Source organism: Serinus canaria (genome assembly GCF_022539315.1).
Source record: "Serinus canaria isolate serCan28SL12 chromosome 7 unlocalized genomic scaffold, serCan2020 HiC_scaffold_29, whole genome shotgun sequence".
NCBI classification, from domain to species: domain Eukaryota; kingdom Metazoa; phylum Chordata; class Aves; order Passeriformes; family Fringillidae; genus Serinus; species Serinus canaria.
Genome location: NW_026108147.1, coordinates 1942626 through 2086466, shown reverse-complemented (window position 1 = coordinate 2086466; position 143841 = coordinate 1942626). Strand labels below are relative to the sequence as shown.

The 143841-nt window shown below is 44.1% G+C and overlaps 1 protein-coding gene across 1 annotated transcript; it reads left to right on the top strand.

Moving 5' to 3' along the window:
• The first annotated feature begins 28326 nt into the window (after positions 1-28326).
• IKZF2 (IKAROS family zinc finger 2) lies at positions 28327-143400 on the top strand. The gene is given in 9 exon segments (XM_018911806.3): positions 28327-28431; positions 29730-29778; positions 30493-30597; positions 88162-88428; positions 98136-98303; positions 120967-121104; positions 128496-128513; positions 128516-128638; positions 133636-143400. Coding segments are annotated over 8 exon segments (1578 nt in total). The 5' UTR covers positions 28327-28431; positions 29730-29744; the 3' UTR covers positions 134361-143400.
• Positions 143401-143841: the final 441 nt, after the last annotated feature.

Genomic DNA, 143841 nt, shown 5'->3' with positions numbered 1-143841 from the left:
GGAGGTTCATTTGTCACTCAAACATACTTGTTGGTTAGCTGCATGCATGTGTACTTCTCAATTTGCTTAGAGGCCTGTGATAATCCTTAAATCTGCTTTTAAGCCAGCCTGGTCTCCCCATCCTGTCTGCTGTGGGCAGCTTGTGGCAGCCTGAAGTTTAAACGGCTGGGGGGCACTCAGGGATGGGCCATTACCACATTTAAATGTTTCTTCTAAATGCTAGGAAAGGCCTCAGCAGGGGGAAAAGAAATATTTGCATACTTAATTAAGTGACCAAGATAATTAATACATGCCCAGCTCCAGGCCTGCAGGGAAGGTACCAGAGTCAATGGATCCAGCTGTTATTTAGCAGAGCAAAAGCTTTACTGCTTCAGTGAGGTTAGGCATGTCGTGAGCTAATGCCTCTTCTAGCTGAAATATTTGGAAAAAGCCATCCCAACTCTGCTAGAGCATCAGGAATGAGTGGATTATTTCCTTGGGCTTGTTCCTTCCTGGCCCCACATTCCTGGGGCAGTGGATGGGGATGCTGAGCTTCTCCAGGTGCCTTTAGGAAAGTGCTGCTGGCTCAGGATCTGCCAAGCCTTCCCTGTGGGTAGACTGGAGGTGAAAAACAAGCAGGTTTGTTCCATGCTGAACATGCCCACGTCTTGTCACACAAATGTGCAGCATGGATGAAAACAAAAAACAAGCTACAGATGGACACTGGCAACCTGTCACTAAGCACAAGCCTCAAAATTCAAAATAAACATAATGCAGCAGCTCAGTGTGGTCTCAATGGGATCCATGGATTTCCACGTGGGTATTGTGGTGTCCTGATCCTTGTTTGCACCTGGGACTTGATTTCAGTTCAGATTTCATCAGTGTGTAAAATAAATCCCTGAATGGGTCATAAAGTCTTGTATTGGCTATTGGCTACGTAGGGGAGTGTCCCAGTGCCAGTGAGGGAGAAGGCCCTTGGGAATCCCTGGAACCAAAATTGGCTCCTGAAGGTGCCTGGATCTGTCCTGAGACTTGCAGATGCTGCCTAGGTCACTTGAGGGAAAGTTTCTTCAGTTTCAGTAGATACAAAAAAGACATCACAACCTCAAGGGCCTTCCAAAGGATTATTCCCATGCCTGTGTCCCTCTGCTGTTCAGCAGTTTTTCCTTAATGCCTCTCCTTGGTCTCTGTTGCTGCAGGAGGCACCTTCTGCTTGCCCTGCCTCCCCAGACAAGCCCAGAGAGGAGGCAGCTCTCCCCAGGAGGCCTGACAGGCTGCACACAACAGAAACAGCCACAGGGAGCCATGCAAATGTTGTTTTATTTCTGGAGGGCAGGAGCTGAGGCAGCAAAGGCATTTCTCTAGAACTGCAGCTCCTCTGGGCTGCCTCCCATGCAAAGTTTTTTTTCTGGAGGCACTTAAGATTTCATTCCAGCTGCCAAGGATTTCTTCTCCTACCCAAGGAGATAAGAGCAGCTGCACTTGGCCAGGCCCAAGCTCCTTCTTGCCTGCTATTTCATCTTTGGCTGATGAGAGATCAGAGGTAGCTGAGGAGGCAAAAGCAGGCACTTTCCTCAGCTGACCTCCCCACCAGCCAGACATCACCTGCCTGTGGCTGCCAGAGCCCCAAAAACCCCAGTGCCTGCCCCCTGGAAAGGGCTCCCAACTGGGCACAGGAAAATCAAGAGCCAAATGGCTCTGGTGGAGGTCCTGTGAAGCTCACTGAGCTCTGAGTAATTAATTGTGTGGCACATGGATCTGTGTGGGTGCCAGAGTGATTAACTGAAGTGAAACACATGCTCTTCCAGGCTTACATGCTGTGGTTAAAGACAGAAATGAAGATGACCATCAAAATGAATTATTTCTCTATTAGCAAGGCTCAGGGACATCTCTCAGCTCTGTAATTAATTTTAATTGTGAGTGAGTGACTCCTGTCAGGGCTTCAAGTGACACAGTGCATCTCTCTCCCACAAGGAGACCATAACTATTCCTGTACATGAAGGTCTATGGAGAGGGAAGATTTTTTTCATATTTGGAAATTTTCCAGCTGATGGAAATAGAGAAGCTCCTGCTGAGAATGTCCCTCTTCACTGAGGGACTGAAGGGGTCCCTGCACATCAGCAAGGAGCACAATGTCTTGTACTTGGGTCTGCACAACCAGAGACAGAAACAAATTAATACTCTGATCCCACAAACCTTTTCTTTTTCTCAAAGGCCATGACTGACACCAGCCACGCTCTGGTGAGACGTGAGGACCTTGTAGATGCTCACACTTCTTCTCATGAACCTCACATGGATCAGCTGGGTTTACTATCCTCTCTCTGCTCCTTTGGGTGTTGGGGAGCCTCCAGCTGTGCCAGGGACTCCTGAGTACAGGAATTCATGAACAGAGGGCAAGTTACAGCAGAAGGAGGAGAAGAGGTTACAACAGAAGGAGGAGCAGAGGCCACAGCAGGACTTTGCTCTTGTCACTGCCATGAAGTTGCTGAAATTCCAGGACAATGACAGCAGCAGTGGATGGCTTTCCTGCCAATAAAGGGTGCCTTGTTTCTGGTCTCCCCAGCCTCACCAGGGGTGCTCTGAGTTATCCATGGCTAAGCCTGGTGGGGGAAATGCTCAGGTGAGTGAAGCCCAGCTGCACACGGGGTCAGGGAATGTCAGGATGGGAAACTTTGAGCAAGGCAGGTCCTGCACTCTTTGTTGTCAAGCAGGTGAAACTTTCCATGTGACACAGACAATTTTTAGCTATTTGCATGGTAATTTAACTTAAAATGCATTTAAAAGGTCAAAGTGCTAAAGCACAAAGACTTATAAAGTATAACCTTTATAATTACCCTTATGGAGAAAATACTTACACTGTCTTAGCTTTCATTTGCTGCTGAAATACCTTCTAGTGGCATGAAAAAAAAAAAAAACAAACCCAAACTGTGCTATGTTTTAATTGCAGCCTGGCTTTTGATCAGATGTGTATTTTGAAGGGAAAAAAAAGGGAAAAAAAAAAGAGGAGGAGAGAGAAAAATGTGGCTTTGTGTGCATTCTGTGTTACATTATTATTCAGTAAGCCTTAAACTATAAAAGCTCCTACAGGAAGATTCATTATGGCATTAAGTACGAGATAGGGAGGGGAAGCCTTGCTGGCAGCCACAGACAATATGTTGCTGTTTGACTTTGTTTGGGTTGATCCCCCCCCGTCCCCTCTGGGGGCTGCGTGTTCTGGAGAAACAGTTTAAGACACAGTTGGATTGGTGGGGGGAAAGAAAAAAAAATAAAAGAGAAAAAGAAGAAGAAGAAGAAGAAGAAGGAAGGCAGACTGAGGCAAGTGACCGCAGGGCAAAGCGCTGGAGGTTTCTAACGGCTCCCTCCGACTTCAAACACCTCCCCGGGCTGCGGAGAGTCCTCGCCCTGCGGCTTCCAGCCCGGCAAGCACCGCCCGAGAGATCCGCGGGACCGGCATCCCCCTGCGGGACCGGCATCCCCCTGCACAGCCCGGCATCCCCCTGCGGGACCGGCATCCCCCTGCACAGCCCGGCATCCCCCTGCACAGCCCGGCATCCCCCTGCGGGACCGGCATCCCCCTGCACAGCCCGGCATCCCCCTGCGGGACCGGCATCCCCCTGCGGGACCGGCATCCCCCTCCACAGCCCGGCATCCCCCTGCAGAGCCCGGCATCCCCCTCCACAGCCCGGCATCCCCTCGGACCGCATCCCCTGCGAGCCCGGCATCCCCTGCAGAGCCCGGCATCCCCCTGCACAGCCCGGCATCCCCCTGCGGGACCGGCATCCCCCTGCACAGCCCGGCATCCTCCTGCGGGACCGGCATCCCCCTGCACAGCCCGGCATCCTCCTGCGGGACCGGCATCCCCCTCCAGCCGGCTCCCCTGCCAGCCCGGCATCCTCCTGCGGGACCGGCATCCCCCTGCGGACCGGCATCCCCCTGCGGGACCGGCATCCCCCTGCGGACCGGCATCCCCCTGCGGGACCGGCATCCCCCTGCACAGCCCGGCATCCCCCTACGGGACCGGCATCCCGCTGCAGAGCCCGGCATCCTCCTGCGGGACCGGCATCCCCCTCCACAGCCCGGCATCCCCCTGCGGGACCGGCATCCCCCTCCGCAGCCCGGCATCCCCCTGCCGGACCGGCATCCCCCTGCGGGACCGGCATCCCCCTGCAGAGCCCGGCATCCCGCTGCACAGTCCGGCATCCCCCCGAGGGCATCCCCCGTTCCCCGGGCTGGGCTCTGCAGCCCCGCACGGGCCATCCCCCCCTCCCTCTCTACTCCTTTGCGATGTTGTTTTCTCTCCCCTGGTGCTTTCCTCTCCTGCCCTCTGGAAGGTTCTCATTTTATCCCCGGGGAGCTGCGGGGTGACAGGAATGGCAGAGGTCTGGATCTGTCAAGTAAATGAATTTCTGGAAACAACCAAAAATATTTGCAGAGCACCCAGATCTCCTGGCTGCAAGAAATGGGGAATTAAGTGTTTTCCTCCCTTAATCACTGCTTTCCAGTGGCTCAGCTTGTGGGTGACTGATCTGAGCCAGCAGTGGGGGAAAAAAGAGCGGGGATTTTGGAAAAGGCTCAACACCTGTCTCCTGACAGGAGGCAGGTTTCAGGCATCTCTTATGGGATGCTCACTAATGAACAGCCTGGCAAGCAGGGTTTCTTTTTAAATAACAGTGTAGGCCGTCTTCTCATACTGATGATACACTTAAAAAAGAAGATATTAAAGCCCATTTATTCTGCTTTGAAAACTAAAATCCTTGCGACAGAGGCCTGGCTTGGATTGTTCTTTTGGTTAGAAACCTCATTTTTCCTGCAAGGGAATTCTGCAGTTTCAAGACTGACTGGTTCCCTAATTTGTGCCTTTAAAAAAAAAACAAAACCAAAGATACATCACTTGTGCATTATATTTTATTGATGTTACTGTAAAATACATATTTGCTTGCATTCCTAATTGGGGAAGCACAGATGGCAGTGGCTTCTGCTGGAGTGATACGCTCTTTAAAATATCTGGTAACATTACAACAAAGTGTAGTCATTAAAATAAGTGTCTGTGTGTGCTGCAGGATTTTCGTTCTTAGGAGCAAAGCTCTCCCCTGCTTTAAGGAGGGAAGGCTTGGTTTAACCCATGCCTGGGCTGGTACCTGGCATGGTGGAATAAACCCAGCACAGTGGGATAAATCCAGCATGGCTCACCTGACCGTGGTGCTGCCAAAACAGCTCATTTGAGGGCAGATTTATTCTTTCTGCATGAAGGTGTTCACAAGGGGGTGATGTGGCCACAGGGTCTGGAGTTGGTAGAAGTCACAGATAAATTTATTTTGGTGGTGTGTGTGTAACAGAAGGGTAGCTGAGGAGCAGGCACTGCCTCCTGGAAAATGCATTGGTGCTTAGGGTGTCCTGAGGGCTGTTCTGGAAGGGGAAAAATAAGAAGAATTAAGAGAGAAACAAAACAAAACAAAAAAGGGTAGCATTGGATAAAGGCTGTTCATCTCCAGAAGACTATTTCAATTTTCTTATCCAAATCAAACTGTCATGAGCAACCACAGAGCAAGTGAGCAGCACTTTACAGAACACTTGCCATGTGTTGGCAGCAAGCAGCGAGCACGGGTGGAGAAGGAGGGAGAAGCTCTTTCAGTAGTTTCATTTTTAAAAGCAGCTTTGTGGTGAAGCCATCAGGTGCCCTCTGCACTTTGAGCTGCTCTTCTCCTCAGGTACCCTGAGGATTGGGTACAGCTCTGCAGCATCACTTGTGGACCACACCAGTGCCCTGATGCCTTGTGTCAGGAGGGTTAAAATGCCAGCAGCTCATGGAGAGCTGGACTTTCCTTAGCTCTGTTTCCAAAGGCTGCACTCCAGCCATGCAGGGTGTTCCTGGTGTTGTGAGTTAGTGCAGATGCTCATCCTGTGCCTGGATTCCCATTGCAGCAGCATTCCTCATCCTGCTTGGCCACACACTCAGAGCCATCAGCTCCTTTGCTTTTAATGAGCATCCTTAACGAGCCAGCTCACAGAGCCCTGTGGTTTTGGGGCCTCCCTGCTGTGGTTTGCTGTGGAAATGAAGGTTGGCTGTAAAAATCCAGGCCTTTGGCACAAGAGAGCAACATATAGCAAGGTATAGAAACCATAGATCACTTACCTCCCCTGCCTGCTCTGCTCGTGCTGTGGGGGAAGATGCTGCCATGGTGTGGTGTAGGATGGCTGTAGGACCATTGTGTGCTTTCTCATGGCAAGCTTGCCCTTTGTTCAGTTGTAGCAGGATTGAATAAGCCACAGGGAATGCCATGGATGTGAACATCTTGTTGTTTAACACGAAGTGTGATTTGCTGATGAAGCTTTTTGGTTTTTTCCCCCTACTATTTGTGTGTTGAAATGACCAGGTGTGTGAGGATTTGGGGGAGAGGGAGAAGGGCAGGCAGGTGAAGCTCTGGGGAAGGGTTTCCCTCATGGCAGCACAGCTTCCTGATGGATGGATTGAGAGCAGCCTGGGGCTGTGGAGGGTGAGAGACTGGACATGAGCTGCACATGTGCACTCACAGCCCAGACACCAAACGTGTCCTGGGCTCATCCCCCAGCCTGGGCAGAAGGGGAGGGGGGATTCTGTCCCTGTGCCTCCCTCAGGTGAGACCCCACCTGCAGAGCTGCCCCCAGCCCAGCACAGGAAGAACATGGCCCTGCTGAAACCAGTCCAGAGGAAGCACCAAGATGATCAGAGAGATGGAGCAGCTCTGCTCTGAGGGAAGGCTGGGAGAATTGGGATTGCTCAGCTTCAAAAAGAGAAACTTCCAGATGATCTAATTTTAGCCTTCCAGTACCTGAAGGAAGCCTGCAAGAAAGATTGAGAGAGATTATTTACACAGGCCTGGAGGGCCTGAAAGGACAAGGGGCAATGGCTTCAAACTGACAGAGAGTAGGTTTACATTAGATGTTAGGAAAAATTCTTCCCTGTGAGGGTGGTGAGGCCCTGGTACAACTTGCCCAGAGAAGCTGTGGCTGGAAGTGTTCAAGGCCAAGTTAGACAGGGCTCAGAGCAGCCTGGGATAGTGGAAGGTGTCCCTGCCCATGGCACTGGATGGGTTTAAAGGTCCCTTCCAACCCAGGCCATTCTATAATTCTGTGTTCACCTTTTGGAGCAGGAGGAGTTTCCTGGCCATGGGAAAGGTGGGAGAGCTGACCTGCTCTAAGCTTGGAGCAAGCTGTCAGTGCACTGCTAAGAAGGAATCAGTCAGGGAAGAAGATTCTCCTGGCTCTCCACTCCCCCAGGCAGCATTCCCAGGGACACCAGGGAAGGATGGGGTATTTTTGGGGAGCTCCCCAGCAGTGGTGCCACTGTTCCAAACGGAGCAGGTCAGCAGTGCTGGCTCTAAGGTATCAGTGTGCCTCCAGCCAGGGCAGGTGCTGGGGGAGGAGGAGGCTGGGAGGGAGGGGGGTGAGGTACCAGCTGCATTATTAAGCCTGATCCCAAACCCTTTGAAGTCAATAGAAAAATTATCCTCGACTTTGATACACTTTGGATTGTGCCTTTTAAGTCATGAGAAAGACATCCTCGTTATTAAACCTGCAGCAGAACGCTACTGTTGGCTACATCTGCTTTTATTTTTTAATGGCAGTGCTAGGCTTAGCCTTGGGCACTATCTGAGACTCATAAATAACCCATGTCAAGTGTAACACACCTACTGAACAGCCACAGAAGACAGAGCACTCGGCTGTTTATCTCCCTGCATTTTTCAGTAACGAGCCACTTGTGCTGTTAGGAGGGGTAGATGTCCTCTAGCATTCATTAATAAAGCATCCCTAAACAGCCAGCCTTCTCCTTGATCGTGCAGGGCTAATGCGATAAATATCTTCTTTCCAGCCTCTCCTGACAACTGAAAGGCAGGAATGCAGCCTAACTCCCCATGGCAGTCGGGCAGGAATTGCACAGGGCTGATTTCTCCCTCCCATCTGTCACGTCGAGGTCCGGCACCCGCTCGCTGCCGGCACAGCGACAGCAGAGCAGGGAAACCTTCAGGGAAAGCATTCCCAGCACTGCACTGGAGTCACCTCCCAAGCTGCACTGGAGTCACCTCCCAGGCAGCACTGGAGTCACCTCCCAAGCAGGGCATGGAAACCTCCTGGGAAAGCATTCCCAGCACTGCACTGGAGTCACCTCCTGTGGCTGTGGGACAGCTGAAATCCCAGGGGACAAACGCTCAAGGTCCCAGCAGGTGGGACTTGGAGCAGCCTGGTCTGCTGGACACTGCCCCTGCCCATGGCAGGGGGTGGAACGAGAGGAGCTTTAAGGTCCCTTCCAAACCAGTTCTAAGATTCTTTGACAAATTCAGAATCATTTCAAAATATTATTTCATAGGCACCCACAGGGGTGTGAATGCAAGCCCCAGCCTGTTTGGTCAGCGAGGGGCAATTGTTGAAGGTCAGATACCACCATCAAAAGAGCTTGGGGACCTCCAATTGCTCTCAGGAGCCAAGATAGGCCTAAAAAGCATCAGAATTTGTTCATCACTGCTTTTATGCAGTGTTTTGATATTTTCCCCTAGTGGCTCATTCAAGCTGGAAGGCCTTATGTGAATTTACATCACTGAGATATAAAGATAGATATAGATATAGATAGATATAGATAGATAGATAAATATAGACATAGATATAGATTAGATATAGATATAGATATAGATATAGATATAGATATAGATATAGATATAGATATAGATATAGATATAGATTAGATATAGATATAGATATAGATATACACATATATACAGATAGACACATATATATACATACATATATATGTGTGTGTGTGCAAATTTAAATTACAGATATATAGAGATAGATAGATAGATAGATAGATAGATAGATAGATAGATAGATAGATAGATAATGTAAATATACATTACATAGGTAAATATATACTGATAAATTGTAGATACCAGCCATGCAGCCATTGACCTGTGGCACCACTGTGTCCCACAGCAACCACAGAGAGACAGTGGAGAATTCAAGCAGCAGAGAATTGCACCAGGGACTGAAGTTAGAGCCTTGTATCACTTGCAGCCCAGCAGTCCTTGAAAACCCCCAATGTATGTGGGCTTGTGTCTGGGTTTTTGCCCAACTAATGCATCCCACCTCTTTCCCAGCATGCAGGTATCTCACCTGAGCCCTCTTGTTTTTGGAGGGGGCAGGACAGACCCCCCTGCTGGGACTGCTGTGTACAGGTATTTTTATCTCTCCCCCAGCCCTGCGTTGTTACTCATTCTCTCCCTCCCCACCTCTGCCCCCTGCTAATGACCAGGGAAGGCTGAATTCCTGAGTGGCCTGGCTGCTCCCAGGCTGGCACAGATGGCTTAGCTCAGCTCTCTGCCCCCATTTTATTGTGCTGATTGAAGTGCACAGCAAAGCCAGGGCTTCCTGCTCAGGAGTCTGAGATGGCTGGTGGGGAGCAGCTCTGGGATGGGCTGGGTTTGCACAGCAGGATTACTGGGGATGCTGCTCTAGAGCAGCCTCAAACACTGAGCCAAAGCCGGTTTGCTTCTAAGCCACTTAACCCTTTCAAAGGAGAAAAAAGAAATAAAGGAGGTCAACCATGAAAGAGATTGCAATAATTGCAGCTCATACATAAATATTTGCTGCTTCTCCCAAGTGCATGGTTCCTCTAGTTTCTCTTGTTAAAGAGGACTACCCGTGGGACTCTTGGGTTAAAAATATTTCTGTTTCTGAAGCCTTTTAAGGACTTTATGTAGTCCATATTGCTGTGGGGGAGGGACAGGCAGAGGGGCCAGAAGGGGCCTGGATATGCAGAAGCAGCTCTTTGTCATGGCCTCTATTTGGAGGCAGAGGAGACCTCTTCCCTCCAAAAAGTTGTTCCCTGTTTCCTTCCCCTCCCTGCCCCCTGGCCTGGCAGGAACCAGAGCAGCAAGCCAAGGTCTGTAGATTTTTCTTCCCCCCTTCCCAAGCAGCTTTCTCCTGGCCCAGCAGCCCTGTGCCATGCTCAGGGCAGCAGAATTCACAGAGGAGCACAGTGACACAGCATCCTGGGAACTGGGAGTGGATTTCCAGGCAGCCCAGCTGCAGCAAGGGCGGGCTGAAGGACAGAGCTCAGTTCTTGCCTTGTCTGAGCTGGGCTGTGGGAGCCAAAACAGGAGGGAGCAGACAGGCCTTCAGGCAGGAAGCTGCTTTAGGGGAATGTGGATTAATCCCTCTCCTTAGCCCCTCTTTAAATGATCACAGGCTGGAGGGTATTTTAAAAAAAGCTAAAAGGAAGACACTTCACTGCTTTATCCCCATGGCTTTGGATTTTCAAAGGAATTTGAGTATCCAGAAAGATTTTTTTTACCCTGAACAGGCCATGCATTCTCAGCAGTCTCCTTTTCTTGTGCCATCTTTTCATCTCCCTGATCCCTTTCTCCCCATCCCTGAGCCACATCTGGCTTTCCTGAAAGCAAAGCCTCAAAAAAACCCCCATATATTTGAAGCCTTCAGCCTGTTCCAGCCCTCATTTTCCCTCGGAGACGCTGGGACATGCAAGGACAGTCCTGTGCAGCAGAAACCTTGGAGGAGAAGTGTTAATTGCTGGAGGTTTGGGGTTTGGTTTTGCTAACCACAAGTGCAAGTGGAAACAGCCTCATAGGATACAGTTGCTCTGAGAGCTGGCAGGTGTTGAATAGCACACCCAGGGCTCCAGCATCCTCCCCCTGCTGGCCTTTGTGGTGGTTTCTGACTAATCGGCGCCAGCTCCACTTCTACCTTTGAGGAGCCTTGGCAGATGCTCGCTGAGCCACCCCCAGGGCTCCAGTCAGGCGAAGTTAAAACCTTGTTCAAAGCCCGGGAGGCACAGTCCATCCCACAAACTGATGTTTCAAATGGGGCTTCTCCGAGGGCTTAAAAGCAGCTTTCCACTCTCTTGCATGTGGGCAGAAACCCCAAATCCTTATGACATCTGGGTGAAACTGCCTCTTTCATGTCGAGCAGTTTCCATCCAAGACATTGAACTGAAATTTTATTTTGATGTGTGCCTGAGGTTAGTTTCTTACAGGGCAGGACATGGTTATACAAAGAAGCAAAACTGACTTTTGGGGGCTGTTTCCCCTTTCAGAAAACAGGTCTTTCCCAGGGACTCTTTAAACATCCCCCTTCTCCCCTCAGCCTCCTCTTTCCACCTCCTGATCTTTTTCAAGGGTAGGACCAAAAGTCTTTGTGAAATGCAGCCTTGCTGTTTTCCTAGCAGGAGCCCCAGTGGGACAATTGCATGTGTAGTGGTTGGGAGAGCCAAAGTCTGGCCCTGCTCTGGTTTTATGTTCATGATCTGTGTGTGCAACAGGGCTTTTTTAATACAAGAAATTCAAGATCAGGAATGTTCCAAGTTTCTCTTTTAACTTCTAAAAAAAAAATATATATGGGACAGCTGGGAAGTTCCTGGTTTTCCCAAATCTCAGGCATTTTGCCTCTGTGAAGAGGGTTTGGAATGAGAGTTGTTTCTAAAGCCCTTGTGTTTCCAGCTGGAAGGCCAAGTGTGGTGTGTGCCAAGAGTCCAAACTGGAAGGGTAGCCAGGACCAGGGCCATAAGTTAAAGATGGATTTTCAGGTGGGTTCAGGGAGAACCAGCCCTCCCAGCACTGCCCCAAACACAATCAAAGCAGCATTCCATCCAGGACAGCTCTGTCAGGCAGGGATCCCCCATTCCCCTGGCAGGCTGCAGAGGACACGAGGCTGAGGCTGTCCCTGTGAGGCACACAGACCATGGTGCCATGAGCAAGGAGGTGCCTCTGTGCTCCTCCTGCTTGTCTTGGATACAAAACCAGTTCCTTCACTGCATCTTTTCCCACCCAGCCCCTCCTGCTGCCCTGAGTATCTCCTGTCCTGCTCACCTGGCAAGAGGGAGGAGAAGAGATTTATTTTTTTTTTAACCTGTGGAACATAAAGGAACTAAAACATCCCTGCAGATCTTAAAATCCTTGATACTTCTGCATTCCCTCAGAAGCTGAAAATGAGCAGAGTTTAATTTTAAAGCCCTCGTTCTGTGCCTTTGAAACAAACATTCTCTTCCTTCTGATAAATGATTAAAGTACCAGCAGTTTATTTTTTAAAGGAAAAGACCACAGGAATTTCTGAGCTCCACACCCCAGCTCAGGTATAAATTTGTCCTTGCTGAGATGATGTTCCTGTGCTTTCCTCCCCATACTCTTCCCACCCTAATCACACAGGCACCAGAAAAGGGTTGCCCCAAAATAATAAATGCAATGACAAAAAATGGTGGCTTTAGTAAAGTTATGCCTGATATGGCACTTTCCAGTGAATTCAGTAATGGTGAATTTGGTTTTTAAGGGTTTTTTTGTAAGTGTGTGTGCACACTTTGGCTTTTAACAAGGTTATTGCAACCAATGTTATGGACAAACTTGAATGTGCAAGATTTTATTCTTTCTCTGCCACCACGGATAATGAAGTTTTATCAACTCCCTTTTATTATAGTAATCTAAAACTGTATCCTGTAATAGGGTCATAAACATTTACTGAAACAGAATGCTGAGTGAATTTAAAAAAGAGAGAAAAACAGGCTTTAGGGTGGACAAAAGGAGAATAAAAGGGAAGCCAGGTAGCTCAGGTGTCTGTAGTCCAGAGCCTCAGGGAGCAGAGCTTCTCCACCATCACACTGGGCAAATGTGTAGCCTGGGCATCTCTTGCTTCATTCCCATCAGTGGGATTTTCCCCTTTACCATGCCCAAAGCGAGGTGCTGAAACGCTGCCCTGATCTTTATGAGATCTCTATTTTTACCCCCCTACAATTCACACCCTTTCTGGGCTGTTCTGTGGTGACTTCTGAACTATTGTTCCACTGTGTAAGTAAAGCAGGGGGCTGTTAATTCCTGAGCCTCCAGGAGCAGCACAAGTGCTGCCCAACTGCCACCCCCAGTGCTTTCAAAGAGCAGCTGTGCAGTGCTGTGCCATGGCAGCTGCAATCACCCTGCAATGGCAATAGGAAAAACTGATCATAAACATCAAACTCCTCTGCCTTTTACCACAGAGAAAGTTCAAGGGTGGTGGAAAGTTTTGGGGGTTGCTGTGTGAATTACCCCTTGCTCTCTGGCTCTGTAACCTTTAGTGGGGAAAGTTTGCAGGCTGGGGAGGAGGGCAGACATCCCACGCCTCCCCAGCTTTGAGAGAGGAGCTTGGGACCCTGCTTGGGGGTTTTGGGGATGATGAAGAGCTTGGGAAGGATGGATGCCATACGCAGGGGGATCTGGAGAGCACTGGGAGCTCAGTGGGAAAATGTGGAGTGTGTTTTGCCCTGGAGGGTTCCAAGAGATCCCCTACAAACACATGAAACTGCACAAGCAACTTTGTCATCTGCTCTTGGTCCTTCAAAAGCCACCTGAAAATCCACTATTGGGAAATGTGGGTGTTTGCCTGGGGTTCAAGATCCCTACAACCTGCACTGCACAACTTGTCATCTGCTCTTGGTCCTTCAAAAAATCACACCTAAAAATATCCACAATTAATTTTGGGAAAATGTGGAGTGTGTTTTGCCCTGGAGGGTTCCAAGAGATCCCCTACAAACACATGCAACTGCACAGGAAACTTGGTCATCTGCTCTTAGTTCTTCAAAAAAGCCCACCTGAAAATATCCATCACTAATTTTGGGTAGCAGCCTCCCCAAGGTGTACATGTGTAAATGTTAAGGTGTATCCCCTTGCTGAGCAATAGCTGATATCACACCAAATAATAACCTGGCCTGTTATCAAAACATGATAAGGTGGCTTTTGCCATGCCAAAATTGGCTTACAGCACCCTAAAACAAATAGGCAAACAAAAAAAAATGGCCAGAAATGTGATAATTCCTGGTGTGAAAAGGTCACTTGTTGGGAAGTGCTCATGCTCAGCCATGTGAACTTGAGTTAGTGTGGGGGGGTAAAATCTGGAGAGAAAAAATGATCTGGAATACCCTGGGGTTTGTGTGTAGCCTTGATTTCACTTGGTAAATACTGTGGTTAGAAATCACTGATTGTTGGAGACTTGATCAGAGTAAGCAAATAATATTATTCCTTAGTTATCTGCACGTGTTCTCCTTTCACAGAGCTGTAGCTGGGTACTGCTTGTTTCTGTCCTCTCTTCCCTCTGTTGCCATGCCTGCAGCTATGGAATAACAGCAAGAATGAAGATTATAATTAGCTGAAAATTTTTAGTGATTTCATAATAGAAAATTTGAATTCAAAAAAGAAAATTGCCAGTTCATTAATTGCCATTCACTGACCTGTTTTGTTGTTTTTTTCTTGAGAACATTGAGGATCATGAAACATGAAATATGTTTCCAAAAGTAGCAAACTTTAGTTCAGGTGGACATTTTTCAAGTTTGACTGGCAGATATATAAATGGAGGGAAAAAACCCCAACAATTCAGAGTTTTGATGGAAAAGATTCCACCAAATTGCACATTTTTTCTATGTATATTTTCAAGGTATATTGGAAAGGACATGCCTTCACTACAGTAAACTTGCAGAGCTGGTTGGTTTTCTTCTGTTTCTCCTACTCTGGACTAATGATTGTGACAAATTTATGGGAGTTTGTACTAAATCCTAACTTTTCCCTTTTTTTTTTTTATCTTAGTGGAATAAATTGTGGCCCAAAAGGAATAATATGATGTAGAGAGTGATGTTGAAATTTTATTCTACATCTACCCAGGTTTTCCTTTAGGTCTGTTGCAGGTGGGTTTTTTGTCCCTCCTGCTTTGTTTTAGTGAAAATGGGGAACTTTGTTGTGGAAGGAGAAGCTTTAAAAATAACACAGGAGCTGGAAGTGCCTAACACAAAGTACATAAATTATAGAGTCAGCTTTCAAAATGTGCCTGTGCAAGTGTTACACTCAGACAGGTTTCCAAAAGTAAACTGGAGTGGTTGTAAGATAAATGGTGCCCCAGAGAAAAGCAATAAATAGCCTGGCCATGTGCTCGCTGTGCCTCGGCTCTGTGCTCCCATTATTTCTGAAAAGATGGAACTGCAGCTCCAGAGAACCCTTTGCTCAGTGTATTTATTTTTCTAATAACCTTTAAAGACAATATTAAACCATCCAAAACACAAGAGTGACTGCAAGACTGGAAATTGGCAATGGATTTTAAATATGCATTAAGGGCAAAAAAATTGGGATGAGTGCAGTTTCCCTTGAAGTCTCCAGCTGAAAGCTGTGATACTACAAAAAAATCTTAGTCCACTGGAAACCAGCTCTTTTCTGCACTTTATATTGCTCTTTCTGCTCCCATGTGCAGTTCCCAAATTATCCCTCTTTGTGGACTTTGGATAGGCAAATACTCAGGAGGGTGATGGGGTGGGTTCTTTTTCAGAAATTGCTTTGAGAAGTGAAATTTGAAAGCTAAACAGCACAAGGTTCACCTATATAAACAATTCTCTCCCTTAGAGTCTGACTATATAGAGACAAATCTAGTCTGAATAAGGAAAAGAATTTTCAGACAGAAATCAGCAGAGAAATGCATCATTTGTGTGGGCATGAATCAGGATGAGAACTTACCTGCACTCTCACAACCCCATGGTTACCTTAAGGCATAGCCTGAAAATCCCAGGACTCTTTATTGAACATGTTTTTAACCCCTTCCTTGTATAACATAAAGAACAATTTACAGACAAATCGTTCTGATGTTCTGCATTTTTGCATGCCTGAAATCATGGCTAAGCTTTAAGCAGGGAAAATCAATAAATGATGTGCTGCCATCAGCCATTGCTACGGCAGCTTGGGATTATTTTAATGTGTTACTGCTGCAAGGAGAAGGCAGGGCTGTCTGGGTCTGTATCAGCATTGTACCTGCTGCTGCAGTTTGGTGTTCCATGTTACCCCCTCTCTGAGTGGGGCACAGGGAGCCCAGTTCCTCCCAGTGAGGCTACAAAGTGTCCCCTCTGTCCCACCGGTGGCTGCCACCCCTGGGCAATGGTGACATCGAGGAGTTTGGTCTTCCTTGTCCCTCAGAGACCTCTGTGAAAGGTTAATGCTTCAGACCCAAGACTTGGGAAGTCAGGCTGGGATCTCTGTCCCTTGTAATAGTGGTGGTGGATACCTGGCAATGAGTGGCCCTGAAGCCACTCATTGGGCAGCTCCCCCTGATGGCACTGTCCGGGGATGTTTGTGCTCTCTCTAAGGACTCCCAGCCTCCACGCAGCCTGTCCTGAAGTCAGGAATTTGTTGAAGCTAAAGTAGATATATCTAGCCCTAGGGAAATACAGAGCAACACTGTGCCCCTTCCTTAGAGAGGTAACTGCCACCTGTTGCCTTCAACTTATTCATTAACCCACCATGAAACATCACCAAATAATGTGCCATCAATAACATGACATCAAATAAACTTGTAACTTCATTGAGCCCCTTTAAGACAATGGATGGGGTTGTTTTGCTGGCCTGGAGAAGTGAAAAGCTAAAAGGAGAGCTGTAAAATCAAGTCAGAGTATTAATTTCTGTGAGGGATTTAAAAAAAAAAAAATTAGAGTAGCTTGGGATGATCTGGAAGTGTTCAGAAAGAGAGAGCACAGTCTACCCCAGTTTCCTTTTTCCCCTGAGGTTGATCCAGCTCCAGCCCTGGCAGGAAGGCTGTGCATGGATGAAGCTGCTCAGTGTTAAAAAAACCTCTTCCCTGTCTAATGCTGTAAGTTATCCTACACTGTCTGCAAACTGTGATAAGAAACAGGACAGTGCAGTCGAGATGCCATGCTTTACATTTTGGATAATGTACTAGTGGGGTGTTTAAAATAGCTAAAGTGTGAACTGATCATGCAGGCATAAAAGCTGCACTGGTTCCATAAAATAGAGTAATGTACCCTTCAGCTCAGTGACATGTTCCATGTAGGATATTATGTACTATATGAAATCAGTAACATATTAGAGAGCAGAGAAGAGTTTCAGAGCCCAGACAGGAGCAAGGAGTAATAGCAGAGAGTAGAACATGATGATATATGACATGAGGAGGAAATAAGAATTAGATTGAATCTCAGGGAAAATTGAAGTTCTCCATGAGAAGATAAATATAATCTAAAACAAAGATATTTGGTAGGAAGAGCTACTTAAAAGGCAATCCCACTGGAAGTGCCTAAGTGGAAAAATCAGATATGAACATGGGATGTGACTGAAAAATAGATGTGTAAATGGCAGTGCAATTCTGGCCTGTGCTGTGACAGGAAGGCAGGAGGAGACACTTCTCACACAACACACAGGTGACAGAACTTGGTAGGAAACATTACATTTGGGAGCCTTGATAACAGCACTGCAGTGCCTGGAGGAGAGAGGATTCTGCAGAGGAGTTTGGGATGCATCAGAGACAGAGCTGTGCCAGAGCACAGCTGAGCAAGTCTGGCTGAGTGGCCACCAGCACATGGATGGGTGCTTGCAAAGAGCTGATGCAGGGAAGTGTGGTGGACTGTTGGCACAGCAAGTCTGGGACTGATCCAATGAAACATCTGCTCCTATTTCAGGGGGGAAAATGGTCAGTTAAGCTGGTCCAGCTTCGAAAAGAAATGGGAGCCCTGACATTTGTCAGGTAAAAGGAGTTTTTACCACTGAGTTTTTACCTTTGCTCAGGAGCCAAAGGGAGTGTATCATCATGTGTCTGCCCAACTTTGTGGCAGGGGGTTTTGGGGCTACCACTGACAAAGCCGAGGCCATGGCCTGTAAGGAAGAAGGGCTGGGATGAGCTGGGAGGTTGTTCCACCTCTCATTTGTCCTGCTCTGCCCTGAAGCCAGGACTGCTCCGGAGCTCAAAGTGTTTCAAGTACTGGGGGTGGCCAGTGGGTGTCAGTTTTGCTCTATGAAGCAGCTGATGGAGCTTCCCTTATCTAAAGTGAGAAACCACCTTTTAAAGGAGGCAGTGGAAAAAACCATTCCCATGGAGAAATCTGAGGACAGCCCCACAGCTCGGTATTCTGTTTTTTCATAGCTCTGTCTACTTTAGGAGCAGTCACAGACAGTAATTCTTAGACAAGTCAGTTTTCTTCTTTAGGTATCTCAGATTTTAGGGCAATGACAACTAAATGAGGGTTTTCAACAGAGCTCTTTTGTCTTACAAAAGAGGAAGCCACCACCTACAGCCAGACAAATGCTTTATTTTAAAGGGTCATAGGTGTAAATGTGCAAAAGTCTCGCATGAGCCTTCTTGGATAACCTCATTGAGGGTTGTGATTATGTTGCCAGCCAATTAAGCTAACTCAGTATAGTGCAGAAATCATTTAAAGATCAAGTCAACATTAAGGAACTATAGTTAGTTTGGATAAAATTTCCATAGAAAACGTTGTCTAATTTTAAGGATCTTTTTCAACAGCTATTTTTAATAAAACTTCAGAGCTGAATGTAAAATTATACCTTTGTTGAATTAAAAACCAGCCCAACAAACCAGCAGCAAGCCACTAGGAAAAGCATTTGCCTTTATGATGCAAGGATTAAGCTGAGACCTCGGGCCTCCACAGGACTTCTTAATCCACTCTGTGAGTGTTTGGCATGAAGAAATCTTGTTCTGAGAGTGTTCTTTTCAGAACTAGTGTATGGATCCAATAAACCAGCAAAAAGCAATGAAGATAGTAATTTTGAAAACAAAGATAAATATAATATCTGAAAAAGGTTTTCTATTTATGTCCTCGTTCATAATGCTGTAAAATTTGGATATTTTATTTTTTACTTTCATAGATTTTAGACAGAGTCTTTTCAGCTGAGGTCAGCAGGAGGAATCTGTTCATGTTAGTGCTATAAGCTCAGGCCTGTTTATTAAAGAAAAGATACCTGATAAAATAATGTCTTCTTTAGCCATCATTCCATCACCCAGAATTTTATTTGGAAGAAGCCCTTAAAGTTACTAATAAATAGAAAGAAACACACATCTCAGAAGAAAATGACCACATATGTAGCTGGGAGCAAAAGATTGCCTCTTTAATATAGAGACCAAATGATATGTTCATTGATTTATATCCCCAAAGGAGAACTAAAAAATAGAAACGCCTCCCTCTCACAAACAAACAAAAAAAAAAAAAACAGGAAAAAGGAGGCATTTTCAAACCACAAGAATGAAGTTATGTTTTCTTTGCTTGCACAGTTATGTGTGGGTAATGTCTGGATGTAGAGAAATGTTATTCCTTTCCTCAAGTCAAATAAGAATAATAAATAAAACTTTGGAAAATGAAGAAGTCTTAAACCCACTAAAAGAATCAGTCTCCTAAAAAGGGCTGTGGAGCACTCTGTCAGATCTGCTACTGGAGTGAGACAGAGCAAAGCTCTGCAATAAAAGTTAACATGCAGCTTTAAAAGGCTGTGGTCACATGTTGCTTCATGCAGTGCTAAGAGGAGCATAAAAAGATGCTAATGTTTTATTTTTATGATCTAAATTGTTATTTGCGGTTAATCAAAGTTAACCTAGCTCTGCTTAAAGCTGATTATGTGGCCAGTTAATTTCAGGTGTCTCTTTTCACAATCCAGCCCCAGGACACTTCTAGGATAACACTTTGCTTACAGGCACAAAGGAGGCATAAAACCCCCTTTTTAAAATGTCCCTTTGCCCACTGGCATGGCTCCACCCCAGCTGTGCCCAAGTCCTGCCCCTGGGGTGTTGCTGATTCTCAGCACAGCTGACAGAGGAGAAGCAGCACCATCAGCTTTATGTCCTCAGTGAAGAACAGAAGTAGGGACAGGGATATTCACCCACTGTAAGGAACTAATTTAGTCAGCTGGTATGTGCAGCCTCCCTCTGTAGTCACTGGAGAAAGAAATGCTCCTCTGGAGAGTGACTACAATCAGGAAACTAATTTTGGTGCTTGGAGCTGCAAAATGGACACATCAGTCATTTCCATGGACTCTAGAAGAAGATGAGGAATAGGAGGCAAAGCAAGGTGCTTATGGCAGAATAGCCCCTGTAAATGGAGGGGAAATTAATAAACTCCTCCAAAGCAAAGCATTGTAAGCTAGTCACCCACAGTCAGCCATGTGCCTAGGCCCCAGGCTGTCCTTCATCTCTGAGATGACAGTGTCAGCCTTTGGCTCAGCTGTGCCTCTTCTGGAGGTGCAGGACCGGGCATTTTTGTTTTCTCAGACTATTTTATGTTCTGACTTCATGACCCGTGAGACCCACGACACACCATTTCTGCAAGGTCCTAAGGACTGGTTTGTAGGACAGCTTTTCACTGCTCAGTGCAGTTGTGATCCCTCACACTGGGCTGCTCCCTCTGAGTCCATGCCTGGTGCTGATCAGCTCCCAGGGGACTGACTAATCCCTTGCCTGGGACTGCTGCACCCACCCCCTGAATCAGGTCCGACTGCAGAGCCACACATCTGCAGCAGTTGTTGTCAGGCTGCAAGACCTGCTCAGTCCCTGGCATCCACAGAAACCTCTTTTAGAAACCTAGCCTTTCCTGGCTCTCTACAAGCACTGGTGTGATACTGGAAAAGCAGAGAAGGAAGAGGACCAAGAACTAATGAGGGTAAAGTGCATTCCTGTAGATTCATGCTGACTTTTCTGTAGCTATGCACACTGAACAGGGGTGGTGTTGTTTTTGGAAATGTGGTGAGTGAGGACTGAAATGATTAAACAGGACATCCTTCAGGTGCTTTGAAGGAGGGCCCTGCAACCACCCAAGCAGAATCAGGGAAAACAGCCTGTGTAACTTGCAGGGAGATCTGCAAGCTCCTGCAAAGTCAGGTGTGATGTGAGCTCAACACACCAGTTACACCCCTCCTGCACAGCACCATTCTTCCAGCAAAGGAGGAGGGGGACACATAACTAATGGGATGTGGCACTTGGGGACATGGGTTGGTGGCGGGCTTGGCAGTGCTGGAGCAACAGCTGGACTCAATCTTACTGGTCTCTTGCAACTTAAATGATTCAATGATTTTCTACCAGCTCCTGTGAAGTGAGAGTGTGCACAGTCAGTGAGACAACCTCCACTCCATGAGGTCATGACCTCACTCAGGTCAACTCCAAACTTTTCTGGTTGTTCTGTATTTTTCAGAGTTCAAGCTGAGTTGGCACTAACAGACCTAAATGACCCGGATCAGCCTCAGCATGGCCTTCACCCATGCTCCTAGCACAGGTCAGGAGCTCATTTAAGCTCAGCCCTGGATTTTGGCTTTGTTTGAGGAGGGCTGGTCTTCTGCAAGCCATGGACCCTGCTGTTGCTTGGCTTTACCTCTGAGCTTTGCCTGAAAATCAGGGCTCTTGGTTAGACTGGCCATCATCTCTGGCCTGGGTACTGTGGGATGGACCCTGGGCTGCTGAGGGTCCTGCCAGGCTGGCTTGAGGCACCCCTGTGGCTCCTGGGCCTTGGGGAGCCACTGGCCAGTGCTGTGCACTTACAGGCAGGCTGGATTCAATGAGAAAATGTCCTCATTCCTCAAGTCCTTGCCAAGCTTTAAAGAGCTGACGTAGAAACACTTTTAAAGTACAGAAATATATGCATTGGGTGGCTGCATCTATTCTGTATTTCACCCAACATGACTAGAGCAGGCTGAACCCAGCAGGTCAGTGTTGGAAGCCCTACAAGACTGCACCCACAATGTTCATAGCTGAATTTGGTAGAAGTCTTCTGTGTTGTAGAAGCCCTATCAAGCCCAAATGTCAATTCTGACCTTTTGGCATTCAACATTCATGGTAATCCTGTCATAGAGAAGTGGAAGAACTCCATTCCCACCAAATTTTCAGCTGTTGCAAAGCTGTGAGCCTGGTCATTTGTCACTGAATGTTCCCTGGTACTTTGCAATACTCAACATAATTGATACCTGTCATTTTGCCAAATTTTGAGTAACAACTGTCTCTCTGCCTAAATGCCTCCAGCAGCTCCAGTAATTTAAATAGATCCAGCACACTTCTGTATTGGCAGCTTCACAAGCTTCATAATTCTGTGGTGTTCTCTGTGCAGTATGGGATGTATATAATTCTGTTGGTACTGTGTTTTCCAGCCACAAGCAGAGCAAGAGTTAATTCTTATTTTTGTTGAAGTACTAAGTGGGAAGCTAGGTCATGCATAAATCCTCATTGTGCTAGGTGCTGTACAAGCAACGAATAAAAATGATCCCAGGCTCAAGGATTCTCTGTTAGTAGCTTGTGTCATAATTAAATTTTGTTAGGACACTTTAGAATTTCCCTTTCCTCATAAATGAAATATCCATATACATTTATATCTCTATAATAAAAGAAAAAATCTGTACACTTTTATTGTGGATGATAAAAAAGAAAATATAATACTATTTTCAAAGTAACTTGGATATAGGAATTGGAATGTGTGAGGGTGAGGGAAAAGATCTGTTTCTTGTATACTTTTGGGTTATATACACCTAAAGTTGTCCACTTTATAGAGAAAGGAAGAAGTATTTGTTGTAAAAATAGTCTCACACGGAGCACACTGAATTCAGGTGGAGAGCACAGAGCAGGAGCTGGTGCCCTTTTAAGAATCAAATATTGTGTCTTCATGAATAAAGCTCTGACAGTAAAGATAAGAGAAGAAAATACAGGAACCATGTGATATATTAGCAGAATGTTTTACAAAGTCCCCCACAAAGCATCCGCTGCACTTGAAAAGCCTAACCAGCCCAAGTGAGAAACTATTCACAAATTTAGTATTCAGATTACATACTCTGCCTTTTCAACTGCTCTCTGTACAATGAATGCCTGTACAACTGCACTAACAGACACAGATCTACAGTTTCTGTGGCCTTTGAGCTAATATGAGTATTATGCCTCTCCATAAATTACATCTGCATGTCCTGAAAATACCAACTGTTTTAATAGGAATTAATCTATAGGCTTTTATCTTGGTGAAAGACAAGGGGTGCAGTATGTTGCGTCCCTTTTAAAATTAATAGAGTATGCTCTGAAGGTATTCAAGGATGTTCATTATTTTCTTTATAGGTCCATTTATTGATACATATAAGCATAAAACAGTGCTTCATTGTAGGGAAGAGGAGGAGATGGAATAACAAATAGATTGGTGCTTATATGGTTTTTAGATTGCCCAACGCACAGTTAAGTAAAGAAAGGTCTGTGTTTGTCCTCTTCAAAGTATATTGGGACTGGATCCAGCTCAGCTTCAAAGTGCCCCTTCTGTGGGAAGGGAAGAGAGGGCTCAGTCCAACAGAAGAGAGCCGATGCAGGGGTCTGCTGCTCAGTGTGGCACATCAGCCTCTTTTAATTTGCTACGTTCACATAAGTCTGGAGCTTACTCTGTGCTGAGCCACTATTTACATGAGCACCCAATAGAAGGTTTTGGGAGTGAATTCCTAGAGCACCTTGACCTTATACGGGCATATAAAAAAGGGAAATTAGAAACTTTAAAGCAGAATTTACATAAAAAGAATGATGGAGGTTTCAAATAATAATTCTCGCACATGTGCATACACACACACACACACACACACACACACGTATATGGGTGAAATATTTAAATATTTAGCTGAAAACAGGCTGAGCCCATCCAACATATCAAAGCATATAGCTGTCAAATGATGAGAAATTAAACTCTCCTGTGAGACACCAGGAAGCTCTGTTATCTGCAGCACACAGGAGGGGAACCAAGGCTCAGGGAGACTGAGCAAGTGCCAAGGAGGAGATCACAGCTCTTGAGTGGGTGGTTGATGGCACAGCCTGTGATCCCGGGGACAGCTGGACTTGGGTGGCAGGACACTGTCCCAGGGCAGGCAGGGGTCCTGTGGATGGCAATGGAAAGCCCAGGAGCTCCAGGAAGGGCTTTTTCAGAGGTGTGCCAGAGGGACCTCTGTAATGTGGCAAAGCTGAGAACTGCTCTTGGGACACTGCTTGGCAGAAGAAAAGCTCTCATTGCTTTAATTGCTGTGTTTCAGAAATGCAGACCTGAAATGCAGGGCGATAATGGCTTGGCCAAAATCATGCAGAGGACCTCTGGTCATTGATGGATGTGAATCCAGCTCTCTTGATCCCCAAGCCATCACTTGGCCCTCAAGATCAGCACAGCAGCTCTGCTGAGCTGGGCAATGCAAATCACTGTGGAGCTCTTGCTACAGCCCAGAGCCAAGTTCTGCCTTGAAACCAGTGATTCAGCCCTGTGCTGCTGTAGTGAGGATGTGTTCATCTCTGCAGCCCTTGGAGTTAGCAAGCTGATTTACAAAGCCAATCCTGCCACTTTTTTTCCCACCCTGTACTTTTCCCTTGGTCACTCCTCCTTGTTTTCACAGCTTCATTTGGTTTCAAAAGCTTGCAGAGCAGCTTAATTAAAAAAATCAGAAAATATTTACTGTAGAGGATGGGTCTGGCTTTTCCCATCAGCTTCCATGGCTCATGCAGGTTCCAGCAGCTTTGGGAGAAAAGCTGTTAGCTATTAAGTTATTACCTGTATGGAGAGCCAGCTGGAAGCTTTCAGTTTTCAACATTTTGATGAAAAGCACCATAAAAATCTTGACAACAAGACTTGTAGCATTTCAATGACATGTTTTGCATTTGTCCCCACTTTTAATGGTCTGTAAAAGTGATCGAAGGCTTCAAAATGCTGCCGAGACCCACATCTCAGGAATTTTTACCCCCCAAAATGAAGAGGGGGAGGGAGGGTGGGGGGAAAGACAAAACACCAAGTGTGTGCTGTTGAGTGAATTCATTTGGACAGCTTTTGGGAAGTCACTTTCCATCTGGAGGAGAGTGTCCGCAAGGAGAGTTATTCCGGCATAAACTGTTACGGTATAATTACCCAGCTCCAGCTATGCCAGTCTATTTTCTGGTGTAGGCAAGCCAAGTCTAGTTGTTGATACGTAGGCGTGGGAAACATGAAGTCTGCTTTCTAGGCTCAGCTCTGAGTGCTCTCTGTGGCCAGTCCCCTGACCTTTCTCCCTTCTTCCTATGCAAAATGAGAAGAGTTGAGTTAAACCCACTTCACAGATGTGGTGTAGTGACTAATTGGCTCAAATTTGTGGTGTTGGGGAAAGAGCTGTCAATTAACTGTAGTGTCTTGGGCTGGCTGAATCATTTAGTGTCTTTTCCAAAGTGGGGTTTGTCTCCCTCTCTCAGGGTTGGGTGGCTCTGCTGCTATTCTGCAAAGCAGAACCTCATTTGATGTGAAGTGGCAGCACTAATAAAACCTGGGGTTCACCTTGTCTCTAACAACAGTATTGTGCTTGTATGTAGTGAGTGCAAGAGTTAAAGCTTTTCCTTCAAGATTTTGTAGTTAAAATTTTGCCTCAAAGCAAAATTTTCCAGGACCTGGAGCCTTTGATATAAAGAATGTGGGTATGGAGTGATGGTGGTACTCCATTGGCGTTTCTCTGAAACTCAGTGGCAAAATGCAGGTGTCACTCTCCTTTGGAACCAATGAAAATCAAGGATAACTCTTCCATTATTCCCATCAGTTGCTCTGTTGGGTCAAAAGGCTCAAGGGTGTATGGGCAGTCTGATTCCCGATGCTTTCTAGGGTGTACTTGCTTAATTTTGTAAATTGAAATTTCATCATTTCAACCTCAGCTTCTCAATGGGCTGTGAACTCTGGTGCCTAATGATGGCATTACCAGAGTCACCAGTGCCCAGCAGCTCTAAGAGAAGAGAGCAGGACAATGCTGTTGCATCTGGTCCAGAACCTGTGGAAAGCTGGGAAAACTTCTGATGAAACATAGCACAAATTCATCCTCAGACAAGAGAGTTGAGCTGGGGCAAGCTCCAGAGGGGATTTGTGGGGTGTCTCCTCAGTGTGTGGATGTCCCATCGCTGTGGGAAATACTCGGGGCCGTTCCTTCAGCCTTGGCTGTAGGGCAGCGAGAGGATTTCCCTCAGGACTTTAATGCTGGTTTTTACACTTTTCCCAGCACACCGACTTCCCGGGACAGGGGTGGAATACCATAATAGAGGCTTTACTTGCACCCGGGCCGCCTCCACGCGGAAACTCCACTCATATCAGCCGCCAATGTTTAATTAAGTGACAAGCCGGGCCGCCCCCCGGGCGGTTATAAATAGAAGTGCTGAATCATGACTCCGGCGGTCCCTCCGCCCGGCCGGCGGGAGCCCCTGGGTGGCGGCTGCCGGCGGGGTGCGGGGGGTGCCGGGCGCGGAGCCGCCCTGAGGGGCCGCGGCCGTGCCCTGAGGGCGCGCGCGCCCGCCCGCCCGCGTGAGGCGCGGGGCGCGCACTGTGGCGGCGGCGGCGGCCGCACTTGTCCTGTAATCGATTGCCGAGCGCGCTGAGCGGCCTCGCGCCGGCTGCGGGCACCCGCCCCCCGCCGCGCCGGCCCCGCGGGGGCTGAGGCGCCGCGGGGCGGGAAAGGGTCTGAAGGTGGAGAGGGGAGCGAGTGTGTGTGTGTGTGTGTGTGTGTGTGTGTGTGAGGGACTGAGCGTGAGTGTGCTAGGGATGAGTGTCCATGGGATTGAGTCTGAGGGGGTGTGTATATGAGAGACTGAGTGCGAGTGAGGCAGCGAGTGTGTCCGTGTGAGGGACTTGGAGGGGAGACCTGAGTGTGAGGGAGGGAGTAAGTGAGTGCGTGTGCAGGGCTGAGTGTGAGTGAGGGAGTGAGAATGTGTGAGGGGCTGGCCGCGCGTGAGGGAGAGAGTGTGAGTCCGTGGGGGGGTACTGAGTGTTGAGGGAGTGAATGAGTGTGCGTGGGATTGAGCCTGAGGGAGGGACAGTGTGTGTCTGAGGGAGTGTGTGTGGAGGAGGTGTGTATGGGTGTGAGGGAGTGCGCGTATCTGTGAGGGAGTGTATGTGTGTGTGTGTGTGTGTGTGTCAGGCAGGGTGTGCGCGTATCTGTGTGTGAGGGAGGGAAGGGAGTGTGTGAAGGAGGGAGCGAATGAGTGTGTGTCTCTGTGTGTGTGTGTGTCTGTGGGAGGGAGGGAGAGCGGCCGCCGCCGCCGCCGCCGCCGGATCGGTTTCTCGGGGTTTGACCAGCTGTCCCAGGCTAACCCTCTGCTCTCTGAAGATGGAGGAAGTAAAAACAGGATTACCCTTAGCTACGGCTCCTCCGCCGCCTTAGTCCCCCCACAGCCAACTGCCGTGCACAAACACACCTCCACTGGGCAGAGGGAGCCGACACTAATAAACACACAAACAAAAGGGGGATGGAACTGACTCACTGCCTGCGCGGCTGAGGTAAATCTGCGCCTGGCTTCTTATTATTTCTTTCTTTTTCTTTCTCCCCTCCCTTCCTCCCCTCCTCTCCTCTCCCTCCCCGGTCCCCCCTTCCTCGGCGGGAGGAGGGACAGCTCCGTTCCGGGGCCGGCGGGACGCGGGGCTCGGTCCGTCTGTGCGGGTCTGTGTGTGCGGAGGGTCCCCGAGCCGAGCGCGGCTGTGCAGCATCCCCGCGGGCGCCGATGACTTGTTGCTGTTAGCCCAAAATATATTAAAAAAAAATTTAAAAAAAAAAAACCCTAACAAACCAACCAAACGAAAAACCCCCCACGAAGACCAGAAGGAAGCAGGGGCAGAAGCCGCGGCGGGTCTCGCCGGTCCGTTACCCAGCCCGGCCCCGCTGCCATTTCCCTCAGCGCCCGCCGCCACCTGCGCGCCCCCGGGGGGCTGCGGCCTGCGGCGGGGAGAAGGGGGAAAAGGGAATAAAATGACAAGCGAGGCAGGACTTCCATGACTTTGACAGGTTGTGGCAGGGGCGGGGAGAGGCAGGATGAGGCGCGGAGCCCGGCGTCGCCCAGGGCCGGAGCGGCGCTCCGGGGAAGTTGGCCCGGGTTTGCTGCGCGGGGTGTGAGTGCGCCCGCCGGGCCCCCCTCTTCCCATCCCGCCTCTCATCCCCTCTTCTCATCCCGCCCCGCAATCCCTCCGCTCCCCCCGATCCCGTGGAATCCGTAAGGAACCGGTGGATCAAGTTTTCCTCTCTCTCTCTCTCTCTCTCTCTCTCCGCGCTAGTTAATCGCATTGCTGTAGCACCGGCTGACCTCCCTCCCTCTTTTTTTTTTCTTTTTTTCTTTTTTTTTTTTTTTTTTTTTTTTTTTTGTTCTTCATCTTCCTTCAAAGTATGTGCCATTCCTGAGCGAGTTTCCCCGCCGGCTCATCCCGGGGCTTCCCGGCTCCGCATGCCCCACCTGTAAGTGGCGGGGGCGAGTTTCTCTCCCCTATCCCTCTCCCCCCTCCCCGTCTCTTTTTCCCCCTCCTCTTCTCCCCCCGCCTTTAAAAAAACATTTTTTTAAACTTTCTCCATCTTTCTGTGTCTTCAGCTCGAGCAAAACTCTCTCCCTCCATTCCTGGTGGAGAGGCTCAGCAGCTGGGATTTGCCATCACCAGCCTAAAAATGGTGACCAAACTTTTTCTTTTTCCCTTTCCTCTTCCTCCTCCTCTCCCCATTGAAGAAATAAAAAAAATAAAATTCAAGCCATGTTTTAATTTAGGTTATAGATGTTTCTGTGTTTCTTTTTGTCTTCCTTTCTCTTCCTCCTCCCTTCCTCCCCTTTCTTTCCTTCCACTTCATTGGCTGGGATGATCCTTCCCTGTTGCTTCTGATGTTTCTTTCTTTTTCTCAGTGTGTGCCTGCCTACCTGGACTAGGGGGAAGATAAGGTAATTTTGAAGGGCTTGAGGAAGTGGCTTACCTGTTCTGAAAACTTTTTTGCGGGTTTTTGGTTTTTTTGAGATTTCTTTTTAAGAGTTGTAAAAATCAGTAATTGAAGAGAGTTTGGTAGCAGCTAGGCAGGTTGAAATTTAAGTGTTATGTGCTGAATGCCTTGGGAATTTGATCTGCTTTATACCAAAGAAGAGCACAGAGAAAAGTATTTATTTATTGGGGGAAAGGCAGGGAGTGGGGGGGGAGGGAAGGAAAGAGGGTTAAGGGAGGGGGAGGGAAGTGGTTTTGGAGACAAGAAGTGAAGCTGCCTGTTTTCCAGTAAGTAATGGAGAAATTCCAGGAGCCAGGGCTAAATATACTTGGCGATCAATACAGAAATGGCTCATTGTGAATAATTTAGCTGCCTGGTGCAGTGAGAGTTTTGAAACTAAAGGCAAAAAAGAGGCCGTGGAGGGAGAGAGGAAATAAAATTTTCCTCTGGTCATGTCAGATTCTTAACTTTTCTACTTTAAAGAACATAGTTATGATTATTGATCTCTCCTTCTCCCCCCCCCCCCCCCAATATATATCAAATGATAGCTAGGGGGTGTCATTCTATACAGTTACTTGGGTTTCGGGAAAGTAATAGCTTGTTCTGTGTCAGCAAAGTGCTTCCAGAAACTTTAAGATTGCTTCACACCACAAAATGCGTGATCTGGGAGTATGAAATGTGATGTTTGGCCCTGTGCTGTGGCAAATAAATAGGGTTAGAGTGAACAGGTGTGTGTACAGGTGTGTGTGCACACAGAGGTGTGAGACAAAGCTGGAACAACTGTGTCCAAGGGGAATGCACACGGGAGGGTTTATTTGGTTTAGACCAGGAGGCAGTGTCTTGTAGTGTGTGTGAAAAGAGCAATTGTTAGTAGTATCCATATCCTCAAAGTCTCTTCTGGCTGCAGATAGAGCAGATAATTGATAAAGCATTACCATCCCAGCTTGAAGAAACAAGAAGAAAGTCAGGGAAAAAACTCTGAGATCAGGCAAAAATGTGAGTGGGGCACAGAGAGAGGGGTATGGTCAGACCAGGATGATCCAGGTGTCACCTGGCCAGGAGGCTGCTGCATGTCTGCTCACATAATTTACAGGAAGAGTTCAGTGATTTGCAAACGAGCACATGCAGTGCACTGGTGTGTTTCTCTAGGCAGTGGTTGCAACAGCAATAAAATGGGCAACTACTTAGGGCTTTAAGTAAGTTTAATCATTTAATGGTTGATACTGACAGGCGTCTCTGAGGGTGTACTTTTCTGCCTTGCAGCACTGCACTTTGACTATGGAAGCAGAGGCTGTTGATGGATATATTACATGTAAGTAGTCATTTTTTGTTTGATTGTTCTGAATTACTTTTCTTTTCCTACTCTCCTTTGTATAATGCAGAAACCTGAAAGTTTAGTTTCCTTGTGTACAGTGTCTGCATTGACACTGAATTAGTAGCATTTAAATATAAACTCTCTGTATGACTGAGAAATGCATGGGGATGGGTGCATGGGTGATTATCTCTAGGTTTAAATATTTCCTGAGGGTGAATGAACTTTGCAAATTAGAGAGAGTTCCTCTCCAGCAATTCAAACTGCAGCCAAAAACTTTTTATGCCTTTCCCTATGTATTTCTCTTGTTTTCTGTGTGGGGGATTGTGCTTTGTTTAAGTGTCACTTAACCCAGAGCTTTTCGGGGAAGGTCTGTATGGTCATTTACTACTCCAGTCTTCCCTTGCCCAGCCTGGATTGTCCCTGTCTGCTAATGCAAAAGTAATCCTAACTTAAAACCAACAGCTGGGACAAGGTGTGCCACATGAGTGTGAGTAAAAGACTGGTGACAGTAGCTTTGAGGGAGCTCTTAAAATCAGCCAAATGTTACTTGGGGCTACTGAGAGCCGAGGTCTGACAGACTCTGGAAGACCCCGCTAGTGAAGGAGGGAAGGGCAGGGGCGAAGGGAGCCCAGCGGGTTGTGCTCCTTCATCTTTGTGTATCTGTGCTGAAGAAGGGATACAAACTTACAGGGACCTGTGTTGTGCTCGCAGGTGACAATGACTATTCGCCTGAGAGGGAGCACTGCGGCATGGCCATCGACCTCACCTCTAGCACTCCCAATGGGCAGCACACCTCCCCCTGTCACATGGCAGGCAGTAAGTCTCCTCTTAAGCCTGTTTCTAGCTGAGGGTTGGGTTGGTCTGGTCCTCCTGGTCCTTGGTTTGCTTACCAGGTCTTAGCCACTGCTGTTGGCGTTGCTAATAACAGAGGAGGACAAGGAGGATTTTCTCATTTTCTCTGTTTTTGGTTCTTGTTCGTGCTGGTGTCTCATCTAAACATGAATGGGATTACTAGTCTGAACTATCCCAAGGTGGCATTTGAGAGCTGGTCCGTACCTGCTCCAGGTAGGAAAACACTAGGGTTGACATGTGCTAGTTTTGTTTCCTCATGTTCTGAAATCCAAATAGAAATTGTTGTTATTATTATTGCTACTATTACTTACTTTGCTTCCTGAAACAGCTTGAAGTAGCTTTATTTGAAAACAAACACATTTTATTTACAAAACTATAGTTGATTTTAACAAACTGAAAGGAGTTTGGTTTAGAATGTCGGGTAGAAACTGAGAGTTTAGTGAGTCTGCACAGAGAGAGTGTAAAGAGCTGATAATATTTATAGAATTATCCTCCTGTTGTATATGTGAGGTGGATAAATGTATTTTTCGCAATTTCATAAAAGCAACAATCTTCATTGTCTGTGTGTGTGAGTGCCCTACCTTGTTTAAGTGTTGGTTACAATGTTACATCAAGATATTTACCTTAATGTAACCTCTGCACTCAGAGTCCTGAAAAAATGTAGTGGGCTTTGCTTTCAACATACTTAGTGTTCCTCTCTATGTGAAACTAATTTTCTTTCTGGTTTGGGTGTACTACAGATACATATTTATCTATTTAAACTGAGGGTTACTCTAATGCCCTACTGAAAGCTCTGAAAGACAGAGCTTCTAGGATTGCTTGCTTAAAAATGCACAGTGTATTGCCTTCAGAATCTTTCTGAGAAAAAGATGTTACTTTCCTTTAAGAATTCTTTCCTCTTGCAAATTACGGGTAAAGCGCAGTTTTATGAGCCTTTAAACTGAGGGTTATTATGAAGATCTCTCAATTATATACATGTTGCTGGAGAATATGATTTCTAATACCGTGGACTGAACTTTATATGACAACCACCCATAATTCAGCATCTTTAGACAATTTCAATTGTGCTGCACTGGGATTCTGATATACTTTATTATGTTGTAAAAGTTTTACTACTCACTTTCTTCATTTTCTTTGTTTCCTTTTTATTAATGGGAGGGCTTCATTGGAAGGGAAAAAAGTATCTGTGTTTTAAATCTTCTTTATATTCTAGACTGAAAACCAAAGTCAAATTAGGAATAAAAGATCTAGAATGAAGTAATGCAAAAGGCTTTAACACGCTCAGTATTTTCATGTTCATTGTGTTAACATTTTCAATAGTTTTTAAACTTCGTTAGTTCTTTGCAACACATATGTATCTGCAGCCTTGGTGAATATCTTATTTTTTTTAGAGGGGTTTTTTGGCCTATCATAGGTGTCTCAAATGCTTTGAGATTAGGATGTGCTGCTGTTGAAAAATTAAGGGCTCTGCCTGGGTTTCCCAGGCCAAACAAAACTCAAGCTTCTTAAATTTATATTAATTTATTTACTCTTTGCAGGCTTAGGATTGTTTTACAGAGAGGCGGCTTGTGCTGCCTTCAACATGGAAGATATTGATCAGAGGTTGTGGGATTTTGTGGCAGCTGTTACATTGGTTCATTTAAGGTTTTTGGCCAAATCTTGAATCTGGCATCTGTAGGCTAAATCACCAGGCTGGGCTTTAGAGCTTTCCACCTGTTTTGTGAGGCACAGGAAATCCTTTTAAAGGTTTGGTAACCCAGGGGCCTGCACCTCTTTTTAAAAACTCTTTTGGGTTTTTTTTGGTATTTTAAAAGGAAAGATAGAGGTGGAATAGCTGTTTGAAATATTTTGTATGAATTGAGTGGCTCCCAGTGGACTGACCCATCATCCATTGTTTTAGGTAGAGGCAGTGGCCGTGTTCTATTTCAGACCGGTTTGATTTCCAGTGGGTTGCTGGAGATTAAGTGATGTTGGCTGCCATTACAGCACAGCCCAGGGTGTGTCATCCTGGCTGGGCAGGACTTGGGAGTGGAGGAGGTGATACAGGGAGCAGACCCCAAATATTTCACTCCTGGATTGGTTGCCAGTCACTGCCAGAAGTGCATGGCCCTCTTTGGCTGTGTGCTCTGGATGTGCACCTGCAAGGTAGAGATCCAAGTTTTGACCTTTGTTCTCTTCTTGCCTTCCACTGAATTGTTTTGAACCACAGCTCTTAATTTAGTCGGAATTTGTGTCTGGCTCAGAAGGAGAAACACCAAAAGAAGGAAATTTCTTGGATCTGTGCTGAAATGACTGAGTAGTGCTCTCCCAGCAACAGCAAAATTATGTGCTGGGTAAAGAGTTTTCTATGTTCATTAGCCCCTGGCAATCTGTGTTAGTAGTTCTGTCTGGATTACTGATGTTTTCAGGTTCTATTCCAAAAGGGTTTGGGTCAAACATTTTGGATGCTGCATCCTTTAACCTATTGTCATTTTCAAGTATCTAGATGGTATTTGTAGGTTATGGACGAGGATGACACTCAATTTTCCTTGTGAATGAGATGATCCTGAAAGATGAATCACACTAAATCACCTGTCATAGCTAACTGATGATCTTACATATACCTGCCTTTAGCAGAACACTGCATGTGTGTTAGCAGATGCTCTGTTCTAAAATACTTCACTGTGGTTTTATGTAAGCAAAGATTTAAAATACATGTAAATAGTCAAACCAAAGAGGTTGATAGATCATCTCACTTTTCTCTACAGCAAAAGATGAATTAGTGTTACACCTGCTGAGTACAGATGATATATTTACATAGCCCCAAATCTGGAAGTCCAGATTTTCTTTTGATCTTCTGTAGGAAAACTCTTACAAAGGCTGACACCCAGAGCTGGGTGTCACAGGCTTGCTCAATTAACTTTGTGTTGGTACAAGAGAGTTCCCTGCATGGCCCTAAGCCCCCCCACAGACCCCACCGAGTTCAAGGGAGTCTGTCTTGTTCCCGTCCGTGAGTGCTGAACTGGGCTATGAGTGATCAGAAACCTCCGAATAGGAACTGGCATGCTAATTAAAGGCTAATGGGGAATCCTTATAAAAGAGGCTTTAAAAAGAAATAATTCCCAGTCACCTCCCCACAATGCCACACTGAGTTCTTACTACAGTTATTAGAGATATTTTTTTCCTCTAGGTTAAAATAGACTTAGAGGAATGTCTGCTTTAGAAACTGCAGGGGCACAGTTGTTCAATTAGTTGACTCAATCATTGCTTTGTATAGGATGAAGGACACTTCTCTAAGATCACTGGCCTGGTATCATAGGGAAAATAGTAGCAGCAGCTATTAGCATCTGACAGTCAGCGACAAAGGCAATTTCCCCTTAAATTAGAGGCTTGACAGTGGGTGTCCCAGTTAACTTTCTTATCTTTGCTTTCATAGACAAAAGGAGCCCTTAAATGAAACAGAGTCAGAACAATCATAAATATCAAACCCAACATCTGATGTTTGAAACCGATTAAAATTGTGGTGTGCTTTCAGGAGGTGTTTATAGTAGCTGGAAGCATTAGTAAGTTATGAGAATTAATTCATTAAGAGAATAAGCCACGTCGGCTGACTCTGCTGCTGGAAATAATGAGGTGATGGCGTTTTCTCCGAGGTGGGGAACGATCACGCTGTCTGACGAGATCACTAATTGGGACAGCAGCACTACGTGGGGATGATTTCAGCAGTGGTGTTTAAAGAGAACTTGGGCAAGGTTTCATTATAATGTAGCCAATGCTATATTCCAAGTGATCAGGGTGGACTGTTGGTTGCACTTTTTTTTGTGGCATCAAAGCCCCAAATCTTTCCTGATCACTTTCATTTTTGAAGCCTGAGTTGTCATACAACTCCTGTTTTGTCCTGAGCAGAGAGTTACAGGTACCACAGCTGTATTGGCGCATCTGAAGGGATAAAGAAATGTAATTTTGGAATGAAACCACATAAAGTTAAAAGTTGCACCATGCCTCAGCTCTGTAGCAAACAAGCCTTGTCACCACCAGAATTTACTCCCAGGCATGTGGGGCTGAACCTTGCTCTGGGATTCTTTCCTGGCTCAGTATGTGTTGTGGGCTTTTCAGCAGGATGAGGTGATGGAGGTTTTCCTTTAGGGAGGGTGGTTGAAGCTGGCCGGGCTGGGCTGCAGAGAGGGACTGAATCAGTGCTTTGAGGCAGTCACTCCCCTGATGTGTGCACTGGGGCATGAAGAATTCTGGCAGCCAAACTGCTGTGCTCTGAACTGGGGATTCAGGTCTCCTTTTCTTCCAAATATCTTGGAAAGTGCTAAAAACTTGGACCTGATCACCTCGAGATGCTGAGGAATGTTCTTTCCTCAGCAGCCTTTAAGGAGTATGGTAGGCAGCATTTATTGGTCTTGGTATCTCCTGCCTCAGTGCAGGGAGGTGGACTTTTGACAGTCACTTGAGATGCCCTCTAGTCCTTTGTGTCTGACTTTGCAGTCTTGACACTTTGATTTTTTAGCACTCAGCTATGGAATTGCACGGTGATGCCCAATACAGATGTACCTGTGGTTTGGCAGATTGAAGGACAGTGAAGATGGACTTTGCCAAGATGAGCTCAGACATGAGGGATGAGCTCAATAAAATGTGGCAGGGAACTGTAAGAAGTAAGCTCCTTGGGCACTTACAAGAGCACGGTCTTTGCTTCAGTCTTTTATCCTCAGACTTCCTGGGAATTGCCAGGGCAGGAGTGGTAATCAAAGTTTTAGTAGTGGAAATCAAAGTTTTAGCCATTTAGCTTTCTTGGAGTTTGAGAAGAAAAAATATTAAATGGAAAGGCAATCATCAGGATTTTAACAGAGATAGAGGGGTTTTCCACACCTAAGAAACCGAAGCTCTGCAAAGTAGTGTTACACTTTGTTTCTTGAAAATAAACTACAACCCAAACAGAGGAAAGGGTTAACTGGAAATTAAGCATTTCCTGGGATGTACCTTAAATTGTTGTAGCTTTATCCACATCAGCTCAGATTTTTCACACTGGTGTGGTTGAAATCATGAAATAGTTCCTCTGATAGGAACTCTATGTAAACCAACTCAGAGTAGCCACTGAAATGAGTTGGTGTTTGAGTATCTGTAGCCCACACTGCAACGGTGAAGGGCTCCCCTGGGTGTTTTTCCTGTCTTCTGCCACAGTCCTGGCATTCCCGATGGAGCCACACACTCGGCTGCAAAAACATTCCTCCCTCTCAGTGAGTGTTATAACGAGGGTGGAGTGAAATGATCAGTTAATCTCATTAAATAGGTTTTTATTCATTCTGATGGAAGTCCCTTGAAAGGTCATCTGCCAGGGCTTTGTTGCAGCACACACCTTTCTTGGGAAGCTTCTGTTATTCTCTTGGACTGTCAGGTTCAGTTAACTTTCCCTGGTACACACCCTGTTACAACACTGTGCTCTTGCTAGCTTTGTAGTCAGCAAATTTTCAGTGTTTGCTTCTGGAATTTCAGTTCCTTTTCAGACATGCCAACAAAAAGAGCAATCCTCATCTTCCATGAAGTATGGCACTTTGAGAGCAGCTGGATGACAAGATACCTGTTGGAGGAGAGTGTTCTGTGTTTCCCATCCCTGAATCTGGGGGAAGGTGCTGCTCCTGTTGAAATCAATGGATATCTTCTCTCAGGATATTGGTTCCAAGGCTTGTTTCCAGTTCCTGTGAGCCACAGGCTCTGTCTAATCCTTCAGCTAAGTGAAGGCTTGCAGGACTAAGTTTTAGAGGTGGAAATGCAGCTGCCTGTGCTACCTTTGTGCAGTACTGAGGGTGAGCAGGGCTTGTCCTTCCAGTACCAAGAGGGCACCTTGAAGGAGTGATGCCATTCTATCTGTGAGGAAAAGGCAGAGCCTCCTTTTCTGCCTTTTGCTTCAGTAATCCCAGTGAATGAAAATCCTTGAAGAACTCACCTTGAAACAGGTTTAAAATTGACCTGTTCTGAAATTCTGTAGAAAATTGAAGAGGAGGCTGAGCCACTACTCTGTGTAGTATCAAGACCTGTTACCAGCCAAGTGTCAGCCTGTGCCACAGCATGCTGTCCCTTCCCTAGGGCAGTGGGTGCTTGTTTGGGGTCCAGGCAGCTGACTGCTGCATCCCAATGGAAGGAAGCAGAGCTGGATTATCTCTGAGAAGCAATGAACATGACAGATGTGGCTCTGGGCTAGGTCACCAGAGGCCCTGTTTTTCTCCAAATTCTGGTCATTGCAGGGAGTCCCTTCATGTTGCTCTGCTTTTTTCCCCCCTCTTGCCTTTTATTTTCTGAATCCCAGAAGCTGTAGATCACTTAGGATGGAGACTTGGATGGTACATGTTAGCCTTTGTCAAAAGTAGGATGTTTTTACAATATCTTTTTGCTTAGGGGTTATTTCGCATTTAATTTTTGCAACCCCACAATGAGACGCATTCAGAAGTACCTTAATACCAGTGCAGCTAATTTCCTGTCCTGCACAGGAATAATTGTGGTGGTCCTAAAGTACCCTGTTGTGGTGTGATTATATTACAGCAACCACAGAATTTAACTCTTCCCACACCACTGAGCATTGCCAGGTCTGCATGTGGACGAGCCCCTATTCACACTGCCCAGCAAAATGTGCCCTTGATCTGGAGCCAGGTCTACATTACCGGCTTCTGCTGGCACTGCTGTGTCAGCCTGTGGCTTTGAAGAACTGTAATCCCTCACAGGCAGAGAGATGCTGGCAGAAGCTCCAGCTCAGAGCATAGCCCTGGCTGGCAGGGTCACCTGCAAGTGCTGTTACAGGTGTTACGTTGGAAAGTACCGTAAAACAGCAGACAATGTTCCTGGAAAAGCATGGGCTTGATTGATCCCCCTCATTTCTATGCTGATAGGTCATGTCAACTTCTGTGAATTAGAATGTCTTTTTTGGGTTCTTTTAACTGACTTTTGGTCTCTCTCTCTGCCTCTTATTTTTAAAAAATCTTTCCAGTTTGGGGGTTTATTCCTGTAACACTGTGTGGCCAAGGCACAGCACTCCAGAGTTAGTGGGCTATGCGTGCATTGTATGAGCTCCTTTAGCTCATGGTTTGTGTTTGTCCAGAGAGGTCACAGAGCTCTTGGTCTTTCCTTTGGTGAAGCTCAAGTTGGTGGTCAGATCCCTGTGTCCTCTCAGGTATGGGTGTAGACACAGTTTGTGGTAACTGGGAGTGGGGCTGGGCCCAGCCTCATCCCCACTGGGCACAGCCGTGAGCAGCACTGACAGCAGTGAGCCCTGGAGTGCCCAGGGCCACTGCCCAACCACCCCAGGGAGCAGAGGGCACACAGGGGCAGGGCATCAACAGAGGGGATAAAAGGCTGGGCTGAAGGACAAGAAGGGCAGATGCTGGCAGCCTTCTGCAGTGCCATGGTGTTATTGTGTACGGGCAGGTGCCTGAAGCCTTCTGGAGAGGTGAGGTGTCACTGTGTGAGGGCAAATGCTTAAAGCCTTCTGAGATTGTGTGGGGATGCTCTGTGTATTGTGGCTGTCTCAACTGTGACATGTGCTGTGACATATGGGGAGCAGGTCAGTCCTAGGGCCAAACCATGCTCCCACCCCCAGTGTGGATGGTGTGAATATCTGTGTCTATCAGCTGGTAGTGAAAATAAAAGAGGAGTTGATGTGTATCATTCTCCTACACAGGTAGGAGACCCTCTTCTTAGCAGACTGTGGGTTTTACACAAGGCACGAGCCAGGGAATCTGATTCACTGTAGACCTGTCTGCTCTGCTCTCCCCACCATGGTTTCATGTTACTTGGAGAAGCTGCACAGACTGGTTTTTTCTAGCCTCTTTTCCTGCTGTGGTATTGGTACCTACCTCCTGTGAGGTTGCTCTGGGCACAGGTGTAGTCACTGCAGTAGGGGAGAGAGAAGAGGAAGATCAGTCTGAATATTCAGGTCCCTGCCCTGTCTCTGGCTTGGAGAACCCTTTGGAGGACTTGGTGCTACTGTCAGCCCTGAAACTTCGTGCAGTGGGGTAGAAGATCCAGCCACACCTTGTGCTGCTGTTGTCAGGCCCTTTGTCCTGGGGGTTGGATGTCTCAAATGTTTTTCGAAGGGGGCAGGAAATCCTGAAGTACATAAACCTTGTTTATCCATTTACCTTGTTGCCTGCCCCACTACCATCTTTTTTTGTTATGAACCTTCTCGTGTGAGGAGGTAAGGGCGGGCTGGGTTTCCTCTGCAGCAAATGGAAGGTCTGGGCAGGGCTTACAGGAGAGATGCTCCGTTGGCCGTTAAACCGCACTCGTGACAAAGCCTGACGTTCCCATGGGGGGATTTTCTTGTTTATCCCCTCTGTTCCTCCACTTGAACAAAACAAGTGTTAGACTGAAGGTATCTGTGCTGTGACCTTCAGCATCAGGCTGGAGTTTTCTCAGCTTCTTTTTAATGGTGTTTTCCTTGCATTCTCCCCACCCCCCCCAGCCTTTAAAACCTCCCAATTCCATCAGAAGAAAGTGATGTTGTCCTGGTTTTTCTCAAGGGGCATGTGTTCCCTCAGTCCATGAAAATGAATGTCGGTGAGTGGCACAGAATGCTGGCTGCAGAGCCCTGTGATATGCTCAAGTCCATGGTAATTTTTCTCATAATTAGTCTTTGATTTGGGAATGCCTGTGTGCAGCTCTATGAGAATTTATACCTAATCTTTTCTAGACATCAACTCAGCTTTTGGACATTTTATGATTCCTTTTGCAAGCAAAGTTGGTTTTTAAGGTAATGATCCAGCTATAAAACACAAACTGAGTGAGTTTTTGATGCACACTCTATGTGTGCATCATTTAAACTTCATCAGTATGAATTAAATACCCACTTTAGTCCAAGGAGCAGCAAACAGGATGGTGTGAGTTCCCTTCTTTTGAAAATGAAAGAAATTGCTTCTCTGTATGAAAACAGCAAGTCTTTTTACCCAGAAGAGATGTGAGGTTTATTCATTTGAGGAAGAGTAGCTGTTCTCTTCAAGTTGTGGATGGTTTAAAAGCTTCCAGGAAAGAGTGGCAGTAGACTGAAGACCTTGTTCTGGTTATCAGCCAGGTCTGTGATAGAGGGAGACAGCTCAGGCAAAAGAATAAAATGGCGTTGGGTTTTTAATCTTATTTCTTGAGAAACTGATATCCTGCAGGCTTTGCCTTGTCAAGATAACGACCTCTGAAGGAGAATAAATCTTATTAATTAGCAGTTTTACATACTGCTTTTAATTGTTTATAGGTACAGGCTTTGTATTGCATGTGTGCTGTCGTGGTGAGGGGCATCTCTCCTGCAGCCCTGCAGAGTCTGCCTGAGTACAGAAATATTTCAGAATACACCATTGGGCCTTAAATTTACTCAGTGCCTTAATCCTCGTCACCTCTCAGATTTAGGCATGTCCTAAATGCAGTTGTAAGTAATAGTTTTACAGTTTAATCTCCCAAAATTGGGTCAACCTTACCAGTTGTTTTGACCTTGTTATCAGCACAGGTAGTTCCTGGGTGAGTCTAATACATCTCCGTGCAGCTGTGTGGAACAGTCTGGGGTATCAGCTTGACTTGAAACCCCTTGTTTGAAGTTTTCCCCCTACCTTAAATACACATGCTCTCTCTCTATCACTGTAGGGTATTATCCTTTGGATAATCTAGTCTTCTAGAGAGTTATATCACAATGTTTCCTGTTATATCACACTTTTTCAGATTTAAGAGCTTTACAAAGGATACCACTTGAAGAGATACAAAGGAATGGACAAAATTTTAGGCTGAAGAGGTGAAGAAAAAGTAGAGAAATTAATCTTAGAAGAATTCAGCTCTTGTAGGTGGGAGGCAGCTTCATCATTTGTGTATGTGACTGCAAATTGTCAGAGCAAATTGTAGCTCTCAAGTGTTCAGAAGAATGATGTGCTAGTTGTGTATGTAAGGGTCAAGTAGTACATAACATAGGAGACTGAGAGCTCTGTGAGTTTATTCCTGGCCTTCTTTTAAATTTGTATTCTATGAATTGTGCAATTTATTTTTCTAAAATCGCGTGTACCTACATGTGAATCCCAGAGTGTTCTCATAGTTTAAATGCTACGACCCATCAGCTGTCCCCAAATTACCTAATATCAAGTAGAGAAGGTTGGCAGCCAAAGAACAAGGTAGGAAAATGTGTCCAGCCCTGGTTGCTGACAAGCCTATACATGTGCAGTGCAGTAATACAAATGGAAGGCACTTAGAGAGGGCTTCAGTCACATACAACAGAGAAGTACAGGCTTGAAAAATACTAGAAAAGTGCAATTCTTATGAAATGAGGAAGCCAGGAAGAGGAGAAAGAGGTATGTGAATTGTGCCTTGGCTGAAGGAAAAACTATTTAGCACCACCCTTTTCAAATGTCAAATGCATGGGAAAAAGTTGTTGGAAGCCAGTCTCTGCTAAGTTTGCTGCTTGCAAAACCTACTTTTTTGTGAGATGTTTGTGCAAAATCACCTCTCTGGTCTGCCTGTGAGACCAGACATGACTCAGGCTATCAGCATCTAACATGGTTTCAGGTTGCTGTCTTACTGCTCTTGGTCTAAAATGCTGGAAAGAAGTGTTTGCTTTTTTCTCACTTTTAAGTGCTTCATTCATTTAATGTCATTAGTGCTATTGTTACTTAAATTTACCTTCTGACTGGTAACCATTAAATATTTATAGAGAAATCAATAGTAGTGAGATTTTTGCCCAAGTAAATATATATCACATATGTACTCAAAACCAGAGCAAACTGCAGTGCATTCCAGGAAATAATCTGTAGTGCTGCTCTGTAATGTTCTTCCTCATCTCCATGTCAGGATGTTTTATCTGTGTCCCAGCTCACCCATTCCTGCCCCAGAACTCTGGCTGTTCTTTTTAACAGCCTAGAACAGTGGAGCCTTAGGAAAAGAGTAGTAGAAGTGTTTTCACAGTAGAAATGTGAATGATAATTGCCATATAATTATCCAAGGTTCCTTAATGACTGGATGCAGGGAGATCCTTGGGTTTGGTGCTGTGTCTGGTGGACAGCACCCAGCCAGAGACTGCTGTACTGTCTGTGAAGAAGAGAATGGAACTGGCTGGAGACAAACCCAGCCTTTCCCAGCATTTGGAAAGGGGAAAATATTTTTGACAGAAGGTGGTTATGTGGCAGTGGAAAATGATGGCTTAAAACCATTTAAAACCAATGCTTAATTAAAAAAAAAAAAAAAAAGACTGGGCTTAAAATGGAACCAGGTTTAAGTTCATTGGAGGTGTGATATAGACAACACAGGCAATGTGCACTCAGCAGTTTATTCTCCATATTGGGTCTCTGCAGCATTTTCTCGTGCAGCTACAGATGGAATAAATCGTTGTAGACCATCCAAGAGATGACCTTAATCAATTGTTCTGGCCAGCTGTTTTAGAAGGGGGGAAGCTTCCTTATGAGTCAGTGAAGAAATTGCAATTTATAATTATGACTGTAGTTTATAATAATAATTCTAATTATATATATAAACAGTTTAACCTACTACAATGTAAAATGGTAACATTTGCTGAGCTTTGGCTGCTTTCAGATGGTGAAAATGTGCTGGTGGTTGTTGGCTGGAATTCAGAAATATTTGTCAAAATTTTGTGCGCTATGTGAACAACAAAATTTTGTGTGGATTAAGCAATTATTAATTCTCTCCCATTATCTGTCAGATAAAACTACAACTAGCTCATTAACCAAAATTAATTGTAAATAAAGCCGATCTGTTGTTGAGGAAACTAGTTAGAATGGTAATTGGGTAATGATGATGCATTTAATTTCCAACTGCAGATTTAAAAGCTACTCCTTTTGGCAGTGATAGAGCAAGGTGTTCTGAAATGAAGCCCAGTGCTTGTCACTGTCATTGTCCTCTTAATTAATGCCACCAGGACTGCCTGTGTTTTGAATCTAATTAGTGTCCCCTGCAGAGCACTTGGACATGTCCTGATTGTGCTCCCACTGAAGCCAGTGGTTAAACTGTTTTGTGACCTCTGTGGGCAGGAGGTAACACAGGAGGCAGTGTGGAAGTGGTGGTGTAGACATTGTGCACTGCTGGCTCTCCTCCTGCAGCACATCCTCATGCCAGAGCTCTGGGAATGGTGGCTGTGCTTTGGGATTTGCTACTCACTTGCTATGGAGATAGATCTGGAGTTTCAGGCCAACAAAACTGAATTGTGACTCAACGTTTTAAAAATGATTGAGTGAGTAATTTTCTATGCAGTTTCATTCCAGTCTCTTTTGCCCCAAGGATTATTTACTGTAGAGTAACTTCCAGCATGTTTTTGCTGCTATTTGTAATGTTGAATTTTAATAAGAAAGGATTTGTTTAAATAGGATAATGTTTTTATCCCATATTGCCCAGTTCTAATGGTAAAATTGGCTTCACGAGTAAAATCAGCAGTTGTACCTGCTAGCTTACATGCACAATTTCTGGATTATTTTTTTACTCTGTTTTCAAAATGTATTAAATGCTATTATGAGATGAGCACAGTGTGTTTGATTTTAGCCAACCACCACTTCAATCATTAACAAATGGGCATTGGGTACAGAATATATCATTCAGGAGGGCCACCAAGTTGATCAGAGGGATGCAGCACCTCTGCTATGAGGAGAGGCTGAGAGAATTGGGATTGTTCAGCCAGGAGAAGAGAAGGCTTTGGGATGACCTAATTGTGGCAAGTAAAATGGAGAGAGACTATTCACAAGGGCCTGGAGTGACAGGACAAGGGGGAATGGCTTCCCAGTGCCAGAGAGCAGTGTTAGATTGAACGTTAGGAGCAAATTTCTGACTGTGAGGGTGGGCAGGCCCTGGCACAGGCTGCCCAGAGCAGCTGTGGCTGCCCCTGGATCTCTGGAAGTGTCCAAGGCCAGGCTGGAGAGGGCTTGGAGCAGCCTGGGATGGTGGAAGGTGTTCCTGCCCATGGCAGGCGGTGGGGTGAGATGGCTTTTAAGGTCTCTTCTAACCCAAACCATTCTCTTATTCTCCTTGTCCTATCATTTATACTGATTCATTTTTTTTTCCTTCTGACTTGGTTTAGAGAGAATTACAGACCTAAAGCATCGACTTAATCTTTAATGTTTCTTCTTACCAGACTTGAAGAGAATATAGAATAAATACATTTTACCTGCTTTATTTTTAACTTTTTCTCTGTGAGGTTTTTTCTTTTGTGCTTCCTGGTCCATGGGGAGAAAAACCCTTCAAGTATGTTTTAGTTACATCACTAATATTAGAACTGAGTAATCGGGTGGCTTTGGCAGCAGTCTCGTTTATAAATTGTTGGTGAGCAGATGGCTCACCAAGTTGGCATGCCAGCTCCAAACTTTCACAATCATGAGTCAAGTTTTAAATCCCAAGATTGCCTTACATACCATGAAGGGGTTTTTTTTTTATTTTTAATGTGTGTTTGTTTAATAAATGTAACTCTCGATGGGTCTTCTCATTCCTGAGCTGTGTTTTGCACTGAAGCATGGCTTTTCAGCAATCTCTGGCTTTAGGAATGCCTTTTTTTCTTAATTTAATGAAAGCAGAGACTTTTTTTAGTCACATATCTGAAAATCTTGCTGCTAAGAAAAACTAATAAATGTCAGTGTAAGGGACATAAAAGTGAGACTTGTCAGTTCTGGCTAATGTCAAGCAGTTCAAATGATTGAGATCATTCACAAATGAACTTTTGGGTTGTATGCACAAATATTTTTTAGGAATAATTTGCTGGTATTTGTTATCCTGGGTAGGCAGTTCTATGCCATTTATTAGTTTTCTGAGTGCAGGGCTGAAGTCATTAGGCAGCATCGAGTACAAATGTTGCATTTTGAAATGCAAGAGTGAATATTTTCTGTAAGCAAAATGTAGCAATAAGGAAACTGGGCCGAGCTAGAGTGCTCAGACATTCTCCCTGTGAACACAGTGAAGTTCCAAAAGGGTCAGATCTTGATCCACTTGAGAATTTGTCTAATATTACTGGAAGGATTTCTGTTTTTTTCTTTTACTTTTTCCTTTTCAAGCTATTCCTTTAAGTGAAATTAATATGCTATATGTGGGTTATAATGCATTGTGGGACCTGTTATGGAATGATAATTAGACCTTATTTCTAAATGATTCCACACAAAGTGTGCTGTAGTAAATGCTAAACAACTGTGTTTCATCCATAATCATGTAATTGGTGTGTGCAGCTAATTAGTGTGTGTTCAGTTTAGGCCCAGATTTTTTGGAAATGTCTCCTGTTCTGGTCCTGATTTAGCAAAGCTCTTAAACAGATGATTAACTTCCATTGGCTTTAATAGGACTTAAGCACATTCTTAATCAGGGCCATTGTGTCAAATCATGTCTCTTGGTGACAATCAGAACAACCTGCCAGAGCTGTAGTAAAAATATCTGTAGGTCTTTCTTCAATTTAGATTAATCATTTCTTTAATTCGTGAAGCATTTTGTTTCAGAATCTGAAACTCTGTGTAGGTACCTTTCTCTCTCTCTCTCTCTCTCTCTTTAAGCAAATGGTTATTGTCACAATCTAATTGTATGTGTAAAGTTTAAAGATTTTAACTAGCTTGGCAGGCTGTTTACATCAAATCTGTTCAATACACCTTTGAGATGGAGAAGAAGAAAATAGGCATCTGAGAGTGCCTCACTGGAATATAAATGTCAGTGCTGATAGATATCTATGATAGAAAATTTGTGTGGGAGTAATAATTTAGTAATAAAATAGGTCAAATTAATTTTTATGCTGAAGGGGATACCTTACAATAACCATTTTGTAATTTTATGTTTGACAGTTTGCTCTGCATTATGTGGATAGGTGGAGCTGAGATAATGTAATCCATTTCCAGTTGTAAACAAGATTGCTTTAAGAGCTGCAGTAGTAAGATGCATGTTGGCTGACTTTAAGCTGAAAGGTAATTGCCTCTGAATATTAATGTGCATGTGGGGATTTTCTGTTTAATTCTGGGATTTCATATTTGCCCTATAGCAGCTCTGAAGAGGCCCTTGTTTTCCCAAACCCCACTTTGCTGCTAATTAAAGCTGATGGCAAGTGTTGAATTTTGGGTCCTTTGCTTCAATTTTATGTGGCCTGTGCTCCTTGGAGAATGCTGCTTGCTTTGGCTGTTATTTTTTTTTGTAACCACCTTTCAAGTCGAGGGTTTTTGGAGCAGCTATGAGTTGTTCCTGGGATGGAGGAGGAAAGAAGGCATTGTAGGGTATGGTAAAGGGGAGAAGTTGCTGCACTAACTAAATTAGAGCCTCTTAGAGAAATGAGAGTTAAGGTGCTGATCCATGTGCTCTGTAGCTGGCAAGCTTTCTCATGAGTAATTTAAGACCTATCCAAAGCTCACTGCACTCAGTAGGAGATTCTCTAATTCCACAGACTTGTGGAGCAGACCCCTATTTTGGGGGCAAGCATTGTCTGGGGGAACATCAACTGGCTGCATTTGTTTTTGAGATTGTTTTAGGCATGGAAGGCTACAGCCAGGTTACAAGCAAGCAGTACCTCAGCTTTCCAGATGAATTCCAGCCCTTGGCTTGTACAAGCTGTTCCATTACCACTGCCTACAGCAAGGCCCAGCACTGGGAACAGCAGGATTGGTGTTGAGCAGGGTGTAACTGCAGCTCTGCTCTGGAGCAATCTGCAGCTGAGCAGTGCTGCAGGAGCTTGGAAATCTGTTGTGTGCAGGGTTTTAACCTGCACAGGTTTTAATTGCACCGGTGTGTGGGCTGTCATTAGTTAGGACTGTTTAAAGGTGTTATAACTGGCAGGTGCCCCAGATGCCCTTCTGGCCGAGATGACTGTTCCTGAGACAAGCACTCAAAGCAGAGTTCAGCATTCCTTGTTCTCTGTGGCAATGGCAGCATTTTCTTCTGAAAAAGAAAAGCCAAATAACAAAAAGGGGTATTTTTAGCTTGGATCGATTTGCTGATCCAGTTTAGTGCACGGTCTCACACAGTGAGAGGGTGGTGTCTGAGCAGGGATGGGAGCTCCTAGCTCTTTTTCTGCTTCTGCAGAGACAAAGGCACTCTGAGCTGTGCCGATACCTCACACAGGTCATCAACTGTGTGGTCAACAAGGCAGGCAGTTGGCTTTTCTGCTGCCTCTGACCCAGTGCAAAGGGTGGTTGCCTCTTGCAGAGGGATGGGGCCAGCAGCTCAGAGGTGCTGGGTTCACAGCCAGCCCTTTCACAGGTTGCCTTTATCTCACAGCTCACATTTGGACTGTAACCTCATGTAACACCTTTAGTTAAACAGTGGTGGTGGTATGAGTGGGAGCCACTGAACAGAGACAGACTTGAATCTTCCACACTCCTGCATCTTGCACAAACTTTGGGGTATTGAGCTTTTTGGTTCAGAATGATTTTTAAATTTCTGTAGTGCCCCATCTCTCCAGGGATTTGGTCTGACACTTGCTGAAGTTAAGGGGAGTCTTGGTGGTATTTCAGTCATTTTTGCAACATGATGCTGCTTGTAGCAAAGCTGTTCTATGGATGCCTTTGCTAAAAAATTACTTAGCTACAGAAACATTTGACTGTAGGCTGATAAGCAGAAAAAGTGAGGGTGTGTGGGTTTGTGAATGTATGTTGCCCATTAAGGAGTCTCACTCAATGCTGGGTGCTTCATTACAATGAGAAAAATAACATAAAAGGATTCTAATAGCTAATTAACTTGTTCACTAATGGATCAGGCACTGTCTTAAGGGCAGTAGTTTAAAAGAGTCCGTTTAATGAAAGTTGACTGGAGGTATGTCCTGTGGCTATTACAAACTTTGTTTCATAATAGCATGTGTTTTTCAGTAGCTCCTTGCCATGCTGTAATGTGGTTGGAGTGGGAGAAATTAGCAAACTGACCATTTCCCGGCAGATAGCGATAAGTTTCTACTCAGTCAGAATGCTCTATACACTGTGATAGGTTTATAATTATTATCCCAAGATTGATGTTTTTGGGGGGGAGTGTAAATTTGTGCAGCAGTAATCCATTAAGAAATCAATAATCATTCCATCCTGAAATGCAGTTTCTCTACAACATTATAAATACACACCAAAGATTTGAACCTCTGCCGGTTTCCCCTTCTCCACCCCCCTCCTCCTGCTTCCCTGAACTCCAAGTTCAATGCCCTTTGTTGTGTTGGAAAAGCAGTTCCATGGTGGGACTCTTCTGTCAGGAAAAACAAGGCTGATGGTATTAGCAGGATCCAGAGATCCAGTAACACTTTCTAGTGCAAACTTTGCTTTCCCACCAAAAGTACCCTTTTTATCTTGGGGAAATTACCCCTCTCATCTGCCAGGGTTTCATCCCTGCTAGATGGGGATGATGAAGATTCATGCCTTGTTTCTCTGCAGAGAACAGTGGAGAGGAAGTATGATAGAAGTGCAAAGTCGTTGTATGGGTACATTTCCTTTTCCTCGTTCAAACTTGGTTCTTCATGTAACAGTTCAGAGGTCTGGCTATCAGAGACCAGCACATCCTGCAGGACTTCCCTTTTTGCTCTGAATTCTCCCTAGCTGGGCAAACACATTTTTGAATTGCTGCTATAAGTTATCCCCTGATGCAGAGAGCTGGAAACATGCTTTATCTAGGAGTGAGGGTGATTATAACTGATAAATAGTAGCTGAGCGAGGAGGAGTGGGAGTGTTATTTATGTTTCTTTGTGGAGGAATAAGGTGCTGGGTCAGCCTGGTTTTGATCTTGCAAGGAAAATTGTGGATGGAGCAGGGAGATGCTACTGCTGTAGCAAGAGCCACAAAACACAGAGTACATCTAATATGACATTTCCATGTCTTTTACTTTTATTATTCCTCTGCTTTCTTTTTGCTAGAGCTGGTTGAAAAATCATCTCTAATAGAAAAAAAAATCTCATTTTTCCATTTCAGTTTAAGTTACTATTATTTTTAGCCAGCTCTGCTGGCTAAAAAAGGGGCATTGTTAGTTGAAAAAAGGGGCATTTGTTAATGACAGAGTTGTTTTTTTACAGCCATCATAATTGTTTAGGCCTAAATTCCCTCTTCTCATTCCCAGTTCCTCATCTGCCCCCAAAAAAAGCATGCTTGGCTTAGTGTGGGTAACTCAGATATGCCTTTTCTTCCTCTGAGAACACTGTCATCCAATTCATGGATGGTCACCAGCCTCTTGAGCTTTGAGAGGGAGAGGAAACAGTATTTATCACATGCTTACTTTTGAGATTTTAGAATCTCAGGTAATGTCCAGAAGTCTAACAAGTGTAAAGTGTGAGTTTTGGGAATACCCACATGGGTAGAATCATGCATGTGTTTTAGTGTTTGCTGAGAGGGAGTGTGGGTGAGCTGGTGATGAACAAAACTGGACACCGAGAAGCCAAACACTGATTCTCACCTCTGTAAGCTGCTCTAGAATAATCCAAGACTCTTTTCATGGTAAATTCTCTCACTGTGATCCAGGATGGAAGGAGCTTTCACACATGGCTTGACTGTGGGGACATTTGCCTCTCACTGCAAAGTGCAAAGTTGGATGCTAACAGGAAAAGACCCAGATGCCAGCAAAAGAAAGATCTTGTCAATTGTGTTCAGTAGATTTTCATTCAGCATTGACTTCTTGTCTGGTGAATTTGAGTGTTTTTTCTGTAAGGCCACAAATCCTATACTAGGTACTTTCAATAAAGAATAGTTCTTCATTTACCTTCAACTGTTGCTCTTGCTCAGATGTTGGTAGCATTTGAGTTTAGCAAGGACTGACACTTGATGGGTTTTAACTCTTCTCATTTCAATACCTTGTAACTGGCATCACTTCTTGGGTCTTCGTACTGATTAATGGTATTATACATCACTAACACCTAATTTTGAAAATATCTTTTATTTTCCTCTTTTCCATCAACTGGTGATACAGAAGCAGCAGCTGATTGACAGCTGACCTTTTTCTGCAGTGGTTTGCTGAGGAGTTCATGCCAATGACATGTGGCTTTTGAGCGAAATAGGAAGACTTTATCACATCTTTGTTTTACCCATTACCTTTTTTTTCCAGTGGTTTGCAGAACAGTGAGTGCTAAAAGCCCAGTACCAGCTCACAGGATGCCGAGTTGAACAGATAGGGCTTTATTGGCTCTCAGTTGCATTTGTCTTTACTTCACAAGTCTCTATTTAGAATTACCTGCAAGTGGTTATTTTCCAGTGCGGTTTTCAAAGACAAACCACTTTTTTTCTTATTGTTGTTGCTGCTGGTTTCTTTAACTGCTAAAAGCACATCACCATGTATACAACTCTTATGTGTCCACTGATAGCTTGAGTGGCAAGTTACAGAAAGTGGTGTAAGTGGCTTTTTGGACAGAAAATTCTTCAAAGAGAAATATTTAACAAACTGAACAATTAAGAGATGCCATCTCAATCAATAAGTTAGAGTTAATTGGCTGTGTACAAAGCGTTTTTAAACAACTTCCCTGAAGAGTCTGTGTATTGAGCTTAGAGTGCCTTTCTAGTGAGGCTATTTTCAAAGGCTGGTTTTCTTCTAAAAAAGTGCTCATTTTCAATTTTTTTTTCCTAATTTCCAGACTGAATGCCATCTTGCATATGGGTCTCATTGAGTGAATATAAGAGTATTTAATAACAGCTTTTCATTTCTTCCTTTGTGTGTGTGTGTATCTCCCTAGGAGTATCCCATGTTCTAGTGGCTGCTGGTCTAAAAGACAGTCAGCAGCTGCTCTCAGCCTGTGGGCAATAACAGCACTTCAAATGTGCTGAATTCAGGAGTCTGTGTTACCTCAGTTTTCTATTTCTGTTAACTTTATCAAAGTCTCCCACGTGCAAGACGTTGACCACAAGCCATGTGTTGGGACCAACGGTCCTAAACTGATAAATGGTATTCAACTTTGTGCTTCTAGAGGTGTCATAAACCCTACTGGAATCAAAAGGAAAAAAAAAAAACTCCAACCCCCCTTATTAATACCCTCAGGTAATGGATTCATTTCCAAAAGGGGATTTTATGCCAAGCTTTCAAAACCCTCTTTGGTGATGGACAGGCATCATTATCTGAGCCTTCAGAGACTGGAGGTGGAAGAAGAGCTTCCTCTCTCTTAGCAGGAGCCACCTGTCTCTTTGGAATGCCTCCCTCGGGATGCTGTAGGCCTGACTTTTAAAGATGGCAGAGATTGCTAGACCGTGTCTGAAGGATCAGGAATTTGTGCAGTTGGACATTGGAAGAGCTGGTCCAAGTGGCTCGGTTGTTGAGACAGCAACCAAGCCTCACACCTATCTATGAATTCATTTCACCAGACCAGTGTTTCTTGCTTTGTGGGTTGTGTGGAGCTGTTAAATGTGTTTAATGAAGCTACCTCCCTATTTTTCTCTTCCTCGACCCCAATGTCACCTGTAAAAGTCAAGGTAAATGGTAAGAAAGGAAGAAATTGCTAGCATGAAATTTGGAGAAATAAGTAGTTCAAAGCAAAATACTTCCTTAATGCTTTTCCTGGAAATTGTTCTTCCCTTTTGACCCACAAAAGGTCCTCACTGTGACTTGTAAGCTAAAGGACTGTGATTCTGGTAATAGTTCTCAAATAATTTGAACAGTGCTGCTTTCAGATGAAGAAATGTTAACAGGTCTTGTTCAGGCTGATTCTCCCTTGTGTGGTTGGGTAAAGGAGAGGGGAGTAAATCATTGAGTAGGTATTTCTTCCATTCAGCAGGAGCTGCACATGATGGGATTATTAGTATTTCTAAACTAAAGCCCCTGACAGATCCTTGGATGCTTAAAGCTGTTGTGATGCTTTACCAGATGGTTCAGAAACTCAGACTGGAATATCTCATTGGCTGGTGCTAAACAATGACATTTCAAACCCACACGTTTGTTTGGATTTTAATTTTCAGGAGGATTAAAGCTTTTTGGGATATGGGCTGTCTCTTTCCATATATATGCTCAGCACCTTATGTAGTTTAGCTGCTTTTGCAGAGTCTTTATAATTCATCATATTACAGAATATTTGGAACTGTTGCACATTTTTAGCCATGTGGTCCAGCAAAGTGCAGACAGGGAGAAGTGTGCAAGTTGTTTAATGCAATGAGTGTGATGACTGCGACTGCTTTGTCTTGTGTCTGGTAATTGTGTGAGCAGGTGATTATGCTGAAATGTGCCACTTTGGATTCTTTATCCCTCTGTTCTTTTCACTTCTCAAATCTTGTCTTTGAAGCCTCAGTTCTGTAAATACTAATGTGTTTGCATAACTTGTGTTCAGTGCAGTGTTGATGCTTATTCCTCTTAGAGGTTGAACTGTTCAGTCCTGACTCGACTCAATGCATTGAATGAGACCCCGCTGCTCCTGGGGAGAGGATCAAAGGAAACTGGTTGGGTTTTATTCCCTTTCAGTCCCATGGCATTTTGAAATGGATGGAGTGTCCCTCTGGCAAAATCTAAAAAATTTTTAGGGCCTTCCAAATGAGGCAGTCCTCCCTGGCTGCCAAGATGTCCGTCCTGGTTAAAACTATGATCTTTCTGCTACTTCTGGTCTGCCTTGGAGCGGGAATGGAAGTATTACTGTGAAATTCCCTTCTTAATTCCTTAGGGCAAAGAGTGCTGTTTTGTTGTGTGCAGATAATACTGGGTAGAGGTAGGCTGCTATGTGAAAATGTGCACAGATCATTTTGGGATCGGGGAAGGATTTGATATAAGTGTTTGAGGAATGGAGAACTCATTTATAATGCTTGTTTAAACAACAGTGGTGATGTACATTGTAGAGAGTAGTGAACCAGGATGCTTTGTTGACAAGTCTAAGAGGTTTGGCCTTGTTTTGTCCCTCTCTTACCCCTGACAACTCATTTAAGAGAATTGCATCAGTGGGAAAAGAGTTCAGTTATGTTAAGAAGAAAAAGGACATTTGACATAATTATTTTTGTGTTAAACTGGTACGTTCTATCCCGCTGTTCTCCATATGATTCATTCTATTTGTGCATGATTGTTGCACAGTATTAAATAATGTGCCTTTTTTTTTTTTTTTTCTGTTAAACAAGTATTCCCCTAGCTTGTCTCAAAAAGCTGACACATGTTCATTCTTCACTCAGGGAGTTCTGCATCTGTCGACACTTCAGACATAATCAGTTTAGATTTCAGCAGCTGATTAGTGCTCACCTCTAACCAAACTCAGAAGCTGTTGCTCCAAATGGTAACAAATAATATCCTAATTAGTCCTCTGCATAATGATAGCAGGGGCCGTAGCTGAAAGCTACAGCTCTCGGAGGCCTTCCTGTTCTAGTCCACTGGCCTTGCAGCCTGTTGGATCAGTATTTATGCTGAGCTTTTCTTCCCCTGTTAAAATGCCTTGCAGAGCAATTAATTACGCACCTGAAGATAAGCATTAGGCACGCAACAGTATTCCACACACAGCCATCAACGTTTCATTAGAGGCAGGTAATTTGCGTGTGATTATGAAAGCAGGAGCAGGAATGCTGGGCAGCGCTCCAGGATTATCCTGGAGCCCGTGAGTGTCCCTGCGAAGCTGTTTGACCTGGCCGGCTGATGCAGCCGAGCGCGGCTCTCGCTGCCTTAAATCCTGCCTCAAATACTGCCTTAAACAGGAGCCCGCCGAGCAGCAGCTGCAGGGGGGAGGACAGCGTGGGGAGCAGCTCCTCTCTACTCCAGTGCCTGCCTGGCTGTGACAGCACCAAGTTTTACCAGGAAGTTTTATATGGGTTTATGCTTTTCTGAGTCTGATTAGCTAGTTAGTAAAACATGCCCGTCCCTGTCCATTAAAGTCTGTGTACTTCCTCTTAGCTAACACTTCTTTTGCACAAGCCTGGGGATTTCTTTTTTTAAAAATAAATCTTTTTTTAAAATAAATCTGTGTCTACAGAGGCGTAGTTTAATAAGTACCACTCACCGGGATGGTACAGTAGCCACTGGCATCTCTCAGAACAAAAGTCATGTGAGCAAGTATAGCTGGATTAGTGTGACCTCAATAGTACAGAGAATTGAGGAAAGAAAAGAGAGAGGATGAGGGGGGAAAATGCCTTAAGATGCCTTCAGGAAGCTGTGCAACTAAAGTTGTCCAAAGGCAGGCTGAGCCAGCTGAGTACCAGAGTACATAAATATCCGTTAGTTTAAAAAGGAAGTTTTAAAATGTCAATTGGATTTTCAGGTTTGATTGAATAACTTTTTAAAACCCTGCTTAACTTTGAAATTGAGAGGGTCTATTTTAAAACATAAATCAACAGTAACAGAAAAATCACTTAAATAACAGCAAAAGTGCTGCTTAAATATTTGCCGCTGAAATGTTAGAGTGTCTAGCTACTAAAATTGGGAATGTCACAAAATCAGCACCTAAAAGCAGAGCTTGTTGCTGAAAGTGCTTTATTGCTGTAGCTGTTGCTTTTTCTGTTGGTGAGGGGATATTTTCTTCAGTTTATTCAGAGTTCAGTCAAAGTGGGTAAGGCGGCTAGTAGGTGGAAAAGCAGAAAGATTTGTTCTCCTCTGCAAGCTGGTGAATCAAAGCTGGTTTGAGAGGTTGAGGCCAATTCCATTTTGCATTCAGGATAAGGCTGACATGAGTGATGAACTTAAAAATCACTTAGAAAATGAAGCTGTTAATTATCTTTAATGTATTAACATGTAAAACAAATGTGTGAATAAATGAATGTTAAGCTTTTTAAATAAGTGCACAGTCTATCCCCTGAGGTAATAAAAAGTGCCTAATCCACTATAAAGCTTTCATTTATTTGCAAAATCACTGGTCTCTGTGGCTAATAGTTTTTGTTTAGAAAACAGCTGAGAAGTCCAAATACAAGCTTTAGCTGCAGTATTTAAACTGAAATTTCCTGGTTGCTTTATTAAACTCCAACTTTAAAAGATGATTACATTGCTTTGAGTATGAATTGATGCACCATGTCTTTCTCTTTTTTATAAAATATATTTATCTTGGAAACAAGGTCTAGAGTATACCTAATCTATCTGCATTTTGGTTCTGTAGCTGGTATGCTTTCCTGAGAAAGTTGTTAGCTTAACTAAGATAGAAGTTGTACAGCTTTTTCAAAGTGCATGAGAAAATGTCTAATTGAAAGATTGTGGAAGGCTGTGGAAGGCTGTAAAAGATGGGACTCATCAGGCTACAAGGAGGTGGGAAGCTCCTTCAGTCCCAAACCAGATTTGTTTTAATTATTCATTAAGGAATTGCCATTAAAAATGGGGAGGTACTTATGGCTCTTCTAATTCACATCAAATGACAATATCAACGTGAAAAAATCAGAAAATTGTACAGGAAGAGTTGTTACATTTGGGCTGGAGCACTGAAAATGAGATGAAATGTGGGAGTGTGTGGTGCAGGGTCGGAGGCCAGGGACTGAATTTCCACTGTAACCTGCATGCCTGGAAATGAGAGAGGAGGAATAGGCTGGGTTTAGGTGATGTGAGATATCTCTCAGACAGCAGTGTGATAAAGTTAGGAAAATGGCACGTGCTATGATGTGATCTTGCAGGTAGAGTGTTTCCAGTGGAGAAGGAAATACTGATGCTGTTTCACCAGCCTGAGCAGCAGGGTAGCTTGGCCCACACAGAGGTCTGTGCTTCAGCCATGAGACATCTTCTGTTTCAGGAGCTCCCTTTTCAGCCTAGTCTGGGAATCTCTCCTCTCTGTCGTGTGTGTTCTGCCATGTCCAGTCCACCTGGTAAAGTAAACCTTGTGAAAGGCCATGGGATCAGGCCTATTGAGCAGTACAGGAAGGGGTAAATACCAGGCAGGGTGGCAAGTTATTTAAACTTACAAAATTGTCACGAGAAGCAGCAGACTAGGAATGAGGCAGAGTTACCCTTTTGCTTGTGCCAGAATGTGGGCAGCAGTCTGACACATTTCTGAATGGGATCATATGGCACCATGGCCTGACGGCAGAGGGCTGAGAGTCACGTAGGGCAACGGGGCACCTTTTCCCTCTGCAGGGGTCACCAAGTGTGTGCCAGTCTGAGCCCTAGGCAACACCTTCCTCATCTTCTCCAATTCTCACCCCAAGGCTGGTGGCAGCCCCTTCTCTTCTCTGAAGTCCAAGCCAAGGCCTGCGAAGGCTGTGCCTGTACACCAGCACTCCCTTTGCAAAGATCACAGCGCAGTTGTGCAGCAGCAGAGATGTCTTTTCCATGTTCTTTGCATGACTTTGTGCAACTTGAGTTTGATTGGCATGAGCTTCAGTAGGAAAACCAAGATTTTCCTATGCTAGGTCTATAGCAAGGAAGCAGTTGCCTACAGAAAGTCCTAGGATACATGGAGATATGGTTATGATCTCCCTTCAGCTGCTCTGTATTTTACTACTTGGAGTTAGTGAGGACTAAAAGTTTGTTCCTCTTTGCATTTGCTGCGCCACAAGGTAGCACAAAAATGCAAGTTTGCAGACAGTCTGCGTTTCAGATGAATGAGAAGCAGCAGCAATCAATGCTCAGATTTATGTCTGAACCACTGGAAATTTAACTCTCCCTTGGCTAACTGAAATTCTTATGGCTATGAGAATTTTGGCTGAACCACGCACTACTTTTCATAAAACCTCCTGCAAGTTTTGTGTAAGTAGGCTGGCAAGTTTGCTTTGATTTTTATGGAAGATGCTTGTACAGATCAAAACCCCTCAGCCAGTGCCAAATTTTCATCTGGCGTAAAGTGCCGTAAGTATGGATCTAATAAGGGCTTCTGATTTAGAGCATCTGATATTCTAGTTTGCTAACTACTGGTTTGGGGTTTTTTTAAATGTTCAATCATTTTTATTTAATGTAAAGCTCCATAATAAAACTTGGTTTTGTTTCCTTTGCCATGTGGTTATCATAAGAAGAAAACAATTCTTCTGTAATCCAGTTGAAATAATGAATTCACTCCAATGATCAAAATTCAGTTTGGTCATTCCTTCACTGTGAATTCTTTCAGACAAACAAAGTTTGCTGCCCGGGTAGAAGATGAGATAAGGGAATAACTGGAGATGGCTGCCTGGAATTTTCAGACTGTAGTTAGTAGAAAGAATAAGTTTTAATGTTTTTGAGATCTGTAAATGTGGCTGTTAATGCCAAAACAGCCTGGGATATATTTTCAAAGTACAGTTCACTAATCCTGCTATCAAATAATGGGATTTATGCACGTACCTCCCATGAGCTGCTTTGAAAACATAACTGTAAGTGTCAACAGTTTTCTGGACTCACATTTAAAACTTACTGAATTCTTTCATTGCTGGGAGTAGGAATTGGCCAATGCTCTCAGCTTTGATCACATCTGAGGTACATACTGAAAGGAGCTACTACAAGAGAATTTTTGGTATAGATGGCCTAGAAAAGCTGGGTTTTTCTAGGAGATGTATTTCTGTAGGAACATCTATCTATAGTGCTGTTCAGCAGAGGCCATTCCAACCACCCTTACCTCAAGATATCTTGTCTGTCAGGCTCGAACAACACAAACTTGTTCATGGATATATGTACTGAATATAATTTGGTGGTTTGGTGGGTTTTTGAGGGCATAAGATTGACCACAGATTAGTACGTGCTCACCTCGAGATGGGTTCTTGGAATGTGATCATTCATTATCTCATGGATAGGGTGACAAATGGGAATCAGTCCTTGCAAATTCATTTCCATGTCCACACCTATTTTGGCTGCTGGGTTACTATCACTGCAAGAGCTGCTTGGCAAGAGGAAGGAAGTCTGGTTGAAAAATATTGCTGACTTTTTACCTGCTTCCTTGGAATGGAAGACTGAACATCACATATCTTTTTTTCTTCTTATCAAAGAATTTCTTTCCTGGAGGCAGTCTGAAAAATGGCACCTGGTATCCCTGTGTGCAAACAGACCTCAGTGTAAGGAAGCATCCTGTAAATACCACATTAGCAATACTGGGAAGACCGGGTGGTTTCAGCATTTTTCTGCAGTAAAGCTGGGGGAAAGTAGATCAGTTGAGTTGTGAAAGATGTATTTTAAAGCCAGGACGCAGAGAAGGGTCTTCCTTGGTTTTCTTGGTAGTTCTGTGGAATAATCACTTTGGAAGCCCCTGTGACACATTGGAGGAGCTCATGATTGCCATTTAGATATGGGATGTTTTGAGAGACCAAGGGCTTTCCTAATATTTTGCTCGATACAGGACATGCTAGGAGATAAGAATGGCAAATTTCCTGTTTTTCTTCAACCCTCTCAGTGATCTATAGCATTTGAGGTTTTTAGCTCAGTGCAAATGAGCAAAGCTGGTGGTTTTGTCTGCTTGATGGTGGTGTAAGTAGCAAAATGAGGATGTTTTAGGGAAAAGAGGCAGTCTTTGGAATGAGTTTGTTGTTCACTTTTCTGAAAGGAGTATCAGGTGGCCTATGCTCACTGTCTCTTTTATTCTTTCTGAGCTCCTGGATGTGGAATTTTTGCTGTTGGCTGGCGTTTCAGCAGCGACTGGTCCAACACAAACCACTAGATCCAGGAGCTTCGGCAGATTCATCCAAGGCTGCCATTTAGTAAGTCTGCTCTAAGCTCAGTTAAAAACTTCAGATTTCTTCTCCAAGTTACATTTGCTTGAGTTAAGCAGGCATTGAAACAAATCTGTGTACTTCTGTTCTTCTTTTTACACTGCTGCTTCATTTCTGGACCTTTTAGCCCTGTGAAACAGTTGGCGTGTGAACGATGTCTGTCCCTCCTGTACTGATAAAAAAACTTAAAAAGGTCTCCTCAAAATTGTCTCTTCTGCTGGGAATCAACCTGCCTCCTTCAGTTGTTCTCGATAATGTATAGAGTTTGGTATTTGGCATTTCCCTGATTGTTTTTCATTGGACTGTTTCTGGAATAGTATTAATATGCTCTTGTGAAAGTGAATTGGGATTTATACAAGTTCTGCAGTATTAGCAAATGTCTTGGATCTGATTTTGGAAATGCACTAAAAGCAGCGTGGGCAGAAGGGGAGGGGGGATTCTGTCCCTGTGCCTCCCTCAGGTGAGACCCCACCTGCAGAGCTGCCTCCAGCCCAGCACAGGAAGAACATGGCCCTGTTGAAACCAGTCCAGAGGAAGCACCAAGATGATCAGAGAGATGGAGCAGCTCTGCTGTGAGGGAAGGCTGGGAGAATTGGGATTGCTCAGCCTGGGAAAGGGAAGCTTCAAGGAGACCTTGTTGTGTGCTTCCAGTTCTAGAAGTGAGCTGACAAGGAAAATGGAATGAGACTGTTTATAGGGCCTGGAGTGACATGGCAAGGGGGAATGGCTTCAAACTGACAGAGGGCAGGGTTAGGTGGGATATTGGGAAGACTTTTTTCCCTGTGAGGATGGTGATACCCTGGTGCAGGGAAGCTGTGGCTGCCCCATCCCTGGAAGTGTTCCAGGCCAGGCTGAATGGAGCTTGGAGCACTCTGGGATAGTGGAAGGTGTCCCTGCCATGGCAGGGGGTAGGAGCCACATGGTCTTTAAGGTCCCTTACAACACAAGCTGTTCTTTGATTACACGAACATGTGTGTGCTTGTTTACCTTGGAGTAATGCTCTCCTCATTCCCCAGGGATCAGAAGACCCTAGGAAGCCCCTTGGGCTGGTACCAGACTTGAGTGTGCCCCTAAGAGCCTCGTTGAATGAAGCTTTCTAGATGCAGTAACTCCATCCTTTGCTTCCTTACTGGTTCCCATGTATGGTACTGGCATTTCTCAGCCTCATTTCTGCCATGATCCGTGGTTACAAATGGAGGACCCTCACTGACCCTAGTCCTGGAGGGGGAAACTCTGTCAGTTCCCTTAACCCCCATCTTAAACTTGGCTAGACTTGTGTCCTCCTCTCCTCTGCAGCTTTTTAGTTTCCAGAGCAAACATCTTGTGACCCTCATCTGGGTTCCTTGCTCTGTCTGGTGTGCTGAGCTGTGGTTTTGAGCACTTGTGCACACTAACCCCCAAGCATGAACAGTGTAGGCACATATGGCTGTAAACTGATGAAGCTATTTCAAGCTCACTTCTATCAAACATCACTTGACATACGATGGCTCTGTTCCTTCACTGATCTAGTCCTCTTTCAATTTAATTTCATTACTTTGCTTTTTAGCAACTGTAAAATGATGTGCAAATGTTATACACTGAAGCATGGGAAGGGGAGAGTGGACCACAGGCACTTTTTGGTCTTTCTACACTTCTGTCCAACACATAAACAGACAAGAAGAGCTTTTATAGTTAAATAACTACCTATATATTTTTAAATAGAGGTTTAAACTGACTTGTGGAGTCATCTTGTTATTTCATTCCAAACTGAAATATTTTCACTTTTGGCACCCTTTGGCTCCAGCCCTTATCTCTATTTACTGTACAGGCTCCTCCTTAGATCTTCTTCCAAAACGTTTCACCTTAGCTGTTGCTGTCTGGTGCAGAATCTTCTGCTTTTTAGCACTCTGAGTATACAACATCCCATGAAATTCCTTCATGTCACTGCAGTACCATCCCTGGGAATTCCAGAGGCTTTGCTAAGCATGACCTCTTCTGCCTTGCTCCAGCTGCCACAGTCTTAAGCACATTGCTGTCCACATTATGCTAGCATTTCATTCCTGTGGCATGCAGTTTCCAAAACTTTCCCACCACAGTTCATTTTCTGCATTAGGGCTAATAATATTACCTCTTATCTCTCTACCAGATAGAAAGTGATATTAAACTGAAGGCCTTTCTAATATAATTCACTGGAAATTAAGTCTGTGTTGTAGAAATTTTGGTAGGGGGTCATTTTTGTGACAGCATAATTCTTGTGATAGGTGAGAGGTAAGCTCCTTTCTATACAATAGGTTATATTCCTTGTAAAAGTTTGATGTGAATAAAAAAGGTTTGGGGTTTGTTATTCATGGGGATGCAAGTTTGTGGCATTCCTTCTTTTTTTTTTTTTTTCTTTTTTTGATGGTATTATCTGCAAACAACGTAATAGGCTTATTTCTGGTTTGCAGAGAAGGCATTTTTAGTGCTAGCTGATAGTGAGCCAAAGTCTCTGAAACCTTAAAGTTGTGGTTAGCAGACAGCCAGTCTAGGAAATTAGGTCACCATTACCTCACTATTCTGTTTTCTTTTTTTTTTTTTCTTTTTTTTTTTTTTTTAAATTCTGTAGTATATCCTGTAGTTGACACTGCTGCTGTCTTACCAGTGACACCCAGTATGGATTGGATCCCAAGCTGGCAGTGAGAAGGCAGAAAGGGGTGAATTCAGAGTGTGAAATTAGTGCCAGGTGTGAAGAGCAGTGGGGGATGGCTGGCTTATTCCAGAAAGGTCTGGGCACAAACCAGGAGGAGTGTCTGTGTTGGATCTGGGGGATTACAGAGCTCAGGGCTGGAGTTGCTTCCCTGAGGATTGTGGCTGGGCAGGGAGGCTGGGTGTGATCCTGGTCCTTGGGGAGGCAGCTGTACATGCTCCTCCTGCCTGAGTGAGTATTTGCCCCTGCACTCTCAGCTGTTGCAGCCTCCACTGCAGCAGAATCATCCCTGTGTGGGTTGGTGGGATGAGGTGGGAGCCAAAGTAACTTGAAAACCCATACCTATTTATATAAATATAAAAAAAAATTTGATTTTTCTCCTCTTAGAAATGCTATTAGCGGAGTCTGGGAGTAGCTGAAAGCTTTATCCCCATCTGTTACACTATGCATGGCTCTTCTAAGGTGTGACCTTATCAAAGCTGGAATCAAAACACACAGTAAAACTCAAGGCAAGCTTGATCTAGTTGAGATTCCCTTCAGTAGACCATGGCAATGGGGAACAATGGATGTTCATTCTTTCCTTAAGTGTGGTTTTATCAGCAATTAGTGTGTAAAAAACAGTGTTTCCTGGCTTCAGGATCCTTCCCCTGCTTTCAAATTTGTATTTGCTCACTTAACCTAAAATAAGGAAGGTTTCTACTCCGACTCCAGTAGTGACTGAGCCACTGGAGTCACAGCAGCCACGGTAGAAGAACAGGTATTTATTCCTTGTAACTGGGGTTATTTGTTAAGTTCCAGCTGCAGATCTTTTACTGTTGAGTTTTCTTCTCAGGCCAGCAGGAGAACAATTTATTGTTGGATTAGTCTTCCAGGCCCAGGGCAAAAAACCTTTCAGAGAAACCTGATGTATCATTATGCAGGGCTGGATTTTTTTGGTTTTTTTGATTGCTTTTCAGGTGTGCTTTCCCTGCTTTGGGAGGGCTTTCATGAGTCAGTGGGAATATTGTGACTAACTCAGGATAAGTTATAGGGAGAGAAGAGACTGGAAAAGGGAAAGAGATCCAGTGGTCAGACTTTGTACTTGTCTCTAAGCCCCAGACTCCAGCAGAGGAGCAGATGACTTGAGCAGATCAAGGCAAAACTGGCATCTCCCCCTTAACCTGAGTTTCTTAGCCTGCCTTAGTGCCTAGGGAGACTGTTCAACCATGCAGGTTTGGGGTTTTGGGAGGGGTGGTTGTTTTTGGGGGAGACAGTTCCTGACACAAGTTGAAAGGTAGGAACTGTAATTTGTATGTTGTTGAATTAACTTGCAGGATTTTAATAAATACTACAGCATCAGCTTTTTTTCTTTTTTTTTTTTTCCTCCTCCTTCACCTGTGACAGCTTCAGTTTACAGACTCCATTCTTCTTGTGGAAATTTTATTGTGTGACCGTTTCCTTGTTTAGTAATACAGTGGCTTGGGAGGAAGCAACTTTATACTTTTGATCTAATTTTAAAGCCTCAGAATAGGTCATTCACTCCTCCAAACAATTTCTGAAGATTTTCAAATAAGGCATAACTTGATTTAGAAGGTGAGGAGTAAAGTGTCAGGGCCAAAACTTTGAAGGAGCTTTTATGTGTAACCTTATTGGGATTTTTAATGGGCTAAATACAGCACTGTAGGCAGAAGCTGTAAGCTGAGAAGCCTTCCATCTCAGCAGATCCTTGGGGATATGCCCTTGGGAGGGTTTCAGACTGCAAGAAAATGTGGAAAAACAAGAAGATTGCTCTGCAGGGATGGACATAATGTAGGGAGAGGTTGGGAAAGATAAATCCTTCTGGCCCCCTTCATTATGAGAGTAAAACGACACTTTTGGCTAGAAGCCAGTGAAACCTGGGAGATCTAGGATGGTGCAGACAGGACTAGCAACAAGTTTTGTCAGGGAATGGATTGGATGAGTGCAGATCTGCCTCAGCTCTGTGGTTTTTGTTCTGAATACAGAGCATTAACCCCTCTGTTCCTGCTGCTTTCCAGAAGCAGAAACACAGCCAAGCCACTCAACCCCTCAGAGCAGATGGGAAAAAAAAACTGCAGTGGATTTTAATTAAACTTGGAAAAACAAGCGGAGGTAGAGGAATGCTGTGACAGGAGGTGTAGGATTGCTGGAGGAGCATGTTGTTGTGATGCTGACCTGATGATACAGAGGTTAACAGCCATCCCATCTTCCCCACGCAGTCAAAATTCAGCAGCAGCGTGGAGAGGGAGGGGGCTGCCAGCCAGATTGGCTCCCTCATAAGGAGCATTAAAACAAACAAACAAAAAATGTATTTTTTTTTAATCAATAGAAACTGAAAATTATTTTTAGCAAGAAATGCTGCATTCCATCATCCCAACAGGTGATTTTGATTTAACAATTGGATATTTTGGTTTCACCTGGGTTGGCCCACCAAGGTATGGCCGAGATGGTGTTTTCAAGGAGACAGGAAAAATGCCAGTCATCTTGAAAGCCTTAACTCTTAAATTAACTGAAATGCAGCACCTTTCTTATTTCTATAGAAACTAACTTTTCTGTAACTGCTAATTTATCCAGGCCTGTGATAGGCACAAAGTTTGACTTTGAAATTAGACTAATCAAGGGCTAGCTTTTCAAAAGCTTTTGGGATTGTGCTGCTCCTCTCAGAGTACATCTGCAGCGTGGTCAGAGACATGAATGCAGCTTCTGGGCCAGCTCTAAATGAGCTGGTGTGCATGGGCAGGAGGGCCAGCAGTGCACAGATTTTGGCTATCAACCCTCCCAGCCCAGGGCAGCCCTGGCACTGCAGCTGTGCCCCAGCAGCCAGGAGAGCAAGGGAGCAGCAGAGGAACCTCCAGGCTGAACATGCTCAGCAGCCTGTGGGCACTTGCACAATCCCATGATCTTCAGGGGATGGTATTTCATTTTTTTTTATGGAAGTTGCATGTAAACAAGACAGGGTAGAATTTTGACCTGTAAATAGGATCTATTTGGGAATAAGCCTTTTCCAGAGCTATATAATGATAGTTTTCATTTCTTCAGTTAGAAACAAATGAGGGCCACATTCCCAAAAAGGCTCACATGGAGGCTTTATTTAAGATTCACCAAATACTGAAATTAGCCTGTAACTTCAGGGCTCTGAAGTTCAGTGTGCTCTTTTTGACAGCCTCTAACCATGGAGTGTTTTACCTGGGAATTTTTGTGCTAACTACTCTAAGTCTAGCCATGTTATCTTTTTTGTTTCTAGAACCTACAATTTAGTGTCAAGTCCAACTTTTTACTGCCAGGAGTTACAAGGAGCATGACTTTATAATGATATGAGGTAGAGCTGTCAGCTTTATTAAAATGTCCTTTTTTAACGTGGAGGAATTAGCAGTTGTATTTTAGAATAGGAGGTCAGAATGATGAAAACACCCACGAAGGGTAACCCTGAACAGCCTGATGTCACTGAAGCTTTCAGCAACCAAAACCCTTAGAAAATATTTTACAAGATTTAAGGACACCAGGCATTTAATTTTACATCCCTTGGGATTTTGCACTCTCAATGCCCTGAGGAATGATACCACTGATAAAACTGGGATTTTTTTCATGAAACTTATAACTAATCTTTTGCTGCCAAGAAGGCAAAATCTGGGGAAAGGGTGCTGAGGTGTTAACTATTGTAGTACCAAGGAATCATGAATGAAATCCAAGCTCCCTTGTGTCTGAGGGCACTTGGGAAGTGGGAAAGGAGTTGCTGCTTGCAGTCAAGTCATCACACTTAGAACAGCATCTCAGCTCCAGTTTTCATTTTATGCTCTTACTTTGCTTGCTTTCAAATATCAGTCCTCTACCGTTCTCAGTGTGCTGGTTATAAACCACACCAAACCTTTGAATCCTTGAGTCCCTTTTCTCTATGACTTTTCCTCCTCTGGGGTATGAAGCACATGAGTGATATCTGCCCACCTGGAGCAGATCTGAGAGGTGCTGTGGTCTGCAGGAATGAGAACTGCGTTGGAAGGCAGGAGGTGGTGAAATCTACTTCTGGATCAGAGAGCAGACTTCAGCTACTTCACCTTTCTGGTTTATTTTCTTCCCCAAGGAAGTAAAGGGGTAAGGATGTTTCCCTGCCAGCCTCCAGGATGGGTGGTGGGCAGACAGTTGATTAAATCTCACCTGAATCCAGGACAGGAATGTCCCTTAGAGGCTGCTCACAGTGGCCTGGCACAACCCCAGTGGTTTTTCCCTGTGTGCTGTGTGTGTGATCTGTGCTTTCTGCATTCCTGACCATGTTTACTTGTGGCTCTGGAGAAGGAGATGTCACAAAGGTCAGCCAGCTCTGTGCATTTTCACACAGACATCTCCAACCCTCAGGTTTCTTGTGGGGTGCCCTGGTGCTCTGAGGACACTTCCATGGTTAAATGTGGCCAAAGGCTCTGTGTCCACTGAACACCAAAAAGTCACTTACAGGAATCCTGCCTCTCGCTTTGGGCTTTTCTTCTGCAGTTTTCCTTTATGAGCACCTTTCCTCCAGTTGGGGGAAAGGCTGGCAAACAAACACCCTCTCACCTGCCAGCAAGGACCACACCTTGGCCTTCCTGAGAGTCAGAGCAGTCAATAATTTATTGCAGGGAGTACAAATCTGTTTTCCAGTTCTGCCCAGGCAGCAACCAAAGAACTCAAACCAATTGGTGATAATGCCTGTGAGAGTAACCTCTAACCTGAGGGCAGCTGTTCTTAATAAAAGCCAACTAGTCTCTTCTTTTTTATATGTTTCAAAATTCCTTAGATAGTACAGAAAATCTGTTGATCCTTCACAGTTTTGCTGTAGGAAGAAATGATTTTTTTTCCATCCCTCAAGTAAGGACCCAGGTTTGCATGGTGTGTTCCATTCCTGGCAGCAGGGAAAGGATAGGACCCTCATCCCTTGCCTGCTTCTTCTCATGTCCTTGCTAGCACAGCCTGTGTGTTCTCTTCTTCTGGTTGAGTTGTGTGACCAGGCTGGGTTTCAAAAATCAAATAAAAATCTGGAGCTGTGAAAAACCAGAGTTCAAAAGCTAAAACAGTGTTTTCTGCAAGGGGATTTCTTAATTTTCCAGTTTTTATGTAGCTGTTCTGGTTTAGAACGTGAGCAATACATCCCTCTTGAGCAGTTACAGCTTTTATAAAAATTACTTAGTTAGAATCTTTTAAATTTAAGAAAAGTGATTTTTCTCCATTACTTTTCTTTAAAAAAAACCCCTAGAAAATATCCAAGCATGTGTTTCTTTAGGATCTTTTCTTTTGTCTGTATGTTTCTCTTTTTTCCCCCCTTTCAGCAAACCTGTAGGTTTTCTCTTTCAGCTCTTAGGTCTTTAAGAAGATTGTTTCTTTCAGGGAGGGTGGGGAACTGTGTGAGTCAGCCTGCAGGACTTCAGCCTTAGCAATACTTGTGGAGTGAGGAGGAACTCCAGCTCCTGTTAATCCACTCTTTTCCAGCACTATGCTCCCATGCACACTCATAACCTGGGATTAAAGCTGGCCTTGCTCAGTGTCCTGGCTGGAAGCTTGATGGGAAGGAAGGCTTTGCATGATGGATGACCGAGTGCAGCCATGTGTCCTGGCATTTTCAGGGCAGATCACAACATGCCTGTGACAAGTCCTCAGTTAATTACTGTGGTCACACCATTGGAGCTCAGGCCTGTCCCCAGAAGAGCAGGGTATGTAAGGGCTTGTTGTAGTAGGCAGTGAAAGGAGCTGATGAGAAACCTTTGAGCTCCCTGTCTTCATTGGGGAGAGTCAGTGCTTTAGGGAAAGCTAACAGCCAACAGGCTGTGGCTTCTGTGCAGGCATGGACAGGAGTCCATGGGGGTGTGCAGCTCAGATCCTGACAATCTCTTCATCCTGATGGGTCTGGATCCTGCCGTTCTCTGCACTCCTTAAACCATCCCACCCCCTTCTTTAGTGGGGCACTAACAGCAGGTTCTGCCTTGCCATAGGATGCTCTGTGTGAACGTAACCTTGTTGTAAAGTTGTAGGATATGAAAACTTTCATAGGATAGTCTGTCTCTCCCTGTTTCTCTCATGGGAATGGGGGAAAGAAAAGGGTCAGTTTTTACCACTCTAGAGCAGAAGAGTGGATTTTGGGCATTATAAAACAGGATCAATGGAAAGATTTTGACTGTGTGTGAAAGACAAGTGCGTGTTATCTTTCCCTCTTCCCAGCTTGAGTTTCTATTTCTTTTTCCAAGAATCAATAAAGTAATTAAGATAAGTACAGGATTTTCTTCTCTCATAAATTAATCTGTAAAAGGGAATTTTGTATAAGCAATTCCAGTAACATAAAACACTCTTGACTAAAACTTTCTCAATGCCAGACAAGGCCTGTAATGTTGCAAGAACATGACTTGAACATCACATGTAAAACATGGAAATGAAGGCACAGGTAAGCCATGTAATTTTAGGATTTTTGAAGGACCAAAATAAGCAAGAAAGTAGAACAGGGGGGTGGTGGGCCATGTGAGTGTTCTCCCCCAAAGCTGGGGAGGCACAGCAATATGGTCCAGCTTTACTTGTTATCTGCCAAGAATGACTTGCTCTAAAGATGATTAAGGATCATTGTCTTAGTAATAAATGGTTCCAGCTGGAATGGCTGATAAAAGGTTGTCCAGCTTCTGTGTGGAAGGATCTGTGAAGTTCTGCACTGAATAATGCCATCCATGTGGAACTCATTTTGAGGAGCTTCAGCCTTGCAGAGGTGAGGTATCTAGTCCAAACTAGTAATTTCATCTTCTACTGTAGGCTTCTCCAGAAACCAGCATCTCACAGAACAAGTGGGATGAAGTTATTTGCCCTCTGGAGACACTTATTTCTCTGGATTGACTTCACAGGGAACCTAGGCAGTGCTAGCAGGGACTTGGATAACTAGCTGTTAGATCTGTACAACTAGGTGGCATAAACTTGCCCTTGCAGCAGTAAATGGTGAAGTGATGGTTTAACTCCCCATGGGGAAGGACCAAGAGAGATGGGAATGTGTGCCCAAAACCATTTTGGAATTTGAGTATGGTGAGGCCACCTCTCATGTTGGTTACTTCAAATGCAGTGGTTGTTTTGATATACATGCTCATAACATAATCTTTGGAGCAGCATCCAGGGTGCTGTCTGCTAGTGCAACTCTTGTGCTCTAGAGTGAGGAATTTGGTTCAATATACACACCACCAGATGATTATGTCTGAGATTAAACTGGGGATAAAAATGACAGATTTCAGTATGTTTGCTCAAATAACAGAGATATAGTGACTGCTGTACAAGCTTGATATAGTACTTTTTATTCCTTCTGGTATTAAGGTGGTACCTGGAATCCTTACCAAGGAGCAAAGTCCTGAGAATATTTATGGAGCATCATAAATATGAAACACTTTCACTTTCCTTTGCTTATTTTGCTGATATGACAAACTAAATTAATCAACCCCACTGAAACATTAACACTGCTTATGCAGCTCAGGCTTTTTGCTCTGTCTCCCATTGCCCATCTCCATTCTGATCACTTACTCTGTGGACTTCATGGAGTTTTGTGTGACTTTTACGGAACGGGGAAAAGGATTTCAGTCTGGAAAGTACTTTGACTTACATCATGGTCAGAATTATGTCAAGGATCTTCCTTGTTCTTGGGTGGAAGAACACCTCCCTGAGTGGGAGTTGTGCCAGCTTTCATCTCCTTGCGGAAGTGACTGGACCAGCATCACACCCTTGGTTAGAACAGATCCTCATTTGCAGCTCAGCTGAGTCACAGTGACTTTTTGAGGCTTCAGTGGCTGCCTCTGGACCCATCCTTGGGCAGCACAGCTGCTTCACAAAGGGCTGGCTTCACTCGAGGAGCCTTTGTGGGTTAAGAGCCAATTTAGCATTTGTGAGGTTGTCACAAGCCATAGTACAGCCTGACAAACAGCATAGTGGATAAAAGGATACAGTCCCTGTACTGCAGTTCTCTGCCCTAGATGAGGTGCAGAGTCCAATTTTGAAGTTACTAGGTCTGAAGCTTCTCTTGATCACATCTTGATCACATGATCATTCTTTTGAACAGCTCTTGCAAAAGAGCTGTTCAAAAAATTTAGAACATGTAAGGCTTTATTTAAATGTGTCTGAGGCATTGCTTCTATCTTCCCCCTTTTCTGTTTATCCAAGAGGGATTTCAGAGTGTGATGTGTTCTAATGATTGCTTGACTTGTGGGAGAGTATGGAATGCCAAAGGTGTGACGAACACCCCAACCCATTAAAAATGTGGCTACTTTTTCCCCTGTCAATACAGAGAAACTGAAGGTAGCAGGATGTAAGGGATGTGTAAGACCTGCCAGTGCCCAATCTGGGCTCGTGAGTGCTGTTCCTGAGTGTGAATGTAGAGAGATTACTTTATTTTAGCTCATAATAGTGTCTTGTTTTCTGCTGCCCAGAGATATTGGTTTTTTAGTTTTTTTTACATGGAATTTCATCTGAAAACATGAAAAGTTTGAATAAATACTTCATTATGAGGCTGGTCTGTTATCTTCAGTGTGTCCCCCACTATCCATGTTATACCTCCAGATACATCATATTGCAGGCTGACTAGACCTTTCCTCTCCCCATGCCCCTCACTCCATCTAACCAAATCCAGACTGCTACAATTATGAAGTTTTCTGTAATTGTTTGGTTTGTTGGTTTGGGGTTTAGTTTGTTTTTATTTTAAATATAAACAAGTCCATATTCTCAGTAACAAATGCCCTGACACCCAGCCAACACAATATAGAGTCCTGGCTACTGGTTATTTACCAATTCTTGTAAACTATTTTTTTGCAAAGTTCCCTCACTAGATCCACAGTTAAGAGAGCAACTGGGTGTTAATCCAGTAAGCAGAAAGGGTGCAGAGAAGCTGCTGCAGCCTCTGACCAGCAAGGAGCAGTCCTGATAGCATCTGTTGTGTGAGGATAAGGACTGGAAATGACAAGGCCAGTTTTGGAGCAACGGTATCTGTGTTTCTCTACCCTTGAGGACGAGGGGGACAAGTGCCTACATGTGTTGGATTTTGTTAGCTGGATCCAGTTGCTGTGTTGAGTTAATGAAGGTCATGCTATTCTGTGGAATGTTGGGAAAGCAGGAGAAGCCGAAACTGAGCTGGCCCATCCCCAGGCAAACTGGTTTTAACCAGGAAAAAGTCAGAGAATGCTAAGAAACTTCTTGTACATCACCTCAGGCGGTTATGTATTCTGTTTCCTAGTTACATTTTTTTTTTCCTGGTATCAATTCCAAAACAAACAAATGGAGAGAGAGAGAGAGAAGGGAGAAAGAGAAAAGCATTCCTTAAAATAACCCTTTAACATCTTGGGCCAAATTCTCTTCTCCTGGGGCCTGGAAATGCAGCCTGTCTGTGCTGATACTGATAGGGAGCACCCCAGATCTGTGCTGCAGTGGTTGTAAAATGAAACACTGATCCCTTTTTCTTCTTTCAGGAGTAATGTCATAGGACTGTGGCCCATCTTAGGCACTACAGTAAATAACAGCAGAGGTGAGTAGGCAGTGCAGGTAAAGACTTCCTGACAGACCTTTCTTCTTCTGTCTCTTGGGTAAAACAGCACTGGGCAGGAAAGAACCCTGGCACTGTTTAGGGTCTGCAGGCACAAGCTTTGATATTCTAGCAGTAGCTTGGGTATTCAGAAGAAGTTGTTCAGCACTAGTGTTTCCTGTTGGGCTTACTGGGAGAAATGGCACGACCAAAGGCCACTCCCAGAGTGCTGCAGTTTACTGCCCTGCCTTGGGAATGCTGAAACCTCAGGCTCCAGGGCTGACTGCACATTTTCACTTCACTGGGGCATTTGCATTGCATGATTGTCATACTGCAATGCTTGAATAAACCTTCTTTTTTTGTCTGTGGGTGAGTACATCCACTTCCACTCCTACTCTGTGTTATTCTAGTCTTTCAGCTAACTTTTGCCTCCAAAAAGTTAGGGAGTTGATCATGCCCCACTTTGGAACTGACCATTTGATCTGCTTGAGAGCAAAAGTAGAAGACATTTCTCAACTTCCCTGCACCGCTGCCCTCTGTGTCATCCTGTTTTGAGCTCCTCTATACAGCTCTTAAAGTGCTATATAAGGTTCTGAAAAGTATCACGTTGCTTGGCTGGGTGCTGGAGGCAGGAGGGCACAGAGTCTCTTTGGCGTGCTCCAGCAGCCAGTGGAAACAAGGGTAAGCCAGCTCGTGTACGTCTTAGCTTTGGCAGGGATGATCAGAGCCGTAGCTCAGCAAGAAATCAGCATTCCCTCTGCAAGTGAAAGGTCAGGAATGCAGAAAGCTCACTGCCTTTTTAAGAAGGTTGAAAGTTTTGAAAGTTTGCCCTGTGTTTTTTTTCCGAAAAGAGAACAAATCGGAGGATAACAGTCCCATTTGCTGGTGTATGTTTGGCTGAGAATGTGTCATCTAATCTGCTTAAGAAATGGTCACATGTAATATTTTGAAAATTTGGTAACCTCTGGGTCAAATCCATTCCATTCAGCCCTGCTGTTTGCTTGATGATTGACCAGTGGCCAACGATGTTTGGTATCCATCTGACATCCAAGTCCTTTCCTGAATTCTCCTGCCAACAGTTAAAGGTACAGGAGAAACAAAAGCTATCAGCAGATATTTCCTCATTAAAACCTGTGCTGCTGGGCTCAGGGCAGACTGATGAGTTCAGGCTGCTGCAATGTTTTTCAATCAAGGACATCCAAACCCAAGCTAAGAAAAGAGCAGAGCTTCACCAGCAGCAGCACATGTGTCTGCATTTGTATATATGTGTGTGTGTACCTCTTCTATCAAAAGCACTGGCACAAATGCACTGTTATCAGTCTTGCTGTGAGAGTGGGTGGGAAACTATTCAGAGCAGCTTTTTCCCACTGGAAGCCTTTGGTGTCTAGAAATCAAAGCTCTCTGCAGATGTGTGTGAGTCTTGATGAGATCTAAATTGAGAATTCTAAAATCCAGATGGAATTTGTGATGAAAACAGATGCGTGATCAACACCCTTGCCAGCTTAGAAGGCAGAGAGGCTGCAGCAGCACCACGAAGAGCTTGGGTCTGGCAGATGCCAAAGGGAGGCAGAGGTTCTTCCTTCCACCTGAATCAAGGTCTGCTTCCTCTTCACGACTTTCACAATGACAACCTTAATATTTTCTGTTCATGCAACCGATCTCTAAAGCTGGTGCTTGTCCTGTTGTTTATAGAGGATGAAATGGATTGAGTGTTAGATAAGATTTTGTTCCCTGTCTCTTCAAAGAGATGCTACTTTAGTGGATGTTGTCTCTTCTTCTTTCCAAATTACTATTAATTACCTATTTTGCCTTAAATCAACGTCCAGATTCTGTGTGCTTTAATCAATGCATTCTGGTTGCAATATAAGAAAAAATTGCTCTAGTGACACAAAATAATTTCCCTTCTTAGTATGGTATCTAGCCATACTTTGAACATTGGAAATAATGAGTCATGGAATCAACAGCACATGATGTGGTCTTTGTGAAAGCCATCTCAACTGCATGGGGTCACATTATAAGGCATCAGCCTTATAAATTTCTTCCCACTCGCTCAAACAATTTCTCTATTGTACAAACATATGCAAAGTCCTGCCTGCCTTTCTCTTCCTTGCAGCCTGTGTTAAACTTCAGTTGTCCCTTGGATTTATGTTCCAAGCTTTTCTTCTTTAAATTCATTGAACCCAACAGTAGATAATTTAAAGGCTGTGCGGAGATGTTATTTTCTGAAGGGCTCATAAAAAGGCAGACTGCTACTTCTAGCTTGAGCCAAAATCTATGGAGGGAATTCAGTGCAAGTTTCTGTGCAAGCAGATGTATCCTGTCCATGACAGAGAAGGCACTGGCTTTACAAATGCTGGGAGTCCTGTAAGTGCTCTCTGTCACCCTGAATTAGGATTTGTTTCTGCTTCCATTGACTGAAGCACATGAACATTAATCTCCAACATTAATCAATTTATTGTCTCTGAACCCCCATAAGATAAAGAATTACAATCTCTATTTTGCAGATTAACTGAGTTGCAAAGAGATTTAGATTCCTGTTTAAACATGTGTTTAGGCACCTAAGGATGCAACTAGATGCCAAGTTAGATTTATGAAAGTGTCTTAACTGATCTTGAGTGGAAGTTTAGAGCCCAGAGAAGTGAAGGGATTTATAAATTCAGAAAGGCACTGGAGTATCTATAGGGGCCTCCTGCTGACTTCCCTGGTCTCTCCTGTGTCTGGGAGCAGAGCTAGATGGAGCCCAGGGCTGTAGCAGGTAGGTAGGAAGTGCAGTAGGAGAGGGAAGCTGGGTCCTGGAAGAGCTGGAGCCCCGTGCTTGGGGACAGCACTGCTCAGACACACACAGCCTTTCTGTCTGTTCCCAGCCTTGTCATTCCATCACTGCCCCCTTCCCACCCCAGGGTCATTTCCAGATGCTTTGTTTTCAGGCACAGCAGAGGGTGCAGCTCCAGACCCACGGAGGAGTAGTGGCTGCAGAGCTGCTTTGTCCTGTCGTGCCTGGGCAGCCAGTGAAGGCCTCTGACTTAACCATCTGTGCTGAAGAATGGATGGGAGGCTTAGCTGTATCACTCTCCAAAGTATTATGTCATTGTCATATACAGTATAGTTAAGGACATACAGAGGTTTTTAATGCTTGCTTTTTTATTTTTTAATTTAAAAAATATATATTTAAACAATGCCCATTTCAGAAATCCTTCCATAGCTCCTGATGCAAAAGACTGACTTGAGACTTGTTTGCATCCTTACTGCCTGCTGGGAATGAGCTTGTTGTGGAAACCACTAGGTGGAAATGACAAATAATAAATTTGTTGGAAAAGGCAGCTCGTAAGCAGGAACCAGAATGAAATTTGAGTCAAGTTAGATAAAAATGTTGGGGGACAAAATGCTTCAGCAACACTAAAATGGCTTTTGATGTTTGAAAGTAGAAAATGTTTCTGTTTGTTTCAAAAATATGTATTTCAGCTCAAAAGGGCCAGCACTTGAAAGGGGGACGTGACACAACTTCAGGAAGGTTTTATTTTCTTTTTACCCAAACAAATGTCTTGAATCAACTCAAATGATTTCCATAGCAAATGAAACATTTCTGTTTGTCTGACCCAAATGATGATTTCTTTGTGTTTGGTAGTCACTGTGAAAACTCTCTTTTCCCTGTGTCTCCTACCAGAATTGCAAGTTGGAGACTGGAATATTCCACCTCCACATGTGCGGGGTGCAGCTGCCTGAAATAAATCTCCAAGTTTTAAACATCTCAGGCTCTGCCTCATGGTAGATGCTTTATTCTTACCCTGGAGTGAGAATCCCCTGTCGATGGTATCTTTAAGGAAGCTGCTGATCCCAAAGCCCCAGGCCAGAAACCTGGCAACAGAGCAGTAACAAGGCATTGTTATATGAGCAAGTCACTTTGCACAAAGAGTCTTTAGCATATATGCACGAAAAAAGTGGTTGTGAATGTTCCAGAACTTTAAAAGAAGTCCGTGAACTCACTGTGCACATGCAAGCAGATAAATGAAGCTTGGCATGTGATATATAAAATTATATGTCCTTCCTGGGAGTACTCACACTGCCTTCCTGAGCCCCTCAGATCAGATTTGGCACAGGGGTGGTTGAATCTAACGTGGCTGTGGCTGTTGCCTTCACAACTAGAATTGTGCAGGGACATACACTTGATGGGAATGTGACAAGGGAAAATGGAATGTAAAGTCTGCTAGACAGCCAATAAATTTGCTTTATGTCTTTATCTTTTCCTTGCTTGGCAATTATTTCAGCAGGTGCTGAACTACTTTCTGCCTGCTGTAAATGAGGGGGACTCAAACGACCTACTGTAAATTCTTGATATTTCCTGTACTTATGAGAAGACATAATAATCTGAAGAACTTGTATATTTAGTGTGGATTAAGATGATTTTTAAATAATTCCTTTTTTTATTTTTCAAGCCCAAGATTGGTCATAACTAGTGTTAGGTTGCCTAGTACTATATAACTGAGATGTGTTCATATTGTCACCAAATAAGTAACAATCTATTTTTAAAATGATAGGGTGGAGTCGCTGCTCAGGTCGTTCCACATTATTTGTTGTAATTCAGTAGCCAGTTAATGACAGCATCTCACTATTAGGTTATAGCCCTCCTAGGTTATGGTTTTTAGAACCGTAAAGCAAGAGTTACAGGGTTTCAGGGGTTGATTACAGAGAGCTTTATTGTTATTTCTTACACTTAAATCTGCTAGGTAGGTTAAAACAGCCAAGTAGGAGATCTGGAATAGCAATGATGTGCAGTTAAACACTGAAAAATGCTTGCCTCTTCTACAGAGTAGAGCTATTAAAGTATTGCTTATTGTACATTAGTATTCTGTGTTCGTTACCTGCAGAGCTACTCCAGGCAGTAGAGTGAGCAGGCTGTACCATTTGTGACTCCATGCTACAGCATTCTCGCTTGCCTGCACAGTTGACCCGATCCTGTATGTCATCAGGGAGGAGATGTTTAACTTGTGACACTGCTAATCCTTTCCTGAAGGCTTTTCGTTCTTCCTGCACGTTGTCCTTTCGTTGCTTTTGTGAGCTGGAACATGCTTGCTCAGCCCAGTGATGAATTCATGTAATTACCTATGGATGTACCCAGGTCCTGTTGACTTTACCATTAAAGATCAGGGATTGCCTAAGTATTGCTCTGAATCAGGACCCCCAGGCATTTTCACATGCACAGGCTAACTTGGGAATTGGTGCACCTTATTGTAGTCCTCCACTGCTGGGAATGGAGAGCAGGCTGGGGACAGCCAGGAGCTCAGCAGCCAACAGGGTGCTCATCTCCCCCAGGAAATCCTGCAGTTCACCCAAGTGGGATACATGGAAACAAATCCTGACAAAGTTCAGAGTGTGTGTTTGGTTAATGCAGTTCTAGAACACTGGTCTGCATGCAGGTGGGAGTTCACAAAGGCACATGTCCCTGCAAGGAATCTGCAGGGTACTGCTGTGTGTGGTGTGGACCTCTGCAGGAACCCCCTTTGCAGGAGCTGGGGGGACAGAGCCCTTCCTGGCCCAGCCAGGTTCTCATGCATAGGGTGATTTGTAGGTGCTCTTGGTCAATGTGCTTGTCTCCAGGTTTTTATTATGCTGATACAAATTCAGCTAATGAATGCACTGTGGCAGTGCTGTATTTTGCAGGGAATGTTTCAGTACTGTCATGCCCAAAGAGTCTGGGCTGAGCTTGGTATGTGGAGGCATCAAGCCTTCAGAGAAGATGATTGTCCTCAGCTGGAATGACTGACATTCCTGGGAATCACAGTTACAAAAAACCTTGGGTCTCCAGTTCATGTGTTGTTCCAGCCCAGTAGACACATTATATATTCCTTGTAGGGGCTCATTTGTGATCCTTCCTGGTACAGTTTGCACTCACAGGAGTGCTCACCCCTTAACAAGAGGGGAGATGTTCCAGCCTGGGCTTCTGCTGAAGCTCTGTGGCATTGTTTTCCCAGGCTGGTGATGGAGGAGTGGACCTTTCCTTGCTCCATCCCTTCAGAAGCCATCCGTGCTGCTTCCTCAGTGCTTTGATATTCTGCCAGCTGAGGGAGGGAAGAGCCATTTATAAATATTTCTGGTAATACAGTAAGTACTCTCACATGTTTTGCTCACTCATTTTCCGTATCCAGAAATCTATCCGACCAGAATCAGTTCACTCTCTTTTATTAGCAGAAATAGATCCACAACAATTAAAATTGATTTAAAAAAAAAAAAAAAAAGGAAAGAAAAAAAGAGAAGCAGCAGCAAGCACATCATATTGACTGTGTGTATATTCACACTGGCTTCCAATCCATGGATAATTACCCCTCAGAGATCGTGTGCTATGTACAGTATGATGATGGAATTATGCACTTTAAAGAGCTTTAGTGAGCCTCTTAGGATGCCAATTTCTTTCCCCTTTTCTTCTTTTTTCCCCTTCTTTTCATAGCAGTGAGTAATGATTTTTAAATGCACATGACCTGTCCTCAGAACCAAAGTAAGTCGTGGCAGTGATGTTTTGTCTTTGGGTCTGACTTTCCTTGAAGTGATGCAGTAGAACTGTACCCATGAGGTGAAGTTGCCTGGACAGGGGATCTCTTGGGATTGCTGATCCTCATTAGTGAGGAGAAAGGCGAGTGGAACTTCAAAGTACTCATTGTCTTTGGCAGCAGGTACCCAAATTGCACTTCCTGGAAGGAAAGAGGGTTTGAACGAGGCTACAAATCCATAGGAAAGCAGGCTTTGTTATTTTGGCTGATTGTGGATCACCTGACCTGCACACCAAGAGCCAGGGCTAGTGGTTTCTCTGACCTCTTTGTCAGAGCCAGTTCCACTGTTTTGATTTGCAGTTTCGCACACACTCACAAAATTAAAATATTGTCTATACATTTCAGCCTAACTTGTTTTTGGCAAAGTGATAAGCAAGTAAAAAACAGGGCCTCATCGTAGGAAGTGTCAAGCCATCTTAATTTTAGGCAGAAATACCAGCTCCTCCTAGAGGAAAAGAGCCAGTCCTTAAATAGCTCCCAACAGATCCTTTACCCAAGCAGACAAAAGGGTGTGACGTGCAGGAGTTGCTGCTAATGCCAGATTTCATCTTTCCACTGGTAATGTGTCACCTGGCTTTGAGTTTGTCTAAGGTGTGACTTGGTGCTCAGGCAGGGGTGTTCATTGATACTCAGTGAGCAGCTCCCCAGATCCTTTGCAGCTCTTGGGAGAACATCTCCAAAGGGGTTGGAAGGGGAGGTACCTATTGAAGCACAGCCACGGGGACTGAGGTTGCAGGGCTGCTGCTCTCCATGTTCTGTGACTGCAGCTCTATTTACAGATTTTTATCTTTTGTTGACATCTTTAATAAATGTTTGGTAACAGCAAGTGGTGCTGCATCCTGTTCCACCAGCCTGGACCAGCGGGCTCTTGTGTTAAAGGGAGAGCTCCCAAACACAACTTAGTGCCCAAAAAGAGGCTTTTGAACTGGGGCTAGAGCTGCTGCCATGTCCTCACAGCTGCCCCACTCCTGTTCAAGGATGAATGAAGGCAGCCCTGGGAGTGCTCCCAGGAGTGGGCTGGTGTGTACAAGCCAGCCCTCTCCTGTCATCCCCCCTTCCTCAGGAGGTGTCCCAGGAGGTGCAGTGTCCTTGCTGTCCCCCTGCAGAAGTAAGAACTCCTTCCACCATCCACCAGAGCCTGTGTGCATGGCTCTGCAGGGTGGTTGGACATATGGTTCCCATGGAGCAGCTGAGTTTATGTTTGGGAAAGGCCTGAGGAAGTATCAGATGTTTCAGAGTGCCCAGATTTTATATCTCTCACTTCCTGACTCCCCTGGATAATGGTGAGTGGTGCTCAGAGGCACTGACAGAACCTTTCTGTGTGCTGGGTGATGGCTGGAGCTCCTCAGCAGCCTCAGCTCTTCCAGCTCAGCCTGCAGTCCCTGCTCTGTCTGGGCACTGCAGTCCATGGGGGATCTGCTCAGGGCTCCTGGGTGCTCTGGTGAAAATGTGCTGGGGGCTGTTTGTGCTTCAGTGGGCAACAGGAGAAAATGTCCCTGTTTGTGTCCCTATTGTTTTAATCTAACTTGGGGGCAGTCATTCCTTACTCGTTAAAGATGTACATTTTAGGTGCCTAATTGTGTGTTTTACTTGCCAGCTCTCTCCATCCCCTTTCTTCCATGATCCCACCACTCTCTTCCCTTCTCATTCCTTTAAATGTGTGTAGATGATGAATAGCAAATCTTCTCATAGAATTCTTCAGGAATATTTAGTGTAGGGTTTTGCTTTTGTTTGCTTTTCTGGTGACTTGGAGATGGCATGGTGAGAAAAGAAACATGTGAGCTAAACCTGTTGGTTTGAACATTGTGTCAGAAAATATCCATAAATTGCAAGTTACTACACAGATGTATAGATTTAATGAGACTGTGTAATGCCATTTATTTATGCTAAAGAATCTGACACATACGGTACTGAAAAAAGTTAATACTCTAAGAGTTATTTTATATTTTTCCATTGCCATCTGTCACTGCCTACATAATAATGATACAGGTGAAAGCCTAGCACTGCTTTAAAAAAAATTCAGAATGAATAGTCATTTAAATGTCTTGCTGCTTTAATAGCTGGTGTGTTTTAAGTTGTGGGAAGGAGGCAGCAGAGATACCCTCCCCCTGTTTTTAGTATATTAAAATTTGAGTTTAAACAGATTTGGATTCTTAAAGTGACTTATGAAAATGGAAAATGACTATAAACTCTACTGTCCTTTACATTTGGAAAAGTTAAGGGACTAAACCAGATGCTGCCATCCTTGTAACACACCATCGGTGGCTCTTGGAGCAGCCCTTTCAAGTGTTTCTTGAGATGTGGGTGAATTTTTGTGCTCCAAGTTCTGCCTTAATGGGCTGAACTCAGTACTGCTGGGATCTCTGAACTGTGAGCAGGTATTTCCAGATCCCTAAATCCTCATCTGCCATCTTAAATAATTTTTTTAAAAAGTACACCATGTAAGGACATACTTTTTGTTTTTTCTTTAGCCACCTCAGGTAAAAATACATGTTTCAAAGCAGCACCACGCTGACAGAAGTCAGCATTTGCAGAGACACTGGCTTTTAAGAGTCTCCTCCAACACTGTGTAGTCATAGTGTGCTTAGGCAGAGTTCTTTCCCTTTTATTTCCTTTGCTCACACAGGACTCCAGCCCAGCAGTGGCTGTGAGGAGCACGGGGAGAAGTCCCTGTGCTCAGGCATGTGCAGAGATCCAGGGCTGCACATGGACCTGGGGACATGCCCATGGCTTTGCAGCAGCCACCTGCCTCCCAGGGTGCAGACAAGGCTTTGCCTCAAACAAAACCAGGTTTTGTTGTTCGTCTGCTTTTTACAATCTAGTGACAAAGACAGAAAATATTTTTGTGGCAGGTGCTTATCCTATAATTTTCTATGGGTTGATGAGCTGGGGAGGTGCCTTATTTAGAGGAGGAGGACATGGCTAGGTCAGGTTGCATTAAGATGATTTAGAGTTTATATAATGAGAAATAAATCAAACTTTTCCTGAAAGCTGTGAATGATGATGTATAACTTGGTAATGAAAGCCTTTCACTGATTTAAGATAATGTCTTTGGTGGTAAAAATGCCAGAAAATGAAGCAAGGTTCTGACCCAGAGAAGTGATTCCACTGGCTTCAAACAAATTCTTCCAAAGTATTTTCAAATATAGTGTAGATTTCCTAATGGAAAGTTCCTTATAAATGAAATAATCGTTACTGTTATAATTACCACCCTTTGTGTATGCTGGAAAGCATTTTGGGAAGTTCTGCACTTTTTAAGAAGTGGAGACAACAATGAGTGAGCCAATAAGGTTTTGGTCTCTTCAAATGGATGTTATCAATCACTTTATTTTTGTTTGTAAGGGATGATCCATATATAGCTGTAGTTTGTCAGCATTTTCCATTACAAACTTGTAGTTTTTGTACCATATAGAGCCCTCAGCAGCCTCTTAGGGGTGAATGTTGTGTCACTCCTCAATGAGTGTTTCTTCTGCTCCCTCATTAGAATCTGAACTGGTCTTAAAAAAGTGTTCATGGTTTCATGTTTTGAGAGACAGCGTGGTTCACTACAGGACTGAGCTTTTATTTTTCCTCCTCTCTCTGCTTTTCTGTGTGCATCAGAAATAGCTCTGCTGAAGTGAAGAAGAGCTGTAGGAGAGGAGGCTGACAGTATTTAATGTACACATTGCAGACAGTAAGAGACTTGCTTTGGGTCAGCAAGGGAAAGAGAGACCACCCACAGCACCAAACCTGCCTCCTGCACTGCACAGCCACTGTGACATGGAGCTGCACAATGGAAGGGGCCCTGGAGGACACTGCTGGGCACCAGTGCCCCTTTCATCACCTGCCCCTTGGAAACGAGTGGGAAATCATTCACACAATGGCACTGAGTCCCAATGGCTGCAGCATGCAGGAGGAGAGAGCAGGGGAGCACAAGGGCTGGGCAGGTCTTGTGTCAAGACAGAATTTGCCAGATGACATTTCTCCAAAAAACCATGTCTTGTACAACAGCAAAAGGAGAGGAAAAAGAAACAACCTGCTGCCTTTCACCCCATCAAAACAGGGGGAAAAATCAACAGAACAATATGTTGGGTATAAAGACATATCCAACAATTGCTTCTAGTTTGACCTTGGGGAAAAATCCATGAGTCCAAGACTATTATCTGAGTTAGCCTGAGCATCTGTAGAGGGGGCAGCAGCAAGGAGCAGAGTCCTGCTGTGTTCACTCAGCTTGCATAGGGATCAGGTTCTGGCCCTGCAAAAGAGTAGGGGGAATGGGGAAAGGGAAGCTCCTCCTTGCACCTATAGGGAATTGGCAGAAACCTTGTATTAAGCACAGTATTTGTTGCAGTTTGGAACAATATTGCTTTGGAAGTACAGGCACAAAGGGAGGGGGAGGCTGGGTCATCAGGAGTACTTTTCCTACCCTGGGATATGAATACACGACTGGCTTGTGTAAGTGCTGCTTGCGTAGATGCATTTGTGGGTGAAATTTGGCCTGAGGTCTTTCTGGAGAGGAATCTTGCGACACTGAGCAATCACATATATTCAATTAGGATTTCATCCTCTTGCCAGATGGAAGTATGCAGCATGGGTGACTTGTGGTGAGCAAACAGTCGTGCCTGAAGGCTGGGCATGTGGGGCAGATTCTGGGCTAGGTACTGCCATGCTTGCCTACACCAGGGAACTCCTCACTCAGTGTCCCAGCCTTTGGGCTTTAGCAGCAATCTCACTGAATGTGACCTCTTGGGAGACTGGAAGGATTGCTGGCCCAAAACATTTCTGGCATGTGTGTCACTGAAACCATCAAAACTGGGCCCTGTGATAGGTAAGAGGTCTCAGCTCTTAATGCTGCTCTTACTGGGATACTGTTTGCATTAATCAGAGCCTTTCCAACTTTAACTGTGGCCTTTTCAGCTTCATATTTGCATAAGCTTGTATGGCCATTTGAGCTACAAAGTTGTTTCACACATTTTAATGCTGCAGTCTTCATTCCTTGTGTCTGGCCCTGGAGAGCTGCTTTGGGAGAAGCCACCTGGTGATTTAGAACCATTGCTGCTGAAAGTGTGTGGTGACATCTCCACGTGAGCCAAAGCTGGTTGTTGTGATGGCACTGTATGGCTGGTCAGGAGCCTGATCCAGCTGAAAAGGGCTGGTTTTTCTCAGGAAGATTGGTTTTCAACCAGATTGGTGTAGCACCCAGTTCCATGCTCACTGGTGACAGTATAAAAAATGGAAGGGGTGGGGATTGAGGGAGGATGGCAACCACAGTTTGTGTCAGCTAAAACCTGACTGAAGCTTGGCTTAGCTATGCAACAGCATCCTAATTTAAACTAAACTTGGGTGTAACAGACCTGTTAGTCTACACTTACTGCACATACCACCTCCAGAAGATATGAAATAAGTCTTCTGTTGCATTTAGTGAGTTTAAATTGACTTCAGAGGTAGCAGGCTTAAACTGAGATTCTTCAATGTGAAAACTAAAAATTTCCAAGGATCCCTAAATAAGCTGATCAGTTCTCACTGAATTTCTGGCGCATTAAGCACCTCCCTGTGGGCTTGAAGAATCCCGTTTGTGGCATGCAGAAAAGGACTGCACAAAGTTTCTAAAACATTCCTTCCTCTTTTTTATTAGTTGTGAGTTTTTTGGTTTGATTGAACTGTTGAGAATGAGCAGAACCCTGCAGAGGTCACCCATGACAAGATGGTATCACCATCTACCATCACCCTGGCTCGGTGGCCAAAAGTGAAATCTTTAGAGCTCTCAATGAAGAAATTTGACATCCAGCATTGGGAACATCCGTGATCACACATTTTGGTACTTGAGTCAAGAAAAGAGTTGGGTAATTTCCCTCTTTTGCAGGTGACATTCACCCTCATTTGTTCCATCCAGATTCAGCTTCACTTCTCTCTAAGCCTCCAGAAAGCTTCAATCTACCATGAAAGCAAAACTGGCTCCTTTGAAATGCACCTTTCTAACCCTTGACTGAAACATCTTCCATTTCAGTGTTGGAAGGACAGCACTGCCCACAGCTGCCCTTGAAGAGACATCTTCCTTTCTCCTCAGCAGCAGATGTGCTGCTGGCGCCTTGAGCAGATGTCACTGTGCTTATTCCTCAGCGTCACAGCTTTGGAGGGATGCCTGCTCCTCAGGAGAAGGGGGACCTGCTCATTTCTCAGGAACTAAATAGTATTTGCTAAAGCTATTTGCTTTCTAATGTCAACCTGTTGGCAAAGTACTTTGAGGTGACAACAGAGCCGATTCTGTGCCCTGTTCTGCCACTGCTTGGCTGGCATTCTCACCCCTTGTGTGTGTGCCTTTTTAAAAAGGGGAGACTTACTGGTGCTCCCTTGTTTACACATTTAATAGCTCACAATTAAGCTGAAATGAACTTGAAAAGAGTCGTTAACTAAAGCCCAAATTCTATCAGCAACAAGAAACTCAAAGATTAAGTTTTCTTTCACCCAAGACTATTTTGTACTATTTCAGGAGGAAAGTATGTTTGAACATGCATTAAAGTCTCACTACACTTCTGGAGTGATGTAAACACCCTCTTTAAGGACCCTTTTTGCTACCAGAGTGCTCTTAGACTGAACAAGAGCCAGGGATCATTGTTTCCAACTTCTGGCATTCCCTACCTTGAACTTTCAAAATCCATCAAGACAGAAGGGTTCTCCCCCCTTCTCCTTTAATTTTCATCTTGCAAAACACTCATCAATTTGCCATTCTGGTTCTTAAAATTAACTGTATTACACTCACCCTTGCTGAGTGCTTTTGATAGTGTAGAAACAGGGAGTTTAATAGTGTAGGGACACATCAACTCCAGGGCTTGTGATGTGTAAGAATTGGGTTCAAAACCTGTTAGAAACTGGGTCATTTTCTATTTGTCTGCAGCTGCCAATTAGCAATGTCATTAATCCAGTGCCTAGGAGAAGTGCATGATTAAAATAGACAGTGTCACTGACCACGGACAGGACAATATGCACAAGGCTGTGCTGTAGCTGCCTGTCATTGTGCTGCTGTAGGTAGAGCTCAGTCTCATTTTCTAGAGGCAAGCAACAATTTCACAATTTCTTTGCATCTGGGTGTAAAGGCAGGCACATCATCTGGGCTTTGAATGCTGCTTTTTGTTCTGTTCTGGACAGGGAACCTGGAGCAGCCCCTGGGCTTGCTGGTGCCCCAGCTGGCAGCCACTCCCTGGCCCCTCTGCTTAGGGCACACATTGTGTCTGTCCATGTCCTTCGCTGAGCTCGCCCACGGAGCCATCCAAGGCTCCTCGGGGGCGGCAGGTTTGGATTTTGCCTCCTCAAGGATGAATGTCTGAGGCTGGGCCAAAGCTTTGCTTGCTGCTGGTGAGAGAAAGGGCAGTGGGGGAAGAGGTGTGGGAGGCCTTGAGGGGTCTGGCTTGACTTGCTGCTGCTCTGGGGGCAGCAGGAAGGGGCTGGTGGTGCTGCCAGGAAAGGCCAGCCTCCAGCTGGAGACCACAAACCCTCAGTGGCAGTGGCCAGCCTGGCCTTCCAAGGCCACAGATAAAATAAGCATTGACCTAGGACAGCAGACAGTGGGGGAGACAGAGGGGTACAGTCCTGCCTTCTCCCTGGTGTGTGACTGGAGGAATTCTGTTTCTTAGTGAGAATTGCACTCTTGTTCCTTGCTTAAGATGTCCAGTGCTTTATTTTATGCTCCACCTCTGGATCAAATCTCTCAGCAAGACAGAAGGGTTTTTCCCCCCCATCTCACTTTTGAGGGAAAAAATTTCCATGACAGAGGATGAAATACCAGGAATGTTTTTTTTAGGTGGACCTTCCTATTTCTGGTTTGTAGCCACACTAATTTGTGGGTGAAGGAAATATTTTTGTACTGAAAAGTTCCCAGGAAACTGTTTAACAGGAATTGGAGTTTAATTGGCACTTATGAGACATTAACAATAATTGTATTCAATTTGGCCACTCAGGATAAAGTGTGATTCAGGATCAGCTGATTTATGTGCTGAACAAAAAGAAAGGAAAAAAACCCAACACACCAAACCAAAAAAAAAAAAAAGGCAAATGAAAAAGAAAGTAACATTAATGTGTGGAGTGGAGAATATGTGCCATTAGCTTCGTATTCCCAAGCAGAAGCTTTTGTGGTGCTTGTCATATGTTTTTCCCCACAAGGTGTTTTGCCAGACTGGAAAAAGTAGAAGGAACGTATATTAGCTGGAGGGAAATGGTTTGACTTCAAGTTCATGCTTTTGCAGTGAGCTGGATTACAGTTTTATCCCTGCTATCTCTTTTGCTGTCTTTTTTTTTTTTTTAGGAATGTCCCAAAAACTTTTAAAAACCCCAGTAAAATCCATTTACTTATTTATGCTTTTATCAAGCATGTGAACAAGAAAGTCAAGGGAACACAGGGTGAAATTTGATGTGGGGCCTTGTGTATGGTGCAGGACAGCCATCAACATCCCTCAAACATTTATTTTCCCTTTGCAGCAGAGTTCATTGTGAAAACAAAGGCAGTGCCAGTAGTAAATGATTGCAGCTTTCGAGGCTGGCTGAGAACAGAGAAAACAAACTAAATGCAATTTAAGTGCCTGTTTGTTTGCAAGCTGCCTAATATATACAGGCAGATGATGTAAGGCAGAGGAGATGACCTGATTAGCAAAGCTGAGGAGATCCCTGCTCTCCTCCTTGGAGACCTGGTCCCAGCTGGAGGAAACCTTCCCACAGCTACCTGAGGGTTTCTGAAAATGGCAGTGCTCTGTGTGCATGAAGGTGAGGGAAGGAGGAGGAACAAGCAGCCTGCACAGCTCATGGAATAGCTGGGATGTTTTGAAGGATGCAGCTTGAATTCCTTGGGCTTTGTGAGCTCGGTGTTTGTGGGGAGGCTGTGCTTCTGCAAACAGTCGTTGTGCTGCTCATCCTGTTGCATGAAAGCATCATTCAGCAGAAAGAAGTGCTAGGGGAAGGAAGATAAAGTAAGTGGTCTTCCCATTTGTCAGCTCTCCCAGCCTTGTTCTCATGTGTGCTGAGCAGGCAGAGCTCCACAGCTGGGAATGGGAAGTCGTGGTGCTCAGCACGAGCTGCACTCAAGTGTTTATTACTCCAAATCAGAGAAACAGACAAAAATTTATATATATAAGAAAACACGTAAGATCCTAGACTTGCTCTGTGAGTACATGTAAATATGAAGAGTTGGGATGTGGTTTTGGATATTTTGTGCAGTACTGTGCCAGGACAGCGTGCAGGCTCGTGGCAGCAACCTGGGGTTTTAGATGAGGAGCCCAGGGCACTGTTTCTGGCTCTGCTGTAGCTACTTGTGTGGCCGAGTGGATGAAATCCCGCTCCTAAAGCCAGCGAACCGTTTCTTTGGGCTTCATTCTCAGACTTGCTGAATGCCCCAAAAGGCTGCTATTATTAGAGGGAACTGCCATTCCTTCCCTCTCAAAGTGGGCTGTCCATAAATCACCAGTGTGTGCTTTCCATGGAGAGGTGGGTCTGGGACCTCAGCTCTCTCCCTGACAGCCCACAGAGCTGCCAGAGCTCCTGCTCTTCCTCCTTTCTGCTCAAAAAGGGTAGATCCTCCCAGTCAGAGGGCTGTTGGCTGTGCCACCTGGGCTTGGCACCAGGGCAGGATGGCTTCCCATGGCTTCTCTTGCTGCCATGGTGGGGCCAGTCCTCTCCTGCTCCCCCCATGCAAACTGCCTCCTCTTGTCCTGTTTCTACCCCGGGGCACTGCCTGCGGCCATGTCCTAGCTGACCTCTCAGTCTGGGCTGGTTTTTACTCTTTTAAGAACAATAAATGCATCTCTGTGGCAACAAAAATATTAATTCCCTTCTATAAGTGATGCACTCAAATATTTCGTAGTTACAAAAGACCATTTGGATGGCAGTGCCTGTGCTGATTCTGGTCTGCTGTGATCTGATGCAGCAGTGTCTTTGCTCTGGATGGGCTTTGTCATAACAGTACTTTCTTTTTGTTTCTTAGCTCCCATTAGTGCCTTGATGAGTAGTGGAAGACGTTTCAACAGTTTTATGATTAAAAAGAAACATTTTACCATTGCTTGGTCTCTGGTTCCTTCGCTCTGTTCGTTAAGCTTTCCCTGGTGGTAACAGCAGTGATTTAGAATTGCAGTGTCACCATCACCCTCTGAACCCTGTGTTTTCTGGGAAGGGGAAGAAGGGAAGATGAAGGAGGAACTCTCAATTGTAGGGTTTTTTCTTCTGATATTTCCAGGCCAGCTGTTTGAAACTGTGATGTCTCAAAGTGTTTACTTATAATTCTATCATTGGTTCATGTATGGGGAACCCTTGGCAGTTGCCAGGGAGCACATGTGGCCAGAGTCTGGTGACACCAGGCAGGCCCAGGGCACAGATTTGTGCTCCAGCTCTGCTGCTGTCACCAGCGCTCGTGCCAATGGCCTTAGTACAGAGGTCAAAGACTGCTTAGATATGAAGGCTGAATCACCTCCTTGTTAAACCCCTCAGCAGGATCAAGGCTTAGGGAAGCAGACACGTGGGCTTGCCTTCTGGCTGACACTGTGGATGGAGGCTCTGACTCTGGGACAGGCCTTTTGGCAGCTTTGACCAACTCTTGAGGCATTGAAATGGGGGCATTTGGTGATTCAAACACCCCTGCACTGACACCCCTTTGTGAAAAAACCCAGTGCATTTGTTTTCTTTAAAGGCTTACTGATCCCACAAGCTCTCAGTGGTTAGAGGAGGTTTATGCTGTCACCTGAGGATCACAGAAATCAGCAGTGAGCCTGCCAGTCTCACCAGGCAGATGTGAAAGTTCTTCAACTGCACGTATTTTGCTTGCAAATATAAATAATCCAGCAGTGTAGGATTTGCTGCAGCCCTGTTTGCCTTGGCAGTGTCCCATTGACATGAATCAGAAGGTGGGAGCAAAAAAGCACTGGAGGCTCATCCTGAGACTGGTCTCCCCTCCATCAGGGAACCTGTCCGTGCAGGCAGCGTGATTGGGAGATTACTGGCACAGCCCACAAGCCTGGCTTCACTGGATCTTTGCATTTGGAACAGTCCTGCTTTGTTTCCTTGTGCTGTGCCTTTGGGAACCTTGCCTCTCGGGGCACCGGGCAGGCCTGGAAGGAGCAGCTCTGGGTTTGCCTTTGCTCCTGTAGCTTGAGCTCCTTGAGAACAAGGCAAGTCTCATGCTTCAAGCTGAGAAGCAGGAGGTCAGTTCTTAATCCTGCTGCTTCTCTGTGACTTTGGGCAGGTGTTTGGGTCACACCGTACCCGAGTTCTTAGGATTTAAAATAGGGATAGAAATTAGGAATTGAAAAACCCCCAAACCTAAGGCTTAAAGAAATAAGTGGTTTTAACTTGTGATGCCATCACCACCGTGAGACTAGTGATGGTTTGAACTTCAAGGCTGTGATTTAATATTGATAACAGTAAAAACTTGATCATGATATTAGTCATTGGGAAGTGGAAAATACATGGGTTTAACTTTATTTTTCTTTTTTTTAATTTCAGCAAATTCAGTAAAGCTAGAAATGCAAAGTGATGAGGAATTTGACAGGAAGCCCCTGATTCATGAAGATATTATCAGAGCTCACGATGGAGGAAGCAGCCTGGAAGATCCCTTCATTGGGAGTAACGAGATGGTGGAGAACAGAAAGATGCAGGAGCTATCAAGCGAGGGAGGAATCCGGCTTCCCAATGGTAAACTGAAATGTGACGTCTGTGGCATGGTTTGCATTGGGCCCAATGTGCTAATGGTACATAAAAGGAGCCACACTGGTAAGCAGCTGAAAGAAAATCTGTGGCGATGTTGATGTTACCTGACAACTCTTGTCTCTTCCCTTTTTGTTCTTGGGGTAACAGGAGGCTGGGGAGGGGGAAAATGGGCTTGGTTGGTTTTGTTTCTCTTCCTTCTTTCCAAACTCTGGTGCTGCTCTCTTGCTGGTGGGCATGGTGCTTCCTTTACTTTGATTTCCAGCCTTTTGTTCATAAAAGCAGTGCAAAAGTCTGGAAATTGCTTTTCTTACTGTTCTTGACTGGAGCACCATGGTGGGAGTCATTCTCTGGCACGAGGGCGGGTGGCTCGTGTTGTTCCTGTGTGTGCAGTGCAAAGCTTTTGAGCCTTTTTGAGGAGTCTTAGATGTTCTTCCATTGGAGGTGCTCACAGGTGGACAAGACCAGCAGCTTCCTGGGGATCTCACACTTCTTTTGGAAGTGGCTGGGACTGGGATGAGCAAACCCTGGAGGGGACACTCATTACCCAGTGATCCTGATGCCAGGGTGGGCTTGCTGCTTGTGTGACAGCTCCCTCAGGGGGACTTCAGCTGAACCCACACCTGGCTCCCCCACACTACCTCAAGGCCGTTCTGGTGGCAGATTTCAGTGCTTGGTCTCTCCCAGCACTTGTATTTGTATTACCATTTGGAGTCCCAAACAGCTTATCAGGCTTGTGGGTTTGAGAATTTAAGAGGCACAGGGAACCTCTGCAATGTGCTGATTGGTTGGGTCTTTGTGGATTGAAAAATGAGGCTTTGAGTTTAAACCAGGGTATTTTGGGGGACTTATGGCTAATAAGGTGAAATGGTGTGCCCAGGAAGCTGGTACTCACTCCCCTGTGCTGCCCACTCCTCAGGTGGGAGCAATAGTCACCTCCAACAGCAGTAGACAGGTGGTGCCAGAAGATGATGCCCTCTGGTCTTGCAGCAGTCTGCCTTTGATTCAAAAAAGCACTTAAGCTTGTGCTTAACTTTTATGAGATTTAAGCACATGTAAGTCACCTGAAGGGCTTCAAGATACGCTTAACTTTGGATACATGCTTAAATCTTATTAAGGTTAAGCACAGGTTTTTGTGATGGAGCCTCAGTGGGTGTTTGTTGTTTGGATTTTTTGGATATTTTGCTTTTTATCTTTGCTGCTATTTAATGGGGTGAGAGACTCACACTGTGAAGATATAAAAGAAAGGTGGAGATGTAGAGTAAGAAAGACTGTGAAATCCCTTTGTAAACCTGGTCGTTTGTAGTCCACTAGTGTGCTCTTGATGGGCAAGAAATCAATAGAATTTCTGTACAGAGGAATAATAAATATATATTACATAGTTAATCTCCTGTATATGAGTTCTATTGATAAAAACTTGACCTAAATGTGTAATGCAAAGCGTGGCAGTATCGTTTATGATGCACTCATGATTTTAGACAGGAATTACGAGAGGGGAAAAGCATTAGCTGGAGAATCAAAACCTTGATTAACAATTTGACGTGCTCTTACTAGAAGAGGGAAAGAGAAACAAGAATGTACCAGACTGAGTCTCCAGCTTTCAACCTCCCAAAAAGTTTTCACTGGTGCTTGCACGTATCTGAGCATATGTATGGTAGGTGCATCAGGGTCCATGTGTTTGAACTCGAGCAGCTAAACTAGCTGTGCTAAATTTAGATTTAGGTACTTAATTAAATGGTCTGAATTTCTGATGCATCTTTTAAAAACAGGCAAGCTGCCTTTTTCATGTTAAAAGAAAGATGTGTAAATTCAAAGCGAAAGAAACAAAATCTCCTCTGCGTGCGGGCGAGACGTCTGTCTGTGGGTGCATGGGCAGCAATTGCATAACTGGTACCTTTTTCCTTCGGGCTACTGCTGGTTCCTCAGAGAGCTCTGACTCTTTTCCCATCACAGCAGAGGAGCTGGGATGTGCTGTTCTATACAGATGATTTCAAGCATATAGAAATGGCATTTCTTTTAATGTGCAGCTCGGTGCTCTGTTCTCGGTAAACCAGTTGGCAAATTTCGCTGAGGATTTTTTTTTCCCTCCACTTTGTTTGTTTGTTTTTTAATACATGCTGCTACTTTGCCGTCCACAACAGAAGGAGAAGTTTGCTTGGATTTCCACATCCTGGATTTTGAGGCATATTTTTAACATACTGCTGGTATCTATCTTGTAAAGTGCAGGATTTTAAAATACATTGCTACTTCCTCAGTGGGGCGTGATGGGCTGGCCCCAGCTCTGGAATGAGCCCTGACCTGTGGGTAGTCTGGTTTTGCAGCCCAAGGGAGAATGGTGGAGAGAAGGGAGGTTGTCCCTAGTGAGTGGAAACAGATGACATTCTTTATCAGCTAATCCAAGTGGCATGTACATCCCTACCTCTCAAAGCCAATTTAAGTATGTTTTGGGAGCTGAATCCTGCTTTACTCTCCTCTTTGACTGTGCACAACCAGAGCATGAGCTGGCCAGTTGTTTGCATTGGCAGAAACTGAAGTGCTTTTCCCTTCCCCGAAAACCTGTCAGCATTTTATGTAAGTCACCCAAAATGCTGTGGTCCATAGCAGAGGCTGTAATTTGTGTGTGTGCTGGGGTGAGTGCAGCTTTCCTTGCACAGGGGATTGAGGCTTGGCCAGAAGCTGTGCTGTGCCCAGAGAGGGGCATTTCTCCAGCCATGATTCCTTTGTTCCTGAAGAGCAGTTGTCTTCCCTGCCAGATGATGGTGGTTCAGTCAGACAGATACAGGGATGGGGAAGAGAATCTGTGTCATGGATGAGGCCAGAGTAGGTGAGCTCAGTGTTCCATCTCGGATCCCGGTGTGCAGTCACCCCTTCCTGTGATAGATCAAGCTGGGGATTGCCCACTCATCCCTCAGATTGTGGTCCAGGTGATGCTCTGGGCTGCAGCCCTTCCATCATGGGGCCCGTGGCACTGCTGATTGTGCCAAACACAGCATTTCTCTGAAAAACTGCTAATTGAGGTGAAGTGGTTTTGTACTCTGCCTTTCTATTTATTTATCATTGCTGACAGAAAATAAATAAAATGCTTGGTGTGGGAATTGAGTGTGATGCAATCCCTGCATTAGTGAGCAGGGTAACCCCCTCCCTCATGTGCCACATCCTTGTGTCAGAAAAATAGCATGAGCTGCATTTATTTCCCTCTTTTCCCGTACTGTGTTCCTTTGGTCCAAATTTCAGACTCCACAGCACATTCCTCAAGTTGCAGGATCTCTATCAGGTTTTTGTTACTGTAGGAGATGACTTGGTCAGAGAATATTGCCATTGGATACTCCAGGGATTTGTTCATAGGGATGGAGAGAGAAGGGGGGAAGGATAAGAGGCAAATGATCCAGGTGTTCTGAGATCATGAGGAGGAGCCCCAGTGATTTCTCACCTCTTTCTGCTCTCTGCTGTGGGCCTGAATTAAAATTTCCTTGCTCTTTGTTTCTGGTAAAGCAGGAGCTGTATTCTGCTATAGCTGTGCTGATACTTCTGTGCTCTGCCAGGCCCACGTGTTCTTCTCCCTTTTGCTGTGAATTGTGACCCTTTTTAAATTTTTTTTTTCTCTGCTGTTCACCCAATACCTTATCCAGTTCACTGCTAGATTTTGAAATTCTTTTTATTTCTAAGGGAAGGCTGGCATCATAGAATCATGGAATGGTTTGGGAAGGACCTTAAAGCTCATCCCATTCCTCCCCCTGCCTTAGGCAGGGGCACCTTCCATGAGCCCAGGTTGCTCCAAGCCCCATCCAGCCTGGCCCTGGACACCTCTGGGGATTTGGCTTGCACAGCTTCTCATCCTCCTTGTTTTCTGAAAGGTTAAATGCTTTCTCTGTGTGCCTGCAGCAGCAGCACAGTGGCAAAGCCCAGCCTGGGCAGAGGCAGTGGGGACATCAGCCTTGCCCCACTCTTACTTTGGGCTGCTGCTGTGTTCCTTTCAGCCTTTGGGGTGACTGTCCTTACCTGCAGGACAGTCTCAGATCTTTGCTTGGACTCCACAAGCAGTTTGATACCATAAGCCAGTGAAATGAGTTGTGTGCCCATGAGGGGGATGTTCAACCTCTGCTGTAGCACCCTTAGTGTTACAAGTGAATTTCTGAACCCTGGAACTCTGAATGCAGTTTAACTTTTTTGCCACGCAGAGTTCAAGTTTTTAGGACAGAAGTGATAAATGAGGGAAAAGCCCAGTTGTGCTTTTCCATATAAAAGGCTTGTATACCTAAGCAGCTAACCAGGAGCAAATTTAAACAAATGCTCATCTAAACACATTTTGATTGACTCCACTGGACTGCCTCTCTCATTTTGCTGGCAGAAAGGGGTTTTTTTTGGTTTAATTTCTAATTTGTAACCTAGTGCAGCATTCCTGTCTTTTGCAATGTTAATAGATTTGGCGCTGAATCAAAAATTTTAGGACTAAATTTCTGAAAGTCCAGTTTTCTACTTAGATTCTGAAGTCTAACTTTCTGAAAAGTCATCTCTTTTCCTACTTAAGCATAAGGAGAGCTGAGATTTTGAGATTTTTGAAATTGCTCTGGGCAGAAGGATGTGTTTTACTTGTAGTTTTCAATAACTAAATTCTTTTGATAGTTTTGCCAAGTTCACTTAAAATATTTTTCTGTCTTTAGAATGCAGTCATAAATTTGTGCAGAGAACAATTAGAAATCACCCAGGATTTCCCAGGAATTTTTCACGAGAGGTTTTATAATAAATTGCCCTGTCTGGAAGCAGGTTTTTTCCAAAAAAAACCCCTACAAAAGTCACTGATTTCATGTGAATGAATCAGGTAGAGCATTAAGGAGGTAGTTATGGTCCCTGGAATAACAAACAGAGAAATGGAGCAAAGTCTGCTGCTCTGTCTCATTTGGGTAAATGCAGGTTGGAGCTGCCTGCTGTCACTGCTTTGGGAGCACTGCTGCTAATTCCCCTGTGCTCCTGGGACAGAGCAGCATCACAGCAGTGACAGCATCTGCTGGATTAGGAGAAAAGGAGAAATGTTTCATTTTAACCAAATGAATATTAACAAAAAGCTTATTGTGGAAGGGTGGAAATCGGTATTGTTAGTAAGAGCAAATACTTTCTGATGGCAGCATGGGCACGGTAATTTTGTATGAAGAGGCTGGGAAGGAAAAATCCCATTTGAGAAGTACTTAAGCTGTACTTTGCATATCAAAAGTATCTGCCACACAAAAAGGTTGAGTTCCCAGATACACATTTAACCAGGAGGGATGTTGAAGCCCCTCTGGACCTGGTTTTTATGTAGCAGGACTGCTGCTGTAGGAATTCCCTGACTGTGTTATTGAGAGCCAGTGCATTAATTTGTGAGTCGCTCCCCTTTTGATTTCAAAGGGACAAATGTTACCAGCCAAGGGCCAGGTCTGTGGGCTCTACATCCTCAGACAAATTTCTGTTTTAATACAGAAAATATCTCAGCTTTACAGCAAAAATCTCAGTGTTTTGCACTGGTCTGAGATTCAAAGAAGGTTAACTCATACTGAAACTTCTGCACAGCACTTCCGTGCCAAGGCGGGAAAGGAGTGCTGTTGTGCAGGGAAGCTTCCAATTAAGCAGAAAAAGGAGTTGGTTTGCTTTGTGAAACAACATTTGACATCTGTGAAATCTATTAGTAGGAAGTTCATCGGTTCATTTGCCTGGTTTCAGGTTGTATCAGCCAGGCAGCTCTCGAAGCTCCTGCAGTGAAGTCTCCATCCTGCTGTCGTGTGTGAAAGATGCTGTGAGAGAAAGGCCCAGGTCTTGTCTGTCCTGTCTTCAGGGGGCCACTCACCTTTTGTCTCAGGGTTTGTTTACATGAGAGCAAGTTAACCTGTGCACTTCAGATACCTGTGCAACTCAAGAGCAGCAATATTTCATTACTGTTATTCAGTATTAGCTTTCCTGGAGGAGACGCAGCAATAATGGATACATGTTAACAGTGAACCCTCAGGTTTCAGCAGTATATTACTAGAACTTAGAGGCAAATATTGAAATAATACCTTTTAATTAATATTTTATTTAACTGGAAAATGATAAAACTCCATGGATGTATTTATTTATTAATTTAATTATTCCCTGGCACAAGCCCCTCTTACAAAGCCTTTAGGAAAGATAATACTTGGCAGCTCTGGCTTATCTTGCCTTGTCCATTCCTGAAGTAACTTAGGTAATTAAATTCCCTCTGCTGGAGAGCAAGGGGTTTTAGGCATTCCTGGTTTTGTCTGGCTTCAGACTCTAAATCTGGAGTTGAAAAGAAACATCTTTTTTGTTTGGTTGGCTCTCCCTCCCCCTCTTGCCACTCTGCAAGTCACTGAGTTGGAGGCATTTCTGCACTGGTTTAGCTCAATAATAGAGGAGAGGTTTAACACTTAAAGTAGATGAAAAGTTTTTTGTAGTTATGTTGCAGTCACATCGTTTCCAGTGCTGAAAAGCACAAAGCTTGCTTAGCTGCCTTTCAGCAGAGTTCTTATTTATTAAATCAGTGTAAATACCCAGAGTCAAGCAGGAAATAGCTGTAAGTGATGGGGAAGCACACCATGCTTATAATTCTCATTACTCTCTTGGAGTCGTGTGTGCTGCCTTTAATAGATCCATAGTTCTGGGTATGTCTGTGTTGCCATCACCCCCCAAAAACACTTTAAGCACAGTCAGGGACCATCATGTAGAGAAAAGCTGTGTTTAAAGACTTTTTGTGAGTGGATGTTTAGTTTGAAGTATGATTGATTTCAGCTTATGGATAAAACCTCTGAGTTTTCACCGAAAAGTGAGGGAGGTGAATAAGGATGTCAAGATTGTTATGTTGTTACTGGTAAGTAATAATTCTGGAGAACAGTTCACAAAACTACCAGGAAAAGGCAGCAGGAGAAATAATTGGAGCACAGTCTTCTGAAGGCATTGAAGTGATAAAAAAAGGCTTGTTTGCTAGTATCTGGGGTGGGCATCAGACAGCAGAGTTCTTGGAAAAACAACAGAATCTTCTTGCTACGCAGTCCTTCCTTCTCTGTGCACCCTTCTGTTGGCTAATGGCCTCTCAGATTAGCTGTGCTAAATGGAAAAGCTGCTAATCAATAGCACGAAGGTGTGACCAAAATTGCATCCCTCAAGCCTGCGGCTTAAACAAGGAGCTGGAATGGAGTGATTGGACAAAAGTGTAACAAACACATCAAAGCAGCTATTTACCCGGAATGGAGCCAGTAGGAGAAATGAATTCAGGCTGCCTTTAAATAGATACAAAGGTTATTTAAGGTAAAGTGTGCTATTGGAGCAGATCTGTCTGTTGCAAGAGAGGAGCAGACTACGGGTGATTTTGTGGTGAGTGTTTTCATGTCGTCTTTGCCATCAAACTGTGGTGCAGTGGCTATTTGAATTCCTGACTGAAAGCTTTCAGCATCTCTAGAGCAGCCAGTTTTTGGGGGAGTAATACCTGCTCATATGTGGCCTCCAAAATGTCAGAGATAAGTGGGTGATGTACTGGGTGAAACGCAGTAGCTGCATAATTTTAAATACAGCAGGAGTAAAAGGAAAGACTTTAGACCTGGTAAGAAACGTGCTGCCTTCTTTCATGTTGTCATCCTGAAACTGAAGCTATCATTCCAGAATACTCAGAAATGTGTCAAAGGAAAGGGTTTTGCCTGTTTTCTCAGACAGCGAAAGCAAAACAGAAAAGAAAAAAAAAAAAAAAAAACCCATGTATTTTTCTACTGCAGTCTCTTTACAGATCTCTGTTATGGACATTTTGAAATGATGTAAAAGAAGATAATGGCTAATCAGATCATTTAAGTATAGTGTGGGAGTTTGAAAGGGAAACCACAAACTCTTTACCAATTCTAATGAGCTCGTGTTCAGAGTATTGGAAGAAGAGCTTTATGCTGTGATTTTTTATTATTATTACTCCATAATGTTCTCAGAGAGACTGTAGGAACCTTAGTATCTCCTTGAGTACCTCTGTGGCAGCCTCAGATGTGATTTCCTTCTCCCACGTGTGAAATCAAGTTGCAGAGTGTGGCATATACGTGGCACACCTTGTGCTGCCCTCCTGGCAGCATCACAGTCCTGGCAGGGATTTGATCCACTGACACAAGAATTGCTTGTGGACATCTGTAAGAGCTCTCTCCCTCCCTCTCCTTCCATTTGAATCTCCAGATGTGTTTTGGACTTCACCCTAGACAGACACCTGAACTGCTTTAATGCAAAGGTAGCATTCATTTTGTCCAGCGAGAGAGTAACTGTTTTAAAGCAATTGTAAAAGGCTTTGAAGAGATGTGAGAGATCACAGAATGTGTTTGTTTTTACAAGGTCTGTGCTTCAGGCCACTGAATTCAAACTCAGAAGGTCCCAGCAGGATTTGGCCAAGATTCTATAATAGGTGATACGCTGAAAAATGTGGATGAGGTCGCTTACATCTGAAATCTGATGATCAAAGCCTTGTTGAGCTTGGACCCTGCTTGGTGTGGACATTGGTAATGCTTTAAATTGGAAGAGGGTAGATTTAAATCAGGTATATATGGAAGAAATTCTTCCCTGTGTGGAAGGTGAGGCCCTGGCACAGGTTGCTCAGAGAAGCTGTGGCTGTCCCATCCTGAAAGTGTCCAAGGCCAGGCTGGGTGGCAATTGGAGCCATCAGGGATAGTGGAAGGTGTCCCTGGCCATGGCAGGGGGTGGAGCTGGATGGGCTTTAAGGTCCCTTCCAACCCACACTGTTCTGGAATTCTGTGATCTACAGTCCAGCTGCAGTGAGGCCCTTGGATAAGTGGCTAGCACAACTGTATGCTCGTGTTCAATTGATCTGCTCAGCAGGGCATAAGCAGGGGATTAGAGCTGACTGCCTGGGCAGGACTGCTGGAGCAGTCTCACTGTCCTCAACAAATGTTGGTACAGAGGATGGTTTTGATAATGCTCCAGCCAGCCTGTGTGAGTTCTTCAGGGGTTTTCCTCTAAATAATAATATTTAAAAAAAAGAAAAGCTGGGGTTTTTTTTTATGGACCCAATCCCCACTGTCTAAGGCAAATATGAAGGCTTAACATAAAAATAAGCTTTGGATGTGTGTGTGAGTGTGTATGAACACATGGGATGAAGTGATAGGGTAAGGTGCAGGGTTTCTGTTAGTTTTTCATCAAATCAATCTTTTTAATTTGTTTTATGTAGAGTGCAAATTTCCTTGCTTTCCAGTTTAATGGTGTAAGATTTTTCTCAACTTTCAGTACTGCCCAGAGCTTGCAACCCTGATCCTCACTCGCATCCATGCCCTCCATGTCACTCTAGCAATGCAAAGCAGCCTTTGGCAAGGGCTGTCAATTCAAGTATAATGCAAGCAGGAGGTTTGGTTTGAACCAAAGACCTTAACACCTTTGCTAAGGTCCAATTGTTATGATCAATTCTGAATACTCATATGGATTGGACCTATTCTAAACATAAGTGCAAAACCATAGAAGTAAATACTGCAAAACCACAGCCATGGATCTAAATTTTCAGCAGAGCTCATCTTTTATGAAGGATAGAAGCTCTGAGGTGAAGAACTTTCAAGAAAACCAGGAAGCATTGATCACCTCAAGGAAAGAGCCTCAAATCACTATTGGAGGCTTTGCCCATTGTGCAAAAGAAACGGCCTCTGACTTTAGAGGTGCCGTGTGATGGTGGTGGTGGGGACTGTACCCATGTGCAATGGCACTGGTACAGAGTGGGAAAGTGGCCTCTGTGCATCCTCCGATGTGTGTTGACAGCTCTCTCCCTTCCCCTTCCCTTCCAGGTGAACGCCCCTTCCACTGTAACCAATGTGGAGCTTCTTTTACCCAGAAGGGGAACCTGCTGAGGCACATCAAGTTGCACTCTGGGGAGAAACCGTTCAAATGTCCCTTCTGTAGCTACGCCTGCCGGCGGAGGGACGCCCTCACAGGACACCTCAGGACACACTCTGGTGAGCCCACCTTGGCTTCTCCTCACACCTCTTCCTTCCTTTATCACTACCGTCCCAGGGAGCAGGTAGTGAAAATCAAGCCTAGCTCTGGGTCTGTACCGTCCTCTTCAGAGAGTGCAGCTCTCAGCTTTGGGAAAGCCTTGATGTGAATCAGAAAAGTTGTGGTTCAGCCACACCTCTCCTTTTGTGTAACTGAGCTCCTCTGCTGATGCTATCGCATTTCCCTCTCAGTGTCTCCTTGGGTGTATCCCGGCTTCGCTGGCAGATTGTTTTGACATTCTGGGGCCCAAAGTGGCTGTGAAATTCCAGAGATCACAAAGAATAACTGTGGGCTCTTGGAAGCCAGCTTTGCAGTTCATACCCATTTCTTCATCTAATAAATGCCATATGCTGGTTGAGTTCAAACTTGTTCATCTTTCAAAGCCCTCTAAATTGCATTTTTGATTCAGTTGGATCTTGCTGTAAAGTCCTAGCTCATGGTAGCCACGACACTCACCCTAGAGCTGAAGGTGGTCAAGAGAGACTGGGTTTCTCTTTCCTTGTTAAGTGAGAGGATCATGTCTGTATCAATTCTACTTGATATAGTTCCTTGATAAGTTGTTGAGAAATACCTGTGTCATAGCTGTGTGGTGTTGGAGTCCCAGCAGTCAGGATCAGCTGTGGTTTTAGTCCCTGTCCCTGCACCAGGGGGCTGCATTCTGCCCTCTCACTCATCTTGCAGGACTCTGAGTAAGATCTTATCTCCTGAATGTTCAACCTTGTGTGTTTGGGCCTTTTATAAGAGGCTGTGTGTTTAATTGTTGAATGAGCAGAGATAACTGGGTTGGTTGCAAGTGGCAGCATTATGAATAAACTTCTTTGAGGTGTTAGCAAATGTGTGACTACTGAAATACAGTGGTGGAAGTGCAACTGCAGACAGAAATCCTGCATGAGTTTCCTGACCCTTTATATGTATCTCTTCTCCAGAGTCACTTCAGTAGGTGTTTTTGTTTCAGGAGCATCGATTTGGTCTTAGGATACAGAGTTGCTTTGGCATTTCCAAGAATAGGAAAGGGTAAGCTAGTAAAGCTTCTTCAAGCAGATTTGGGAGCATGCAGGATGCTGTATTGATGGCAAATGCTGAAAGAAAGCTTTGAACTTCCAAGAGAGTGCAAGAGTTGGGACTGGGCTGTGAGAGAAATGCTTGAGCTGGATTTGAGCTGAAGGTCAGTAGGGGAAAATGTCTGTGGAACTGTGAGCTGCAATTTTCACACATCTGACTAGAGCTGCAGTTTCAACTGGAAATTTACAAAGAAGACAGAACACAATGCAAATGTTCACAATTAAAACAAAAAGGGAGCTGTGACAAAAACATATCCCATGTTACCAAACACAAACATTGCAGTCGAAGACCTTCTCACAGTCTGAATATAGATTTTGTTACCTAGATACTGCCATTGACAGAGATGGTTCTTCCTGTGTGAAGAACACGTGGCTGATGGTTCTGTGTTTTGCGTGAGGATGCAATGTCAAGGTGTGGGATTTTCAGAAGGCACCTAAGCTGCTTAGCACGAGTTCCCCTGGAGCACCTTCCCTAACTGACTTAGCAGTGCTCAGCTCTGCTCAGTTTGTCATTTTAGGCTTTGTTTTCAATGGAGAAAGTGCCACCCCTCCAAGCCCTCAGATACAGCAGCTTCCCCAGAGGGCCAGCAGGAGCAGACAAGTGCTCTCACAACACTCTCCAAGGCAGTTCTTGGAATTCTTAGCATTCACAGGTGAAGAGTTAAAACCTGGATTCTTACCCTAAAACCTGCTGTCCTCCTGCACAAAGGTGAAATGCCACTCTGGCCATGGGCATGGAAGTTTAGGTGTCTGTCCCTGCCATATAAGCAAGCTGGCTTGGCTTATGCACACCTGGATCATGAGAAGATGGGTGGATGTGCCCAAGAGACTTGAAACAGTTTGATGTCAGTGTGTTATACAAGCATTCTGTGCTTTTTTAAAGTACACATCAAAGCCTGTAAGTAGGCCTGGAAGGTGGAGCAGATCCAGCAGCTGTTGGGAAGGTCTTTTCCAACCCAAATGATTCTATCATTCTGTCAATGTTTACATCTTCTGGTATTTCTGACCAGAAAAGAGGATAAAATACAGAAAGAAGAGGTTGAACACTGTTTTGAAAGAGGAGACTTCAAGCCAGTTTCAATCTGGTACACTTAGTGTCTAAACTGAGGTGAGTCTGAATATATTCTTGTAAGAGGAAAGCTCTTTAGATCAGATCCTCAGCTGATGGAGATTGGAATTACATCCTCTAAGTAAGGAAAGTACTTCTGTTTTGCACCAGCTGAGAATCTGGTGCACAATTTCATGAATGCAACACCAATTCCCTTTTTTTTTTTAATATTCTTTGGATGTTCTCTGAATATTTTTGTATATTCTTTTCCTACTTAAATAAGAGTTCTATTAATAAAAAAATAAAATACCCAAGCAAAACCCCTTAATCTTTTCTCCTTCCCAAGAAGGTTTAAACTACTATGGAAGGCAAATTGTGCAATAAAGGAATTGAAGAATTCTGTCTTGTCTCTTTTTTTTCCCCTCTCAGTTAGTTTGACTTGTGGAGTTCAGAGCACTTTGCCTGTGTCACCACTTGCTCAGTGACATCTTCTCACTGCTGCTTTTTAGTCAGTTCTTCCTGTGCTCAGTGAAGTTTTCATACAGTACAACAGGAAAGGTAAAAAAATAAGGAAATGTAGATGCAAATAGAAATTAGCAGAAGCATCTCTGAGGTATAAATAGCCAATACTTACTAATAACTTAAAAATAATTACTTTTTTTTTCTTTGGATTGATGTTTGTTCATGCTTTTTAATGTTATTTCCTATTAGTTTGAAAATGTTTCTAAGCTTCACAATCTGCATTTTACCTCCTGTGCTTGTGCAGAATCCCATCTTACTGTGTCAGTGTTCCCAGGCTGAATGGTTAACAAAATATTGCTTTGCCTCTGTAATGCTGCTGCTGCTGTTTAGCCCTAAATAATTAAGGACTTATCTTGCAGTGATTTACTCCTGCAGTTATTTACCTTTTAGGGACATACACAGTTCTGATGAACTTTATGTCTGTATTTTCCTCCCACATGCAGCTGCTTTGATTTCAGGAATATAATGATGCCTTCAGGACATCAGTAGGATAATGCCTGGGGAGAGATTCATGCTCAGAATTACTCTAAGAGTGGGCATGGACCTCCAGGTACTTCCAGCACTTTCAGGTGTTGTTCGCAGCATTAACTCCACAACCCAGATAATATGAGAGAGGTGCCAGAGAGGGCTTCCAGGATGGGAATGTAGGGCTGTGGAGTGCTGGAACAGAAGCTGGTAGCCCCTTCCTGCAGGATGCACTGGACAAATCAGCAGGGATTGGCTTCACCTTGCCTGGCTTTTGCTGTTTGAAGGGGAAAAACATCCAGGCAAAGCCAATCTGCTGATGGAATTTACAAAGTACCTGAGACATGCCTGTTGTCTTCATCCCCTCTGGAATTGCACAACACAATGGCAAAGACAAACTAGATGAGAAAAATTCTGCTGTAGGCAGTTAAGGAGCAGATCCCAGGAGTTTTAAGGAAGGCAGCTGAATCTGACAGGTCAATCTGATGGTTAAAGCCATCCAGATGTTGGCTCCATACTTGGAAAGGTATGACAGCCTGAGGCTGTTTTACCCCAAAAAGCCAGGCATTCTCAGATGGGCACATCAACTTAGCAGTTAGGTTTTGGCATGGGTTTCTCTTGTGTCTAAAATGGAGCTGAGTCAGCCCTCCCCTCGTAATGCTATTGTAAACATAAATGCTCTGACAGTGCTTGAAAAGCCAAGGCTGCAGTGATGAGCAATGTGGAAGAGCCCATAGCAAACACAGGCACCTCAGTTTTCAGAGCAGCACTTGGGCAGTAAGTCAGAAATGAGGGATGGGATCACCTGCTAAGGAGAAAACAAAACTCAGAATAGGTTTGGACTAAGGGAGCATCATCCATCCATTGCACTGAGTAAGGATGGTCCTGTGTGCCAATTGTTTAGGGCTTAAAAGGCTGTCTCATCATGTTTGTCCACACAAACTGTCCACATGGACATTAATTCTGGAATTTCCTGATTTTTCTTTTTACTTGGCAGCTTCAGTCATGTTCGTTGCTGTGGGAGTATGTAAGTGTTATTCCTATATGAAAGCAGTTTTACTGTCTGTTTCTTCCCAAAAAAATGGGTACTCAGATGATTATTTTTTCACAGAAGATTGTCCTCACAATACATTTTAAAATTTGCTTTGAAGGTTCTGCTTTCCTGCTTAGAAAGTGTCCCCTCCAAACAATTTTTTTGCTTTTAAGGAATATTTTTCTTCCCACTCTTTCTCCTGCATTGCTGCTGCATGTTGTTTATTTCTGCCCAGCTCTCCAATAGCACTGCACTAATGGTATCCCTTTATTTGCAAAAGAAAAGCAGAAAGCCTTTGTTTTGAAAAGAAAGGCTTAGGCAAAAACTCCCAAAAGCACAATCTTAGCAAACCATGTGCAGTGTGCAAGATGAATTAAAAAGGAAAATGTTCATATTTGTTGGTTTGCAATTCCATCTTTCTCATGTCTTCTTATCCACGAGGACTTTCCTTTCAGCCCTGCCTGGGTGGCAGTGAGCCAGCCCAGGTGTGCCCACACCCCTGGAGTTGGAGGGCAGACCTGAGGTGGAAGGAACCTGTTCCCAGTGCTGATGACACACCTGCCTCAGTACATGTTTGGGAGAGCCCCACTTGTGAGCAGCTCATTTTGGCTGAAAAATTGGATGAACAAGTGCTGGAATACACAGTGCTGCCCATGAGTTCCCAGCTGTGAAAAGCCAGTGAGAATTACTGAAACAGTGGCAAGGATGGTTATTAAGAGTAATGAAGTCAATGTTTTAGACTGCTCTTTTTCATCTTGAGGGAACCTTTGCCACTATTAACATCTCCACTCTTAAAAGGCCCAGTATCTGCTCTGTAACCATGTTTTTGAGGATGGGAATGTCATAATTAGATGAATCTTGTGATCTGAAGTTCTCATTACACTCTGAACTGGACTGACTCAAACACTTTGTGAATGGGGAAAAAATTCAAAGCAGACACATAGGATACAATCTGAAAAATCAAATGTATATGTGAAGAGGCAAGGGAATATTCTGCATACAAATGCCATTTCTCCAACTAGGTTAGCAAACAGCATCTTCCCTCAGTTGAGATGAGCTGGTGGCTATTTATGCTGTTGATCTGATACTTTGAGCTCTATTTAATCAGGCAGAGCTGCTCTTCCTCTCAGGTTTTCTTGTGCTGTTTCAGTTAAACTCAGTGGAATTACCCTCGTCACAAAATCATTTGGGGTTTTTCTTATCAGGCTGCGGCTTCCAAACTGCTCTGGGCATGTGCACAATCCTGCAGCAGCTCTGCTTCTCATTACTGCTTCCAGCACCTAGAGGCCTTCACTCCATGCTGGAGAGAGTCTAAAATCTCTGATATTCTGCTTTCCATTTATTGTGTGTGCATTTTTAGAGGTAAGCTCAACATGTGTGTGGGGTAGGAGTTTGCTGTGCCTGGGCTTTATGCCCTGGGGATCCTTGTTTAAAATTCAATCCTCTGTGGAGCCCTCTTGTCTCCCATGCCTTGCTAGAGCCCCTCCTGGACCTGATCCTTGGAGTGGAGAGGTCTTCTTCATCTCCAGAGCATTTCTGTGATAAATACTGGTATTGGCTATATGGAATGATTGTCTTTTCTGCTCAGGATTATCTCAGTATAGAGGCTTGGTCTTTTCTACAGAGCATAATTACCGCTGAGAAATCATGAATCAAAGAAATCTTTGATTTCAAGATGCTGTAGGATCTTGATCATTCCAGGAGAAGTACATTTGGTCTTGGTTTTCAGGGCAACTTGTGAAAAGATACGGTTCCACCCAAAGCAAGGGATGATCACTTTTATGTTTTTGTCCTGAAATTCCATAAAGATTCCCTCTTATCTGCTGCAGTTTAGAAATCAATATTTAACCCTTCAGTGCAGGAAATCTGCTTCAGACAGATGCAACAGAGAAACAGGAGGAGTGGTCCTGGCAAGCAAAGGTAGATGGGCTGTGTACCAACCTCATGAATCCCTCTCTCTCTTAGGACTAGGTATCAGCCTGTCCCCAACTCCTGTCTGGAGGGTGTGATTGAGACAGCAGGAGCAGATGTCCTGCAGCTCCCTGTGTCTTGTGGTGTCCCAGTGCAAGCAGAGGAGGTGGTGGCACTTGTAGTGCCTGGGTGCTCCCTGTAAATTGGCTGCATAGGGAATTCCCCCTCTCCTAGAGATCACAGGCACCAGCTCCATGGGAGCATTCTCATCCTTAGTGTCAGTTCACAGCAAGATCAGCAGCTGCTAAGGTTTGTCCTGGTGTCTGTGAGACTGGTCCCTCCTGCTGCCTCTCCCAGTGGAGCATGGCCTGGCCAGGTCTAGCAGCAAGTCCTCTGCAGTGAGGTAACAAGGCTCTGGTTCAGGCAGGAGCATCTCAGTGTAAGATTCACATGGGGTTATCTCTCATTAGCTGTGACCAGCTCATTCCTGATGAAACACCCACGCAAGGATGGAAGTTTGTGGTTGGGATGGAAGTGCTGACATCAGCTTTCTGTGTGTCTCCTGTCTCCCCTCCATGTCAGCCATTCACATCCTGGCACCTTTACCCACATTCTGTCCCTCTCTGTGTTGCCTCAGGCCACATGGAATGGAGCAAAGCACCTGGTCCTGCCCTTCTGGGCTACAGTTTGGAGAGCACACAGGCCCCTCTCTGCTGCTGGCTGCTGCCAGTTCCTGGGCCAGCCTTGCTGCTCTGGCACAGCAAACAAGACAGTGCTTTCTGTTTCCTCTGGGTTTTTATTCTGCCACACTGCTGTATGTGGGATTTCACTGGCATCAAAAAAGTTTGAATGTGGTGAGATTTCTGCATCTAGAGCAGCAGTGCTTCTAAACACCATGCCTAACCTGTTTTTTAAACATCCACAGAGAATGTTTCTGTTGCCTCCCTAGGGAGACAATTCCACTTCCCATCTGCTTTTTATAGCTGTGACTCTCATCCTGATATTTAACCTTACCTATTCTTTCTTTTGGTGTAGATTATTGCTCTTTCTAACACTATCTTTTGTGACTGTGAGTAATTCCTGTGCTCAGTTTACGCTATGATAGGCTGTAGTTGTATATCTAGCATTGATTCTGTTCTAGTCTGTCTTTATCTTTCAATCCTCTAGTCTCTTTTTTATTACTAATTTTGAATGTTTTTGCTACCCTTATTCACTCATTTATGAGGGAACTAAATTACAAAATCATTTGATGCTTTGGAAACAGGGGCCAGTACAGATGCAGACCCCTTAACCTTATCTCTGCCTGCAGTAAAATGGAAATAAAGAGCATTTCTCCACCTAGTTGAGATGGTGAGAGAGCAGCACGTGGCAATCATGGCAAGGCACAAACGTATTGCTGTGCTGAAGGTCATGTGAGTACATCATGGAGTGCTCAGTGGTGCTGGTGCCCCAGCTGCACAGCACTGTACATGATCTCCTTAGGTTTACTTAGCCTTTGTGCAGTAGTGAAACGAGATAATTACAAAGTGGAAGGAATAATAACTTTGTATTGTTCCCATAACCACTGAGGTATTAGACCCCGAGAGCAGCGTGATTATCTCAGACACAATAGTAAGGTGATTATTAATAATACTAAAGGATTTACTACTTAGCCTGCAATTTTTGCATCATTTCTTTAAAACCCCCTATCTATTCCATCAGCCCCAAGCCTCTGTGAAGTTGCTATGAGTCGTTGCCTCCTTGTTATCTGTTTTTCAGTGACGAGAAAATGAAACAGGAAAACCCCCATGAGACCCAATTTGCAAATTCAGGGACCTTAGCACCAAGGTAGCTTTGTGTGCATCATTTGTCTTTCTGCACCACAACTGCTGTGGACAGGCTGGCAGGTGAGACTCTGGTAGCTCAGGTGTTTCAAGATCTGTAGTCCTTTGCTCCTTTCATCTCCAGCTAGAAACAGTTCCCTTGTTTTTCTTGTCACTGGGGATTGTTTCAGAAATGTGGTATTTTTATGCTCAAGTTAGCACATGTACATACAAACCCTGGATTTAAGGTGCAGGTGTTGCATCTGCAGGGATTTGGGTGTCTCATTGTGTTAGGATGAGCTGGAGGGACATGATGCAGCACACCAGGAGCCCTCCTGCTCCAGAGCCAGCCACTGAGGTATCTGCAGTGGGTTTTGCAGACAGAGATCTTTTTCATGCAGTTGAGATGCAAACCTGGTTTTGATGTGACCAAACCTCATCTCAGCAAAGCCAAGGCCACTTCTGAGCAGCAAATATCACAGCAGCTCTAAGGGACAAACAAATGTTGGGTTCCTTTTTCCCCCTGAGGAAATTATTTTCCAGGGCAGAAAACTTCTGCATATTGTCTCTGGGGAAAGGAGATCCAGAATCTGGAACTGGCCTTTGTCAGTTTTTGAAGGAGTTTGTGAAACCTTTCAGCTTGGGAATGTTTGAGCTGGAACCCAGCAGTGGTGTGAGTCCTTCTCTCATTGATATCTCAGAGCTACAGGGCAGTGTGACAGGGAGAACCACCCCTGACATTTTGGACAGCATATGTTTTAAGGTGTAAAGAGGTATTTTTGCCATCTGGAAAGGAAGCCAAGAGAAACTAAAGGGGGACAAAAATAACCCACACCACAGCAGAGTTTAGGAAAGCTGCTACTGATATATTCTCTGAGCTCTCAGCAGCCTGTAATTATGAATTGGCTTACAGCGAAGATATTGATGGATATCACTCAAGAAGGAAAATGAGAATGTCTAGATTTTTTTACAGTGAACCTGTACTGAACTCTGTGTGACTCTCCTCCTATTTATAACCCTGTGTGAAGTTCAAGGAAACTTGTCCTGGAGGTTTCCCATGAGAGGGAACTGTGTTTTTACCTGACTCAAGCTCTCTGGATATTTTCCCATTTTTTATTTGATCTAAGTGTGAACTTTCTCCACCCTCTGCCCCTCCTTCCCTTCTGGAGTGGTTAGAGAGGTTGATTGCAGCCAGGATTACACAAGAGATGCCAGTTGCACACATGTTTTGCATAACTGTGCTGTGTTGATTTCAGACAGGGTGCCCCAAGTTCCCTCCCTTCCTTGCAACAGCCAGTCGAGATCTCTATCTTCATTCCTGAGCTGGAGAAATGCTGGTGAGGCCCTGACTATTGAACCTTTGACAAAGAGCACCTGGATGGGACAGAGCCATCCCTGTGGAAGAGCCTCTGCCTAGAATTTGTTTGGGCTCTTTGTATCAAAGGTGCAAGAGTTGTTCTGCCCCTGGGAAGGGCTGCAAGTGATCTGTGCCAGCTGCTGGGTGTTAAGGGAATGTGCTCCCCAGGCACATGTCCTTTCCTTCTCTTCCAGCAAGAGGCATAAATGTTCTCATGTGCTCTGAGACAGCCAAGGACCTCTCTTGAGGAGAATCCTGACTGGAAAAATTAAGCCAGGCTCATCCCAGTGCTCATTTTGGGACTAGTTCCATGTGGCTTTTCTCTTTAGAGGCAGTGAGGTCTGCTTGATTTCAATGAGAATTAGGGGCTCTGACAGCCTAAGCCCTCGCCTGTGTTCCAGTTCCTTTTGCCAGGAAATAGGTGGATACTTTCTTCCTCCTGCCTTATTTATTTGGAGTGCAAGTCAAGACCAAACTGGATGGGGGCTTTGAGCAGCCTGGTCTAGTGAAAGGTGTGGGAAAGGGATGATTTTCCATCCCCAACCATTCTGTGATTCTGTGACAACAGCACAGGGTCCCCCCCAGCCAAAGTGAGCTGGGGCTGTTCCTAACAGGTGTTGTCTTGTGGGACAGAGCTGGCCTCACAGGTAACCAGAGCCCAGATGATTTAAGGGCTTCAAGGGCTTTCTAAAAAATAAATCACATGCAAAAAAAGACACTGCAGAGAATCTGATGTTGAGATTTTTATATAGAAAAGGGACATGGGCCATAGACTCTCTCTCTCACTTGGATACCCTTCATGTGCCTGCATTTTGCTCGTTTCCTTGGAGACAGTGTCTTGTCTGAGAGCAGTTAGCCTTGGCTAGGAAAGGCCTGACATTTCTGGTTTGTGGGATAAAGCTGTGCTGATGAATTTTCCAGCAACCACAGAGGCAGGATTTGGTACAGACATAAGCAGTTCTGAGCAGGGTTATCCTGTGGGCATCTCTAATACCACTCTGGGGACACCCCTGAAGTCCCTGGTGTGAGAGCAGGGTTCAAAGATCCTCAAGGAGAGCCCAGCAATCCCTGTCCCTCAGGTATCAGAAACGTTTGACAAATTTCTCCCTTCCCTTTCCTTCTTCCAAAGAGCTGAGTCAGCTGGACTGGCATGTCTGGAACTCTGTGGCACCAGAGCAGGCAGTCTGCCAGCAGCATTACACACTGCATCCAAGGGAACACGTCACTCCTCTCTCTCTCTCTCTTTTTTTTTTTTTTTTTTCCCTTTGCAATCCCCACCCTCTCCCTTTTATTTTTCCTTGTTGATCCGTGTAGGTGAGTCAGAGAAACCTGCTCATCCACAGCCTGTTCCTTCTTGCCAAATCCTGGAGCAGCACTCCCAGTTCTTGTTGGGTGTCAGGAATAGGTTATGAAAACAAAAACTGCTGCAGTTGGTGTACTGGGTATGGAGCCCATAGGGTACATGCACACTGCATGTGCCACTTAGAATGGCTTCCTAACCTTTTATAGGAGCCACCTTATTCTGTGATTCATAGATAATATTGGTTTTATTCCTATAAAACACCAGGGTGGAGCAAGGAGATTGTTTAAGGCATAAATTGGAGAACATTTGGGGAGAAAATCCATCTTAATTCTGAATTTTGAAGCAAGAAGAATGGAAAAATTCAAGTAGGAAAACAGGTAATTCACAGAAGTGGTTTTGACTGATGTTTTGGTATCAATTGTAGTTTTATTAATCTAAACAAATTCCATGGATATCTCCACATTTCCTCAGAGTGTGCACTGTTGATGAGTTTCTGACCCCAGGAATTAAAACATCATAAATCTGGATTCCTATACTATATTCAGATACTTACAAATAAGAGTGCAAGGTGATAAACTGGCCTTTTTATTTACCTTACAGTATTTATTTCATGAGTGAGTGAGCAAACATGCAAGGTAACTTTTCCTCTTTGGTCAGCTGACTCCAGGAGCCGGGTGTCTAACTTGGGGTGAAGCTGCAGGTGTGTCTCCATAGCTGCATTTCCATCAGGCAGCATCAAACCTTGATTTTTGGCATCTTGTGTTGGAATGAAGCTGTTCAGCTGCAAAGGAAAGATCATTCACCAGGAAAAGTGCTTTGCTGGACTTTTAGGTGCCATAGGAAAATGTCCATGTTAGCTATATTGTGAAAAATATATCCATTATGTTCATATGGTCTTCTCCAAGCAGCAAGTTTGTTCCAAGAGCTAAAAATGAGCCAACTTTGAGAGGATGCAAGTACAGCTCTGGCTGAGAAGCACAAGATTTCTGCCTTGATCAGCATGAGGTGCTGGGGGTGCAGGCCCTGGGAGAGGATCACACCGTGGTGAGGAAAAGGGAAAGGTGGGCCAGGTGATCAAGAGGACTTTGTGTCAGGTCACCGAGGTGACTCTTGGTGAGATACAGTCATTTCTCTGAGTTCCAGCACAAGAGGAGAGGAGAGGAGGGTTTACTGCCTCTCCTTGTGCAGGGGAGGAACCCAGAGGGCCAACAAAAAGGGACTTGACAAAGGCAAGCCATCAGTGTCCCAGGTGGGAATGAACTCAGATGTTCTCAATTCCCATCTGCTGTTCTCAATTCACATCTGCTGACTTTGCACACAAATTAAAAGAATAGATGTAAAAAAAGATAATAATTTTTTTTTCTTCCAAGTATTGAGGAACAAGAAAATTTACATCTTTTCACTCTTGATCCAGACTTTTGGGTGAAATCACCTATTTCAAAGAGCTTAGTGTAGCCTTCAGTGAGATTTTTTTTTTTTTTCCATCAGGGAATGTAGTTAAGTATATTCAGAGTTTGCTAAATTCCCTGTTTTCACAGGAAACTTTTTAAAAGTATTTCTGGATGCTTAGAGAGCTATTTGCTGTTCTCCAGCTTTTCTGTCTTTACTTTCAGCCTAAGCAGTTGCTTTTTCTTCCCTTCTCTTCTTTTTCTTCCTTTTGGTTTAATTTCACACCCAGGTTTAATTCCCTTACATTTTGTCAACCTCCCTTTCAGTCACAATTAGGTTCTGAATCTATCCAGGACTTGGAGTGCAAAGCTAATTGCACCAAAAAGGAAACATCCTAAACCCCCAAATCTTTCATTCCTTCCTTTCTACTCATTCTCTCCACTGAACAAACCTAAAAAATCCTGGGGATTAAGAAATACTCTGATATTTTTGTTTTGTTTTGTTTTGTTTTTTTTTTTTAATTGAAACAAATAACAAACCCCTTCCCACCTCCCCCAAGAAAAAGCCCCAAACAAACAACAACAAAAAACTAGGAAAAATATTGAGACTAAAGGAATTGCAGAATTTTATTACCTAGGAAGATGAATCTAGCTTCAGTATCAGACCTAGATACTTGCTGTAGAGGTTTGTGCTCGAGTAGAAGCTGCCCAGTATCTCAGATTCCTCCCTTAAAGAACCCCATCATCCTTTAAAGGATACCTTTACTGATAATTTTGCAGCACTGAGATCTGTTTTTACAAAATGCTCATGATTTCCTCCTGCCCAATTTTGACTGTGGAGCAGTAAAGACCCCTGGTGTAGGTGAGAAAAGTCCCACCTTTATTCTGAGCTTGTTGGTGATAAACACAGACATTGTGAGGCAGGGAGCAGGAGCAGGGGATGGATGGGGAGGCTGCACAGGTGGAAGGAGACAGCTCTCCTGCTGTTTGACCTCATCTGACACTGGTGCAAGACATGGCAGAGCTGCATGCCTGAGCAGCAGCTCTTGATGAGGGAGTGACACGAAGGCATGGGCCACGCTGATTCCTGGGCAGTTAGAAAAGTGTGAATAACAATTTTCATGTCCCAAAGGAGCCCATTAGTTTCACAGCCTGACCTGCTTTTGGAAACAAGATTTCCTTCAATCTTGGCCTTGATCAAAATAAGTGAAAATTCCCAACATCAGTGGTTAGGAAAAGAAGAGGAGCTGTCAGTATTACTCTTCCCAAGTTGCTGTTATCTTCATGACAGCTTGGTCTTAATTGTCTGTTTCCAAAACTTTGCTTCTGACAGTGACAAGAAAAGGGAAAACTTACAGGAAGGGAGTGTGTTCTTCTACCTGTTAATACAAGACACAAAACTGGAAGGTGCCAGGTGCTAAAAGACACTTTTTCTCACACAGGAGCATGTAAGTGGAAGAGGGGAAATCATTGCCACGGGATGAGAAGAAAAGAGTTAAAGGGCTTGCTCAGTGATTTTATGCAGGAGAAATCTTAACTATTGTTATGAGAAAGCTAAACGTGGTGTCTCTCTATCTCCTGTTGTTTATACAGTATAGGATAGCTGTTAGCACTCTGGCACTGCCTGCTCCAAATAATTCTTAGATTCTGTTGGCTTTGGAATGCTCAAACAGGAGCAAGAACAAGAACATTGAGGAACAAGAAAATTTACATCTTGATTTGGAATGCCCAGGGGCTTCTGCAGGATATGCAAAGGGGCTGCACTTGAAATAAATGCAAACTGCACACAGCTGATGTGAATTGGCTTCCATAGAGAAATCTGGCCCAACATCTACGTTTATTTTACCCAAAGAGGAAACAAAAAGCCCCAAACAAAAGCTCTTGTGAAGGGAGTGTTTGTCCAGCAGCATTCCTGATCTGCACCGAGGTGCCCACACCCAGCGCTGCCCCTGGGAGCTGCGCTTGCAGTGGATGACGTGAGGATCTCCAGGCACTCTGAATTCCTGCTGAGCTGTGCCACTGACCTCCCTGGGTGCTCCCTCACCCAGGACAGAGCAGAGAGGAGCAACAGGCCAACCTAGACTTGTTATTTTACCTGCTCTCTCTCTGTTGCTGGGACAGGGTTAAAATGAAGAGAAGCCAACCAGCACATTTTGCAAGGTTTGCTTCGTGAACCAATTAACACTCCACTTATCAAATCAACTTTATATAATGTTAAAGGTCTGAAGTGGAGTGGAAAGTCACAGAGTTAAAGGTTTAACCTCTTTCTTCAGCCTGTTCCCACCCACATCCAGATAGCATGGAGACATTGCAGGCTGGACTTTCCAAAGTCACCTCTTGTATTCCTTGGGAGGCCTCTACCCCTTTTAAAAGTTAATGATGATAAACCTGGCTGCTTGGAAGTCACTTTGAAGCCAACCAGGTGATAAAACACCAGTTATTTTGTGGACTTCCTGGTTTGTGTTAGTTCCTCTCAACACCAGAGTGCAATCCAAACAGAGTCCTTTTCTAATCTTATTTCATCATGTCAGAATCCATGTTGAATTCTTAGCAACCCCATCAGTGCTGGGGGATCTGGACCTTCTGGGACATGTTGGTGTGGGACTTGGACAGTGCCTCCAGGTCAGTGGCCTCACAAAATTAAATGCAGAACACTTGCAACTTTGAAATATAAGTGGGGAGGGAAATCAGAATGCTTCACTGGCAATAATGTAACCGAAAAATTGAGTGTCAGGTTCCTTTTGCCAGATGTGAATGAAGGAAACAGTTAAACCTTGAGAAATACATGAGGAGAATTCTGTGTAGTGTAATGTGTGTTTCTTGAGACATGGAATTAGAGCACCTGTGGATTTCATCTCTTTCAAAGCTAAATGCAGCATTATTGTCCCTATCTGTGTTTTCCTTGATTTGATGCACAATTTATTTGCATGTTTTCACACAGACAGGTACATTTTCCTTTGTTTTTTGCACATACACAGATACAAACATGCAAAGTGAACAGGTGCTGCAGGAAAAAAGCGCTGCCTCTTCTGTGCTGCAAAGAGAAAAAATGGGGTGTAAGATTGTTGCTTTTTCTTGGTTGGAATGGGTGCTGCAGGGAGCCCTGTGAATATTTGGACAATTTGGAAGATTTCAGTAATTCTGTGACTGTGCCAATGAAACAGGAGTGAGTTTGTTTGTTTGTTTATTTGTTAAACTTCTGGCACAAAAAGGGCACCTATTTATTTATAACCCTGGTGGCAGATTGAACATTTTTTTATCTGTAAAATTCTGCAGATTAGTTAATAAATAAATACAATCTAATGAATCATATAACACAGCCACTACTAGCTGCAAAATAAATTGAAACATCTCTTAAAGTAATAACAGGCTGCAGGCAGAACCTCCTTAAGATACAGATAAGGACCCAACCCTTTAAATGCTGTAGCTGAGCACTGATATTTGCAGATTTCCTGTAGATTTGTTGTTCCCAAAGACAAGGTATGGATAGGAAAAGTTTCTCTTGACTAAGAGAAACTTCTCTTGGATGAAGTCCTCAGGGCTTGTTTATAATCTGGTGTTCAGCACTGCTTGTTGTGACATATTGAGGGAGAACTGAGCACTGGTACAGCACTCACTGCTTGCTGCTTGTTTGACAGTGTTGTAAACAACTGGCAGGTGGATGCAGGTGTCAAGCTGCTGGTTTGTGCCCTGGAGGTGTTTTTAGGAGAGGCAGGTATGTCTAGAGAACCCCAGAGTTGGGGGTGTGATGTTTTGCTGTTGTTTCACTGGGTGCTGATGTCTCACGAGGATCCAGCTGCGTTTCACTGCCAGCTGTAATAGGACATGGTAGCTGTCAACAAAAATCACTTGTCATTGACTGCCACTGTGCAAAAAGTGGGGACAAGCTGCTTTTCGCTTGCTGGGAGCCTCACAAAATGTTGTGGCTGTTGAAGAGCCATGTATATATCAGTTACAACTGATAATAATGCTGACTGAGAGGCATTGGGCCACGAGGTCATGAAGTCAGTCAAGGGCTCTGTTGTGAGCTCCAAGTCAAGACCTGGATGTAGGCTTCTGTTGGACTGCTACATTTTGAGTTTTGAACCTACTGAGGTGCTCAAAAACCTTATTAAGCACAAATCTACTTGTGTGACTTCTGTAGTGCATGATCTGGTGATCCAACCCTTTACCACACAGATCATAGTTAGGGTTCATGGAGCCCATTATTATTATTAGGGTTCATGGCCTCATGAACCCTAAAACTCAACCCAAAAAATGTTAATCTAAAAGGTCCTTGTGAAATGGAGACATCAGAATTCACTGAGGTCCAGAAATGTATCCACATCCCTTGAAACATACCTCAGGTATTGCTGCCTCTTCTTGGACTGGGAAGATTAAAAAATTAATGAGAAGTTTTCATAATGTGACTAGAGATTTTGTTCTTCCTGAAAATCAGATTGCTTTAAGATGTCACAGGTTGGGCCCTCAGGAGAGGATGCACTTGACACTGTGTGTCTCCAGTCTGTGTGTTTGTGTGCTCTAGCCTTTATTTCAGATGTTTCCACCTTGTGACTTCAGCATGCAGGTTGTCCTGGACAACGTTGGGCTGGCTGTGGGACTTGACCTTATTTCTGAAGTCCAGCATATATGAGTATTGTGTGTTTAACCTCACAGGCAAAAAAAAAAAGAAGAAAAGGCAACGCATCAAAGAGCCCCCATGAATTTCAATTAACACATTTACAGTCATTAAGCACAGCGGTGAGATACAGCTTCAGAGTGGGAGGCAGTTCCCTTTGCAAAGCTACGTGCTGCTCAGAGCCAGCACGGGCTTAGGTCTCACTCTCATTTCTTTTGTGATTAGTTCGTTCAGGGGTCTGTTATTCATGTAAATATTTTTGTGTGTGAGACTTTGAGGCAGGCAGCTCGAGCCAAGCCGAGGTGCAGTGTTTAATTACAGTAGCAAGGCACAGCCACTGTGGTGCATCTCCAGAGCCTCAGCCCTCCTGCTGCAGCCTCAGCTCTGCCTCTCAGAGCTGCATCCTTGCCATGGGGAGCTGGAGGTGGCAAGGACACCTTCCTGCAGCTATTGCCCCCTCTCTTTTTTGTCCCATGTGGGGTAAATGTCATCAAGCTCAGGGCATTTGACATCCCCCTGGGCTCAGTTTCCCAGTCTGAAAGGACTCACATGGCCTCACAATGCCACGTGTTGTTTTATTTCTGGTGTGATTTTTTTCTTGTTCCTCTGTTCTGAGCCATCCTAAGTATCTCCTGCTCTTTAATGCTCACTCCCATATCTAATATAATCACAGTGTATTATTAAGTCCTTAATTTCTCAGTAGAGGTACCAGTGCTGTTTTTCTGTGTCTCCCTACTTGTGAGTGCTCCACAAAATTAGCCTCTGTGCATCTGGCAAAGTGCACAGTTCATTTACATGCTGTGAAGAAGGGAATTATTACCTTAATCATACATATGAATAATTGAAGCCCAGGAAATCAGAATAACTTGCCTGCAGTCACAAATTTGTAGTGTAACCAGGAGTTGAACTGTACACTCCCTAGTCCCAGCCCAGCCCCTTAAATCACATTTCTACCTCTGTGTTGAAGCTGATTGTGCTCTGATAAGTCCCACTCAAGGCAAAGGGCTGCTCTGTAGGCACTGTGTGACTGCAGAACTGTGACCTTCACTTAGGCACCTTCCAGTTTGAGGGAAGAAAACAATTAGTGAATGAATAAAGGTTCTGATTGTGATGGGGAACTCATTGATATGTTGAGATGCTCAAATGCATCCAGGAAAGGGCAATAAGGCTGGTGGAGAATCTGGAACACAAGACCTGTGAGTAGTGGGTGAAGGAGCTGGGGTTGTTTAGCCTGGAGAAAAGGAGGCTCAGAGGAGATCAAATTGCTCTCTAGAACTCCCTGAGAGGTGGTTGTGGTCAGGTGGGGGTTGGTCTCTTCTCTCAGGCAATAGGACCACAGGATGCAGCCTTAATCTGTGCCAGGGGAAGTTCAGGCTGGACATGAGGAAAAAATTCTTCACAGAAGGAGTGATTAGGGATTGGAATGGTCTGCCCAGGGAGGTGGTGGAGTCACTGTCCCTGGAGGTGTTTAAACAAAGACTGGATGTGGCACCCAGTACCATGGTTTAGTAGATTAGGTGGTGTTAGGTCTTAGGTTAGACACGATGATCTCAAAGGTCTTTTCCAACCTAGCTCAGTCTGTGATTGTGTGAAGTATCAGCTCAAAAGAACATTTTAACTTTAACACTGCTCCAGAAAGCTTCAGTTGGAGAATACTGATGTTTGCTCCAGCTCTGGGTAGCCAGGGGCTGAGCAGCAGTTCAGGTTTTACAGAAGTCAGTCCCACTGAGTGCACTGCTGTCAGGGGGTCTCCTGGTCTGAGCCAAAAGTAGCTGTTGGATGGCCATGGAGCGCAAAAATCCTGCTGGCTCCATTCCATGGTCCTGCCAGGGCAATAGAGCAAAAGTAGTGGAAATCTGGGGCAAGCCTGTGCCCCTTGGACTGGGCCAGCCCCTGTCCCACGGGCAGCCATGCCCAGCCCTGCCCGAGGAGTGAGAGCTTGGGCTGTGCCCATGGACAGGGAGGAATTCTGCTCTGTCTGCACACAGGACAGTGCTGCCCAAAACAGGCAGTGTGTCAGTGCTCTGAGGGGAGGCAGGATTTTAGCTCACTGAAGTGATGGCAGCTCTGAACCCATCCCATAAGCCTTTCTTGCTTTGTGTGTTTATGGCAGGGTGGTACCTGGGATGCCTTGTTGTTTCCCTTTGACTTATTTTATATTCTGCTATTCACTCCCATCTCTTTTGAGACCAAAATGCTCTGTGAATGCCTTGAGGGCTCTTTCTCTTTCACTGACCTTTTTTTATGACTCTAAAGAAGTTTCCTTAAGCCCAAGTCTGCTTTCTGTCTTGAATATTGACCTTAGAGTTACACCATCTCGTTGTGACTGCACACAGACTTCCCAGCTATCAAAGTTCACCCACAGGACTCAAAGTATTCCTAACTCAGAAACACCTTGCTTTTATGTCCTCCTCCTCTTTCCCCTCCTCCCTCCACATGAGCATTTTAATTTCACCAGCAAAATCCATTTTGCTGTGAATTTCGATGAGTGGTTCACCTGTTTCCAGGGTAAAAATTGTACTTCAAATTTAAATGTCTTTTTCACTGTGACTGTCATAATATTTTCCATTTGAGGCTGAGATTCCGCTGTGGGTTTTCTGTGCCATGTTGTCATCTGTCCAAATCTAAGCTTAAACGTGTGGAAATTCTGACATTTCAGTCAGAAATATAAAGTGGGTTTTTTATATTCTTCAAGTTGGTTGTTTCATAGGTGTGGCCACTGGGTTTTGCCCAGCACTCTGGTCTTTCCCAGTTCAACAACAGATCAAAGATTTCTCAAGTTTTTAGGCCTTGCTTGCATTGACTGTGCTGTGTCATTTTTGTGAGAGTAAGTGATGGTGATTTTTTGATCTGATTGTTGATCCTGAAAAGCTGATAACAGAATCATTACCCCAAACCAAGCATTTCCAGAGGTGGTTGTTTGTGATGCTGAACGTGGTGTCCTTGTCCCTGCAGATCTTGGAGAGGGCAGCTTCAAATCAAGCAAACTTGGAGAGGTTTCACAGTGAAAATGGCTCTGAGGTAGAAAGAGCCACTCTTCTCTGTGGTAGAAACTGCCTTTAGTTTTGAGAGGGGTTTGGTAGATGTAGTGCTGTTGGACTCCTTCCCCTCGAGTCAATGCCCTTTAATCAGAGACTGCTTGAGCCCAGGAGTGTTTTGGGGGCAAATTTTGAATATTGCAGTTTACCTACTCTCAAGTACTTGACAAAGGCTGAAATATTTTTCGTCAGTCATGTGGTTTCATGTCAGGCTGTTATGTGGAACAAAGCACGCTGTTGAGATTATCACTGAAATTGAATTCTCTAAAAGGCTTTTGCAGCTCTCTATCAGGTAATATGAAATACACAGAAATGTACACCCACTGGCAACATTCACTTCCTTTTTTTTTTTTGTCATTAACTTCTTTGAGAATACAGGGGGATATTTGCAGCTCTTTCAGTGGCTTGACATTTGTCACAATGATACAATTTCTAAAATGTTGACTGTAATTGCTGCCTCAGCTCACTGAACCTCTTAGCAAACGGGCTGGGAGGATTTCTGGTGACACAAACTCCTGCTATCAGAACTGATTCCATTCTGGTCTCACCTGATCAATTGCTCTTTAACACAAGTCCCAGTCACTCTGTGTGATTTTATAGTGGAAATCTCTGTGTCATTTTATGGTGGAATATTTTACACCTCTGGGGCTATGATGTGATTGCATCTCTAGAGCCAGGGGGGGACAGAGTTGGGGAATGAACCCAAGGGAGTTGTGCTTGATACTGCTCAACTGGTGCTCACAAACTTCATTCTTCACAGCTGTGTATTAAGCTACAGGACCAGCATTTGCCACATGTTGTTTATTCTCTTATCTTTCCCCAGAGGAGACAAAGTGTGTAAGGGCCTATTCCTTTCCTTGAGGAATTATGTTCCTCAAATCCCATATTGCCTGTAGAAATCATGTCTTTATCATTAACTTTTATCCTCTCTGCTAACCTTCAAATTTGATGGAATTTGGGTCGCTGACCATCCGAGATCTCATTGGAAAAGCCCTGCCAGGTTGTATGTGAGTAGTTACTGAAATGACTGCAATGCAGGGAGCAACCATTTGAAGAGGTCTAATAAAACCTCTTTTTTGACTGTTAATTATTAATTTTTTATAATATGAGCTTGTAGCAGAATATTTCTCTCTGTGTTAAATGATAAGAATGTAATTAATTGTAGCTGCCTAAAATAGCTGCAAGCAATCACCCCTTTTCCTTGTGTCTTACAGTTTATCTAAGTTGCTTGATAGCTTAGTGCAGCCAGGGCTGAATTAGGTGGGCTAATTCAGCCCTGCTTCAGCTCAGTTCACATAATTCCTTCCATTGCACTGGATTTTTTTATTAGACACCACATTAGCTTCTAATGAAGGTGTCAGACTGACAGACATTGATGCCATCTAGATGCACAATGAAGCATTGTAATGGTGATTATAGAAGCCCCTCCATCCTGGGGAACCTCTGGTGTGTTTTCCTAAAGGTGCCTCCAGAATGAACTTGGCTGGTTTATGTTTAAGAGCTGGGGCTTGATCCAGATCCTTCACATCAGGGGCAATTATTCTGGGAATGATAATGAGTCTCATGTTGGGCCTCCACTGAGAATTCCATTACCAGCATCAGTTATGGCAACAGTGTAAGCAAGTGAGCAAACTAAAATGAGGGCCACAACACTCTTTGGTCTAAGACACTCTTTCTTGATGATAAGCCTTGTCTCAAAACAAAGAAATCCACACTTTGGATACTTATTAAAAACAGTTTTTTTACCCCTTGCTGGAAAACTTGGTTGTGCCACTAAAATGTGCGTACAAACTTTTTGGGAAAACCCAAAACTTTCTGTGAGGGTGTTCTTTTCATCAAATTCCTTTTTTCATGTTTGAGCCCTCTGCCCAGTTCATTCTTGCTGTGCCTGACCCCACAGCTTCCCTGAGTTCCCCCATCCCAGTGGTGGTGATGCAGTTTGGCTGCAATTAGTACAGCTCAGATTTCATTAAGTAAATGACTCTGAAAAGCTTTCAATATTGGGACAAACCCAATAGAAACATGTCGATTACCCAACAGAGGATGTTCTCAATTTCTTTGGCCAGAAACTAAAATTCTTACCTTAGATTTTCAAAAGTCTGGAAGAAGTTTGACCTTCCCCTTCCCTCAGCCAGCTCTGAAGTTTGCAGCCAGTGGTGTTTTACTAGACTTGCAGCACTGACTTAATAGCTCTTTAGTTATTAGAGGATAAATGTTCATGTTCTACAAGTTTAAATTATATTAAAAGCCTTTATTAGCACCACTTGGCAAAATCCCTTCTGGCTAGCTTTCTGGCCTTGGGCTAGGCCATTCTTGTGGTTTCTTAATGACATGCTATGAAATGGATATAATTTATGAGAATTTGGTGCCAGGTTTTTGCGTGTATTAAGAAGCATTTGCCGTTTGTGCTTAATGCTGCTGAGCAAAATGAAAAAGATGAAAAACTTGAGTTCCATCTTGCATTCATCAGGCTCGATTTTCATTCTACATGGCCTTCTGTATTTTTATGTAAATATATTTATACTATATATTTTTTTATGTTAGCTGGTCTCTGAATTACTGGTTGTTGGCATGTAGCAGTGCTGTTACCAAAGTTACTTTCAATTTATTTTCCAACCCTCCCTGAGTAATTTTGGCAAAGTGTTCTCAGTGAAAGAACTCTGAGCCACGTAATAGGTTTCCCCACAGTTGGGAGAAGAATTAGGCCACTGGGGCAGCTCATTTTAGTGACAGCAGCTGTGCCATGGGCCAAAGGCCTCAGAAGTTTCTTTCCCACGAGACTTGGTGCTGGGGTGTGATTCAGCTGGTTGGTATTTTCCCCCTCTCAGCATCTGTTTATTTGCTTTGCCACCGAGGCCGCCTCCTTTTCCTTCTGTCAGTGTGACAAACGGATGGGGCAAAGCACCTGGCGGGTGGGAGGAGGCGCGTGCAGTGGCAAAACGAGCCTGGGAGAAAGACCTGGGACTCCAGTAACCTTTCTTAGGTGTGTTTCCATCTCAAGAGTTGTTTGTGGTGGAGGTGTGAGCTTTGGTGATGGCTGCTGTGGATCTGACCCCCTGCTCTCATTCTTTCCACAGTGGGGAAGCCTCACAAGTGCAACTACTGCGGCCGGAGCTACAAGCAGCGCAGTTCTCTGGAGGAGCACAAGGAACGCTGCCACAACTACCTGCAGAATGTCAGTCTGGAGGCTGCTGGGCAGGTCATGAGTCACCATGGTGGGTGCAAACCGCCTCCAGAGCTCCCTTGGGCTTGGAGAGGCTCGTGCTGGGTTCTTTCCATCTTCTCTTCTTCCTTCCTTTCCATCGCTTCTGTCTCAGACATTGCTCACACTCAGAGAGGCAGGAGGAGAGAAAAAAGATGGGTTGAAAGCCTCACTCTGTCCAGTTTACCAGCCCTATTTGTGTTTATTTTGTGCAAGTCAGTGTTTCACTTTTTAGTATGTGTACTATGCAGACATGAAAATAAAGCCAAGTCACCTGCTCAGAATTACCCCAAAAGCCGTGTCACAGAATCATAGAATGGAAGAGTCCTTAAAGACCCTCCAGTTCCAACCCCCTGCCATGAACAGGGACACCTTACAATACACCAGGTTGCTCCAAGCCTCATCCAATCTGGCCTTGGACACTCCCAGGAATGGGGCAGCCACAGCTTCTCTGGGCAACCTGTGCCAGGGCCTCCCCACCCTCACAGGGAGGAATTTGTGCACAATGTCCCATCCATCCCTGCTCCCTGGGAGTGGGAAGCCATTGTCCTTTGTCCTGTCCCTCCATCCCTTGTCCCAAGTCCTTCTCCAGCTCTCCTGGAGCCCCTTTAGGTGCTGGAAGGGCTCTAAGGTCTCCCTGGAGCCTTTTCTTCCACAGCCTGGCTCCACAGCAGAGGAGCTCCAGCCCTTGGAGCATTTCCAAGGTTCCCTCTGGACTCACTCCAAGAGCTCCATGTCCTTCTGCTGGGAGTCAAAGCCATGTATAAAGTGTATGATTCTCTTCCCCTTCCTTTCTGATAGGAGTGATAATTAGAAGAGATAAGGATGGCAGAGGTACTCAGAAGTCATTATTTTTACCCTCTGTAATACTGTCTTCTGCCTTCAAAAAAGGGAGGGATGGATGGAAAAATCTCTAGAGCAGAATGGAATTCAATAGTGTTGTAAAAAGTAATTGTAACCAAAAAAAAAAAATGTTTGTATGCATTTACATTTGCTGGTATTAATATGTTAACTAACACTGCATGTGTTAATATACATAAGGGCTGAAGATTGCCAAAAAGATTGTTGAAAGCAAGAAATGTCAAACTCTGTGAATTTGTTTTCAGAAATTTCTGGAGCTATTAGTATGGATAATGAGCATAATGTCCCAGACTGCAGGGTTGAAGGCTTATCTGTAGCACTAAATGCTAAATGGTAGCTGTCCAAAAACAGTTTTAATTTTATTCAAAATTAGTGTCTCACAAACTCTTCTAAAACTGAACTCCTTTTAACTTTTCAAAGTTGCCTTTAGATATTTGATACTTGAAGACTTTAACATGTTTTACTATTCAGAAAATATAAAAATGGCATGTTTTCCATTTTAATTTAAAATTACCTACAAATACTAAAAAAAGTTAGTTTGTGGGTAAATGAAAATGCAAAAGAACACTTCCATTTTTTTCCCCCATTTTGCTTATCATGACTGAGTGGAGACATAGGGCTTAATCTGGAAATACTTTCTGTAAAATCATTTTTAAAACCCTGAAAATGCAAGCTGCAATAAAATCTATTCGGCCTTGCTACTATTGGCTATATTTTGGTGACAGAAATCTCCAATATTTTTAAAATAGAACTTTCCCATGACCAATTTAAGCCTTTAAAGGCACATTAGACAGTTTTAGTACACATTGCCAAAATATTCATACAGCTCTATTAAGTAATTGCTCTCTTTTAGACACCCTGGAGACTAAAGTCAACATTTAAAATGTCATGGATGTTTTAAAGATATTGACACGAGTGATTATGTGCCTGAGGTGGCTTTTTTTGGTAAAAGTCAGTGAAAAGGCAGATTTCAGGGCTTTGCTGTGAAGGTACCTGTGGTGAGCTTGGTCAGTTAGGTGGGAGTTGAGGCACTGATTGATTCCCACCAAAATACCCACTCCTTGTGCCTGCTAGCCAGGGAGGGATGATTTCAGTCAGCCTCTCCTCAGGGAATTCCAGGAGCCTGCCCACAGCTCTGACAGCCAGGATGTTTGAGATCCTCTTGGGAGGAGCTTCCCAAATGCTGCTCAGGGTCTGGTTTTATTAGACAGTTATTTATTAAAATAATAAATTAAATTTAATTAATTAAAATTTCCAAGGAAATCTAAAGCTTTTTCTAAGCTGCCTAATACCATGACAAGAGGGGTTAGTCCTTAACCTTGTCTGCCCAAAGAAGCTGCAGTGATTGACCTTGCATTGATTTTTCTACCACCTGAAGTTAAACCAGTTAAATCCCATGTGGACAGTTCTTTTATTTACAGCCTGACTGACTTTGCTTGGGCTTGAAAAAGAAGTGTTCACACAACCACTTCACTTTTCTCAACAAAATTAGCTTAAAGCAGCACTTTGAATTCAACCAGTGCCTCTTTCTCCTCTGGGCAAATATGTCTGTGCCTCCCCTGGTGAATGTTTAAGGGATGTTTGATCCAGTGTCTCTATTTTAGTTGTTCAGAGAGGGCACAGCGAGGACAGGCAGTGACAGGGAGCTCCAGATCCAGCTGGGACCAGTCAGAAATCCCAGCTCCCATCCCAGCACCAGTCACACCAGTGAAGCTCAGCATGAGGATCATGAGCAGCAGCCTGTAGAGGTCTGCAGCAAAGTCCTTTTTCCTGGGACTGTCAAGAGTACAAAAATGGTTACTCAGCTCAATGTTAGGCCTTACACTAACCCTGAAAAATCTGTGTTCATTTCCCTGTCTCCCATGTCACACATGGAAATGATATTCCTGAGGATGACTGAGAGTGTGTTTTGGAGACTTTTATTTTGCATCCCACTGGGGTGAGCTTTCCTAACTCTTTTCCTAAATATTTGGTGTTTTGTTTTTTGCTGGACATTTTGAAGCATTGGAGTGTGTTTTGGTGTGACTCCTGCTCTCAACTTCCATAGCACACAGAGCAGGGAGATGTGGGGATTTTCTGATCCCTACCAGCATCCTGCTCCTCCTGATTTAACAACACCAGCATTGGCCAACACTAAGCATTGATCCAAATTATTTCTGCAGAGACTAATTGTTCCAGAAAACTGGAAGCAGCCCCTAGAGGGTTTGGATTTTTTTCAAGCATTGTGCTCAAGCCCATCAGTTTACAGGCATGCTACAGACATCTCCTTTGGTGCTTTCAATTATCTCTGTCTTGCAGATGGCTTGATCACCTGACTGAAGCCACAAGGGGAAACAAGAGAGGAGAAAGGAGGGCTAGTTTTGGGGGGTGGGCAGGAATATACAAATCTCTGGGTCTTGCACCATCCTCTGCCCTTCCTTGTGTTCCCATTCCCTGCTCAGCAGGACAGATGCTGCAAGAGAGATCCCACGATTTTGTTGTTGAAATTTTTTAGCTGAGCAGTGCTGGCTCTGGAAGGAGAAATCAGTCTGCAGTGTGTTGGGGGTGACAAAAGGGACAGAACCTGCATGCCAACAACGTGCCCTTTGCAGGAAAGAACAGGGAGAAATGTTGAAGGCTAGATAAAGTTTGCACCCAGTTATATCTTCTTCTCCACTGCCACAAAGCCAAAAGTCCAGAGAAATTCTTCCAGGAATGGAGAAGGGTACTCTTTTCAGGAGAAGGAGAAAGAAGCCTAGCCCTAGGCTGTGAGGCTCAAAGGCCAGCTCCACATAAAACACACAATGGCCTTGTGTCTTTCCCTCTTACATAGTTGCTTAAAACATCGTTAAAATGCTGGTCCCACAGGACACTTCCCACCAGGGTCCATGGGAATATTTCCTGTCATTTCTCTGCACACACACACTTCTTTTAAATAGCAATATTGTGAGCCTCAGAAAGGAAATTGAGGTTGATGGAGTAATACTAATTTATACCAGCTGAGACTTAGCCCAGTGTCTGGTGTCTGCACACAAAATATTTATCAGCAAAATACACACTGGGTAATTTTTTTTTTTTTGCTTCTCTTTTTTTTCCCCTATTCTTTCCTCACTGGTAGAGCATAAACTCTTTTAATAGTTCATGTGGTTTCTTACAAATTAAGAAGTAAAAAGTTAAAGATATTCACTATGATTGAAAAAAACCAATGTCTTCAGGAAAAGAAAGACTGTTCTGAAGACTATCCAAGTTTATGAATTCAGAGTTTAGCTCAGAAACAATACTTTGTATTAATTACAATTGAGTATTGACAGTGTCAGAGGCAGTGAACTCTTCCATGGGCAATCCAGCAGCACACCCTGATAGCTGATGAAGAACATCCCTGAACACAAACACACTCGAGCGTGGGCTTTTCCTGGGCTGGAAGTTGGATTTTTAGAATAAAAAAGTCTTCCTGAGCTGAGACTGTAAATGCTCAGCATAAAATGAGTTGCTGTATCTGAGCTAGTTATATCTTGTCAGCTGTTCAAGGTAATGAAGTAGGATGTACTACAACAGAAAAGGAATTGCATTTACTGCTGAGTAAATGTGTACACGAGCTTCTACTACAGAGCAGCTGATTGTTGAGAACTGGTACTTGTGTGTGATCACTTTGGTTTCCCTCTTTCTTCTTTTGTTTTTCCTTTAGAAAAAAAAATGCAGGCTGGGCTATGTGTCCTTTATTTGTGTGATTTTTAAATTGAAATGAAAATTAATGTATCTAGAATTGTCTATGTGATATTTAACTTTTCAGGTTTCTGAAATGTGATATCTCATCTGTTTGGTGCTGTTTTGCCTGCTGTTTAAATGGTTTCAGAAACTAGATTATTTCCTTCTTTCCCTTCTCCCAGGAAATCTGCATTAAAAAACACAGTCTGGTAACTTATTTCCATCATAACACAAATATTAGTGTGATTCAGTGATTCTGTTGCAAAAGAGAAATGCCCTGGATTATAGACTTGGGTTCTGACGTGGGAAAAAAGTACCTTCAGCATGAAAGATGGAAAAGAAAATGCTTTTATTGTTGATGATTTTAGTTTTAAAATGAGTCCAAGCAGGATTTTTGCCTGACTTAGAGAAGAGCAGATGTCTTTTTTAGCACTATTCATTTTTCATGGAAGAAAGGTTTCAAATTATGTGTAGGAAATTTTACACACATATGCCCAGCAGCAGAATTATTTCATTATTACTTAATTGTTATAAGACCATACAAATGTCACTACATTTGGGGCTTATTCAGATGGCTTTTAAAATAATCAGGAGCTTTGAACTGGTTCAGGATGCTTTGCACAGGTGTTCCTAGGAGGGACTGAGCACCTTCCTGGTGCCACACCACCAGCTTTGTGTGTCCTGTGCACCAAGGGCTGGAAATCCTTGAAGTGGCACCGGGGTGGACACATCCCAGCATTCACACCCTGTGTGCATGCATCCCCTGAGCCTGGGGAAGTCAAAAAGGACAGTCAGAGAGGCCAGTTCCCAGTGAAAATCAGCAGACATCATCTTTTCTTTTTGCCCAAATCTCCTTGGTAAATACTTGAGTAGTGCAGATAGCCCCTGACCAAGCACGGTGTTTAATTAACCTTAAAACTTTACCCTTAGCTATTAAAGTATTCCAGGCCTCCCAGTCTGCACTGGGCATTAATTAGGTCACTTGAACACTGCATCCCATTTTGTTGCAACATTAGATTCATTTCATATTTATGCTTTTTTTCCCCTCCCTTTCAGTGATGCCAGCAGGACTGCCTTGTAAATGAGAAACCATTGTGTTTCTCAGGGGGAGCATCCTGTACAAATAAAAAAGCAGCAGAGTAAATCATTTTACAGCATATGGTAGATTCAAAGCCTCAAAGTACTCAGCTTTCCATAGCAGCAGAGGCACAAATGGAATCAAATGAATAAATTGCCATGTTTTCTTATTATGGATGTCTGAATTGAGAAGTTCACCTGAGCAGATAACTCTGTTTTGTAATTGCCTGGTATTTGCTCTTCCTTACTAGAAAGAAGGCAGAGACAAGGCTTTTATCACCCCATTTTTGGTGTATGATGTGCTAGCAAACAGCTGTGTTTAGGAACAGGGGGGTGATTATTCCATGCCAGGATCCTGAAGGTGGTGCAGCTCCATGGGAGGAAAGTGGGCTGGTGGAGTTCATTTCTGGCACTGGCTGGGAGAAGGTGTCTGTGACACAAAAGGCTGCCATGGTGAGAGACAGGAGGAGGGTGCCAGGCCTTCTCTGCCACCTCTGCAATACCAGCACCTTGCTGGGAGCCTGATCTAAGACAGAAAACGCAATGGGTTCCTCTCAGTTTACAAACTGTAGGAACTGTGTGCCCCATCACCCCAGTTTCTGATCCATTCTCATACCCCAGCCATCCCATCAGCACCTGGCCTAGTGGCTGATCCCTCTCAGGTTTTTCTTGCTGCCTTCTGAGGATGAATGCAGGACAATTGAACTCATAACAGCAGAGCAGAGCTACACACCTGGTAGATCTTGCAAATGACTGGGACTCTCCAGTCCTAATCCACACTGATTAAAAAAGGATGATTAGAAGAGGATGTTCAACAAAACCAAAGTACTTTGTAGGTGCTTAAGAATGTCAGCAAGTGGCATAAACCCCTGTGCCAGTGGCTCACTAGCCTGGTCAGAAGCTGTGCAATTCCTACATTTTACCTTTAGCACCTTATTCCCTAAACTGACAAATGTCAGGAGTGAAATGAGTAAAGACAGAAGGAGTTATTGATGTTTTGGTTTTGTCTCAAATGCAGTGTATGAGCATTCCCCCTGATGTAGATAGCACAGGAATGCTCCCTGCTGATCCCCGCTCCCTGATGAGGTGAAGTGAGAAGCAGAAAAGATCTGTGCTTGAGGGGATAAAATATTAATCAAAAAATGGGTAGTTTCTGTGTCTGATTCTGAAGGGAATTTCCATGTGATGGTAATCTTGCAATTCCAGTGCAGTGTGTGTTGATTTTACAGTGTGAAGAGAGGAAATAGGCTTTAGCAACCTGATCCTTCATTTGAGAGCCCTTTGTCTTGGGGAACACACAGCCAGGCCCAGCAAACACCACTCATCAATGCTGTGTGTGGTTTTTAATCATTGAGATTAGTGCCAAAAGATAATTCTGAGAGTAATTATGCTGATATGTGAAGGGAATACACAAAGAGTGATAACTAAAGATTGACATTGTTGACAGGTGACCACACTGAAGAGAGAGTAACACAAAATGTCACCTACAGAGGGAGTTCTCAAAAGTGTCCTCTCCTCACTGGTGATCTTGAGTGTCCAGAACAAAACAAGCCCTTTTATAAATGCTTAAATTTGGGTTTCTGCTAAATAAGATGTTCCCAAGGAGAGCTGTTTTGGGAATGTGGCTCTGTCTACAGGTGATTGCTGTCTTGATGCCCAAGGTGTTCTCACTCCTTGCTTTACATTGTGCTGCACTTGTTGCACAATCAACAGGGCTCAAATTATTTCTGTTGTCTGTGAAGTGTAGACCTGTCTGATACCATTTTTTTTGGTTTTATGTAGTACCTGCTCTGGAAGATTGTAAGAACAAGAGCCTGTGATGGACAACAATATTTCTGTGGTGCCTTTTGAGAGACCTGCTGTTATAGAGAAGCTGACAAGCAACATGGGAAAGCGTAAAAGCTCCACCCCACAGAAGTTTGTGGGTAAGCTGGAAATGAGCCTTTTATTCTTTTTAGTGCATGGGTATGGGTTATGTGCTCTTTGTAACAGCCAGAAGAACAAGGGGAAAGTAGCACTCACACACCTTGATTCTGATACAGCAATGGAGGTGGTTAAATCACAGCAAGGAATCATGATAATTATTGAATTCATTTCACCAGTCCAGAGAATTCTAAAGTGAAGTTCACTACCATGAAAATGCCTGAGAAAACCTTGAGCTTTCTACTTCACACTGTTTTGTTTGTGGGTTTTTTTTAAACTTCTCTCTAGCCCTTCTGAGATTTAGACTTGTCATCTTCCCTCTCCGTGCTCCAGAAAAACAAAAACAAGCTAAGACTGTCATATAATTATCTGTCTCCATATGTGTTAAAAAAACAAACAACAAGTATCTCAAGACTTCTAATTTGTATTAAATTCCTGACACTTGGCAACAACTGGTCTGATAATACTGGAATGAGGAAATAAGTCACATCCCTTGTGTTGGAAGAAGAAATTCCTGCTGTTAGTGCAGCACTCTGCACACAATAAACTTATTAATGCATGAATGAGAAACAGCATTGCGTGGCTTTTGGTTACCAGATTTAGAATCCTAGGTCAAGAATTTATATTTTGGTTTTTATCTTGACATATTAAAATTATTTAGCTTGTAACAGGTGATAGTATGGTGGTTTGAGCTGTAACTTGAAGCTTCTTTTTACTGCTACTAAAGCAATGCAAAACTTCTTAGGAGGGAAGCTGGAAGAGAGAATTGTTTGGGGTAAGTGTCAGGCTCTGCAGTCACATAATGAGTATTTCCCACACTCACTCCCTGAAGGGCAGTCACACAGAACTTAAGGTGTCTCATTCTGCCTGCTCTGAGGACACTTACAGAGAGCATCACAGGACTGTAAGTAATTAGCACAGCCATTTAGAAAAATTGTTGCCCCTCAGCTAACTGGGGATTCAGATGGATTAGTTCAATCACCCCTGAAGGGGGCTGTAAGCAGGCTGCATGGTTTGGCATAGCAGGGGGCCAGCAGTGTGCAGCAGCTCACCTGGGGGGACTGACACACTGACCTGGCTGCTCTCAGTCAGCTGAGCATTCCCAAATCCCAGTGCTGAGCCAAGGTTAGGCCAGCAGTGATCCATATCCCACCTGGGGAACACTGGGAGACATCACTGTTTCCTATGTTGTTGTATAAACCAGAAAGGTGATTTTACTTGTCCACTCATGCACCATTGACCAAATGTTGCTCTTGTGTTCAGAGGTAAATTTACTGATTGGAAATCTTTGCCTGAGAGATGCTGTACCACATTATTCTTCTCTTCAGCAGGTTACACTACTTTGTTGTTAAATTAATCAGTTTTTTCTGTAGGTGTAACATATCACTATTCCTATGTAGGATAAAAAGTACCCCCTTTCATATTTACCAAATCTTATTTTTCTGATCTTTAGTGGCATCACAGTGTTTAGATTGAATAACAGCAGTCCTCACTTGGCTGCCTTTCTTTTTTTTTTCTCCCCTCCACCATGACCTCACTTTTCTTCTCCTTTTCTCCCCAATTAAATATTGTTCAGCTCTATCAGGAAGAATGTGTAATGGTTCTGTTGCTTGCAGGAAATTTTCCTGTGCATTCTGCGAGCATGGCACCTGTCCAAAACAACTTAATGGTGTTTATGAGAAGGTCATGTAAGCATAAGCTAAAATCTTTGCATGCTACATCTATCAGTGCTTTACTGCTCTTTCTGATCAGCAATCTCCAAGGGACTGTGGTTATGGACCACAGTCTCTCCTATGGCTGAATTTTCAGGAGGAAAGGAAGCAGTGTACAGCAAATAGAATGAATTCATTTCTGCATGAGAGATATATCTGCTCTTGAGGTACTAGTCTTACCAAAGCAGCTGAAATAGGGGAGGCACACTCCAGAGAAAGTAAAATTTGTGATGTGCAGGAGTGTGAGTACTTCATTTTGCTTCTTGTTCAATGAGGGAGAGGCAGACACCAGTTAAATTAAAAGCAGCCATCTTCAGGCTGGTCATGTGAAGCAGATTCACATATTTTCAGTTGGAATTTGGAGCTTCCTCTCAGAATGTCACTGAGGTTAAGAACTGGCAGGATGCAAAAAGAGCCATTTATGTGGCTTACGATAAGACCATGGCTGTTAGAGTAAGAATTAAAAATACACGGGCGTCTCAGAACAGATGAAGATCAGCCAGCTGCCAAATTACACTCAGCTTCTGGTTAATGGGGGTCAGGGAGAAACTTCCCCAGGGGGAAATGCTGGAACAGCTTCCTCCAAGGTTTCTTGTAGCTTTCTCCCAAGTGTCCAGCACTGCAGCTGCTTTAGAGGCTCGATGAGATGAACTACAGGTATCACAGGACAGCTGTGGCTGTGTGCTTTGATCTAGCTTCAAATACCTGGATTGGGGTTTATTTGAATGTCATATGGCCAGAGGGGAGAAAGTTTTTTCTTCTCCTTCACTAATGTAGGGCAAGGATAAATAGACTTTGAGCATGGTTTAAATGAAAATTCAGAATGATTGGTCTGATTAGCTGATTTTAAGTACAGAATTGGCTAAAGAGGAATTTAATTTGGAAACCACATTGTACTGGTCTATTGGACTGTTTACTGGTTACTTCTGAGCTCTGCATTTTACGCCTTCTCCTTCCCATGTTATCATTTATTTTGCTTTTTTATGTCACACTCCATTTCTCAGACTCTGACATCTTTGGAACTGGTTCATAATTAAAGGAATAAATAATTCAGGTCACTGGCAATTTACAGCTTTCTTTGCTGTCTGTGCTGCAGTAACTAAACATGGATGATGAAAGGAATCAAAATAAGGTTTGCATCATTTATGCAAGTAGCCCATAAAGGATGGGTAATATTTCTTGATCTGTAAAGCCTACAAAGGACTGACAGTGTGTTTGGCAGCTGGATCAGACCCTCACCAGATCCACTTCTTTACCAAACACAAGAATGACACAGGAGGCCAGAGCAGGTGACAGGCACCAGTGGGCACCATTCACACTTGACTCCTAGAGCTGTGCTCCAGTCTCCCCTTGGCCCCAGCTGGGAAGAGCTGCACTGTTTGATGGGAGGCTGCAGCCACATCCAGTTGCAGAGCTGTCCATCCTGTCTGTGGCAGCACAGCCATCACAGGCTGCCAGACCACAGCAAAGCACTGCAAGGAGGATGACTGATGGCAAGAACCATCCACAAGTCGTGTCAGATTACCTGGACCATCACTGAGTACACAAGTGTGCTGTGGGTCCAGCCATGTGAACAGTATTGCTGAACAGAGGAGGAACATTCATCTGCTTCACTTTAGACTAACATTTAATTACCTTGATAATCAGGGCTAAGTACCCCAGCAGAAGTGATGCATCATCATCTCTAAGGACATCATGGTTCTTCTCTGTGCATCACTTTAGAATAAGTCATGCTAAGTGGAATGAATTATTATAGTCAAAAATAAAATGCTGAGTGATAGATGTGTTGAAATGTACTAATGCAATTTGGAAGAGATTTGGGATTACAGTTCTGTTTCTTATAGTGGTTTATACACATTGTGTTCCAAGCAATTTTGGCAAAAGGGGATAGAAGAAGCTTCTTGAGTAATTTAATTCTTGAGTAGCCAAACCACTTGTAAGTAGTGACTTCTTGAATATATTAACTTACACTACTGGAAAAAAGTCTGCTTTTATGTACCAAGGAAGTGAAGTAACAAAGACAATGAAAACCAACCAAAATCATTTATCAGACTTCATCAAATCAGCTTTAAAAGTTAGCTGTCAACAACCAGCTAATTGCATGTGTGAACACATAGGAGCATGTGCATCTTCTATCATGTACACATAAGGTTTCCTGTTTAAAAAGAAGTTATTCCATGAGCTTTGCCTGTCCTGACTCTGCAAAGCCATCCCTGAAAGAGCAGTGCTGCTGAGCTGAGCCCTGGTGTAAGCAGTGGTCATCTGTTCTGTGATGTGTAACATGGTGCCCTGGGACTGCCCTAATCTACCAGCATGTGGTTCTGGTTTTGCACATCTGTCATGCCATTGATGTTAAAAGCTTACAAGGATGTGAGTGAGGATTCACAGTGCTGAACCAGCCACCTTCAGCATCATTAGGTATAAATTTAACCTGTGTCAGTAAAAGGTGCTTTTGTCTTTTAGCAAGTGAAACAAAGCTGTACACCTGGTTTCTCTGTTTGTTTTCTTACCTAATTAGACACTGGCAACGGAGCAGTGTGTGTGTGTGTTCGGTTTTTTTTCTCAGTCCAAAAATGATGGAATCTTTTTTTTGAGGGAGGAAACTGCAAAGATCAGCCTCCAGTGTTCCTGTAAATGGCTTCATTCTTGGCCACATGCTCTCACTTAATACTGGGGTTTTTTTCTGCTGGTTAAAGGATATTGTGGCTGTAAAGGTGCCACCATAACAAGCCCCCTGTACCTGTTGTTTGGGTTTCTCGCTGTTCAGCCCTGTTGTTAGGTAGGTGTGAGGCACCTCAGATTGTGGGCCACATGTGAAATGGTCCCTTGAATTTGGGGGAGAGTATGTCTGATGGTCTCCTCTGTTAGAACTTCAGTGACAGACTCTGCTCACAAGAGTAATGGTTACCAGAACTAATGGTATCCTCTGGAACAGAGCTTCAGTGGCCTCAGTATTTCAATCCAGTTAACATGTATTTCCTAACTTGAAGTGTGGGCACAGTCAGACTCAGTTGAAGATTTGGAATTGCTCTGGAAGTTGCTGCATCCACATGTTTCTCCTGGAATAAATTAAAAAAAAAAAAAAAGAAAAAGAAGAAAGCTTATGGTGAGGTTATTGTTTTACCCATCTCAGGATATGAACTTTCTAGGAGGTCAGTAATTTTGAAGGAGGTTAAATTTAGACTCTGGAATAATTTCACCCCAAGTCAGGAGGTTTCTGTCTTTTTGCAGTGAAACATTGCAGTGATGGTGTTGATTTTGCTCATGGATTTGCTTTTATCTCTTAGGTGAAAAGTTCATGAGATTTGGCTATCCAGATATCCCCTTTGATATGAACCTAAGCTATGACAAGGAGGCTGAGCTGATGCAGTCTCACATGATGGACCAAGCCATCACCAATGCAATCACCTACCTTGGAGCTGAGGCACTTCACCCCCTGATGCAGCACACACCGAGCACAATCGCAGAGGTGGCCCCGGTCATCAGCTCAGCTTACGCTCAGGTCTATCATCCCAGCAGGATAGAGAGGCCCATCAGCAGGGAAACGGCCGACAGCCACGAGAACAACATGGATGGCCCCATCTCCCTCATCAGACCAAAGAGTCGAATCCAGGATAGAGAGGGCTCCCCCAGCAATAGCTGCCTGGATTCTACTGACTCAGACAGCAGCCACGACGACCGCCAGTCCTACCCAGGAAACGCTGCCTTAACCCCCAAGATCAAGCCAAACCCGGCTTATGTGAAGGAGGAGGCCAAGCCTTTGGATGTCACCAAAGCTTCTAAGGGCTCTTTAAAGGATATGTACAAGGTGATCAACGGAGAAGGGGAGCAGATTAGGGCTTTCAAGTGCGAGCACTGTCGCGTCCTCTTCCTGGACCATGTCATGTACACCATCCACATGGGCTGCCACGGCTACCGGGACCCGCTGGAGTGCAACATCTGTGGCTACCGGAGCCAGGACCGCTATGAGTTCTCGTCGCACATAGTCCGGGGGGAGCACACATTCCGCTAGGCCTTCTCATCCAAAGGGGACTCCTATGAAGTACAAGAACTGCACATGAAGAAATACTGCACTTACAATCCCACTTTTCCTCAGACATTGAGACGCCTATTTTGTTGTTGTTGCTGTTGTTGTTGTTGCCGTTGTTTAATTATTATTATTAACCTTATTTTTTTGTGGACCCAACCTCATTTGCTCTGCCCAGCTTAAGAATGGAGAGAAGGAAGGGAATGGATAAAGCAGGGGTTTGTTGTGGCAATCAGTTTTTGGGGAGTGACTTGCCTTGCTTGCTGTGGGAGTCAGAAGGCAGTCTGTGTCTGTCTCAGTCAGTTGTACACCGTGTCCTCTTTTGGGATGTCACTCAACCATGCCAGGTGCTTTCAAGTCCCAACAAGATGCCACTCATTTGGAATTTCAGAGGAATAGGTAGAAACATTTCAGAGGAGAGCCTTTTTCTAATGTGAAGATACGGTGGCTGGAGGAAAGGGGGGGAACTTTGTTCTGCAGAATGAACAATTATTTTTAAAGCAAAACTGGTAGGGAGTTAGGAGCGTGAATCAAAGTCAATATTCCTCTCAAAATTACTTTCAAGGGTGAGCTGTTTTCCTGGGTTCAGTGTGTATTGCCCCTCTAGAATGTAAATAAATGAAAAAAGAAAAAAAAGAAATGTATGTCTTAACACTGTACCACCTTATAGCAGTTTAGTTTCATGAGTCTGAGGGCCTTCTGTGGAAAGTTTAAGGCTTGGTGTTTTTATTTTTCCTTAGCTTATGAAGCACCTTTTTTTAGAACTGTTGATATTCTGTTACTCCATGCCTATGTGTTGTCTCACTGGCTTCTTAGAGACCCTTGGGAGCCTTATTTCTTTAGTTGCACCCTAAGTTTTAAGAAAGAACATTTAGAAATAACATTTAAACTTGCTTCTAGGGCAGTAAGTGGCCTAGGAGTGGGTGAGAGTCTGTAGTTTACTCAAGAGGTTCTGCTGCTCTTCAGAAATACTTTTGGGTTAAAATTATGGATTTAAAAATGGCAAAAGGTACTAGTAGCTAAAGAACACTAAAAGTGTTCTTTAAATATAGGTATATAGAGATACATAATGATGTAAATACTTTCTCATTCTACTATCACAGTGTTAACCTCTTGGCAGCAGCCTAAACTAAGACTTGCAGCTGGGAAAGCGTTAGGAGCCAGATCCTTGGCCAGCATTAATCCTCTTGGCTCCATTGAATTTAATGGAACTGCCCCAACTATTTCAGCTACATCAGGATCCCAGCCTTGACTCTTTTTTCTCTTCTTGACTTCTTACTTCCTAATTTGCTGAACCACTGACTTCCTTTTGTTTGTACATCATCAGTTCTGCTGGATTTAGGGGTGAAAGTATTAGCAGGTTTTGCTGGATAGGCTTTGCTCCTGGTGAGCACAGAAACCCAGCAAACCAACAGGTCACAAATGATCTTCCCTGCTTCTTCAGAAAGGGATGAGTGGAGATGTAGGTGCTGTGTATTGATTTGGACTTAAAGATCTCTTTTTTTTTCCTAATTTAATAATTTCCCTGTAGAGAAAGCAAATGGAGAAGCACACTCCAGAGAGAGTCCTTGAGCTACAAACTGGACAAGAAAACAAGTCCACTGATCTGTTTTGTTTCCTTTCTTTCTCTCTCAGTAAATAACAAAGCCAGCAACCACCCTGCAAGTTGCATCAGTAAAAACTGGGCTTAAACCTACAGGACAGATTGCCATTGAAACCCAACTGTTTGTACCAATCACAATTGAAATGTTGTTGTTTGGCAACAAGAGCACAGCTTGAGAATGGAAAGATCTGGATGGGTTTAACCCCCTCAGCACACACGGTCTGCATGTGCCTGGGGAGACCTTTTCCAAAGGATAAAGTTACTAAAGTATAAAAGAGAGAGCAAGATCAGGCCAGAATGAATTCCCATCTGCTCCCTCCAATCTGTGCACTTGATGCATATGCCAGTTTGCTGTTCGTTTGGAGGGTACTGGGTTGTTTTTTTTTTCTTCTTCTCTTCCCTAGACCTGGAGCATTTGAAAGTAGGAGCTGAAAGGTATTGATTGAAATCTTTTTATGGTGACATTCTTGGCAGCTAGAACCTGTGTTTAGAAAGAATACAGTAGATCATGGCCAGATTACCTGATGACTGCTTCCCAGCACTGCAATGCTATTAAGTAGGAGCTGGTAAAGTCTTGCAGTAGCCTATTAATTATAATACAATATGGAGAGAAATGTCATCTTGTGTAATGTGAGACCTATCAAGGCTGGGAATATGCAGGCTTTGGAGAGACAGATTTAAAGATCTATTCCCAACATTGTTCTTAATGTCGTTGGGTTCCTCCCCCTCCTTCTTTCTTCACCCTAATGTAGAGGAAACTGGGACAAATGAACCAGTGCCATCCTCTGAACCATTCTCATTGTCTTGTGCCTGGTGCAGCCAAAGAGTTTGTGCAGAAGAAGAGCAGGGAGATGCTGGAGGGCATCACTTTTATTCTGTGTGCCTGATTCTCTGCAGTGAGGGAGGTGGGCTTAGGAGGCGGCCGGCCGTGCTTCGTGTCAGGGTGTGCCTGGAAACTGAGAAAAGAAAAAAGTGGTGGTGATTTACTGAGGCAGGGAAGGTCATTTAACAACAAGGTGGAAACTGAAAGATTCTTGGGCCTTGAGGGTTGCTGGGCTTTCCTGAGCCTCCAGAAAAACACATGCCCAAGCTAGAGAGAAAGGTTGCCGGCAAATCCTTTCAGTCTCCGGGGGAAACACTCTGTTCTCCCCTCTGTGGTCAGAGAAAGAACATTGGGCTGTGGTTTCTTGGAATAGCTAGCACTAGGGAAGAAGTGTTTAAAATGTCTGCCTTTGTTTGGGAAAGCACCAGAATACGGGAAAGGTAGAGAATCTCTTGTGTATGCACAGATCAGTTGGCTGCAATTCCATCAGCAGTTGGTTAGTGTGCCCTTGGCTCGCTGATATCTCACTGCTGCCTCCAGCAAGGTGTGTTCTGTGGGGGTTTGAAGGACCACAGCGGAGACCCACTGATTTTGGAACTGGCTTCTTGATCTAATGGTGGCAGGTGAGGTCTGTGTGTCCTGGTGTCACAGGCACTGAGGGATAATCATAGAGAAACTCCTTTTTTTGGAGAGGAAGAAACTTGAGGGGTCACCTTGGTTTTTTATTATCAATGTCCTTTTGTAAACATTCACAGGAGATTTTTATCCCAGAGTTAGGAAAAGAAGAAAGATTAAATTCTAGTTCAAATTTTGAACAACAATTTGAATTAATATGTACTTTAGAGTTCAATTCCTACTGAAAATTATTGGAGAGCTTTATGTAATGCAGTGTGTTCCTTCACAGAAGTGAGCAAAATGGGGCAGCAGAGATTTCTTTGGGTGTTTTTTCTTGCTTGCTCTTTGCAAGAATTGGATTTCTAAGAAAAGCTCTTGAGTTTCATCAAGTTCATTAGTCATTCATAGTGTACTAGGAATTTCAGTAGCTAATCCTTGGCCTCTAAATCCGTTTGTTCTGAGTATTTGGTGCTGGAAATCAAATCTGGCTGATTTTTATTGGACTCTTTTGAAATTCTTGGAATTGGGTTTCCGGTTAGAAACACGAATTTGCAAATTTAGAGTTGACTTCCTGTGAGCATTCCTCATTTTAATTTAAATTAAAAAAAAAAGTCTGGGCACTTGTCTGCCAGTAAACCCTTTTGCTTCTTTTACATCAAAAATGGCAATATTCTGACTCAGTTCAGAGATTACAAACCTATTAATTTAAAGAGAAGTGTGACTGCTTATTCTGCTCTTGGTGTGATCCATCTCCTTGGAGCAAAGGGCATTATCTATATATCTGCAGTTATGACTGATTAATTTTACAGCCACCTCTCTTTGTAATCAGTTAGGAGTGCACATCAAAATATATTGCATTTTTCAGGAAAGCCTGCTCTTTACTCAGTAACTTATGGGATTAAAATCATTTTATTCTCCTTAAAAAGTGTTTTCATCCATGATGTGATGTGAAAGGTGTCTAGGCATTAACCTGGTCTGCAACAGAGAGGAAGATTTTAAATGGCTTAATGGGCCTGATTTTTAGTGGTACTGGTTTCTACAATGTAATACCCAGCTCACAAAGTAGCCATGAGGACCTAAAGTATGTTTACTGCAAGGTGAAGAAATTCTCAATTGTCAGAGTTTGCAAATTTCTTTCTGTTTACAAGGGCTTCCCTAAATTTGTGGCAGGAGGTCAGGAATGAATCCCAACCCTTCAAAACTGGGCTTTCATGGGGCATTATTGCCCAGGCCCTGGGCTAGCTTGGTCTGATTTGAAAGAAGCCAGCCCACAGACACTCCTTCCTCCAGAGAGAAACTTTGGAGATAACTGCAGCAAAGGTGCTCATTTCAGCCAAGGGCAGGAGCTACAGCAATGCAGTTCCTTCACTGGATAAATTCCTTTCCTTAACTCTTGCTGTGCTTTTTAATGCACTGAGGGAGGCTGCCAGAGTCACACCTAAAGTCAGTGTGGGATTTTAGGAAAAGGGTGATGAAATTGGCTTTTCTGCTAGTAATTCACATGCTTAATAGCATTTAAAAACAAAAGTGGATGGCCTGTGGTCTGGGGCAGCTGGAGAGCTTGAGAAAGTACATTTATATATATATATATATATATATGGTATTGTGTAGTTAGAGGTATGCTTTATTGTATATGTGCCTTTTCCAAATGCATTTTGGGAGATCCTGATGTCGTTTGTGATATCCTAGCAGACCCTTCCAGAATGCACAACAAAAACCAACCCAAAGGAAACATCCCTCCTCCTGCTCTGCACCCTGGTCAGTGCTTTGCTGGGAGATTTCCTGGAGTCAGACAGCTTTTAGGAGTGGGAAGGGCTGAAAATTCCCCCAGTAAAGTTCATTCCAGCTATCCAGCCAGAGCTGGTCTGCAGCTGGTCCCAGGGAGCACAGCATCCAGGGTGCCCCCAGCTGCACCCTGCCCTACAGAGCCAGGGAAGCTTCTCCTGATTCCTCCCTCTCAGTGCTAAAAGTAAAGCACCCTTGGAAGTGGAATTTGCTCTGCTTTAGAGTTCCCACCTAGGACTGGGAGCAGGCTTTAAAGCACTTGCTTCTTGCTTCAGCCTGGAAAAACAAATGTGGTGAGTCCTTTGGAAGCGGTTTGCAAGTTTGCCTGTCAGGCTGCTGCCAGCCCAGGAACTGGCACAGAGACCAGAGAACTCATCAGCAGGAGGCACTCAGGGGGCTCAGGAGCTGGAGCACTGCTGGGACGAGCACAGAGCCAGTTCTGGGACTTTCCCAGGGCTTGGTGACCTGGTTTCAGGTGCAGTTGTTCCCCCTGCAGGGCTGCAGGGCTGAGTGTGCCAGCACAGCCAAGGCAGCAGGGCCACCACGGGCAAGGTGGCTGTGCCAGCAGGTTTTGGGCAGAGCCTGAGCCCAGCAGCAGCCCAGAGCCACCTCCTTGGCAATGCTCTGCTGGGCCCAGGCCAAGGCAGCCAGAGAGGGGTGCTGAGGGGAGCAGCTAGGTAGAAAAGAGCTGGAATTTGCTTCAGAGTGAATAGATTCCCTTTTATCCCATTGATGTGTTCTGAGATGTAAGCAAAGGAGAACATCACTGCTTTCCAGTTTGGTTTCTAATTTGACCTCCTTGTGTCCTTCTCCTACCCAGCTCTGAAATGTGCAGAGGACAGTCAGGAGGAGGGCTGGGCTCAGGCTTTGCTGTGCTGCATGCTTAACAGGCCAAGGAAACAGTAAAACCAGTCTCTGTAAAATTCACCTGCCTTCCCAGTTGATTGTGCAGATTCCTGGTTCCTGTTCACTCCCAGCCTTTGGAAAGGTGGTTATCAGTGTGCACACTTGGGTCCTCATCTTTGAAGATAACTTCCCATGCTATCTCCTGTACAAACTTCTCCTTTTCATCTTGGGGCCTAATAATCAGTGGACAGAAACAACCATTTCAACAGAAACCTGCATAGTTGCAGTAAAACTAATATTTTTTTACTGTTGGGAAAAAAACCCACAAAAAAAACTGTGATATTTTGACTAGCAGTACTAGGTGAAATATTTCAACAGAGTGAATGACAATGAAGTTCATCAGATCATGTCTTGAGAGGGGCTGGTACCATGAGGAGCCTGTTGGGAGAAAGGGAGCAGCCTGGCCAAAGCTGGGGCCAGCACTTCCTTTCCATGGCAGGTGTTGGTTTAGGTGACTGCACTGCAGCCCAGGAAAACATCTGAGCACCATCAGCCACCCTTTGGCTCTGGCCATGCACAGGAGCTCTGCAGCTGGCTGTGTGCCTGATCACTGCCCTCCCTGTGGGATCAGGGTGCAGCACAGCAGCTCTGGGCAGGACTGGCTCCTGGTGCTGGAGGTGTTCCCTTATTCCATGTAAGAGCCTTAATCCCTGGCCCTTGGTGGGACCTGGGTACCCCCAGGCTCTGTCTGGGTCACCAGGCTGGATAAAGGATGGGAACCTCCCATCCCAGCTCTCCTTACAGGCACAACTGGGCCAGTTTGCAGTAAATTGGGCCATTTAGTTTTACCTCAAGTGACATTGAGTAAGAAAAGCTTCTTGCAGGGCTGGAGGTCACTGAGTCCCTACTATGCACTTCCTGGGATTTGACTTTGCTTACTGGAAATGGATGTTGGTTCCTGAACACACTGGAACAAGGGAAGGACTTTTTTTTTTTGGGGGGTAGTTTTTGTAGTCATTCAGATTCTGAAACTGTGATCAATTATTTGACGAATTGTCAAGTGTCCTCAGAGCTTGAACACGTTCACTTCCTCACCATGTAGCAGTCTCCTCTGGCTTTCTGTGCTTTTCTCTTTCCCCCTTTTCCTTCTTGGAGCTTTAAGTCTGGGCCTGCTCTTATCTCCTGTAGCTTTGGGCTGTCTAGGGGTATGGGGGGTGGATTTTGGGTTTTTTTTTTGTTCATTGGCTGTACAGTCTGTTTACATATTTTTGTACTCAAGTGTAGTTTTTTATTAAAAACAGAAAAAAGAAAAAAAAAAGTCGATTTGAGAAAAAAAAAATAAGGTACGTGCTCTTTGTAACACTTTAAAGATCTAGGGTACCTTTGAGATGACTCTACAGTGATGTAATTATAATACTGTATATTTGCCTTCCTTTTTAGTTGGTTTTATTTTCTGTTTTGTTTTGGTTTTTTTTTTCCTAAAATATATATCTTTTTATGAGAAACTGGAAACTTTTAATGCAAATGTTTAGAAAGATTTAAAATTGTAAAGTTAAAAAAAAAAAAAGTCATATAATTTTTTTTTTCCTGTTGGAAGAAAATGCTTTAAAAAAAAAAGTTTTACTACTGTTATATTCCAGGGTGGGGGTTACCAACCCCAGATTTGCTTCTTATGCTTCATTCTTGGATCCTGCTTTCTAAACATGATCATTGCAGCCGTGGATGATTTCCTTGTATTAATTCTTAAAACAAAAATCGCCAACATTTGGGTTATTTTTCTGTTCAAGTGCAATACTTACCCTGACATCTTATTAATGGACAGTGGTTTCTGTGTTCCTTCCTCAGTCCACACAAATCAGTGAAACAAAATGCTCTGCCCTGAATGCATTTAAAGATATGGTTCAAGGAAACTGATTGTGACTGACAAATATGAGAAACTGTAAATTAAGGCTAAAGGCCATAATTGACCTCCTGCTTGTTGTTGGCATTGACACACATCCACATCCAGAATTAAGGACATACCTGTCCTTGACTCTTCCTCCCTCTTCTTTTCTAATTGCAGCTTTTTTAAGAAAAGCACTTAATATCGATGTTTATTAAAAATGACAAAAAAATAAAAAGATCTTTTGTTCTGATCCAAAACCCACTCAGTGGAGACTCCTGTTGACTTTGAGGATGGATTTTGGATTAGGTTTAATCTCTTAGCTAGGGCAAAACTGCCCTTTACTCTAGGGAGAGATTTGCCTGCGTAAGAATTACAGGACTCATGTCTTTTATCTACCTGAGAGACCAGAAAAGCTTCTTTAGAGTTGTCCTTGTCTTATATAAGTTTAGATGGGACTTGTTTTACATATCCTACGTATTTATATATAGTGTATTTTTAATGCCTTCCCTCCCAGCCCCAGTAGACTGAAGCCGCTGTTGTGTAAATATGTATTTAGGTACCTGATAAAAAAAGGAATAAAATCCCATTGAGACTTCTTGGAAAGGCAGTTACTGCGCATGCACAGTAGCCACTTTTGTCTTTTAAATTTCTATTTAAGAGATTTCTTTTTAATAATAACCAAGGTTAGGAGACTGTATCCCCTTCTGCTTGATTGCCAAAATCATTGCCCAGCCCCTGGTGTCCGAGCTGAAGAAGAACAAGACCACAGCTTCTCCTGACCACTGCCCTGGGAAATGACCCCCTTTTTTCTCCCAGGTGGAAGAATTTTTAGTTCTGTGATTGATCTTCTGAGCTCAAACTGAGGAATCTTTTAAATTAAAAAAAAAATTTAAAAAATTAAAAAGACATCACAGTTTACTCCAAAAGCCAGTGAAGACACTGGGAGTTGTCCCACTTCTTTATGTGTTCATTGGAAGGTGCTCTTATAAAAGGAGTTCAGAAACAATCCCTTTGACAGTGGTGCATGTGAGCAACCCTAATGTAAACCTGTATCCCCCTGCTAAAAGAGTTTTGCCGCTATAGACTGAACTATGGGACTTGTTGTTATTTTTATTTTCTTCTTAGCAGACATGCATACATATGGTTGCACATCTGTATGTGTGTGCTCTGTACCTGTGTGAGTGTTGTACAGCCATGTGAGAGTGGGAGTCCGTGTGTGTGTGCGTGTATAAATAAAAGAAGCTGCAGAAACTTTGTAATACTTTGTGAAAAGGATTATATTATAAAGGTTTGTACTGTCTTGAGTGCACAGCTACTGGAATAAATGTAGGGAATCTCAGGAACAAGCATATAATTTGTCCAAGAATTATTTCTTCTCAGAAGTGTAAGTGCAGTTTTTAATTCTGTATATTATTTAATATTTTACCAATAAAAATAAACTTCTGACATGAAAGGGTTTTCCATTCAAGCTTTCTGGACACGTTGTATGCATGCATGTTTCTTTCTTGCAGCAGGAAGCACATGTGGTGGTTTGGCAAGAATTGCATTTCTACCTGCTCACAAATCCTGTGAATTAGCCAGAGAGACTGAGTGTGTAATGGGCTGGGGTTCTGAGAGGGGGGAGTTGAGCACAGATCTGCTTTTTATATTCCTTGGAGCTAAAGAAATGCCTTCCATCAGCTTCAGCACCCGTGAGTGAAGTGTCCACGAGGGTCCTGCTGTGTCAGATGGTGCCATCAGCCCCCTGCCCATGGCTCTGGCGTGTTTGTGAAATGAATTAGTGCCCTGAGGTTTTTCTGGAAACCCTTTGAACCCTTCCCTCAGCATGGGTTTTTGGCTGAGTTTCCTCACCCTTCCAGAGGTGATGTAGGGATTTGTGGGCATTTCTCATTGCCCAGCTTGTCCTTCC